Source organism: Salmo salar, chromosome ssa01 (assembly GCF_905237065.1).
Source record: "Salmo salar chromosome ssa01, Ssal_v3.1, whole genome shotgun sequence".
Classification (NCBI taxonomy): Eukaryota; Metazoa; Chordata; class Actinopteri; order Salmoniformes; family Salmonidae; genus Salmo; species Salmo salar.
Window position 1 is genome coordinate 174,310,597 of NC_059442.1, and position 144,179 is coordinate 174,454,775.

General features: G+C 44.4%; 1 protein-coding gene across 4 annotated transcripts; it reads right to left on the reverse strand.

The window, feature by feature from the left end:
- Positions 1-6,014: 6,014 nt before the first annotated feature.
- On the reverse strand, positions 6,015-111,640 carry LOC106572640 (low-density lipoprotein receptor-related protein 2). Of its 4 annotated transcripts, none has more exons than XM_045694267.1 (51): positions 111,557-111,640; positions 111,320-111,439; positions 110,909-111,139; positions 110,046-110,159; positions 108,967-109,086; positions 108,640-108,765; positions 108,358-108,561; positions 103,269-103,437; positions 103,011-103,179; positions 102,693-102,912; positions 94,568-94,687; positions 94,244-94,462; positions 91,508-91,816; positions 90,900-91,115; positions 88,061-88,210; positions 87,697-87,963; positions 87,356-87,571; positions 87,091-87,267; positions 86,744-86,995; positions 79,773-79,925; positions 79,409-79,675; positions 79,068-79,283; positions 78,803-78,979; positions 78,456-78,707; positions 71,493-71,699; positions 71,129-71,395; positions 70,788-71,003; positions 70,523-70,699; positions 70,176-70,427; positions 63,212-63,418; positions 62,848-63,114; positions 62,507-62,722; positions 62,242-62,418; positions 60,484-60,750; positions 60,107-60,322; positions 59,710-59,939; positions 59,345-59,474; positions 59,049-59,242; positions 52,181-52,367; positions 41,560-41,769; positions 41,284-41,467; positions 29,093-29,294; positions 28,791-28,955; positions 15,703-15,936; positions 15,005-15,554; positions 14,657-14,779; positions 12,467-12,574; positions 12,038-12,280; positions 9,137-9,476; positions 6,265-6,382; positions 6,015-6,109 (listed from the first exon to the last, which is right to left on the reverse strand). In XM_045694267.1, exons 1-51 carry the CDS (start codon positions 111,612-111,614, stop codon positions 6,068-6,070), a joined length of 10,251 nt encoding a protein of 3,416 aa, XP_045550223.1. In that variant the 5' UTR covers positions 111,615-111,640; the 3' UTR covers positions 6,015-6,067. The 4 variants fall into 4 exon arrangements, with proteins under 4 accessions (XP_045550223.1, XP_045550220.1, XP_045550217.1 ...); XM_045694264.1 differs by having other exon boundaries at positions 71,493-71,645; positions 79,773-79,979; XM_045694261.1 differs by having other exon boundaries at positions 63,212-63,364; positions 79,773-79,979.
- Between the last annotated feature and the right edge of the window lie 32,539 nt (positions 111,641-144,179).

Consider the following 144,179-nt stretch of genomic DNA (forward strand, 5'->3'; position numbering starts at 1 on the left):
GGGCATCTCTGGCGCGGCCCACGCTTGGATTGCGTCCTACCTGACAGGTCGCTCCTACCAGGTGGCGTGGCGAAAATCTGTCTCCGCACCACGTGCTCTCACCACTGGTGTCCCCCAGGGCTCTGTTCTAGGCCCTCTCCTATTCTCACTATACACCAAGTCACTTGGCTCTGTCATATCCTCACATGGTCTCTCCTATCATTGCTATGCAGACGACACACAATTAATCTTCTCCTTTCCCCCCTTCTGATAACCAGGTGGCGAATCGCATCTCTGCATGTCTGGCAGACATATCAGTGTGGATGACGGATCACCACCTCAAGCTGAACCTCGGCAAGACGGAGCTGCTCTTCCTCCCGGGGAAAGACTGCCCGTTCCATGATCTCGCCATCACGGTTGACAACTCCATTGTGTCCTCCTCCCAGAGTGCTAAGAACCCTGGCGTGACCCTGGACAACACCCTGTCGTTCTCTACTAACATCAAGGCGGTGACCCGATCCTGTAGGTTCATGCTCTACAACATTCGCAGAGTACGACCCTGCCTCACACAGGAAGCGGTGCAGGTCCTAATCCAGGCACTTGTCATCTCCCGTCTGGATTACTGCAACTCGCTGTTGGCTGGGCTCCCTGCCTGTGCCATTAAACCCCTACAACTCATCCAGAACGCCGCAGCCCGTCTGGTGTTCAACCTTCCCAAGTTCTCTCACGTCACCCCGCTCCCTCTACTGGCTTCCAGTTGAAGCTCGCATCCGCTACAAGACCATGGTACTTTCCTACGGAGCTGTGAGGGGAACGGCACCTCCGTACCTTCAGGCTCTGATCAGGCCCTACACCCAAACGAGGGCACTGTGTTCATCCACCTCTGGCCTGCTCGCCTCCCTACCTCTGAGGAAGCACAGTTCCCGCTCAGCTCAGTCAAAACTGTTCGCTGCTCTGGCACCCCAATGGTGGAACAAGCTCCCTCACGACAGTATTGTAAAGTGGTTGTTCCACTGGATATCATAAGGTGAATGCACCAATTTGTAAGTCGCTCTGGATAAGAGCGTCTGCTAAATGACTTAAATGTAATGTAATGTAATGTCCAATTACGGACGAAGGGGCGTAGACTTTGGCTTCCGAACTTCATCTGGCCGCCTTTACTCTACCACACCTTCATGGACATTACCCTGCACATATTGTTCAGACCTGTGATGGATTTATGGTATTTGAGCTTTTTGAATAATTCCTTTTTTATATTTTACTCCAGGATTGATGTTTAACCCCTGCTCGGATGAAACCTCTCTCCTGGATGATACAATTGATCAGTCACTCTCCCCATCCTCACCTACAGGTGCATACACCACTATTTAGGATATCTATTTTATTCAAAATGGAATACTGACTTGCAAATCCTGAACATGCTGCAAAGTAATTGACCCTGTTTATAGTGTCTGTAGGCTATCTAGTGCAAGAACAAATCTAGACATACAGTTGAAGTTGGAAGTTTACATACACTTAGGTTGGAGTCATTCATTTCTTGTTAACAAACTACAGTTTTGGCAAGTCGGTTTGGACATCCATTTTGTGCATGAAACAAGTTTTTCCAACAACTGTTTACAGACAGATTTCACTTAAAATCCACTGTATCACAATTCCAGTGGGTCAGAAGTTTACATGCACTAGGTTGACTGAGCCTTAAACAGCTTGGAAAATGGCAGAGAATGTCATAGCTTTAGAAGCTTCTGATAGGCTAATTGACGTCATTTGAGTCAATTGGAGGTGTACCTGTGGATGTATTTCAGGGCCTACTTTCAAACTCAGTCTCTTTGCTTGACATCATGGGAAAATCAAAAGAAATCAGCCAAGACCTCCAAAAAATATTGTAGACCTTCACAAGTCTGGTTCATCCTTGGGAGCAATTTCCAAATGCCTGAAGGTACCACGTTCATCTGTACAAACAATAGTACGCAAGTATAAACGCTATGGGACCACGCAACCGTCATACCGCTCAGGAAGGAGACGCTTTGTCTCCTAGAGATGAACGTACTTTGGTGCTTAAAGTGCAAATCAATCCCAGAACAGCAGCAAAGAACCTGGCTAGCTCCTGAAGGGGGTTCTGGTTCAAAAGTGTAAAAATAGCAGATCCATACCACATTGGGTGAGACGGGTTGCAGGAGAGTATTTTCAGTCCGTAGATGGAAATGTGATTAAAAATTATAAAAATATATACAAGGGACGGGACAAGACAATCAAAACGAAATCCGAGCAAGGGTTGCCTTCCAGAGAGGCAGAGATTAACGTTCTTTGTTTCATGGATACATGGCTCACTCGGGATACGTCAGAGTCGGTATAGCCACCCGGCTTCTTCACACATCGCGCCGACAGAAACAAACATCTCTCTGGTAAGAATAAAGGCGGGGGTGTATGCCTTATGATTAACGAGACATGGTGTGATCATAACATACAGGAACTCAAGTCCTTTTGGTCACCTGACCTAGAATTCCTTACAATCAAATGCAGACCGCATTATCTACCAAGATAATTATTTTCGATCATAATCACAGTTGTGTATATCCCGCCCCAATCAGACACAGATAGCCCTGAAAGATTAGACTCTAAACTGGAAACCACATATCCTGAGGCAGCCTTTATTGTATCTGGGGATTTTAACAAGGCTAATCTGAAAACAAGGCTCCCTAAATTTGATCAGCATATCGAATGCGCGGCCCTGGCTGGCAAAACCCGGGATCATTGTTATTCCAACTTCCACGACGCATATAAAGCCCTCCCCCACCCTCCTTTTGGAAAATCTGACCACGACTCCATTTTGTTGTTCCCAGCCTATAGACAGAAACTAAAACAGGAAGTGCCCGTGCTCAGGTCTGTTCAACGCTGGTCCGAACAATCGGATTCCACGCTTCAAGATTGCTTCGATCACGTGGACTGGGATATGTTCCACATAGCATCGGACAATAACATTGATGAATATGCTGATTCGGTGAGCGAGTTTTTTAGCAAGTGCATCGGTGATGTTGTACCCACAGCGTCTATTAAAACATTCCCCAACCAGAAACCATGGATTGATGGCAGCATTCGCACAAAAAGCGCGAACCACTGCTTTTAATCAGTGCAAGGTGACCGGAAACATGACCGAATACAAACAGTGTAGCTATTCCCTCTGCAAGGCAATCAAACATGCTAAGCGTCAGTAGAGAAAGTAGAGTTGCAATTCAACGGCTCAGACACGAGATGTATGTGGCAGGGTCTACAGTCAATCACAAACTACAAAAGGAAAACCAGCCCCATCACGGACCATGATGTCTTGCTCCCAGACAAATTAAACAACTTCTTTGCTCACTTTGAGGACAACAGTGCCACTGACACGGCCCGCTACCAAAACCTGCGGGCTCTCCTTCACTGCAGCCAAAGTGAATAAAACATTTAAACGTGTTAACCCTCGCAAGGCTACCGGCCCAGACGGCATCCCCAGCCGCATCCTCAGAGCATGCGCAGACCAGCTGGCTGGTGTTTTTCTGGACATATTCAATCAATCTTTATCCCAGTCTGCTGTTCCCACATGCTTCAAGAGGGCCACCATTGTTCCTTTTACCAAGAAAGTGAAGGTAACTGAGCTAAATGACTATCCGCTTCGTAGCGCTCACTTCTGTCATCATGAAGTGTTTTGAGAGACTAGTCAAGGACCATATCACCTCCACCGTACCTGACACCCTAGACCCACTCCAATTCGCTTACCGCCCCAATAGGTCCACAGACGAAGCAATCGCAATCACACAGCCCTAACTCATCTGGACAAGAGGAATACCAATGTAAGAATGCTGTTCGACTACAGCTCAGCATTTAACACCATAGAACCCTCCAAACTCATCATTAAGCTCGAGACCCTGGGTCTCGACCCCGCCCTGCGCAACTGGGTCCTGGACTTCCTGATGGGCCACCCCCAGGTGGTGAGGGTAGGTAACATCCCCACCTCGCTGATCCTCAACACTGGGGCCCCACATGGGTGCGTTCTCAGCCCTCTCCTGTACTCCTTGTTCACCCATGACTGTGTGGCCATGCACGCCTCCAACTCAATCAAGTTCGCAGACGACACTACAGTGGTAGGCTTGATTACCAACAACGACGAGAAGGCCTACAGGGAGGAGGTGAGGGCCCTCGGAGTGTGGTGTCAGGAAAATAACCTCACTCAACGTCAACAAAACAAAGGAGATGATCGTGGACTTCAGGAAACAGCAGACAGAGGAGCCCCCTATCTACATTGACGGGACAGTAGTAGAGAGGGTGGAGAGTTTTAAGTTCCTCGGCGTACACAACACGGACAAACTGAAATGGTCCACCCACACAGACAGCGTGGTGAAGGTGCAGCAGCACCTCTTCAACATTAGGAGGCTGAAGAAATTCGGCTTGTCACCACAAACACACTTTTACAGATGCACAATCGAGAGCATCCCCGCCTGGTACGGCAACTGCTCCGCCCATAACCGGAAGACTCTCCAGAGGGTAGTGAGCTCTGCACAACGCATCACTGGGGCAAAATACCTGCCCTCCAGGACACCTACACCACCCGATGTCACAGGAAGGCCAAAAAGATCATCAAGGACCCGAGCCACTTCTTGTTCACCCACCTATCATCCAGAGGGCGAGGTCAGTACAGGTGCATCAAAGCAGGGACTGAGAGACAGCTTCTATCTCAAGGCCATCAGACTGTTAAACAGCCATCACTAACATTGGGTGGCTGCTGCCAACATACTGACTCATCTCTAGCCACTTTAATAATGAAAAATTGTAATAATTGTATCACTAGCCACATTAAACAATGCCACTGTATGTTTACATACCCTACATTTCTCATATGTATATACTGTACTCTATACCATCTACTGCATCTTGCCTGTGCCGTTCGGCCATCACTCATTCATATATTTTTAACATTCTTATTCATGCCTTACATTTACGTCATTTAGCAGACGCTCATATCCAGAGCGACTTACAAATTGGTGCATTCACCATTCCTTTACACTTGTGTGTATATAAGGTAGTTGTGAAATTGTTAGGTTAGATTACTTGTTAGATGTTACTGCATGGTCGGAACCAGAAGCACAAGCATTTCGCTACACTCGCATTAACATCTGCTAACCATGTGTTCGTGACAAATAACATTTTATTTTAAAACAGACAACCCACTGCTACGCCATCTTGGAATTAAATTCCCAAAGATTATTACTTGATTTCCATTGGGCTGTCGATTATTGTTTTTATGTCCGTTGGTGGGTGAGTACCTGTGCTGTTTGTTTTGGCTTTCGTACCATTGTGGATTGCACAAGTTGAGGCAGCTTGGGGTAAAGTTGAGGCAGCTTGCACTGGAAAGGAAGTAGAGGGGGCATCGATGGGACAGCCAATGAGGACAAAGAATTAAACCGGCTCTTCAACAGCCCACCACACCTGCTTCTCTAAATGGTCAGTCACTCCATTGGAGCCACCTCTCTGGCACTGGTCCTCCTTTGTCATGCTGCTATAAAGCTTACAAAAACCCACCACATCTTGGCAGTGGTTAGGAGCATTCCCTGAACAGTCCATGATGTTCCTCTGGACACAGCATGCAGTCCTTGGTGTAATACTTCAGTCATTATCATGACTAAGCTTAGCTACATGCTGTATTGCTATTAGCCTTTACTGAGAACAGAAACGGGAATATTACAGACATTACTCCCTGTTTCAATGCCGTGTGTGCCCGTCTGTGGTAATGAACTTGAACGGTGCATCTGTCTCCTGCTGGTCATTCTACGTCCACTAAATCGGGGTGCCCGGACAGTAGTACCTATATTTAAACCATCCCCGCTTTTGAGACCACCACCAGTTGGTGGCGCTGTTTCATTGTCCATCTATGTGCCTCACACTTAACTAACCCCCATAACAGGTTTATGACCACAACTTCTCATAATGCGGCCAGGAAACGGGTCTACAGGGCTGTGATTTTCAGCTACATGTGATGTCTGAGAAAATAAAACGCCACGAGGTTTAACATCAGACTACTATTCTTTATTTCAGAGCACAAGGGGAAAGGCAACATTTACAGATGTTGAGATGTCCCATCAGCAGATGAGATGAATTCCTGAAGAAAAAAAAACGTTTTAATTGAAAATATTCTATCATATTCATGGTGGGGAACAAGGCATGGCAATGCTGTGGCAGACCAAAACGCTCTGGTTTTAAAGCTCTTAGCTAAACCCTAACCTATTAAATACCTTTACACTAACTCTAAAGTACCTGGTCAGGATCATACAGATCGTTGTTGAAAGACACAGCGTAGACCGTCTGTTCATCCATATTGGTCATCAGAGTCTCCTTCTCTGTGGACTGCCCCCGAGCTGCAGCTCTTGCTCTGCTAAACACAGTAGGGTATATATATATATATATATATATATGTTTATGGTAGTATGATATACAGGTACATAATAGGGTATACAATGTAGGTATAGAGCAGCAGGGTATACAGTAGTAGGGTATATAGCCATAGAGTATATAGTAGTAGGGTTAGAGCAGGGTACAGTAGGGTTAGTGTCAGTAGTAGGGAATGTAGTAGAGTAAAGGTTACCAGTAGGGTACAGTAGTACAGAACTAAGGTTAGGGTCAGTAGAAGGGTATACATAAATAATTTATACAGCAGTCATGTTTATAGTAGTAATAAAGTAGTAGGGTTTAGAGCAGTAGGGTATATAGTAGTAGGGGTATACAGCAGTAGGGTATATAAGGAATACAGTAGGGTATATCGTATACAGCAGTAGGGTATACAGGTATATAGTAGTGGGGTATATAGATACAGTAATATGGTATATAGCAGTAGGGAATACAGTAGAGTGTATAGTATACAGCAGTAGGATAAATAGTATGGTATACAGTAGTTAGGTAAGTGATAGTCATTGGGTTAGGGACAGCAGTAGGGTATACAGCAGAAAGGTATATAGTGGTAAGGAATAGTAATAGGGTATAGAGTAGGAGGGTATATAGGTACAAGTACCAGTCAAAAGTTTGGCCATTTACTCATTCTAGGTTTCTATATTTTTCCTATTTTCTACATTTTAGAATAGTGAAGACATCAACGTTATGAAATAAGACATAGAATCATGTAGTAACCAAGTGTTAAATCAACATATATTTTATATTTGAGATTCTTCAAAGTAGCCACCCTTTGCCTTGACAGCTTTGCACACTCCTGGCATTCTCTCAACCAGCTTCATGAGGTAGTCACCTGGAATGCGTTTCAATTAACAGGTGTGCCTTCTTAAAAATGTATTTGTGGAATTTCTTCTTCTTAAATGCATTTGAGCCAATCAGTTGTGTTGTGACAAGGTAGGAGCTCTCATGAGTACCGCCACAGGAAAGGAAGACCCAGAGTTACCTCTGCTGCAGAGGATAAGTTCATTAGAGTTACCAGCCTCAGAAATTGCAGCCCAAATAAATGCTGAACAGAGTTCAATAGCACCCCCTCACCATACCACCACGTCCATGCTTTATGGTGGGAAAACATGCGGAGATCATCCGTTCACCCACACCGCGTCTCACAATACACAGTGGTTGGAACCAAAAACCTCCAATTTTGACTCCATACCAAAGGACAAATTCCCACCGGTCTAATATCCATTGCTCGTGTTTCTTGGCCCAAGCAAGTCTCTTCTTATTGGTGTCTTTTAGCAGTGGTTTCTTTGCAGCAATTCAGCCATGAAGGCCTGATTCACACAGTCTCCTCTGAACAGTGGATGTTGAGATTGTTAGTTGAACTGACGCATTTATTTGGGGTGCAATTTCTGAGGCTGGTAACTCTAATGAACATATCCTCTGCAGCAGAGGTAACCCTGGGTCTTCCACTCCTGTGGTGGTCCTCATGAGAGCCAGTTTCATCATAGCACTTGGTTTTTGCGACTGCACTTGAGGAAACTTTCAAAGTTCGACAGTTTCCATATTGACTGACCTTCATGTCTAAAAGTAAATGGACTGTGGTTTCTCTACTTATTTGAGCTGTTGGGTTCTGAGAATGAAATGTTACTTATTCATGTCACTGAAGGAGTGCCAATGTTGAGGGTCTACAACAGAGGTTAAGGGTTATAGGAGGAAGGTATATAGTGGGTGCAACTAAGCTTGTAATGTGTTGAGTGCAGGGAAGCGATTACATGTGGCAGGCATTGATAAGGGGAGACGGTTGGAGATCTTAGAAACTAACATAGTCACTGAGGGAGAGAGGGTGATGTATAATGTTTACATTATGTCAGGATATATCACTGAGGGAGAGAGGGTAATGTATAACGTTTACATTGTCAGGATATGTTCTTGTTAGCCATCAGGGATCCTCTGGGAGAAGAGAGTCTGGTATCAATAACCATGACAGCCTTGAGTTGGGGTGGAGTGAGCACTTTGGGGTTAGAGGTCAGGTCAGATGAAGTGAGGAAGAACAGATATCACTAAGGTTCTGCCTAGCAACAGAGATGCATTGGCTGTTCGGTTGTGGAGGAGGAGACTCAGCCTTGGAAAAAAGGGTTATATCAGTGCTTGTGTGAAATGTTTTTTGTTGTCTGAATTACAGCTGTAACGACCCTTTGGGAAGAATTAAACTTGGTTAAGCTTCTCTAGTGTCCGTGAGTTATTTACTCTGAGAAATACAACCCTAACAGAGTCGTTCTTGCCATAATATGGACTTGGTCCTTTACCAAATAGGGCTCTCTCGATCACGGAAATACTTGGGAACAGATTTCTTGAATTAGAATCACTTGGAGCTGATTTTTGTTTTTACAGTATAAAGAAATACAAAAAGCGAATCTAATTATCTATATATTATTTTTTCTAGAAGACTAGGGGGGCCAAATAAAACCACCCGCAGGCCAAATCCGGCTGTGGGTCACCAGTTGGGGAACCCTGTTCTACAGGTTATATGAATGGTATGCAGTTGGCCTACAGGTTTAAGAGGTGGACTGTAGAAGACTTTAGGTTTGCTCATTCAAGTCCTAGGTAGAGGTTAACCAGAAGACTGCTAATACGTCTACTGACATTGGGGCCTTGAGAAAGACACTTCATGCCACTAGGTGTGTGTGTGTGTGTGTGTCAGGGGTTGGAAAATACTGAACACATTGATTTTATTTGAGACTACCTCTTCCTGATGATGACAGCAGCGATGAGGACTCCACCAATGAGGCTGAGGATGCCCAAAGTGAGGGGGGCATTACTGACCCCTGGTCCCTCACCCTCCTCACAGAACACACCCTGGTATCCCAGAAGACACTGGCAGGTGGTTTCTCCACCGCTTGTCACACATTTCCCATGTCCATGACACTGCTGGACATCACATGACTCAGAGTCCAGCTTCTGCACATCTACCCCCCCGGGGGTGGTCCTCCCAGACCAGTCCTGGCCAGGAGGGACAGTGTTCCCAGCATGCCCCAGGGAAGGTTTACTATGGCTGACATCGTGGGGCTTCACTCCAGACCCACCTGGAGGTTACAGAGAAATCCTTGGTTATAATAAGAGAATGGGGTGTTAGAGAACCAGTGTTACACTTACTGTTTTCACATTGGATTTATGGTAATTTCCTAGTAAAATAAATTGGGAAGTGATTATACAACTTACAAACAGTTTAACTAGGTTAGTCAGTCTTGTTTAACTAGGTAAGGGTTAGGGTTTTTCATTTACAATGACAGCCTAGGAACAGTGGGTTAACTGCCTTGTTCAGGAGCAGAAGGACCGATTTTTACCTAGTCAGCTTGGGGATTCGATCTAGCAAACTTTCGGTTACTGGCCCAACGCTCTAACCACTAGGCAAGACTAAGTACCAATAGGAAACCATGAAACTGGGTGGGGGGGTATAAGTAAAACAAAGTTAGCTGGTTTTAGGGTCACTAATAAAAACTGGTGTGCTTGTGTTGGCCACAGGCTACAGAAACATTAATGTCCACGTTATTCTCACATTTTAGAATGCAATAATTAGAAAATCAAGGTTAAAAAAAGTGCATTATTCTTAGTGGTAGCCTAATTTTTCACACTTAAATACTTTTTGGGTGGATGGGGTTCTATATTAGGATCTATATGTACAACTACTGTATATAAATACTATTTTATAACATTGAGGTCCACTGCATTTGAGTGCCTGAATGTCCTTGAATTTGACATGCCAATGTCTGTATGAAGTTCAGTTATGGGCTAATTTGCATAAATGTCACTTTTATTCCTCCACGTACACATGTGGAACTGCATACATCTTTATTTTTGTTACAATGTCACATCAGACCCATTTAGAGCCTTCAGAAAGTTCACACCCCTTGACATTTCAGTTTGTTCCGTTTTCAGCCTGAATAAAAGTATTCAACCCATTTGTTACGGCAAGCCTAAATAAGTTAAAGTAAAAAATGTTCCTTAACAAGTCACATAACTTGCATTGATTAACTGTGTGCAGTAAGTGTATTCAGAATGAAATACATTTAATGGTGCTAAGCACAGGTAAAATCCTACAGGAAATCTGGTCTGTTTTCCACCAAACAGATGAATTCAGCTTTAGTAGGACAATAACCTAAAACAACACGAGTGGCTTACCAAGAAAACACTGAATGTTTCTGAGTGGCCAAGTTAGATTTTCAAGTAGAGTGAAGTCAAAACTATGACACTACCTGAAAATGTTTGTCTGGCAACGACTAACAACCAATTTTACAGAGCTTGAAGAAATGTGAAAGTAATAAAATGGGCAAATATTGTACAATCCAGGTGTGCAATGCTCTTTGAGAGTTAGCCAGAAAGACTGTTTTAATCATCATAATAATAATAAAACAATAACAGCTGCCAAGGTGTGTCTACAATTTGAGACTCAGGGGTGTAAATAGTTATGCAAATTACATTTCTGTATTTCATTTCCAATACATTTGCAAACATTTCTAAAAACATGTTTACACTTTATCATTATGGAGTATTGTGAAAGACGTGAACATTTTTTAAATCAATTTTGAATTCAGGCTGTAACAAAATGTGGAATAGGTCAAGGGGTATGACTTTCTGAAGGCACTGTACATGCAGAAAAAAAGCTTAAATTGATTTTGAAAGTAAGAACAAGTGTTGTGCATGTAATTACAAAGCAGCAAACCAGAGCTGTAATTCTAACCAAACAAGTTGTCATGTAGTGGTGTAGTGTCTCATTCCTGTTGTTACTGAACCTGCTGATACTGAACACAGAGCTCTCACACTGTTAACCTGCTGATACTGAACAACAGAGCTCACACGATATGGGTGATTAATAGAACAGCTCCATTGTTATGAAGGCATAATGAGATCTCTTAAATACATCGTTACGATTGTTAGTTAGCTATCTATAATTTTTTCTCCATATTAGCATAGATCGGACAGTGAAAACACCAGAAAATAAGATGCAATGAGCAGCTTCTTGTCATTGTTACTAGTTATCTGAACCCATAATGCACACCTTCCAGCCACATCGATTCGAGATTCATTTTTGTGACTGTCAGCCAACCTGTCCAGTCTTCACTGCATTTCTATGGGTGAGTCAGGGGTATAGTCTATTGACTGCATTTCTATGGGTGAGTCAGGGGTATAGTCTATTGACTGCATTTCTATGGGTGAGTCAGGGGTATAGTCTATTGACTGCATTTCTATGGGTGAGTCAGGGGTATAGTCTATTGACTGCATTTCTATGGGTGAGTCAGGGGTATAGTCTATTGACTGCATTTCTATGGGTGAGTCAGGGGTATAGTCTATTGACTGCATTTCTATGGGTGAGTCAGGGGTATAGTCTATTGACTGCATTTCTATGGGTGAGTCAGGGGTATAGTCTATTGACTGCATTTCTATGGGTGAGTCAGGGGTATAGTCTATTGACTGCATTTCTATGGGTGAGTCAGGGGTATAGTCTATTGACTGCATTTCTATGGGTGAGTCAGGGGTATAGTCTATTGACTGCATTTCTATGGGTGAGTCAGGGCTATAGTCTATTCACTGTAGTTCTATGGGTGAGTCGGGGGTATAGTGAGGCAGGGCAGACGGGGTTACTCACATTTGATCTCGTCTGAATGGTCGAGGCAGTCTGTCTGGTGGTTACAGAACTTTGTGAGGGGGAGGCACCTGCTGCCGTCGCTACAGGCCCTGCTGCCCTCTGGACACTGGAGGGAGGGGAAAGGTCTACACATTTTGGTGTCGATAGGCTGGTAACCACGTCCACATCGGCAGCTACGCCCCCCTGGGTAGGCCAGGCACAGCTGACTGCAGCCTCCGTTCCGCTCTGAGCAGCTGTTAGTTCCTGGGACAGAGAGGACAGAGTCGAGTTGGTTAGACCATTGGCAGAGCTAGATGTGACACTTAACTTATCTCCGAAAACACTACACGCAGAGGAAGTTTGCTGGTTTAGTGTCTCTGCAAAGTGACACCGTTATACCGTCACCTAACTGCACAGTGACACATTCACCGGGCCGTGGTGGACACTCACCTTTCTGACTGGTCTTGCTGTAAACCCTCAGTGCCACTACATTGGTATTGACCTCAAACCACAGCTGCTTGGGCTGAAATCCATCACTGAACCAGAGTCTAGTCACATCTACAACAGAGAGGCAGAGCCAGAGGGTGTTAATGGAAGCCTCTAATATAATCCAGATAGAATCAGGCATTCCCCAGTGTAACTGTCTAGGCCCTTTACTTTTTTCAATCTTTACTATTGACATGCAGCCAGTGTACCATGTATGCAGATGACTCAATAGTTTACACTTCAGCTACTACAGCGACTGCAATGACTGCAACATTTAACAAAGAGCTTCAGTTAGTTTCAGAATGGGTGGCAAGCAATAAATTAGTCCTAAATATTTAACCGGTTTGGGATAGGGGGCAGTATTTTCACGTCTGGATGAAAAGCGTGTCCAAAGTAAACTGCCTGCTACTCAGGCCCAGAAGCTAGGATATGCATATAATTGGTAGATTTGGATAGAAAACACTAAAGCTTCTAAAACTGTTAAAACAATGTCTGAGTATAACAGAACTTATTTGGCAGGCGAAACCACGAGGATAAACCATCCAGGATTTTTTTTTTTGTTCACCGTATTTCCAATTGTTTTTTAACCGGTCTGGGCTAGGGGACAGTATTTTCACGGCCGGATAAAAAACATAACCGATTTCAACTGGTTACTACTCTTGCCCAGAAGCGAGAATACGCATATTATGATGTCTGAGTCTAACAGAACTCATATGGCAGGCAAAAACCTGAGAAAAATCTAACCAGGAAGTGGGAATTCTGGTGCTTGTAGTCCTTGCCTATCGAACTCTGACTTCAGGTTCATTTTGCACTTCCTAAGGCTTCCACTAGATGTCAACAGTCTTTAGAAAGTTGTTTGAGGCATCTATGATGAACAGAGAGCTAACAAAGGAAGTTGGAAGTTGTTGACTCAGGAAAGTACTGGCGTTCATTGGCGCGCGTTCACGTGAGGGTTAGCTGTGTTCCAAAACGTTTTTCAAGACATTGCAATCGTCCGGTTGGAATATTATTTAAGTACTAAGTGAAAAAGGCCCTAAAGATTGATGCTATAATGTTTGAACGAACGTAAATAACTTTTTTTACTTTTCGTCGAGACATTTTCAGATCGCTTCCTACACTTTTAGTAGCTTACTGAACACGGAAACAACAAGGAGGTATTTGGACATAAATTATGGACTTAATCAAACAAAACAATTATTGTGGACCTGGGATCCCTGGAAGTGCCTTCTGATGAAGATCAAAGGTAAGTGAATATTTCTAATGCCATTTATGATTTTAGATACCTGCCATTTTGGAGTTCTGTATTGCCTGGTGTATTTTTCTGAGCGCCGTACTCAGATTATTGCAAAGTGTGCTTTCCCCGTGAAGCTTTTTTTAAATCTGTCACAGCGTTTGCATAAAGATGTTCATCTATAATTCTTTGAATAAGTTTAATATTTTATCAACGTTTATGAGTATTTTTGTAAATTGTTGTGCCGATTCACCGGCAGTATTGGAGGCAAAATATTTTCTGAACATAACGCGCCAATGTAAAATGGGGTTTATGGATATAAATATGAACTTTAGTGAAACAAATGCATGTATTGTGTAACATGATGTCCTAGGAGTGTCATCTGATGAAGATCGTCAAAGGTTAGTGCATAATTTTAGCTGGTTTTCGTGACGCCTATCCTTGCTAGGAAAATGGCTGTGTGTTTTTTCTTGTGTTGGAACTGTCCTAACATAATCTAACTTTATGCTTTCGCCATAAAGCCATGAAGCCTTTTTGAAAATCGGACAAATGTGGTTACATTAAGGAGAAGTGTACCTTTAAAATGGTGTAAAATAGTCGTATGTTTGAGAACTTTGAATTATGACATTTTGTGGTTTTTGAATTTGACGCTCTGATTTTTCACTGGCTGTTGAATCGTGTCCCCCGATAGCGTCCCACCTGCCCGAGAGAGGTTAAGGGTGTCCGGTGTGGATTAGTGGTGTGTACAGTCCCGTGTGGCTCGCTTGGTAGAGCATGGCACTTGCAATGCCAGGGTTGTGGGTTCGATCCCCATGGGGGACCAGTATGAAAAAATGTATGCACTGACTAGTTACTGTAAGTCGCTCTGGATAAGAGCGTCTACTAAATGACTAAAATGTAAAAAAATGTGAGGTTTACCATACCTTTGTCCAGGCTGCTCCACAGGAGGATGTTCTCAACCAGTGTGAAGGACATGAGGCCGGGATCTGCTTTAAACTGTTTATATCCAGAACCATCCAGAAGAATGGAGCCGATCACTCCAGCACCTGCAACAAGGGACATGTTTCACTGAGGACAGCAGGCCTGGGGAAATCAATTCATCCCAATGAGGTATTCCACATTGCTGGTAAAGTGCCACAATAATCTAGGTTGGCCCAGTCAGTACAGGTTATAACCTTTCACCTAGGTCAGCCCATTACAGGTTATAATCTTAGACATAAATCAGCCCAATACAGGTTATAATCTCAGCCAAGTACAGGTTACAGTCTCACCTATGTCAGCCCAATACAGCTGAGTGCCCTTGTTGGAGAACAGAAGGGAGGTTGGCATCACAGCTTTCTTCCAGAGCAGCTTCTGACTACGTCCATCCATGAAGGCACAGTCCACCTGCGGCAGGCTCCTCACATTCACCTGGCCCAAGGCCGTGAAGCACAAGCGTCCTGAGGGGGGGTGCAGGGCGATGGAGGTGGTTCCCTGAAGGCCTAGTTGGAGTAGAGGTGCAGTGTGCTGCCCCCTAGTGGTGGTGACATGTAGGTCAGGCTGCTTCCTGCTGCTCCAGTACAGGTTGAGTGTGACCCAGTCCACAGCCAGAGCCATCACTGTATCGCCCTGGAGATTCAGGACTCTGCTGCCTGGTGTCAGGCCTGAGTTACTCAGTTTCAGGAGATCCACTGAGCCCTGAGCAGCATCAGCCAGGTATACTTTCCTCTCCTGTACAGCCAAATCCATCCCTGAGGCCTGGTGCACCCCCGGCAGAGACCATATATGGTGCTCAGGCAACTGCTTCAACCCTACACCATTATGGATGGTGCTAAGGTATATCTGAACAGAAAGACAAGAGTAGAAACATTAATCTAGAGTCATCTATAGGTGGAGGCTGTCTGACCAACAGTCATCTATAGGTTTAGGTAAAATCACTGATCACTATACTGTCCTACATGACTGACTGCAGTTGGAGAAAGTCACATACCTGTGTAACTGCAGTAGGAGAGAGGAGCAAGAGGAAGGTGGTGTCTACAAGGGTGGAGCAGGTGAGGCCGTCCCCAGCCAGGAGTAGCCCTGCTGCGCATCTACACACAGCTTTGGGTCCCATAGACCCAGCCCTGGGGCTTGTAGACAGCCCTGGAGCCAAGAGACAGATGTGTGAACACTGGAGCTCCTCACAGGGGCTGGACACGTTGGTCTGCTGGAGGGGGTGCATCATCTACACAGAGACAGCACAAGAGAGACTTTTTACTGACCATTATAAACACGGGAACATAAGCAACTTCATTATTATTTGAACACCTTTATTTAACCATGTAGGCCAGTTGAGAACAAGTTCTCATTTACAACTGCGACCTGGCCAAGATAAAGCAAAGCAGTTCGACAAAATCAAACAGTACACAAACATAGTCAATAACACAATAGAAAAATGTTCAGTATGCGCAAATTTAGAAGAGTAGGGAGGTAGGCAATAAATAGGCGAAATAAATACAATTTAGCATTAACACTGGAGTGATGGATGTGCAAGTGGAGATACTGGGGTGCAAACACACAAGAGGGTAAGATAGTTGGGTGTGCCATTTACAGATGGGCTATGACAGGTACAGTGATCAGTAAACCGCTCTGACAGCTGATGCTTAAAGTTAGAGGGCGATATGACTCCAGCTTCAGTGATTTTTGCAATTCATTCCAGTCATTGGCAGCAGAGAACTGGAAGGAAAAGAAAAGTGTTGGCTTTGGGGATGACCAGTGAAATATACCTGCTGGAGCGCGTGCTACAGGTGGGTGCTGCTATCGTGACCAGTGAGCTGAGATAAGGCGGGGCTTTACCTAGAAAAGACTTAAAGATGACCTGGAGCCAGTGGGTTTGTAGTGAGGGCCAGCCAACAAAAGCGTACAGGTCGCAGTGGTGGGTAGTATATGGGGCTTTGTTGACAAAACGGATGGCACTGTGATGGACTACATTCAGTTTGCTGAGAAGAGTGCTGGAGGCTATTTTGTAAATAACATAAGTCAAGGATCTTTAGAATGCACTATTGTAAAGTGGTTGTTCCACTGGATATCATAAGGTGAATCCACCAATTTGTAAGTCGCTCTGGATAAGAGCGTCTGCTAAATGACTTAAATGTAAGGATCGGTAGGATAGTCAGTTTTACAAGGGTATGTTTGGCAGCACGAGTGAAGGAGGCTTTGCAAAATAGAAAGCAGATTCTAGATTTAATTTTGGATTGGAGATGCTTAATGTGAGTCTGGAGGAGAGTTTACAGTCTCACCAGACACCTAGGTTTTTGTAGTTGTCCACATATTCTAGGTCAGAACCGTCCAGAGTAGTGATGCTAGTCAGGCGGGAAGGTGAAGGCAGCAATCGGTTGAAGAGCATGCACTGAGTTTTACTTGCATTTAAAAGCAGTTGGAGGCCTCGGAAGGACTGCTGTACGGCATTGACGCTCATTTGGAGGTTTGTTAGCAGTGTCCAAAGGGCCAGATGTATACAGAATGGTGTCGTCTGCGTAGAGGTGGATTAGAGAATAACCAGCAGCAAGAGCGACAGATATTTACAGAGAAAAAAGTTGGCCCGAGAACTGAACCCTGTGGCACCCCCATAGAGACTGCCAGATGTCCCGACAACAGGCCCTCCGATTTGACACACTGAATTTCTGAGAAGTAGTTGGTGGCGAGGCAGTCATTTGAGAAGCCAAGACTGTCAATCACCGCACTCAGGCTCGAAAGCCTTGGCCAGGTCAATGAAGACGGCTGCACAGTACTGTCTTTTATCCATGGCGGTTATGACATCATTTAGGACCTTGAGCGTGGCTGAGGTGCACCCATGACCAGCTCGGAAACCAGATTGCATAGCGGAGAAGGTAGTGGGATTCGAAATGGTCGGTGATCTGTTTGTTAACATGACTTTTGAAGATTTTAGAAAGGCAGGGCAGGATTAATATAGGTCTATAACAGTTTTGGTCTAGAGTGTCTCCTGCTTTGAAGAGGGGGATGACCGCAGCAGCTTTCCAATCGTCGGGAATCTCAGACGATACGAAAGAGATTGAACAGGCTAGTAATAGGGGTTGCAACAATTTTGGCTGATAATTTTAGAAAGAGAGGGTCCAGATTTTCTAGCCCAGCTGATTTGTACAGGTACAGGTTTTGCAGCTCTTTCAGAACATCTGTGATCTGGATTTGGGTAAAGGAGAAGCTGGGGAGGCTTGGGCAAGTAGCTGCAGGGGGTGCAGAGCTCTTGGCCGGGGTTGGGGTAGCCGGGAGGAAAGCATGGCCAGCCAGAGAGAAATGCTTATTGAAATTCGATTATTGTGGATTTATTGGTGGTGACAGTGTTACCTAGCCTCAGTGCAGTGGGCAGCTGGGAGGTGCTCTTGTTCTCCATGGACTTTAGTGTCCCAAAACCTTTTGGAGTTAGCGCTACAGGATGTAAATTTCTGCTTTAAAAAGCTAGCCTTTGCTTTCCTGACTGACTGCATGTATTGGTTTCTGACGTCCCTTAAGTTGCATATCGCGGGGACTATTTGATGCTATTGAAGTCTGCCACAGGATGCGCTGGTCGAATGTGCTGGTCGAGGGCAGTCGGGTCTGGAGTGAATCAAGGGCTATAACTATTTTCAGTTCAGGTGTATTTGGAGGGCAAGTTGGTCAGGATAATATCTTTGAGGGTGCCCATGTTTACAGATTTAGGGTTGTAACTGGTGGGTTCCTTGATAAATTGTGTGAGATTGAGGGCATCTAGCTTAGATTGTAGGACTTCTGGGGTGTTAAGCATATCCCAGTTAAGGTCACCTAACAGAACGAACTCTGAAGATAGATGAGGGGGCAATCAATTCACATATGGTGTCCATGGCACAGCTGGGAGCTGAGGGGGGGTCTATAACAGGCAGCAACAGTGAGAGACTTATTTCTAAAATTAGAAGCTCGAACTGTTTGGGCATAGACCTGGAAAGTATGACAGAACTTTGCAAGCTATCTCTGCAGTAGATTGCAACTCCTCCCCCTTTGGCAGTTCTATCTTGAAGGAAAATGTTGTAGTTGGGTATGGAAATCTCAGAATTTTGAGTGGCCTTCCTAAGCCAGGATTCAGGCATGGCAAGGACATCAGGGTTGGCAGAGTGTGCTAAAGCAGTGAGTAAAACAAAATTAGGAGGCTTCTGAATTTGACATTCATGAAACCAAGGCTTTTTCGATTACAGAAGTCAACAAATGAGTGCCTGGGGACATGCAGGGCCTTGGTTAGCCTCCATATCACCCGAGGAACAGAGGAGTAGGATGAAGGTACTGCTGAAGGCTAGCGAAACTGGTCGTCTAGTGCGTTGGGGACAGAGAATAAAAGGAGCAGATTTATGGGTGTGGTAAAATAGATTCAGGGCATAATGTACAGACAGGGGTATGGTGGGGTGCGGGTACAGTGGAGGTAAACCCAGGCATTTTGATAAGAGGTTGCATCTCTGGACATACTAGTTATGCTGGGTGAGGTCACCGCATGTGTGGGAGATGGGACAAAGGAGGTATCTGAGGCATGTTGAGTGGGACTAGGGGCTCCGCAGTAACCTTAAACAATTATAACTATCCTAAATAACAATATACAAGGCCTATTGACATTTCAGAGAGAAAGCAAGGCATAAAGCAATCACAGGTGTTGATTGGGAGAGCTAGCTAAGACAACAGCTAATCAGCTAAGACAACAGGTAAAATGGCGATGAATGGGCAGAGAGGATCAGTTAACTACACACAGGGCCTGATCCGGGGCTAGGGCTGACAGAAACCAAAAAAACAAACAAAATGGAGTACCGTGATTAATGAACAGTCCAGCAGGCATCAGCTATATAGCCAAGTGATCATAGGGTCCGGTGAACAGCAATAGATGAAACCTTAGAAGCCGCTGGGTAGTTGTTACTACCTAGCAAGCGGGAGACATGCGTTTAAAGTTAGCAGGCCAGGGCTTGTAGAAGCACCTGCTCCGACATCTTGCAAAGGCCGGTTGGGGGCACAGCGGATGGAGTTACGTCGGCAGACCAGTTGTGGTGGAATGGCAACGCTTCGTGTCGACAAAAGGGTTCAGGCCAGTTGGCGTAAGAGGCATTGCTGTTGTAGTAATTTTGTTTGCTAGCCTGGAGATGCGCCTGGCTAACTGGTGCTAGCTTTGGGACAGGGGCCTTAGCCACTAGGTATCAGCTAGCTAGCAGCGATAATCCAATGCCAAGGTCCAGAGCTTACAGCAAGGACCCGGTGGAGCAGTGGAATTCTAGCCATGTTGGGGAAGAGTCCGGGAGGCATCGGCTGTGTAGCCGATGTGATCACTGAGCGGGCCGGAAGGTGGGCCTGGCTCATAGCTAGCTTCGGGGCCGGGCCACTCGGTGGCAGCTAGCTAGCTGTGATGATCAGGAGTAATGGTCCAGGGCTTACGGCAGGAATCCGGCGTTGTAGTGGAGAAAACAGTCCGATACTGGCAGGCTGGCAAGTGTTATCCAGGCTAAGAGCGGCTGGTGTCTGTGGAAGTTGAAGGCCGCTAGTAGTGACTGACAATGACTAAATAGCTAGTAGCTGGTTAGCTTCTGATGGAGGTTCTGGCTAAAAGGTCTAAAAATAGCAGATCCATATCAAATTGGGTGAGACGGGTAACCGGAAATAATTTTAAAAAATGGAAAAGAGATTGAAAATAAATTGAAATATATACAAAAAAACATGACAAAATGTACAGGAGAGAACGACATACGTCTGCACTGCTACGCCATCTTGGATCTTTATGAGAGACACAGCCTTAACCATCTCATCCTATAATATGCAAGGCCTGAGGTCATCCGCCTTTGGCCTAAAGAGCAGGAACCTGGACTTTACCAAAATAATCAGAAATAGACATTGCCATCCTACAAGAAACATGGTATAGAGGAGATGGACCCACTGGTTGCCCTCTAGGTTAGAGAGCTCGTAGTCCCATCCACCAAACTTCCAGCTGTGAAACAGGGAAGGGACTCAGGGGGTATGCTAATTTGGTAGAGAGCAGACCTAACTCAATCTATTAAATTAATCAAAACAGGAAAATTTTACATTTGACTAGAAGTAAAAGGAAATGATTTCAACAGAGAAAAATGTCCTCCTTTGTGCTACCTACATCCCCCCACTAGAATCCCCATAATTTAATGAAGAAAGCTTCTCCGTCCTGGAGGAGGAAATCAATAATTTACAGGCCCAGGGACATGTACAAGTCTGTGGCGACCTAAATGCCAGAACTGGACAAGAACCTGACAGCCTCAGCACACAGGGGACAAACACCTACCTGGAGGTGACAGCAATCCCTCCCCCATAGGCACAACTACGAAAACATAAATGGGTCACAACTCCTGCAGCTCTTTATGTACAAAGTCAATGGTAGGCTTCGAGTGGACTCCTGTTAGGTACACCTATAGCTCATCTCTTGGCAGTAGTACTGTAGATTACATTATCACTGACCTCAACCCAGAGTCTCAGACCATTCAGTTAGTCCACTGACACCCATATCAGATCACAGGAAAATTGCACTACTTTGCTCAATCATGAGGCATCAAAGCCAAAGGCGCTGAATAATATTAAGAAATGCTATAGATGGGAGAGTACTATGGAAATCTACCAAAAAACAATTAGGCAACGAATTCAATCCCTTCCAGACAATTTCCTGGACATAAAGTCTCACTAATAGTGAAGGTGTAAACTAACAGTAGAAAAATACAACAATCTAGGATCTAAAAATACTTGAATCAGTTGTAGAACCCATTGCCTTTTATAGTTGAGATCTGGGGGTCCACTCACCAACCAAGAAATCACAAAAATTGGACAAACACCAAATTGACAAATTGCATGCAGAATTCTGCAAAAATATCCTCCATGTACAGCGGAAAACACCAAATAATGCAGGCAGAGCAGAATTAGGCCGATAAAGCTAATTATCAAAATCCAGAGAAGAACCTTTAAATTCTACAACCACCTAAAAGGAAGCGATTCCCAAACCTTCCATAACAAAGCCATCACCTACAGAGAGATGAACCTGGAGAAGAGTCACCTAAGAAAGCTGGTCCTGGGGCTCAGTTCACAAACACAGACAGACCCCACAGAGCCCTAAGACAACAAAACATTAGACCCAACCAAATGATGAAACAAAAATAATTCTTGACATACTGGAAAGAAATAAAAAAAAAAGAGCAAACTTGAATGCTATTTGGCCCTAAAACAGAGAGTACACACAGAATACCTGACCACTGTGACTGACCCAAAATTAAGGAAATCTTATACAGACTCAGTGAGCATAGCTTTACGATTGAGAAAGGCCACCGAAGGCAGACCTGGCTCTCAAGAGAAGACGGGCTATGTGCACACCCTAACCCAAAATGAGGTGTAAACAGAGCTGCACTTCCTAACCTGCTGCCAAATGTATGACCAGGTTAGTGTCACATATTTCCCTCAGACTACACAGATCCGCAAAGAATTCGAAAACAAATTTAATTTTGATAAACTCCCATATCTCTCGATCTCTATATGTGAAATACCGGTGTCCAACCACAGCAGCCACAAGGGTAACCAGTGAAGAACAAAGACCATTGTAAATATAACTTATATTTCTGTTTGTTTATTTTTCCCTTTGTACTTTAACTATTTGCACATATGACACTTAAAAGGTCACGTTTCTTGGAGCTTTTGTGAGTAATGTTTACTGTAAATTAGTATTGTTTGTTTCAATATTGTTTATTATCTACATATTTATTTATTTATTTTATTTTTATTTCACCTTTATTTAACCAGGTAGGCAAGTTGAGAACAAGTTCTCATTTACAATTGCGACCTGGCCAAGATAAAGCAAAGCAGTTCGACAACATACAAAAACACAGAGTTACACATGGAGTAAAACAACATACAATCAATGATGCAGTAGAATAAAAAAAAATAATAAAAAAAAAAATAAGACTATATACAATGTGAGCAAATGATGTGAGATAAGGGAGGTAAAGGCAAAAAAATGCCATGGTAGCAAAGTAAATAAAGTATAGCAAGAAAAACACTGGAATGGTAGATTTGTAGTTTGAAGAAAGTTCAAAGATAAAATATAAATAATATGGTGCAAAGGAGCAAAATAAATAAAATAAATAAATACAGTAGGGGAAGAGGTAGTAGTTTGGGCTAAATTATAGATGGGCTATGTACAGGTGCAGTGATCTGTGAGCTGCTCTGACAGCTGGTGCTTAAAGCTAGTGAGGGAGATAAGTGTTTCCAGTTTCAGAGATTTTTGTAGTTCGTTCCAGTCATTGGCAGCAGAGAACTGGAAGGAGAGACGACCAAAGGAGGAGTTGGCTTTAGGGGTGACCAGAGAGATATACCTGCTGGAGCGCGTGCTACAGGTAGGTGCTGCTATGGTGACCAGTGAGCGGAGATAAGGCGGGACTTTACCTAGCAGAGTCTTGTAGATGACCTGGAGCCAATGTGTTTGGCGACGATTATGAAGCGAAGGCCAGCCAACGAGAGCGTACAGGTCGCAGTGGTGGGTAGTATATGGGGCTTTGGTGACAAAACGGATGGCACTGTGATAGACTGCATCCAGCTTGTTGAGTAGGGTATTGGAAGCTATTTTGTAAATGACATCGCCGAAGTCGAGGATTGGTAGGATGGTCAGTTTTACGAGGGTATGTTTGGCAGCATGAGTGAAGGATGCTTTGTTGCGAAATAGGAAGCCAATTCGAGATTTCACTTTGGATTGGAGATGATTGATGTGAGTCTGGAAGGAGAGTTTACAGTCTAACCAGACACCTAGGTATTTGTAGTTGTCCACAAATTCTAAGTTAGAACCGTCCAGAGAAGTGATGCTGGACAGGCGGGCAGGTGCAGGCAGCGATCGGTTGAAGAGCATGCATTTAGTTTTATTTGTGTTTAGGAGCAGTTGGAGACCACGGAAGGAGAGTTGAATGGCATTGAAGCTCGTCTGGAGGGTTGTTAACACAGTGTCCAAAGAAGGGCCAGAAGTGTACAGAATGGTGTCGTCTGCGTAGAGGTGGATCAGAGATTCACCAGCAGCAAGAGCGACATCATTTATGTATACAGAGAAAAGAGTTGGCCCAAGAACTGAACCCTGTGGTACCCCCATAGAGACTGCCAGAGGTCCAGACAGTAGGCCCTCCGATTTGACACACTGAACTCTGTCAGAGAAGTAGTTGGTGAACCAGGCGACGCAATCGTTTGAGAAACCAAGGCTACTGAGTCTGCCGATGAGGATGTGGTGATTAACAGAGTCAAAAGCTTTGGCCAGGTCAATGAATACGGCAGCACAGTAATGTTTCTTATCGATGGCGGTTACGATGTCGTTTAGGACCTTGAGCGTGGCTGAGGTGCACCCATGACCAGCTCTGAAACCAGATTGCATAGCGGAGAGGGTGCGGTGGGATTCGAAATGGTCGGTAATCTGTTTGTTGACTTGGCTTTCGAAGACCTTAGAAAGGCAGGGTAGGATGGATATAGGTCTGTAGCAATTTGGGTCAAGAGTGTCACCTCCTTTGAAGAGGGGGATGACAGCAGCTGCTTTCCAATCTATGGGAATCTCAGACGACACGAAAGAGAGGTTGAACAGGCTAGTAATAGGGGTTGCAATAATTTCGGCAGATAATTTTAGAAAGAAAGGGTCCAGATTGTCAAGCCCAGCTGATTTGTAGGGGTCCAGATTTTGCAGCTCTTTCAGAACATCAGCTGAATGGATTTGGGAGAAGGAGAAATGGGGAGGCTTGGGCGAGTTGCTGTGGGGGGTGCAGTGCTGTTGAATGCAGTAGGGGTAGTTAGGTGGAAAGCATGGCCAGCCGTAGAAAAATGCTTATTGAAATTCTCAATTATAGTGGGCTTATCGGTGGTGACAGAGTTTCCTATCCTCAGTGCAGTGGGCAGTTGGGAGGAGGTGTTCTTATTCTCCATGGACTTTACAATGTCCCAGAACTTTTTAGAGTTGGAGTTGCACGAAGCGAATTTCTGTTTGAAAAAGCTAGCCTTGGCGTTTCTAACTGCCTGTGTGTATTGGTTTCTAACTTCCCTAAAAAGTTGCATATCGCGGGGGCAGTTCGATGCTAATGCAGAACGCCACAGGATATTTTTGTGTTGGTTAAGGGCAGTCAGGTCTGGGGAGAACCAAGGGCTATATCTGTTCCTGGTTCTACATTTCTTGAAAGGGGCATGCTTATTTAAGATGGTGAGGAAGGCATTTTTAAAAAATAACCAGGCATCCTCTACTGACGGGATGAGGTCAATATCCTTCCAGGATACCAGGGCCAGGTCGATTAGAAAGGCTTGCTCGTTGAAATGTTTCAGGGAGCGTTTGACAGTGATGAGTGGAGGTCGTTTGACCGCTGACCCATTACGGGTGCAGGCAATGAGGCAGTGATCGCTGAGATCTTGGTTGAAAACAGCAGAGGTGTATTTAGAGGGCACGTTGGTTAGGATGATATCTATGAGGGTGCCAGTGTTTGCGGCTTTGGGGTTGTACCTGGTGGGTTCATTAATAATTTGTGTGAGATTGAGGGCATCAAGCTTGGATTGTAGGATGGCTGGGGTGTTAAGCATGTCCCAGTTTAGGTCACCTAGTAGCACGAGCTCTGAAGATAGATGGGGGCAATCAGTTCACATATGGTGTCCAGAGCACAACTAGGGGCCGAGGGGGGGTCTATAGCAGGCGGCAACGGTGAGAGACTTGTTTTTGGAGAGGTGGATTTTTAAAATTAGAAGTTCAAATTGTTTGGGTACAGACCTGGATAGCAGGACAGAACTCTGCAGGCTATCTCTGCAGTAGATTGCAACACCGCCCCCTTTGGTCGTTCTATCTTGTCTGAAAACGTTGTAGTTAGGGATGAAGATTTCAGAGTTTTTGGTGGACTTCCTAAGCCAAGATTCAGACACAGCTAGGACATCCGGGTTGGCGGAGTGTGCTAAAGCAGTGAATAAAACAAACTTAGGGAGGAGGCTTCTAATGTTAACATGCATGAAACCAAGGTTATTACGGTTACAGAAGTCATCAAAGAGAGCGCCTGGGGAGTAGGAGTGGAGCCAGGCACTGCAGGGCCTGGATTCACCTCTACATCCCCAGAGGAGCAGAGAAGAATAAGTATGAGGGTACGGCTAAAAGCTATAAGAATTGGTCGTCTGTGACGTCCAGAATAGAGAGAAAAAGGAGCAGGTTTCTGGGGGCGATAAAATAGCTTCAAGGTATAATGTACAGACAAAGGTATGGTGGGATGTGAGTACAGAGGAGGTAAACCTAGGCATTTAGTGATAGTGAGAGAGATATTGTCTCTAGAAACATCATTGAAACCAGAAGATGTCATAGCATGTGTGGGTGGAGGAACTGAGAGGTTGGATAAGGTATAATGAGCAGGGCTAGAGGCTCTACAGTGAAATAAGCCAATAAACACTAACCAGAACAGCAATGGAGAAGGCATATTGACATTAAGGAGAGGCATGCTTAGCCGAGTGATCAAAGGGTCCAGTGAGATTCAGACAGCTAGCCGGGCCATAGGTAGCAAGCTGGTGGAAGATGGGAGGGAGGTCTGTTTTTAGCCAGCTCGTGCGTTTCCGTCTGTGGGTTAGTGGGGTTCCGTGTGGAAGGGGGGACCTGTCCAAGTTGGCAAAATAGTTAGTTATAGTGGCCCAAGAAAAGTGTCCGATAGACCTATTCAGATCGCAGCCGAAAAGACAGCTAACGATTAGCGGGCCACAGATGGGCGATCAGGTTACGTCGCGACGGAGGGGCCAGTTGGATAACTCCCTCGGGCAGATAACGTCGGTGGTCCAGTCGTGAAGACCCGATGGGGCTCCGGATCGGCAGTAAAACGGGTCAGGATAGGTGAGTTGTAGCCCAGGAGACACTTCAGCTGGCTAGCTCAGGAATAGCCCAGGAGTGGCTGACGGAACTCTTCAGCTGGCTAGCTGGCTAGCTCCGTAATAATGTGTGTTATTTCCGTGACCGACGTTGCCAATAGTCACTCAGGTAGCAGCTAGTTAGCTGCAAGATCCAGGTGTAAATGTCCAGAGCCTGCGGTAGAAATCGGGGAAAGGAGAGAGAATAGGTCCGGTATGCTCTGGTCTGAGTCGCGCTGTACAAAAACTGGCGATAGCTTTTCGAGCTAATGGATAGCTGAGGACAGCTAACCGTGGCTAGCTGAACTTCAACGTTAGCCAGTGAAAATGGCTAACCTCTTGCTAGCTTCTGTTGTGGAATTCAGATGAGGTAAATAATACTTTCTTTTTTAAAATTGGTGAGGCGGGTTGCAGGAGAGTGCTTTGAGGTTGAGTTTTTAGAATTAAAAAAGAATATATATATATATAAAAAGATAAGTGAAGAAAAAAAAAGAAAAAAAATGTAAATATATAAATACACGGGACACGACAAGAGGAGGGTAGAGGACGTCTGAACTGCTACGCCATCTTGGGGTATATGATATGATATGATATATGTTTCCCATGCCAATAAAGCCCTTAACTTCTTTGGGATAGGGGGCAGTATTTTCACGGCCGGATAAAAAAAAAACGTACCCGATTTAATCTGGTTACTACTCCTGCCCAGAAACTTGAATATACATATAATTATTGGCTTTGGATAGAAAACACCCTAAAGTTTCTAAAACTGTTTGAATGGTGTCTGAGTAGAACAGAACTCATATGGCAGGCCAAAACCTGAGAAGATTCCATACAGAAAGTGCCCTGTCTGACAATTTGTTGTCCTTCTGTTGCATCTCTATCGAAAATAGAGCATCTGTGCTGTAACGTGACATTTTCTAAGGCTTCCATTGGCTCTCTAAAGCTGCCAGAAAGTGGAATGGGGTGTCTGCCGTCTCTGGGCAAAGTACAGCAGCAGAATTTGTAAGTGGTCAGCCTGGGGACAGTGAGACTGGAGATGGAGACTACTCCATTTTTTTCTTTCAGCCTTTGAATGAATACAACGTTGCCCGGTTGGAATATTATCGCTATTTTACGAGAAAAGTAGCATAAAATTGGATTTTAAACAGCGTTTGACATGCTTCTAAGTACGGTAATGGAATATTTTGAAATCTTTTGCCACGAAATGCGCGTCACCCTTCGGATAGTGACCTGAACGCACAAACAAAACAGCGGTATTTGGATACAACTATGGATTATTTGGAACCAAAACAACATTTGTTGTTGAAGTAGAAGTCCTGGGAGTGCATTCTGACGAAGAACAGCAAAGGTAATCCAATTTTTCTAATAGTAATTCTGAGTTTAGTGAGCCCCAAACTTGGTGGGTGTCAGATTAGCTAGCCTGTGATGGCCGAGCTATGTACTCAGAATATTGCAAAATGTGCTTTCACCGAAAAGCTATTTTAAAATCTGACATAGCGATTGCATAAAGGAGTTCTGTATCTATAATTCTTAAAATAATTGTTATGTATTTTGTGAACGTTTATCATGAGTAATTTAGTAAATTCACTGGAAGTTTGCGGTGGGTATGCTAGTTCTGAACATCACATGCTAATGTAGAAAGCTGTTTTTTGATATAAATATGAACTTGATTGAACAAAACATGCATGTATTGTATAACATAATGTCCTAAGAGTGTCATCTGATGAAGATCAAAGGTTAGTGCTGCATTTAGCTGTGGTTTGGGTTTATGTGACATATATGCTTGTTTGGAAAATGGCTGTGTGATTATTTGTGTCTATGTACTCTCCTAACATAATCTAATGTTTTGCTTTCGCTGTAAAGCCTTTTTGAAATCGGACAATGTGGTTAGATTAACGAGTCTCATCTTTAAAATGGTGTAAAATAGTTGATTGTTTGAGAAAAGTTAATTGTGGTATTTTAGTTGGTTTTGTATTTCGCGCCGTGCAATGCCATTGGCTGTTGGCTAGGGGTTCCGCAGGCGGAACAGGGTTCCGCTAGCGGAACATCTGTCCTCAACAGGTTAAATTGAATTGAGAGCGCGAGAGAGACCGCGAGACACACTTCGAGACAGAGGGAGGGCAGGGCAGTGACAAGGTCAACATCATGACAACTACCACTGATTATAAGGGTTGAAACCATGCCCTTAACCCCAAACCTCTTCTAAAGCCTTACCCTGATGCCAAAAGGCTGTCCAGGTCTTTTGAGTAAAACTTTGCGGTTCTTGCCAGTGTTCTTGTGGGATACTTGAATAGTTCTCCTCTTGGTGTCAGACCAGTAGACCATGTCATTGAAGACCATTACAGAGAAGGGACTGGGCATTTCAGTCAGCTGCAGAAGCTTTGGTGAAGACAGACAAGAGCAAAAAGAAATGTCTTAAACGACTCAGATTCAAAGTTTACAGTAAAATTCATATCTAGACATTCCATGTTTACTGTAAAGAGTATAACCATAATTCATGTTAACTGCAGTGTTACCCTGACATCGTGTCCTTCCAGGGATACAGAGCCGATGCACTGCAGTTTTTCATCTGCCCAGTAGATTCGGTCAGTGAGAGTGTCCACAGAAAGACTGACTGGCCAGCTGAGACCACTAGTCAACACCACCTTCCTCTCAGAGCCATCCATCCCTGACCGCTCTATCTGGGGATCGCTACCAACCTCTGACCAGTACATCAACCTGGGAGAGAAAGAAAAACGATTAGTCTACATCAGGGGTAGGCAACTCTGGTCCTGGAGTGCCCAGGGAACTTCAAGTTTTTCATTTAACCAACCTGGAAGACCAGGTGTGGACTTTAGGCAATCATTAAACTGATCAATTAGCTCAGTTGGGACAATATGCTGCAGTACCTGTGGCACTCCAGGAACAGGGTTGCCCACCGCTATCAGTCTACCAACATCTGTCCTACAGTCCACAACTTCAGACGAGTTTATGCTTTATTATATTCTACTAAATCTTTATGCCAACACCTCACCCACCCTTTGTGGCAGCAGCCCTTTTACATGTGATATGTTTTATGACTGCGGCAAAATGAATTGCCTCTGAGGACATTTAAGTTCTGAATACTGGCTAGAACAATTAAACATGTAAGGGGGAGGTGTGTTTTTACAACATACTCAAGTTAATAACATGTCTCCCTTCAGGCTCAACCAAGCAGAGTGAGGTTCTAGAAGGACAGACTTTCATACTAACTTCTAAACAGGGGGACTACAGGGAGCGTCTATCATAAGACTGAATTAGACCATTTTGATTATGAAACATTGTCCCCACCATTTACAAACCAACCACATTGGGAACCTAAGTTGGAGTCAGTGTCAAACTACACAGACTCTAGGGCCTCCCGAGTGACGCAGAGGTCTAAGGCATTGCATCGCAGTGATAGCTGTGCCGCTAGAGATCCGGATTCAAGTCCAGGCTCTGTCGCAGCCCGGCTACGACCGGGAGACGCACGCAGCAGTGCACAATTGGCCCAGCGTCGTCTGAGTTAGGGGAGGGTTTGGCCGGCAGGGATGCCTTGTCCCATTGCGCTCTAGCGACTCCTGTGGCAGGCCGGGCGCATGCACGCTGACACGGTCGCCAAGAGAACAGTGTTTCCTCCGACGCATTGGTGTGGCTTGCTTCCGTGTTAAGCGGGCATTGTGTCAAGAAGCAGTGCGGTTTGGTTGGGTTTCGGAGGACGCACGGCTCTCGACCTTTTCCGCTCCCGAGTCCGTACTGGAGTTTCGGTGATGAGATGAGACTAACTACCAATTGGATACCATGAAATTGGGGAGATAAATGGTAAAAAAAGAACTATACAGACTCTTATACATAGGGATGTGGTTTCATTTTCACAATTTGGACCCATTGTACTTGTCATGGTTTATGGGCTGAATCATTGTATGATTACTTGTGGATTTTATAGAAATTGCATGAAATTCCATATTTTAGTTTTAATTGGATTGAATTATAGTTGTCTATATAAGCATTGTTTGAAGCTCAGTTATATTCAAATCACCCTACCATCATATCTAAGCCAATGACCCCGTGAGATGAATATTCGCAAATCAACTTGGGAGGTACACAACACTCCCTGCCTCATGAGTCGTCCGTTATCGAGAACCACATACCAGATTTTTTAACAGGGTTGTTAGGAATTTAGTTGAGTATTTATTGCGGCTTCCTAGCTCAAATTCTAGATGGATTAAAACGTGACTACAGCATCCATAAAGTGATTTAGTAAATGCCAGCATTACTAAATTTGTAGCTGCAACAGTGATTAAATGTATAATTAAATTGCTCTCACATGCCAATTTCTGTCCAATAACAAAGCAGCTAGCGAACTTCCTTGCCTGCTATAGCCAGTAACTTGTCCCAAGCCACATTTTAACTGAATGGGAACTTGCCTGCCAGCCCATTTGATAGAAGCCAAATACATTTGATTGACATCTAAGAGATCTGCTAACTGTGGACAGCCGTTCAAGCTCACCCACTCCAATGACATCCTCCTAGCAGCTAGCTAACGTCAGGCTCCATGTTTTTAGCACCTTTTATTTTGACAAAGACATTGGAGACTTAAGTCTCTTTTCCAAATGCACCCTGTATAATACAGTGTAAAAACATGCATTATACACTACACAAAAATACAAAAAAAGTCATGGGAAGCACAAATAAAAGTTAAATTCCACCACAAATAAGTCCAATCAATACTTTAAATTGCCTGTACAGCACCAGAACATCAAGATTACATGCATTTAGAATTTTGTTCCAGCAATACGGTGCATTAAAACTAAAAGCACATTACCCAGCTCAGTGGAGACCCTAGGAACCTCAAGAGTTAACCAATCCTGAGAACAGGTTAGGCAACTCAGGGGTCTATACTTCAACAGCAAAGTTAGATAAGACAGACATTTATGAAGTGGCATTGTAATCAAATAGGAGTAATGTAGAGACCTACCTGTCTTTTCAAGTCCAGACAACTTATTTTTCAGAAGAGTGATGAGTATCAACATTGTTGCCTGTAACTAAACGAAGGGCACTATGGAAGATGGCAAATGTTTAAGAGCAGTAGCAGCTGCACATTGACAAAGAACAGATAAGGATGACTGAATATCTGCTTCCTTCTGCTTAGAGAAAGGCACAATTTGTTTCTATAGAAAAATAACTAAATCTTAGCTTTTTAACTAGATCTATATGTTTAAATGTGAAATCCATATCAATCCAAATGCCTAAGTATGAGGGGAAACTTTCGATTGGAGAACATCTGAGCAAACATGTAACCTGAAACATTCTAAATAGTTTAACATGAATTACATTTAAGTTTTAAAGCAGCAAGGGATTCCTGCATAGCTATACAATCTGACTGTAGTTTTGATACAGCCATAGCAACCATCGGGGCAATAACTTACCTCATTTGCAGTCACTGTATATAGACTTTTCTTTTTTCTACTGTATTATTGACCATGTTTTGTTTATTCCATGTGTAACTCTTGTGTCGAATTGCTATGCTTTATCTTGGCCAGGTCACAGCTGCAAATGAGAACTTGTTCTCAACTAGCCTACCTGGCTATAAAGGTGACATAAAAATAAAAAATAAAAACATATCAGTGGAGGCTCCTCAGGAGGAAGGGGATGACCATCAGTTAATTTCATAAAAATACAATTTGAAACATTTAAGTTATATTTTTGGGATACAACTACACTAAATATATTCACTTCACTATATCATGTAATAAACAGTTTCGCCTCATGGTGTAGCCAGAGGACAGCTAGTTTCAGTCCAGTGGCTACATTGACTTCCAATACAAAACCTAGGAGGCTCATGGTTCACCCCCTTCCATAGATGTACACAGTAATTATGACAACTTCCCGAGGACGCCCTCCAACTTAAAGCTCTTGCAGCATGAACTGAAGTTGCCCGCCCAATCAAAGGATCAGAGAATAAATCTAGAACTGAAAGCATAAGCTATAGCTAGCACTGCAGTGCATGGTGAGCAGTTGACGCAGAGACAATAGTTGATATGCATAGTTAATAAACAGTAAGTAGCAGCAGTGCAAATAGTCCGGACAGCCATTTCATTAAGTGTTCAGTCTTACGGCTTAGGGGTAGAAGCTGTTAAGGAGCCTTTTGGACCAAGACTTGCCATGCGGTAGCTGGAGTCTGAAATTGTTTTGGGCCTTCCTCTGACACTGCCTAGTATAGAGGTCCTGGATGGCAGGAAGCTTGGCCCCAGTGATGTACTGGGTTGTACGCACTACCCTCTGTAGCCCTTTACTGTTGGATGGCAAGCAGTTGCCATACCAGGCAGTGATGAAACTGGTCAGGATGCTTTCAATGGTGCAGCAGTACAACTTTTTGAGCGTCTGAGGACCCATGACAAATCTTTTCAGTCTCTTGAGGGGAGTAAGCATCATCTTGCCCTCTTCACAACTGTCGAGATGAGGATTATTTAAGATACTGTTTGAAGAGGTAGGTTTTCAGAAGATGGACAGGGAGTCTGCTGACCTAGCTTCAGGGGGAAGCTGGTTCCACCATTAGGGTGCCAGGAAAGAGAAGAGCTAGGACTGGGCTGAGCAGGAGCTGCCCTTCCATAGGGTTGGAGTGTATGGTTTGAGCATATACAATGTAGTCTACCTCAGGTGAACAAAACCTTGACTAAGCGTACCAGTTATTGACAAATAGAAATAAAATGGCGACTAAATGCATCAATGGCCTTTTTCCCCACAAAATGAGGCCAGTGTGAATTATTTTGTTGGGTCTGAGAGGAGGAAGTAGAACCCTTCAGTGATTCGACAGTTTCCGAATATTGCCAGGTTCCCATTACAATCTGAATGAGGGGTTACGTACATCAGCCTTTATGATTTGTTTTACACAATGATTCCTCAGTTGCTTAAAAGCTTGCCAGTCCAGGCCTAAGCCTGTATTCCCTGTGTTCCTGGCCTTGGCCCAAGCATCATCTCTTTTATGAATGACTTTAGATAATTGCGGAGTGTACCAGGCATTCAATCTACCTTTAACCCTTATTTTTTTGAAGGGAGCATGATTTTCCACAACAGTATTGAAGACATCTGCAAAAAGGCTCAATACAAAATCAGATTCCAGATAGGTGAAATACAATCAAGGTCACTAAAATAAATAGAAGGTAAAAAAAAAGACTTGCATGAATTTCTTAAAATTCCTTTGTGATGACTTGAGGCTTAGATGTCTATTCTAACAACACAAACAACTGGGTAATGTCACTGTCTTGGGCAAAGACCCCAGTAGAAAAAAAATTCTCTGGTGTATTCGTTAAAATGAGATCAATCAGTTGACTTAAGGTCCTTTAGGGATGGGCCATGTATGCTTAGTCACCAGCTGGGTTAGGTTTAGACCATTACAATATCTATTAGATTGTCTGAAGCCTGCATTTCCCAATCAATTTAGGTCACCCATGATATTCACTTATGATTTACTAAGTGACAAAATAGTTAACTTTGAGTGCACAAAGGTAAGCAGAGGAAGGACTGTATACCCCTATAACAGTTATGGGTAAATGTTTTCCCAGACAAAGACTTAAAGAGTAGCTCAAATATTTTGGAAAGGGAAATATATTTCAGTAGAGAGATGATTTTTAAAAATAAAAATGGCCACTCCACCACCATGGCTGTCAGCTCTGAACACATATCCCTCAATATCAGATGTCCCAAGAGATCAGTGTTTCAGTCAATACCAGAATGACTAGATTTGTTTGTATAGCCCAGATCGTGATGTAATCCAGTTCAGGAAGTGAGCTCCTAATGTTCAGATGCATCAACCAAGTCCTTTACGATGTTTAAAGTCACATGCAGTCTCCAACTCAAACAAGCTGCATTCAATAGGCGGTTGCAGTCCTTGTCTGATGGTTGATATTTTTGGTAAGGCTATAAGATTATATAGAACTGTACCATTTGGTCTATCTCTATTCATAGAGGAAGGAGACAAAATTTGAATTACTTTTCCAAGGTTAGCACCACAGGCCCCTGAAGCCACAGCCAATGAGGAACTCCGAGAAACCGATGGAACGTTATAAACTGACTTACACAGGCAACAGCCCAAGCACTATACATGATTTGAAAATCAAGGGGGTATTTAAGTTCATGGGATTCACATTTTAACTAAAAGCACTGGGGAAGCAGACCACAGTGGGCTCTTTCGAGCCAACCATCGCAGATCTAACAGTGGAGTTCAAACGAATGGGTACAAGATTACAACTGACAACACCCCTGGCAGTACAGACAACAGTACAACAACAACACTTAGAAAGGGTGGGAGGTATTACTTGAGTGGGGCTTGGTCTGTCACTGAGTCAATAGCTTAACACGGCCTTAAAATGTGAAGAGGGGGTCCAGGCTCCTAGATGGTTTTGGTGGAGTCCATCATCCCTGTAGAGAATGTGTTTCCAAAAAGTGTAGAAATTGTCAAAGTTGTGGCAGTAGTTTTTAAGCCAGATATGAAGTGCTAAGAGCCTGCTGAACCTTTTCACAGCCGCGACCCAGCAACGGTATAGGACCAGAGATAATCTAGCTATTTAAATAGATATGCTAACCCAGGGGTGTCAATTTCAAATCAGTGCACTGGCCATATTGAAAAATCAACAAATTTGAAGGCCAGACATAGCGTATTTGTTTTGACAAAACTGCGACCCAAACTGGCCATATTTTTATTACAAAAAATATGGCCCTTAATAAGGTCAAGTTATGTACATAGGATTTTAACATTAAAACAAAATAGATATTTGTCCAGCCTTTGTTGTTATGCTTGTAATTGTGCATAATATGCTTTGACCCTAATCAAAAGTATTTAATAACAACATAATGTTAAACCTATAGTGAAGTTAACTTAAAACGTTTCTCTTTTTTGCACTGCATGGATCACAGGTGCAGTTGAATGCAGCATTGCCGTTTGGTGCATTCAAAATGTATTTAAGCTGAGTAACCAACCTAAGCTACTGCTCAAATGTCACAGCAATAGGCCTACGTGGTTCTCCTTTGCATGGTGTTTTGTTGTTTTGTTATTCATTGTCAAGCTTTAAAAACCAAAGCCAGACTGCAACATTTTCGTAGCCTAAATAGGACTGTGGCATGAGTCTGTACACCCTCCCTCTGCTGCGTGCTGTAAACGGGACACACACAAGCAGTGCAAATGAAGTTGAATTCACCAATGCAAGTGCATCAGGCTGTAATTTCATAAAGTAAATTACTTAACTGTTGACTCACTCTGGCCCCCTCCCAGTTAGGGGGAGTGATGAGCACTACAGCAGTCTCAACTCAATCGCTGGTTAAAAACTTTTCTGCCCCTCCCAAAAGATAGAATTTGTAGATAATTGGCCCTCTTCCTGGGACTCACCCACAAACAGGACCAAGCCTGGCCTGTTGAGGAGTGACGGACTCCATCCTTGCTGGATGGGTGCTCTCATCTTATCTACAAACATAGACAGGGCTCTAACTCCCCTAGCTCCACAATGAGAGCCTGCTGCCTGGCCTGCACCCTGTTAGCCAGCCTGCCAGCTTAGTGGAGTCTGCCACTAGCACAGTCAGTGTAGTCAGCTCAGCTGTCCCCATTGAGACTGTGTGCCTTGATCTAGGTTGAGTAAAACAAAACATGGCGGTGTTCGCCTTAGCAATCGCACTAGTATAAAGACCTCCTCCATTCCTGCCATTATTGAAAGAGATTCTGATATCTCACATCTCAAAATAGGGCAACTTAATGTTAGATCCCTCACTTCCAAGGCAGTTATAGTCAATGAACTCATCACTGATCATAATCTTGATGTGATTGGCCTGACTGAAACATGGCTTAAACCTGATGAATTTACTGTGTTAAATGAGGCCTCACCTCCTGGTTACACTAGTGACCATATCCCCCGCGCATTCCGCAAAGGCAGAGGTGTAGCTAACATTTATGAAAGCAAATTTCAATTTAAATAAAGGAAAAATAAACAAATGTTTTGTCTTTTGAGCTTCTAGTCATGAAATCAATGCAGCCTACTCAATACCTTTTTATAGCTACTGTTTACAGGCCTACTGGGCCATATACAGTGTTCCTCACTGAGTTCCCTGAATTCCTAATTGGACCATGTAGTCATGGCAGATAATATTAATTTTGGTGACTAATATTCACATTCCCCAGACCTACTCCAAAAGGCTTTCGGAGCCATCATCGACTCAGTGAGTTTAATCCAACATGTGTCCGGACCTACTCACTGCCACAGTCATACTCTGGACCTAGTTTTGTCCAATGGAATAAATGTTGTGGATCTTAATATTTTTCCTCAATCCTGGACTAATCGTACCACCATTTTATTACGTTTGCGTCGCAACAGATAATCTGCTCAGACCCCAACCAACGATGATCAAAAGTCATTCTATAAATTCTCAGACAACCTAAAGATTCTTTGATGCCCTTCGACTCCCTCCGCCTACCCAAGGACATCAGAGTACAAAATCAGTTAACCACCTGAGGAACTCAATTTAACCTTGCGCAATACATTAGATGCAGTCGCACCCCTAAAAACCAAAAGCATTTGTCATAAGAAACTAGCTCCCTGGTATACAGAAAATACCCGAGCTCTGAAGCAAGCTTCCAGAAAATTGGAACGGAAATGGTGCCACACCAAACTGAAAGTAATCCGACTAGCTTGGAAAGACAGTACCGTGCAGTAACGAAGAGCCCTCACTGCTGCTCGATCATCCTATTTTTCCAACTTAATTGAGTAAAATAAGAACAATCCAAAATTAATTCGATACTGTCGCAAAGCTAACTAAAAAGCAAGCAAGCATTTCTAATCGACCCGGGTATCATGGAAGGATATTGACCTCATCCCGTCAGTAGAGGATGCCTGGTTAATTTTTTTTAAATGCCTTCCTCTCCACCTTAAATAACATGCCCCATTCAAGAAATTTAGAACCAGGAACAGATATAGCCCTTGGTTCTCTCCAGACCTGACTGCCCTTAACCAACACAAAACATCCTGTGGCGTTCTGCATTACCGTCAAACAGCCCCCATGATATGCAACTTTTCAGGGAAGTTAAAAACCAATATACACAGGCAGTTAGAAAAGCCAAGGCTAGCTTTTTCAAGCAGAAATGTGCTTCCTGCAACAAACAAAAAAGTTCTGGGACACTAAAGTCCATGGAGAATACCTCCTCCCAGCTGCCCACTGCACTGAGGATAGGAAACTCACCACCGATAAACCCACTATAATTGAGAATTTCAATAAGCATTTTTCTACAGCTGGCCATGCTTTCCACCTGGCTACCTCTACCGCAGTCAGCAGCACTGCACCCCCCACAGCTACTCGCCCAAGCCTCCCCCATTTCTCCTTCACCCAAATCCATTCAGCTGATACTCTGAAAGAGCTGCAAAATCTGGACCCCTACAAATCAGCTGGGCTAGACAATCTGGACCCTTTCTAAAAATGATCTGCCGAAATTGTTGCAACCCCTATTACTAGCCTGTTCAACCTCTCGTGTCGTCTGAGATTCCCAAAGATTGGAAAGCAGCTGCGGTCATCCCCCTCTTCAAAGGAGGGGACACTCTTGACCCAAACTGCTACAGACCTATATCTATCCTACCCTGCCTTTCTAAAGTAATCGAAAGCCAAGTCAAACAGATTACCGACCATTTCGAAACACACCACACCTTCTCCGCTATGCAATCTGGTTTCAGAGCTGGTCATGGGTGCACCTCAGCCACGCTCAAGGTCCTAAACGATATCGTAACCGCCATCGATAAGAAACAATACTGTGCTGCCGTATTCATTGACCTGGCCAAAGCTTTCGACTGTCAATCACCACATTGGCAGACTCAATAGCCTTGGTTTCTCAAATGATTGCCTCGCCTGGTTCACCAACTACTTCTCTGATAGAGTTCAGTGTGTCAAATCGGAGGGCCTGTTGTCCGGGCCTCTGGTAGTCTCTATGGGGGTGCAACAGGGTTCAATTCTTGGGCCAACTCTTTTCTCTGTATACATCAATGATGTCGCTCTTGCTGCTGGTGAGTCTGATCCACCTCTACACAGACGATACCATTCTGTATACTTCTGGCCCTTCTTTGGACATTGTGTTAACAACCCTCCAGACGAGCCTCAATGCCATACAACTCTCCTTCCGTGGCCTCCAACTGCTCTTAAATACAAGTAAAATTAAATGCATGCTCTTCAACCGATCGCTGCCTGCACCTGCCCGCCTGTCCAGCATCAGTACTCTGGATGGCTCTGACTTAGAATATGTGGACAACTACAAATACCTAGGTGTCTGGTTAGACTAAACTCTCCTTCCAGACTCACATCAAACATCTCCAATCCAAAGTTAATTCTAGAATTGGCTTCCTATTTCGATGCAACACATTGATGAAAGATGGTGAAGCCCAAAAAATTGCCCTCGCTGGAAGCCTGTGTTTCAGACATAAGGAAGAGGATGGCTGCAAACTTTCTACTTTTAAACTCAGACAAGACAGAGATGCTTGTTCTAGGTCCCAAGAAACAAAGATCTTCTGTTGAATCTGACAATTAATCTTGATGGTTGTACAGTTGTCTCAAATAAAACTGAAGGAACTCGGCGTTACTCTGGACCCTGATCGCTCTTTTGAAGAACATATCAAGACTGTTTCAAGGACAGCTTTTTTCCATCAACGTAACATTGCAAAAATCAGAAACTTTGTCCAAAAATGCAGAAAAATGTATCCATTCTTTTGTCACTTCCAGGTTAAACTACTGCATTGATCTACTTTCCAGCTACCCGGATAAAGCACTAAATACATTTCAGTTAGCGCTAAACACAGCTGCTAGAATCTTACTAGAACCAAAACATTTGATCATATTACTCCAGTTCTAACCTCTCTACGCTGGCTTCCTTTTAAGGCAAGGTCTGATTAAGGTTTTACTGCTAACCTACAAAGCATTACATGGGCTTGCTCCTACCCATCTTTACGATTTGGTCCTGCCGTACATACCTACACGTACGCTACGGTCACAAGACGCAGGCCTCCTAACTGTCCCTAGAATTCCTAAGCAAATTGCCAGAGGCAGGGCTTTCTCCTATAGAGCTCCATTTTTTTTGAATGGTCTACCTATCCATGTGAGAGACGCAGACTTGGTCCAAATTTTAAGTCTATTGAAGACTCATCTCTTCAGTAGGTCCTATGATTGAGTAGTCTGGCCCAAGAGAGTGAAGGTGAACGGAAAGGCACTGGAGCTCCTTGCTGTCTCCAGTTCACCTGGCCGTGCTGCTGCTCCAGTTACAACTGTTCTGCCTGTAGCTATGGAATCCTGACCTGTTCACCGGACGTGCTACCTGTCCCAGACCTGCTGTTTTCAACTCTCTAGAGACAACAGGAACAGTAGAGATGCTCTGAATGATCAGCTATGAAAAGCCAACTGACATTTACTCCTGAGGTGCTGACCTGTTGCACGCTCGACAACCACTGTGATTATTATTATTATTATTATTATTATTATTATTATTATTAGACCCTGCTGGTCATCTATGAACATCTTGGATATGTTCTGTTACAATCTCCACCCAGCACAGCCAGAAGAGGACTGGCCACCCCTCAGCCTGGTTCCTCTAGGTTTCTTCCTAGGTTCCTGCCGTTCTAGGGAGTTCATTGCCACCGTGCTTCTCCACCTGCATTGCTTGCCGTTTGGGGTTTTAGTCTGGGTTTCTGTACAGCACTTTGAGATAGCAGCTGATGTAAGGGCTTTATAAATATATTTGATTTCAAATTTCAGATTCGTAAATGTCTATACTGTTTAAGGAGTTTTATACTTGTCTTATGACCATTTTAGCTGTTTCTCAGCAGTTAGTCATTAGTTGCTGTGTTTGTATCAGGAGTTATCAAAACTGCTGTTAAAGATCCTTTTGCAGGCTTTTGTGTTGAGCCCATTTGGGTTCATAGAGACCATGAATAGTAGAATCAGCTGTGGTAGAACTGGGCTTGAACAAAAAAAAAGAGCATGAACCTGTATTGTGGCCATTGAATTGCATTTACCAAAGTTGACCATCTGATGAACGTACATTTGGTTCTAAATGTTATATTTGGTGATAACTCGCTTTTGTTTACAGGTAATGCAGTACTAGGCCTGCCTTCAGTAAACTATAAGGTACGTTTACATATAAATATTTAATGGGTACATGATTGTGTATTTTCCAGAAGCTTGCGCGATTGTCTTGAGAGCGCAGGGGGAAAAAAAATTGTTCAGTTCACTCCATATTGGCTTAAATGGGTTTCTGGTTTTTCACCTCCCTCTAGAAAAATCAGCTGTTAATATTCAATAAATTCGAACTACATCATTTGTTACCATTTGTCATTGATTACTTTTACTGCTGTATAATATGTTGAATAATCACCTTCCGGTGTAAAAAGCATGGAAATTGAAAACAAAACTAAGTGAGAGAAGGCATGGTCCTGAAGTCTCCCCGCCCCGAAAAAGGAAATTCACATGAGCACCACAATGCCTATTCCACCCATGCTCTATCAAGGTTTTCCAGCACACAGCTATGATGGTCTATTGTACTTCAAACAATTTGTACACAGGTTGCTGAGGTCTCAAACAGCCTAATTCATACTCGTCAGAGGGATAATGGACTTCTCAGGGTTGTGCTATACAAATTGAGAGTGATAGGTATATTAATTTGTAAACCCTTTGGGCGGCAGCAGCCCTCACCCACCCTTTGTGTGGCAGCAGCAGTAGCGAGCGAGGCTGCTCCAGATCCTCATCCAGAACCACTATGTAGTTCTGAGACTTTACTGTAGATGTGCCCAGCCTCACAGCCAGAATCTGACTGGCCAGCCCATCCAGCCAGTACAGGTTCCTGCCAACCCAGTCCACAGCTATAGACTCAGACTTCACACCTACAGAAAGAAAGCATTCTGTTAAACATTTAGTAGACAGTAGGGCTGAGACTGTACTTGGTACTAACCCTGTCCTTGGTTAGGGTACTAACCTTTGACCAGAGTGCCTGTGTCCTTGGTGTTGATGGAAGTCCACTTGATGCTCTCCTCCTCCAGACTGACCCAGTATACCCTCTGGTCTCGCCAGTCATAATCCACACAGAACACAGGTGTCTGACTAGTGGAGAGCACTGAAAGGCTGGAGCTATGCAGCCCCAATACCAGCAGCTCAAACTGAACAGATGCCAGCAGGTGAGCCTCATCTACACAAACAAAATACACCATCAATATACCATGACAAAACAAACCATTCTGAATACAATGACAAAACTATATTAAAACAAATCTACATGTGTCTATTAGGTTGAGCCAGCAATGCATGTTAGTTTGTTTCCCCCCTTCATTTCTCCATCAACACTCCATGTTAAATAATCAAATTTGGCACACTGGTTTGGAACTCAATTTCCTAAATGCTCAGATGGCACTGCAATCCGCTGGCTCGTTTTCTCGCTGGAAGGATGTATAGAAAACTAGCATTCTCCCATAGGGATTCTCTAGATGCCATTTGTGTCTTTTTTCAGTCTTACGTTCCAAATTTTAAAAAAAAGTGTTTTTACATTGGTTAAAAGTACACAGAGCTTCAAAATGGCATATCATACACCATAGTTGGAGGAAACAGGAAGTAATGCTGCTTTAAAAAGTTGATATACTTAGAATCCCATTTAGGAGAACAAAAGCATTCAAACATTTGAGACCAACTGGCTCGATTCGGTCTTATGTAGCAACATTAGAAATTGTGTTTTTTTACATTGGATGAGTAGACGCAGAGCTAGAATATGGTATATCATACAATACAGTTGAAGAACAATGGGAAAGTAATTCTGCTTTGAAAGTTGATAAACTTGTAACCTCACATTTGAGAAAATGGCCCTTGAATGTTTGGTACCTACTGAGAGCTCGTCTACACATTCAGCATCGTTCACACCCTTTTAAGCTTAAGCCCCACCCATCTCTAAGGATTCACATGTGAGGCCATGTACTAAACAACCAAAGATGAAGACTAAAAGCTGGTTTATACTAGGAGTGTGCTTGTGAATGTAATCTGGAGTGCCAGAGTGTGCTCTTGGCGTTGGTAAACTCAGAGCGATGTCAGATTGTCCGTTTGTAAATTCAGAGCGTTTCGCTCTTGGAGCGTTCAGAGCACACATTGGACGCTCTGGCCAAGGAGTAGGGTTGAGCCGAGCGTTCTGACCTAACAGCAGTCAAACACCCAAGCTAACTGGCCAACGTTGACTAGCTACTTTCAGACTCAAATGAGAGTACAGCTCACTGACCAGTTCACTCGCCCTAGCAGAGCTGGTTCGGCTGGCAAAAATGTTATTGCGTTTTATTGCCAACGTTTACTGACTGGGAAGGTTGCTGCTTTTTCCATCGCTAAACCAACTAGGCTCTTAATTTAACAATTGTATTTGTATTTACAGATAACATACAAAGTTTGGAATTACAGCATATGAAAGTTCACAAGTAAAAATGAAAGTTGATTATGGCAAGGCGACCGGCAACATAACCGAATACAAACAGTGTAACTATTCCCTCCGCAAGGCAATCAAACAAGCTAAGTGTCAGTATAGAGACAAAGTGGAGTCGCAATTCAACGGCTCAGACACGAGGTATGTGGCAGGGTCTACAGTCAGATTACAAAAAGAAAATCAGCCCCGTCACAGACACCGATGTCTTGCTCCCAGATCAACTAAACTCCTTTGCTCGCTTTTAGGACAATACAGTGCCACTGACACGGCCCACTACCAAAACCAGCAGGCTCTCCTTCACTGCAGCCAGCGTGAGTAAAACATTTAAACTTGTTAACCCTCGCAAGGCTGCCGGCCCAGACGGTATCCCTAGCCGCGTCCTCAGACCAGCTGGCTGGTGTTTACGGACATAATCAATCCCTATCTGCTGTTCCCACATGCTTCAAGAGGGCCACCATTGTTCTTGTTCCCAAGAACGCTAAGGTAACTGAGCTAAACAACTATCGCACTAACTTCCATCATCATGAAGTGCTTTGAGAGACAAGTCAAGGACCATATCACCTCCACCCTACCTGACACCCTAGACCCACTCCAATTCGCTTACCACCCCAATAGGTCCAGACGAAGCAATCGCAATCACACTGCCCTAACCCATCTGGACAAGAGGAATACCTATGTAAGAATGCTGTTCATCAATTACAGCTCAGCATTCAACACCATAGTACCCTCCAAACTCGTCATTAAGCTAGAGACCCTGGGTCTGGATCCCACCCTGTGCAACTGGGTCCTGGACTGATGGGCCAGGTGGTGAGGGTAGGTAACATCTACAACACGCTGATCCTCAACACTGGGGCCCCACAAGGGTGCGATCTCAGCCCTCTCCTGTACTCCCTGTTCACCCATGACTGCGTGGCCATGCACGCCTCCAACTCAATCATCAAGTCTGCAGACGACACTCCAGTGGTAAGCTTGATTACCAACAACGATGAGACGGCCTACAGGGAGGAGGTGAGGGCCCTCGGAGTGTGGCGTCAGGAAAATAACCTCACTCAACGTCAACAAAACAAAGGAGATGATTGTGACTTCAGGAAACAGCAGAGGGAGCAACAGTACCTCTTCCACCTCAGGAGTAACTGATTTTGTTGCACTGCTTTGCTTTATCTTGTTCTCAACTGGCATTCCTGGTTAAATAAGTGAAATTTTAAAAATTAAAGACTGAAGAAATTTGGCTTGTCACCAAAAACAAACTTTTACAGATGCACAATCGAGGACATTGTGTCGGGCTGTATCACCGTCTGGTACAGCAGCTGCTCCGCCCATAACCGGAAGGCTCTCCAGAGGGTAGTGAGGTCTGCACAACGCATCACCGGGGCAAACTACCTGCCCTCCAGGACACCTACACCACCTGATGTCACAACAAGGCTAAAAAGATCATCAAGGACAACCACCCGAGCCACTTCCTTTTCACCCAGCTATCATCCAGTGGGTGAGGTCAGTACAGGTGCATCAAAGTGGGGACTGAGAGACTGAAAAACAGCTTCCATCTCAAGGCCATCAGACTGTTAAACAGCCATCACTAACATTGAGTGGCTGCTGCCAACATACTGACTCACTCTAACCACTAATGAAAAATTGGATGTAATAAATGTGTCAGTCACTTTAAACAGTGCCACTTTATATAATGTTTACAAACCCTACATTACTCGTCTCATATGCATTTACTGTACTCTATACCATCTACTGCATCTTGCCTATACCACACGGCCTTCGCTCATCATATATTTATATGTACATATTCTTATTAATCCCTTTACACTTGTGTGTATAAGGTAGTTGTGAAATTGTTAGATTAGTTAGATATTACTGCACGGTCGGAACTAGAAGCACAAGCATTTCGCTATACTTGCATCAACATCTGCTAACCATGTGTATGTGACCAATAAAATTTGATTTGTCATGCAGTAAGACAATGGTAGAAAACAGTCAAATCTATATGAAAATGGCTAAAAAGTGACAAATTTGAAGTTTTGGAATTTGCCTAGCCAAAGTCCAGACCTAATCCCAATTGTGACCTGTTTCAGAAAACTAGGCATATGTCGCAAGTCACGACTTCACAGGACCATTTTAACGTGTTGTAGACCACAGTGAAATACTTACAATACCTTAACAATACAAATATTATTCGCTTCTTAGAGCCATTTGCTTGACTAGTTATAGCTTAATGTTAGCTAGCTAATATTGAACCTGGCTGGTTAGCTACCTGCAGATTCAAGCAGGGTAGTAAGGTCATGAGTTGGGATTATGGTTCATTGTTTACCTAGCTAGCTATCTACAGTTGAAGTCGGAAGTCTACATACACTTAGGTTGGAGTCATTAAAACTATTTTTTCAACCACTCCATTTCTTGTTAGCAAACTATAGTTTTGGCAAGTCAGTTAGGACATTACTACTCTAAGTAATATTCCAGCAATTTTTTTGACAGATTATTTCACTTATAATTCACTGTATCACAATTCCAGTGGGTCAGAAGTTTACATACACTAAGTTGACTGTGCCTTTAAACAGCTTGGAAAATTCCAGCAAATGTCATGGCTTTAGAAGCTTCTGATTGGCTAATTGACATCATTTGAATCAATTGGAGGTGTACCTGTGGATGTATTTCAAGGCCTACTTTCAAACTGTCTCTTTGCTTGACATCATGGGAAAATCTAAAGAAATCAGCCAAGACCTCAGAAAAACAATTGTGGACCTTCACAAGTCTGGTTCATCCTTGGGAGCAATTTCCAAACACCTGAAGGTACCATGTTCATCTGTACAAACAATAGTACGCAAGTATAAACACCATGGGACCACGCAGCCAGGAAGGAGTCGCATCTGTCTCCTAGAGATAAACGTACTTTGGTGCGAAGTGTAAATCAATCCCAGAACAAAAGCAAAGGACCTTGTAAGATGCTGGAGGAAACAGGTACAAAATTATCTATATCCACAGTAAAACAAGTCCTATATCAACATAACCTGAAAGGCCGCTCATCAAGGAAGAAGCCACTGCTCCAAATCCTCCATAAAAAAAAGCCAGACTGTTTGCAATTGCACCTGGGGATGAAGATGACTTGGAGAAATGTCCTCTGGTCTGATTAAACAAAAATAGAACTGTTGGCCATAATGACCATCGTTATGTTTGGAGGAAAAAGGGGGACGCTTGCAAGCTGATAAACACCATCCCAACCGTGAAGCACGGGGGTGGCAGCATCATGTTGTGGGGGTGCTTTGCTGCAGGAGGGACTGGTGCACTTCACAAAATAGACAGAATCATGAAGATGGAAAATGATGCTGATATATTGAAGCAACATCTCAAGACATCAGTCAGGAAGTTAAAGCTTGGTCTCAAATGGGTCTTCCAAATAGACATTGTCCCCCAAACATACATCCAAAGTTGTGGCAAAATGGCTTAAGGACAACCAAGTCAAGGTATTAGAGTTGCCATCACAAAGACCTGACCTCAATCCTGTGGGCAGAACTGAAAAAGTGTGTGAGCAAGGAGGCCTACAAACCTGACTCAGTCACACCAGCTCTGTCAGGAGGAATGGGCCAAAATTTACCCAACTTATTGTGTGAAGGTTGTGGAAGGCTTCCTAAAATATTTGACCCAAGTTAAACAATTTAAAGGCAATGCTACCAAATACTAATTTAGTGCATGTAGATTTGATTATTTTAACTTGACCCACTAGGAATGTGATGAAAGAAATAGAAGCTGAAATAATCACTTATTCTGAAATTTCACATTCTTAAAATAAAGTGGGGATCCTAACTGACCTAAGACAGGGAATTTTTACTAGGTTTAAATGTCAGGAATTGTGAAAAACTGAGTTTAATTCATTTGGCTAAGGTGTATGTAAACTTCCTACTTCAACTGTACATGTCTTAGACTCGTCCGAGTGTGCCAGAGCGCAGAATAACAATTTACGAATACTCAAAACGCTTTCAATATGGCCGGTGTCAGTAAACCTTCACAAAAAAAGCATAATTAAGTTGCCAGCAGCACAGTCACCAAGCTCTGGATAACATGAAAACAGCCTAACCAGCTCTGCTAGGGTGAGTAAAATGATCAGTGGGGTGTTCTCATTTGTCTGGAAGTGGATAGCAAGCTAGCTAATGTTAGACAGGGTGCTTGACTGCCATTGTTTGGATTTTTCGTTATTTAGCCCTCCGAAAAGGCTCACCAGGAAGCACACAATGTCATGACTGGTGTTTTGTCCTTAATTTTATTTTAAATCAAATGACCACAGGTCATAAACCTGAAATACAACAAATAATGACTATATTATTCAAGTAATCTAATCATAATGTAAATAATGAAAATCAAATAAGCCTGCAACACCATCAAAGATGTGGCGAATCTGGCTTAACAGCACCGACTACATCACCCAGAATGCCCAGAGGAGCATGCGCAAAGTGACTCTGCCGTCACAGGTTGTTATGGACGCTGTCACAGGACACAGAACCCATGCCACCACATGCCTCGTCCAAAGGATTTACACACGCACAAACGCAACATAATGCGGCACTCCAGCATGGATCACCGAACCAAACCACCGCCACCAGAAACCAGCAGAGTGCTCCGAACAATCAACACAATGCAAATGGCTGATAATAATAGCCTAATGCTTTTTAGCATCTGGGTCGCTGAACTACCGCACCCAGCGAGCTACAAGTTACTCCCGGCCAACTAACACCGACAGTGAGGTAAACGTTCAGTGCACAAACATATAAGTGACTTAAAACATTAATGCTAGACTGAGTAGTTCGCAGTTACATACCAACGGGCTGTGTGCTCCTGATGATTGTCTGCGCTAAGTGATTACCAGGTGCTGTAATTTAAGTCTCGTGAAGCTGCGCATGCGCACATAACGTAACATATTTGAGCATCTAAGAAACTTAAAAAGAAATCACTCGTTCCCCATTTAATTGAACAGACCCATTTGCATCCATCCATCCATATCTTTTTCTTTTCCTGAGTGAGCTAGAAGTCTCAGCCATTGTGAAGTCAGAGCTTTCGGATCAACCCTACTCCTCGGCCAGAGCGTCCAGTGTTTGCTCTGAACACTCCGAGAGCGAAACGCTCTGAATTTACCAACAGATAATCTGACAGCACAGTTGCAGTCACCAACGTGCTGGGAAACAGCCTAACCAGCTCTGCTAGGGAGAGTAATGTTCAGGGAGCTGTTCTCTCATTTGTGTCTGGAAGTAGCTAGCAAGTTAGCTTGGGCGCTTCCCTGGATTATTATTATCATCAAAACATATACTAAAACAGGAATATATATATAAACAAGAGTACATAAACCTAACAGACAGGGGTATTACATAGATACAATTTCAATTTGCATTGCATAGCTTTGTTTTTACACTTACTGATAATTAAAATATTATTTTGAAATTCTTAAAACAATGTGAAGAGGGGTTTGTTCTCCACACACTATTTATGGATAAAGAATTTGCCATGAAAAATATGCAAATTAACAATGAAAGTTAAAAATCAGGTTCCATATAATTTGGATGAAGTTAATTATCAGCGTCTTCCAAATTGATGTTAATAGTAGTTTATTTTAAAATAAAATCGAATTCACTGCAAAATCTGACATGGGAACAGTCAAAATAAAATGGCCAAGCTGGGTCACAACCACAAAATACACATGTTATCCATAGCCATTTTGATCCATGTATAAAGGTCTTTACGAGGGTGCTTGACTGCAGTTAGTACAGAACATTCAAATCAACCCTTAAAGAGCTGGGTGGGTTTAAAGCTTAAGAGGGTGTGAACGATGCTGAATGGGTGAAGACAAAGGGCTCTCCAGCAGTATTACCAAAACATTCAAACGCCATTTTCTCTATAGTGAGTTTACAACTGTCAAAGCAGAAATACTTTTCCCATTGTTCCTTAACTGCTGTATATATAGCATTTTGTAGCTCAGTCTACTTTTATTCAACGTAAAAAATACACACTTTAAAATTCTGCAACATAAGACTGATTTGAGCCAGTCAGTCACATTTCTCCTTTGCCAAGATAATCCATCCACCTGACAGGTGTTGCATATGAAGCTGGTTTAAAAACCTTGATTATTACACTGGGGAACCTTGTGCTGGGACAATAAAAGGCCACTAAAATGCTTAGTTGTCACATCAAGTTGAGGCTTACAATTGGTATGCTGAATGCAGAAATGTCCACCAGAACTGTTGCCAGAGAATTGAACTTTACTTTACCATAAGCCACCTTCTACATTGTTTTAGAGACCTGCATACTCAGATGTCACCCATTGAGCATGTTTGGGATGCTCTGGATCGACATGTACGACAGCGTGTTCCAGGTCCTGCCAATATCAAGCAACTTCCCACAGCCATTGAAGAGTGAGAACATTCCACAGGCCACAATCAATTGCCTGATCAACCATATGCGAAGGAGATGTGTAGCGCTGCATGAGGCAAATGGCATTCACACGAGATACTGACTGGTTTTCTGATCCACGCCCCTACCTTAAGGTATCTGTGACCAACAGATGCATATTTGTATTCCAGGTCATGTGAAATCCATAGACTAGGGCCTAATGAATTTCCTCATCAACTGTAACCCAGTAAAATCTTTAAATTGTTTCATTAATAATTTTTGTTCAGTGTACAAAAGTTAGCCTTCAATAGTGAACATACAAGCAATATTCTGGCTACTGTCGGTAGGCCGATATATCTTTTGGCATGACATACTATAGAAACATAAAATGTATGCTGTTAATGCAGTGCAATTCTTAGAGTAATGACTTGTTAAATTCTATTAAACAGCTTCATAATAACTAAAGGTGGCAGCAGGTAGCCTAGCGATGAGAGCATTGGGTCAGTAACCTTAAAGGTTACTTGTTTGAATCCACGAGCCGAAACATTTGTTGACGTGCCCTTGAGCAACGCACTAACCCTAATTGCTCCAGGTTTGCCGTTAACGACAGACCCTGGCTGTGACCAAGGGTGTCTCACGGAGAGTTGGGAAAAACACATTTTCAATTCACACATGCATGTTAATACACACGTACACAATAGGACAAATATAAGAACCCAACTAATTATTAATTTATAATAAAAATAACCTATAAAATGAATAGCAACAGAGATAGCATGCAACAGAGATAGCATGACCAACAGTCTGTTAATATCTGAATTTATTTATTTTTTATTTTCACTTTTATTTAACCAGGTAGGCTAGTTGAGAACAAGTTCTCATTTACAACTGCGACCTGGCCAAGATGAAGCAAAGCAGTGTGACAAACAGAGTTACACATGGAATAAACAACCGTACAGTCAAACACAATAGGAAAAAAAGTCTATATACAGTGTGTGCAAACAGCATGAGGTGGTAAGGCAATAGGCCATAGTAGAAAAGTAATTACAATTTAGCAGATTAACACTGGAGTGATAGATGAGCAGATGATGGTGTGTGAGTAGTGATACTGATGTGCAAAAGAGCAGCAAAGTAAATAATAACAATATGGGGATGAGGTAGGTAGATTGGGTGGGCCATTTACAGATGGACTATGTACAGCTGCAGCAAATGTAGAGAGGAAGCATGGTGACCCATAGGCCCTGCAGCGAGGAAGCATGGTGACCCATAGGCCCTGCAGCGAGGAAGCATGGTGACCCATAGGCCCTGCAGCGAGGAAGCATGGTGACCCATAGGCCCTGCAGCGAGGAAGCATGGTGACCCATAGGCCCTGCAGCGAGGAAGCATGGTGACCCATAGGCCCTGCAGCGAGGAAGCATGGTGACCCATAGGCCCTGCAGCGAGGAAGCATGGTGACCCATAGGCCCTGCAGCGAGGAAGCATGGTGACCCATAGGCCCTGCAGCGAGGAAGCATGGTGACCCATAGGCCCTGCAGCGAGGAAGCATGGTGACCCATAGGCCCTGCAGCGAGGAAGCATGGTGACCCATAGGCCCTGCAGCGAGGAAGCATGGTGACCCATAGGCCCTGCAGCGAGGAAGCATGGTGACCCATAGGCCCTGCAGCGAGGAAGCATGGTGACCCATAGGCCCTGCAGCGAGGAAGCATGGTGACCCATAGGCCCTGCAGCGAGGAAGCATGGTGACCCATAGGCCCTGCAGCGAGGAAGCATGGTGACCCATAGGCCCTGCAGAGAGGAAGCATGGTGACCCATAGGCCCTGCAGAGAGGAAGCATGGTGACCCATAGGCCCTGCAGAGAGGAAGCATGGTGACCCATAGGCCCTGCAGAGAGGAAGCATGGTGACCCATAGGCCCTGCAGAGAGGAAGCATGGTGACCCATAGGCCCTGCAGCGAGGAAGCATGGTGACCCATAGGCCCTGCAGAGAGGAAGCATGGTGACCCAGAGTTTTACCCAACCAGGTCATGTGATCAGGAAAAACAGGTATGAATTTTGCCACACCACATTTAGGCTCTGTGGTGCTACCTCCACTTTAAATACTATAACTTATAAATATCTAAAGAGCATTACATAACAGTCTTTAGACAAAATATAAGACACCATTACTCCATAGTTTATAACTTGTTTTACTTACCTAATTAAATAAAAATAACAGGAATATTAACCATGTATTGCTTCAAAATATGTTAAAACGCTGTCAACTACCTTGTCCATTTCCCATCTGAGTTGGTTTATGTATTAGGCTAGGTTAAATGTAGGGTTAGGGAGTGGTTTCGCAGACAGATTTCACCTAGTCCCAGACTAGAAATTACTTTGGCTGGATATTTTCCATTGATCTTGCTTTTTAGTCCAAGACAAGGCTTAATCTGTGTCTGGGAAAACCTCCATAATGTTTGAGTGGAATGATGTCTTATATGAAAAAATATGTTTACATTACCAGGTACATTAACAGGGTAAACCTACTCTAAGAGTATGTATTAGGCTGTTAGAAGGTTTGAATCCTAATCAACCCATCCACTGTGAGGACATCTGTTGTGGAGGTACAGTAGATTACTGAAGCTTCAGTACTTATGCTGAAAAGCCTAGTTTCTGCATAGGTCAAAATAGCTTTTGCATTTCCTGTCTTTTCTGGTTTCAGACAAAAGCAAATATTTCACTGAAACAATTTTTGTATTAATTAGGTTCAAGCAAAGACACGTTTAGAGTACCTTGGGTCTTGCAGCTGCGACCATTTGGTTCCAGCAGATATCCATGGTGACAGCGACACAGGAAGGAGCTGTGGGTGTTAAGGCAGGTGTGGCTGCAGACGGGTGGTAGAACCTCGTTACACTCGTCAACATCCACACAGGACAGACCATTAGCCTGGAGCCGGAAGCCTGCAGCACAGATGCACCTCTGTAGGAGACAGAAGGACCACATGTCACAGCCACACTTCTGTAGGCCAACATGTTGGGGTTTGTTTTAGCTCACCGGTCCATGGGGGCTTAGGGCTTGTGGCCTTGTCTAGGGCATGTAGCATTGTCTAGGGCATGTAGCTAGGGTTAAGGTGTGTTTTGTGGCATGGCCTAAGGCATGTAGCTAGGGCGTGGCGGGGGTCATCGTTGGGCTGTGGGTGTGAAAGATTCAGCAGGCTACAGGCATTACACACCTGGCTAAAATATTCCTGTAGCTCTGTTGGAATAACTTTCATAGATCACTGACACCTTCTGGAAACTGAAGATGCTCTACATTGACTTAAGCCCAACTCATAAATAGCCCACATTAACATATGTAGGCTAAGAAACAAGGTTCATGAAATTGATAACTTGCTAATAACAGATGATTCATATTCTGACCATCTGAAATGCACTTAGATAATACCGTTGATACAGTAGCAATACATGGTTATAACATCTACTGAAAAGAAATGCCAACGGGGGTGGTGTTGCGGTCTATATTCAGAACCACATTCCTATAAAGTTGAGGATCTCATGTTAAACTGTTAAGTAATAAGGCTACTGGTTTACCTGCAGCACCTAAAGACCATTCTGGTGGGAAGCTGCTATAGACCAAGTGTTATCAGCCAGTATCTGGATAACATGTGAAATGCTTGATATGTTATCACAGGTGTGATTTTGGATTGGAGATGTTTGATATGAGTCTGGAAGGGGAGTTTACAGTCTAACCAGACACCTAGGTATTTGTAGTTGTCCATGTATTCTAGGTCAGAACTGTCCAGAGTAGTGATGCTAGTCGGGCGGGAGGGTGCGGGCAGCGAACGGTTGAAAAGCATGCATTTGGTTTTGCAAGCATTTAAGAGCAGTTGGAGGCCACAGAAGGAGAGTTGTATGGCATTGAAGCTCGTTTGGAGGTTAGTTAAAACCTCTTGGGGATCGGTGCCCGGTAATGGGATTCATTGTCAAGAGACCATGGCGGGAAATTCAAAACTGCAAGAATCTAATAATTTAAATTTCTCAATCAACTATTTCTCACCATTTGAAAGATAAACGTCTCCTAAATCCAACCACATTGTCCGATTTCAAAGAGGCTTTACGGCGAAAGCATAAAGTTAGGAGAGTACATTGAAAATAGCTGTGTGAATTGACAAAACATTACAAAGACAGGAGTCACCAAAAGCTAAAACCAGCTAAAATTATGCACTAACCTTTGACAATCTTCCTCAGATGACACTCCTAGGACATTATGTTATACAATACATGCATTTTTTGTTCCATAAAGTTCATATTTATATCCAAAAACAGCATTTTACAGTAGCGGTGAAATTCAGATTTTTTTTTCTCTCAAATGCTTCCGGTGAACAACGTTACAATTTACAAAATTACTATTCGAAAACATTGGTAAATTATAATATTGTCATTCAAATAATTAAAGTTTAACATTTCGTAAATGCTACTGCATTGCCAGATTTCAAAATAACTTTACTGGGAAATCACAATTTGCAATAAACCGGGTGCTGTGCTAAGAACAATAGGCTAGGCTATACAGGTTAGCACCATCTTGTAACCATGTAATATCAAAATTACTATTGTCAATAATCCCTTACCTTTGATTATCTTCATCCATTGGCACTTCCAGGAATCCCAGGTTCACAACAAATGTGGTTTCTTTCAACAAATAATTGATGTCCAAATAACTCCAAGTTGTTAGCGCTTCGGTAGGCTACTAAAAAGTAGCGGGGGGGGGGGGAGTCATGGCGAAAAGTACAAAAAATAATCTATTTACGTTCGTTCAAACATGTCAAACGTTGTTTAGCATCAATCATTAGAGCCATTTTAACGTGAAACATCAGTAATGTTTCAACCCGACCTCTCCTGTGTCTTGAAAAACGTTTCTGAAAAATGTCTCGCATCACATGATTGCGCAGGTGCAGCCAATAATGAAGTGACGACATCCCAGGGAGGTCAACTTCTCTTCCTTGTCATCCGGTCTCTGTTCATCATAGACGCTTCAAACAACTTTATAAAGATAGTTGACATCTAGTGGAAGCTGTAGGAAGTGCGAAATGAATCCTCTCTCACTGTGTTATCTATTAACAATGACTCAAAAAAAACTAGTACAGCCACAAAATAATTTTTCTTTCTCAGGTTTTTGCCTGCCATATGAGTTTTGTTATACTTACAGACACCATTCAAACAGTTTTAGAAAATTCAGAGTTTTCTATCCAAATCCGTTAATAATATGCATATCCTAGCTTCTGAGTTGGTGTAGGAGGCAGTTAAATGGGCACATATTTTTTTCAAAATTCTCAATACGGCCCCCTAGCCCCAACAGGTTAAGTGTCCAAAGAAGGTCCAGATGTATTCAGAATGGTGTCATCTGCGTAGAGGTGGATCAGGGAATCACCCGCAGCAAGAGCGACATTGTTGATATATACAGAGAAGAGTCGGCCCGAGAATTGAACCCTGTGGTACCCCCATAGAGACTGCCAGAGGTCCGGACAACAGGCCCTCCGATTTTACACTCTGCGAAGTAGTTGGTGAACCAGGCGAGGCTGCACAGTACTGTCTTTTATCGATGGCACTTATGATATCGTTTAGGACCTTGAGCATGCGCTGAGGTGCACCCGTGACCAACCAGCTCGGAAACCGGATTGCACAGCGGAGAAGGTACCGAGGGATTCGAAATGGTCAGTGATCTGTTTATTAACTTGGCTTTCAAAGACTTCAGAAAGGCAGGGCAGGATGGATATAGTTCTGTGACAATTTGGGTCTAGTGTCAACCCCTTTGAAGAGGGGGATGACCGCAGCAGCTTTCCAATCTTTAGGGATCTCGGACGAAACGAAAGTGGTTGAACAGACTGGTAATAGGGGTTGCAACAATGGCGGTGGATAATTTTAGAAAGAGAGGGTCCAGATTGTCTAGCCCAGCTGATCTGTCGGCCGGGGTTGGGGTAGCCAGGAGGAAAGCATGGCCAGCCGTAGAGTAATGCTTAATCACATTTTTGATTATCATGGATTTATCGGTGGTGACCGTGTCGCCTAGCCTCAGTGCAGTGGGCAGCTGGGAGGAGGTGCTCTTATTCTCCATGGACTTTAGTGTCAAAACATTGGAGTTGAGCTATAGGATGCACATTTGTTTGAAAATCTAGCCTTTGCTCTCCTGACTGACTGTGTTGGTTCCTGACTTCCCTGAACAGTTGCATATCGCAGGGACTATTCGATGCTATTGCAGTCTGCCACAGGATGTTTTTGTGCTGGTCAAGGGCAGTCAGGTCTGGAGTGAACCAGGGACAATCTGTTCGTAGTTCTACATTTTTTGAAAGGGGCATGCTTATTTAAGATGGTGAGGAAATTACTTTTAAAGAACGACCAGGCATCCTCGACTGACGGGATGAGGTCAATATCCTTTCAGGATACCTGGGCCAGGTTGATTAGAAAGGCCTGCAGAAGTGTTTTAGGGAGCGTTTGACAGTGATGAGGGGTGGTCATTTGACCGCGGACCCATAGCGGATGCAGGCAATGAGGCAGTGATGGCTGAGATCCTGATTGAAAACAGCAGAGGTGTATTTGGAGGGCAAGTTCGTCAGGATAATATCTTTGAGGGTGCCCATGTTTACAGATTTCGGGTTGTACCTGGTGGTTTCCTTGATAATTTGTGTGAGATTGAGGGCATCTAGCTTAGATTGTAGGACTCCTGGGGTGTTATGCAAATCCCAGTTAAGGTCACCTAACAGAACGAACTCTGAAGATAGATGAGGGGGCAATCAATTCACATATGGTGTCCATGGCACAGCTGGGAGCTGAGGAGGGTCTATAATAGGCAGCAACAGTGAGAGACTTATTTCTAAAATTAGAAGCTCGAACTGTTTGGGCATAGACCTGGAAAGTATGACAGAACTTTGCAAGCTATCTCTGCAGTAGATTGCAACTCCTCCCCCTTTGGCAGTTGGGTATGGAAATCTCAGAATTTTGGGTGGCCTTCCTAAGCCAGGATTCAGGCATGGCAAGGACATCAGGGTTGGCAGAGTGTGCTAAAGCAGTGAGTAAAACAAACTTGAGGCTTCTGAATTTGACATGCATGAAACCAAGGCTTTTTCGATTACAGAAGTCAACAAATTAGTGCCTGGGGACATGCAGGGCCTTGGTTAGCCTCCATATCACCCGAGGAACAGAGGAGTAGGATGAAGGTACGGCTGAAGGCTAGCGAAACTGGTTGTCTAGTGCGTTGGGGACAGAATAAAAGGAGCCGATTTCTGGGCGTTGTAGAATAGATTCAGGGCATCATGTGCAGACAGGGGTATGGTGGGGTGCGGGTACAGTGGAGGTAAGCCCAGGTACTGAGTGATGAGGTTGCATCTCTGGACATGCTGGGTGAGGTCACCGCATGTGGGAGGTGGAACAAAGGAGGTATCTAAGGCATGTACAGTGGGACTAGGGGAGCCGCAGTAAACTACAACAATGATAATTATCCTAAACAGTATACAAGGCATATTGACATTTGAGAGAGACAAAGCGAGGCATAAAGCAATCACAGGTGTTTATTGGGAGAGCTAGCTAAGTCAACAACGGGTAAGACAACAGGTAAAATGGCGATGAATGGTCAGAGAGGGTCGGTCAACCTAACATAGGGCCTGAGTTCGGGGCTAGGGCCGACAGATAACCGAAAGTAAACAAAGTGGAGTACCGTGATAAATGAGCAGTCCAGCAGGCATCAGCTATAGAACCAAGTGATCATAGGGTCCAGTGTACAGCAATAGATGGAACAGGGAAGCCGCTAGGTAGTCGTTACTACGCTAGCACTCGGGAGACATGGCGTTTAAAGTTAGCAGCCCGGGGTAAGTAGAAGCGTCTGCTCCGTCGTCCGGCAAAGGCACAGCTGATTGAATTACGTCTGCGGACCAGTCGTGGTGGTACGCCGGGGCACCGTGTCGACGAAGGGAGGTATTGTAGTTGTGGTCATTTCGTTTGCTAGCCAGGAGAAGCGCCTGGCTCAGGGCTAGCGTCGGGGCTGGGTCACTCAGTGGCAGCTAGCTAACTGTGATGATCAATGGTCCTGGGTTTACGGCAGGAATCTGGCGTTGTAGTGGAGAAAAAAAAGTCGAGGCTGGCAGGATTATCCAGGCAAAAAAAAACGACTGGTGCCTGAGCAGAGGGTAAAGGCTGCTTGCAGTGGCTAACAATGACTAAATATCCAGCAACTTAGCTGGCTACCTTCTGATAAGTTTTGGCTATAGGGTCTAAAAAAACAGCAGATCCGTGTCACATTGAGTGAGGCGTGTTACCGGAAGGTATATTTAATTTAAAAATGGAAAAGAGATTGAAAAATAAAATTGGAATATATACAAAAAAAGAAATACAAAAAGTAAACACGAGGACAACAAACCACGTCTGCACTGCTACGCCATCTTGGATTGCCTCCTGAATGGTAGCGGGGTGAACAGGCAGTGGCTCAGGTGGTTTGTTGTCCTTGATATTTTTGGCCTTCCAGTGACATCAGGTGCTGTAGGTGTCCTGGAGGGCAGGTAGTTTGCCCCCGGTGATGCGTTGTGCAGACAGCACCACCCTCTGGAGAGCCTTGCTGTTGTGGGTGGTGCAGTTACCGTATCAGGTGGTGATACAGCCCGACAGGATGCTCTCAATTGTGCATCTGTAAACGTTTGTGAGGGTTTTAGGTGGCATGCCACATTTCTTCAGCCTTTGCATAAAGCCTGTGTGTATGCGGAGGACTCCACACCATACACGTCAGCTACTACAGCGAGTGAAATCTCTGCAACACTTAAAGAGCTGCAGTTAGTTTCAGAATGGGTGGCAAGAAATAAGTTAGTCCTAAATATTTCAAAAACTAAAAGCAAGTTAAGGAGACTAAACTACTTGGAGTAAAACTATTGTAAACTGCCATGGTCAAAACATATTTGATACAACAGTAGCTAAGATAGGGAGAAGTCTGTCCATAATAAAGCACTGCTCTGGCTTAACTATCAACAAGGCAGGTACTACAGGCCCTAGTTTTATCTCACCTGGACTACTGCCCAGTCATGTGGTACGCTGTCAAAAATGACAAGCGGCTCAGAACATGGCAGTACGGCTGGCCCCTTAAATGTACAGAGCTAATAATAGCCAGTGTCAATTGCTCATGGCTCAAAGTAGAGAGCTTGACTTCATCACTACTTGTTTTTGTAAGAAGTGTTGACATGCTAAATGCACCGAGGTGTCTGTTTAAAATACTAGCACACAGCTCAGACACCCATACATAACCCACAAGACATGCCACCAGAGGTCTCTTCACAGTCCCCAAGTCCAGATCAGACTATGGGAGGAGCACAGTACTACATAGAGCCATGACTACATGGAACTCTATTCCACATCAGGTAACTGATGCAGCAGTAGAATCAGATTTAAAAACAGATACAAATAAACCTTATGGAACAGCGGGGACTTTGAAGGGTCACAAGCACATGCATACACATACTAACACGTACTCTACCCACACGTAACATGGATTTTGTTTTGTAGATGTGGTAGTAGAGTAGTGTCCTTAGGGTACACAATGTGTTGTGAAAAGTGTTATTAAATGTAATGTTATGCAGGACCGGGTTTTGAAAACCCTGGGTTGGGGTATGTGGATTGGGGTACTAACCGGTCCGTAAGGGGTGCTAACACAGTGCTGGTCACATTGGGGGGTCCCAGGGCTGGAGCAGTTAGTGGTGGAACAGCCGTGCCCCTCGTCAGATCCATCAGGACAGTTGATGATGTGGTCACATAGTAGAGAATGGTCCACACACTCTCCACTACCACACTGGTAAAGCTGGTTGGAGCACTTCACCTGGCCACCTACAGTAAAACAACAGACTGGTCCACACACTCTCCACAGCTGGTTGGAGCACTTCACCTGGCCAACTACAAATGTAACCATAACCCTTTGTGTAAGCTCACATCCAGCCTCGTCACTGTGGTCCTCACAATCCTTCTGTCCATCACACCTCCAGGTCGCAGGGATACACTGGCTCCTAGAGACACAGCTCCACTGGAACTCCCCACACGTCACTGGAGACACCTTACAGTTCTGAAGTTTACCCAGAATTTAGAGATAAAGTTAAGGTAAAAAGGATTGTGCGAGATTATGGCAATTAACCTAGCATGCTAGTTTGTATTGGTTTGCAAAACTACCTTTGACTTCCTTAATACTGGTCATGGAGCCAAAAAAGTGGTATGCATGAGTTCATCTGGCTGTGGGTAAGTATATAAATGTTTTACACAATCCTTTTAAAGGGAAGGTTAATATTAGGCGGGTTCCTCACCCTCTCGTCTGAACCGTCCTGGCAGTCTTGCTCCCCATCACACAGCCATTCCTCCACAAGACATTCATGGCTGTTTGGGCAGCGGCGCTCCGGGGGACAGTGGGGGGGTTTGGCACATCCCACCTCGTCAGAATGGTCTCCGCAGTCAGCATGGCCGTCACAACGGAAAGCCTCAGACACACACTGACCATTACTACACTGATACAGCTGCTGGCCACACGGCTTTGCCACTGGGAGAGAGATGGCAGAAGCAGAGGAGAGCAATGATTGCAAAAAACTAAGTAAAAACGGGTTCTGAACAAGAGGGTTATGAAACAACGTGGAACCACGTCACAGTGGAAATGGGTTGTAAAGACCCATTACAATGGAAATGGGTTTTTAGAGATGAGGCTCATACCACAGTCTTCCTCATCAGAGCCGTCCGCACAGTCTCTCTCTCCATCACAGAGGAAGGTTTCTGGGATACAGCGGCTATCGTTGTCACAGCGATGACTGCAGCTCTTGGTGGGCTTGAAGCAGTCCATTTCATCAGAGCGATCCTGGCACTGTGCCTTCCCATCACACACCTGCTGCTGGTCGATACACTTCTTCCCATGAGCACACTGGAACTGACCTGAGAGGTAGGAACCAATGAGCACACGAACTGAGCTGAGCAAATAAACCAATGATCCCACGAAATTACCTAAGGACATTGATATGAATGGATAAATATGTACTGAAACTGGCCACTTGTAATTAAACACATTACACCAGATCAAGAGGTGAGCTTCTGACCTGCTTTGCAGAGGAGCTCACAGTCCTGTTCATCTGATCCATCCTTACAGTCCACCTCTCCATCACAAACATGGCTGTGCAGGACACACTCTTTCCCATCCTTGCACAGTCTAGAACCCATACGACACTTCAGGGGCAATGTCTGGGATGTTGGAGCAGCTATCGTCTGACAGCCAACCTCATCTGAGCCGTCTTGGCAATGAGAGCGTCCATCACAAACCAGACTCCTCTCAATACATTTCCTCCTGTCCTTACACCGGAACTCACCTGGGAGACACACATAAGAGGGACCGTGAAGATAGCTTAAGAGGGTTTACGGGGTTTCTGGGTGGCAAAGCAGTATCAAATATCAAGGTAGGGGGCAGTATTTTCACGGCCGGATGAAAACGTACCCAAATTAAACAGCCTACTACTCGGACCCAGGAACTAGAATATGCATATTATTAGTAGATTTGGATAGAAAACACTGACGTTTCTAAAACTGTTTGAATGGTGTCTGAGTCTAACAGATCTCATATGGCAGGCAAAACCCTGAGAAAAATCTAACCAGGAAGTGGGAAGTCTGGTGCTTGTAGTCCTTTCAAGTCATTGCCTATGAACTCTGACTTCAGGTTCATTTTGCACTTCCTAAGACTTCAACTAGATGTCAACAGTCTTTAGAAAGTTGTTTGAGGCATCTATGATGAACAGAGAGCGAACAGAGGAAGTTGTTGACTCAGGAAAGCAAATGAGTTGATTGGCGCGTTCACATGAGTTAGCTGTGTTCCAAAACATTTTTCAAGAGACTGGAATCGTCCGGTTGGAATATTATTTAAGTTGTAAGTTAAAAAGGCCCTAAAAATTGATGCTATACAACGTTTGAACACCGTAAATATAACTTTTTCTGACTTTGTCGAGACATTTTCGGATCGCTTCCTACACTTGGAGTAGCTTACTGAATGCAGAAACAAGGAGTTATTTGGACATAAATTATGGACTTTATCAAACAAAACATTTATTCTGGACCTGGGATACCTGGAAGTGCCTTCTGATGAAGATCAAAAGGTAAGTGAATATTTCTAATGCTATTTATGATTTTAGATGACTCCAAAATGGTGGGTATCTGTATTGCCTAGTGTATTTTTCTGAGCGCCGTACTCAGATTATTGCAGAGTGTGCTTTCCCCGTGAAGCTTTTTTGAAATCTGTCACAGCGGTTGCATAAAGATGTTCATCTATAATTCTTTGAATAACAGTTTAATATTTTATCAATGTTTATGATGAGTATTTTTGTAAATTGTTGTGCTTATTCACAGGCAGTATTGGAGGAAAAATATTTTCTGAACATAACGCGCCAATGTAAAAGGCTGTTTTTGGATATAAATATAAACTTGATCGAACAAAAAATGCATGTATTGTGTAACATGTCCTAGGCGTGTCATCTGATGAAGATCGTCAAAGGTTAGTGCATAATTTTAGCTGAATTTGGTATTTGTGACGCCTGTCCTTGCTAGGAAAATGGCTGTGCGGTTTTTCTTGTGTTGGAACTGTCCTAACATAATCTAACTTTATGCTTTCGCTGTAAAGCCTTTTTGAAATTGGACAACGTGGTTACATTAAGGAGACATGCATCTTTAAAATGGTGTAAAATAGTCGTATGTTTGACAACTTTGAATTATGACATTTTGTGGTTTTGAATTTGGCGCTCTGATTTTTCACTGGCTGTTGAATAGTGTGAACTGTGGGTGAGACGTTGCCCAAGAGAAGTTAATATATCTACCACCGTTTGGACATTTAGTAATGCAGGACTCCTCATCAAAACCATCAGGGCAGTCTCTCAATGTGTCACACAGCTGAGTTTGGGAGATGCACAAAGTTGAGCCCCGACACATCACTGATGGACTGGTACAGGTCTGAACCAGAGTTGGCACGACAGGAGGAAGGGCCTTGTTAGAATCTAGGGAGAGAGGTTACATTAGATTCATTTAAAGAGATTCTCCTCATCCTTCTGTACCAACTGTCCAAGTGAGTCAGCAGTGTCTCACCACAGCCTTCCTCATCAGAGCCGTCCGCACAGTCTCTCTCTCCATCACAGAGGAAGGTTTCTGGGATACAGCGGCTATTGTTGTCACAGCGATGTCTGCAGCTCTTGGTGGGCTTGAAGCAGTCCATTTCATCAGAGCGATCCTGGCACTGTGCCTTCCCATCACACACCTGCTGCTGGTCGATACACTTCTTCCCATGAGCACACTGGAACTGACCTGAGAGGTAGGAACCAATGAGCACACTGGAACTGACCAAAGGACATTGATATGAAAGAATTTGTACTGAAACTGGCCACTTGTGATTAAACACATCACACCAGATCAAGAGGTGAGCTTCTGACCTGCTTTGCAGAGGAGCTCACAGTCCTGTTCATCTGATCCATCCTTACAGTCCACCTCTCCATCACAAACATGGCTGTGCAGGACACACTCTTTCCCATCCTTGCACAGTCTAGAACCCATACGACACTTCAGGGGCAATGTCTGGGATGTTGGAGCAGCTATCGTCTGACAGCCAACCTCATCTGAGCCGTCTTGGCAATGAGAGCGTCCATCACAAACCAGACTCCTCTCAATACATTTCCTCCTGTCCTTACACCGGAACTCACCTGGGAGACACACATAAGAGGGACCGTGAAAATAGCTTAAGAGGGTTTACGGGGTGGCAAAGAGGCATCAAATATCAGAAAGAGTTAATATATCTACCTCTGTTTGGACATTTAGTAATGCAGGACTCCTCATCAAAACCATCAGGGCAGTCTCTCAATGTGTCACACAGCTGAGTTTGGGAGATGCACAAAGTTGAGCCCCGACACATCACTGATGGACTGGTACAGACTGGCTGAGCAGGAAGATTATCTGGAATGGTTGCAGTTGGAGCCAAATAAGCGGTAGTAAGTGGAATTGGAGATCCTGTAGGGAGAGAGTATTACCAAGATAATGGACAAGCCTTTTACACTCTACCCAGAACAAGTCTAATGAACCGTTAGTTTCCACAAAACAATTCAGCACAAAGGGTTAGACTGTAGGTAACATGTCTCACCTGCTAATATAGATTTTCCGAAAGGAGGGCAGGGGAGGGCTTTGTATGCGTCGCGGAAGTTAGAATAACAATGATCCAGGGTTTTGCCAGCCCGCGCATTCGATATGTCAATGTACAGTTAAGAATATAAAACGCAACAATCGCAAAGATTTTACTGGGCTCCTCGACACCCCCCGACAACAACCTCACTGCTCAGCTATGAAAAGCCAACTGACATTTACTCCTGAGGTACTGACATGTTGCACCCTCTGCAACCACTGATTATTATTTTAACCCTGCTGGTCATCTATCAACTTTTGAACAATCTGGCCTTAAATGGCCATGTACCCTTATTCTCCACACGGCACAGCCAGAAGAGGACTGGCCACCCCTCAGCCTGGTTCCTCTAGGTTTCTTCCTAAGTTCCTGCCGTTCTAGGGGAGTTCATTGCCACCATGCTTCTACGTCTGCATTGCTTGCTGTTTGGGGTTTTAGGCTCGTTTTCTGTATAGCACTTTGACATCTGCTATGTAAAAAAAAGCCTTTATAAATCGATTCGATAAGGAAATCAGTCAATTTAAATACAATCATTAGGCCTTAACCTATGGATTTCACAACTGGGAATACAGATTTGCATCAGCTGGTCACAGGTACCTTAAAAGGTAGAGGTGTGGATCAAAAAACCAGTCAGTATCTGGTGTGACCGCCATTTGCCATCTTCATGTAGAGTTGATCAGGCTGTTGATGGCAGCCTGTGGAATATTGTCCCACTCCTCTTCAATGGCTGTGAGAAGTTGTTGGAAATTGGCAGGAACTGGAAAATGCTGTCGTACACAGAGTATTCCAAACATGCTCAACGGGTCTGTCTGGTGAGTACGCAGGCCATGGAAGAACTGGAATATTTTCAGCTTCCAGGAATTGTGTACAGATCCTTGTGACATGGCGCCATGCATTATCATGCTGAAACATGAGGTGATGGCAGCAGATAAATGGGACTGCAATGGGCCTCAGGATCTCACGGCATCTCAGTGCATTCAAATTGCCATCGATAAAATGCAATTGTGTTCATTGGCCGTAGCTTATGCTTGCCCATACCATAAGCCCACCATGGGGCACTCTTCACAACGTTGACATCAAACCTCTCGCCCACACGATGCCTTATTCTGTCTAACATCTGCTCGGTTCAATTGAAACCAGGATTAATCCATGAAGCACACTTTGCCAGAGTGCCAGTGGCCATCGAAGGTGAGCATTTGCCCACTGAAGTCGGTTACGATGTCGAACTACAGTCAGGTCAAGACCATAGTGAGGATGACAAGCGCGCAGAAGAGCTTCCCTGAGACCGTTTGAGCAGACTTTCTTCAGTTTTGTAAAACCACAGTTTCATCAGCTGTCCGAGAAGCTGGTCTCAGATGATCCCACAGGTGAAACTGGATGTTGAGGTCCTGGGCTGGAGTGGTTATATGTGGTCTAGAAATATGTGATTATTGAAACAAAGGAGTTTATATCATTTACTATCATCCTGAATTAAAATGATTTATCCATTTCTAATAAATGTATATTATGCTACTTTCCAATATGTCGACAGTATGTGTTACTGCATTACACAAGGGAACGTTTTAACCACATCGAATTGGGGGGGAATTACACATGTTTGACCTCAGTTTGGTGATGTTAGTATAAAAGTTTTGTCAACATGACGACAAGACCAATTGCTTAAAACAGAGCAATATATTTGATTTTGTCATAGGAGTGGGGGGTGGTCACAGAACTTAGAATGCAGTTTGAATTTTCCTCAAATGAAGCAGATAATTCTGGGCGGTCTTCAAGTCACTGGCCACACATCAATACAACGATTTGAAAGTCAAATTATCAACGATTTGAAAGTTTAAAAAAGCCTCCTTCACTCCCGCCGCCAAACTTACCCTGGTAAAACTGACTGTCCTACCGATCCTCAACGATGTCATCTACAAAATACCTTCCAATACTCTACTCAGCAAATTGGTTGTAGTCTATCACAGTGCCATCCGTTTTGTTACCCAAGCCCCTTATACCACCCACCACTGCGACCTGTATGCTCTAGTCGGCTGGCCCTCGCTACATATTCATCGCCAGACCCACTGGCTCCAGGTCATCTATAAGTCTAGGCTAGGTAAAGCGCCGCCTTATCTCAGCTCACTGGTTACGATAACACCCACCCGAGCAGGTATATCTCACTGGTCATCCCCAAAGCCAAACACCTCGTTTGGCCGCCTTTCCTTCTAGTTCTCGGCTGCCAGTGATTGGAACGAATTGCAAAAAATTAAATTAAAATCGCTGAAGCTGGAGACTTACATTTCCCTCACTAACTTTAAACATTAGCTATCTGAGCAGCTAACCGATCGCTGCAGCTGTACATAGTCCATCTAAATAGCCCACCCAATCTACCTACCTCATCCCCATATTGTTTTTAATTTAGTTTTCTGCTCTTTTGCACACCAGTATCACTTCTTACACACCATCATTTGCTCATCATCATCTGCTCATCTATCACTCCAGTGTTAATCTGCTAAATTGTAATTACTTTTCTACTATGGCCTATTGCCTTACCACCTCATGCCATTTGCACAAACTGTATATAGACTCTTTTTCCTATTGTGTTATTGACTGTACGGTTGTTTATTCCATGTGTAACTCTTGTTTGTCGCACTGCTTTGCTTCATCTTGGCCAGGTCGCAGTTGTAAATGAGAACTTGTTCTCAACTAGCTTACCTGGTTAAATAAAGGTGAAATAAATACAATTACCACTCACTGCGGATATTCTACGGCAGGTCGTGATTCATTGACCTTAGTGGTTTATTCCTTTTTCCTTGATGCAGACCACCAAAATCTAAATCTGCCATTCCAAAATATAAATAGAAGCCTTCTATAAATGCTCATCTAACTAACCATGTATAGGTTAATCCAAGTTTCCATGTGGCTTATATAATATATATATATATATATATATATATATTTTGTGATCCCTATCAACACATCACAAAATAGTGGACATTTCCAAAGGTTGTCCTCTAAGTGATGTATATAAACCCTACCGGTCAAAAGTGTTAGAACACCTACTCAAGCAAACGGTTCTTTATTTTTCATATTTTGTATGTTGTAGAATAATAGTGAAGACATCCAAACTATGAAACATATGGAATCATGTAGTAACCAAAAAAGTGTTCAAATCTAAATATATGTTATATATTTCAAATAGCCACCCTTTGCCTTGACAGCTTTGCACTCTTGGCATTCGCTCAACCAGCTTCACCTGGAATGCTTTTCCAAGTCTTGAAGGAGTTCCCACATATGCTGAGCACTTGTTGGCTGCTTTTCCTTCACTCTGCGGTCCAACTCATCCCAAACCATCTCAATTTGGTTGAGGTCGGGGGATTGTGGAAGCCAGGTCATCTGATGCAGCACTCAATCCCTCTCCGTATTGGTAAAATAGCCCTTACAGCCTGGAGTTGTGTTTGGTCATTGTCCTGTTGAAAAACTAAATGACAGTCCCACTAAGCCCAAACCAGATGGGATGGCGTATCGCTGCAGAACGCTGTGGTAGTCATGCTGGTTAAGTGTGCCTTGAATTCTAAATAAATCACAGACAGTGTCACCAGCCCCACACAATAACCTCATTGCTTTATGGTGGGAAAACGCATGCGGAGATCATCCGTTCTCGCAAAGACAAAGGTTGGAACCAAAAATCTCCAATTTGCTCATGTTTCTTGGTCCAAGCAAGTCTTTCTTATTCGTGTCCTTCAGTAGTGGTTTCTTTGCAGCAATTCAACCATGAAGGCCAGATTCATTGTCTCCTCTGACCAGTTGATGTTGAGATGCGTCTTGAACTATGTGAAGCATTTATTTGGGCTGCAATTTCTGAGGCTGGCAAATCTAATGCTCATATCCTTTGCAGCCGGGGTAACTCTGGGTCTTCCATTCCTGTGGCGGTCCTCATTAGAGCCAGTTACATTATGGCGCTTGGTTTTTGCGACTGCACTTGAACTTTAAAAGTTATTGAAATTTTGCAAATTGACTGACCTTCATGTCTTAACCTGTTTGGGCTAGGGGGCAGTATTGAGAATTGTGGAAAAAATGTGCCCATTTTTAACTGCCTCCTACACCAACTCAGAAGCTAGAATATGCATATTATTGTTCAGGTTTGGATAGAAAACACCCTAAAGTTTCTAAAACTGTTTGAATGGTGTCTGAGTATAACAGAACTCCTATGGCAGGCAAAAACCTGACAAGGTTTCATGCAGGAAGTGGCCTGTTTGACAAGGAGTCGTGCGTCTTGCATCTGTTTATTGAAGAGTAAGGATCTTAGCTGTAACGTGACAATTCCCAGGGCTCCAATAGGCTCTCAGAAGCCGGGAAAATCATGAAGGTTGACGAGGCAGCCTCAGATTATCGCCTTATTCAAGTGTCCCATTAGGTGACAATGGAATGAGGCGCGTGCGCGATTAGCCCCCCGTGGAGTATTTTCATTAGGCTGTTTAGTTTATTGCAGATTCCCGGTCGGAATATTATCGCTTTTCTGCGAGATAAATGGCATAAAAATTGGTTTTAAACAGCGGTTGACATGCTTCGAAGTACGGTAATGGAATATTTAGACATTTTTTGTCACGCCATGCGCCATGCGCACGACCGTGGATTACCATTCTGATAGTGTCTAGAACGCACAAACAAAACGCCGCTATTCGGATATAACGATGGATTATTTTGGACCAAACCTACATTTGTTATTGAAGTAGAAGTCCTGGGAGTGCATTCTGACGAAGAACAGGAAAGGTAAGAACATTTTTCTTATAGGAAATGTGATTATGGTGAAGGCTAAACTTGCTGGGTGTCTAAATAGCTAGCCGTGATGGCTGGGCTATGTACTTAGAATATTGCAAAATGTGCTTCATCCGAAAAGCCATTTTAAAATCGGACATATCGAGTGCATAGAGGAGTAATGCATCTATAATTTTTAAAATAATTGTTATGCTTTTTGTGAACATTTATCGTGAGTAATTTAGCAAACTGTTAGTAAATTCCCCGGAAGTTTGCGGGGGTATGCTTTTTCTGAACGTCACATGCTAATGTAAAAAGCTGTTTTTTGATATAAATATGAACTTGATTGAACAGACATGCATGTATTGTATAACATAATGTCCTAGGTGTGTCATCTGATGAAGATCATAAAAGGTTAGTGCTGCATTTAGCTGTGGTTTGGGTTTTTGGTGACATTATATGCTAGCTTGAAAAATGGGTGTCTGATTATTTCTGGCTGGGCACTCTCCTGACATAATCTAATGTTTTGCTTTCGTTGTAAAGCCTTTTTGAAATCGGACAGTGTGGTTAGATAAACGAGAGTCTTGTCTTTAAATAGCTGTAAAATAGTCATATGTTTGAGAAATTGAAGTAATAGTATTTCAAACGATTCAAAAATCGCGCCACTGGATACAGGTGGCTGTTACGTAGGTGGGACGAATTCGTCCCGCCTAGCCCATAGAGGTTAAAGTAATGGACTGTCATTTCTCATTGCCATTTGAGCTGTTCTTGACATCTGGACTTGGTCAATTACCAAATAGGGCTCTCTTCTGTATACCCCTCCTTACATTGTCACAAAGGATTGGCTCAAAGGCATTAAGGAAAGACATTTCACAAATACTTTAAGGCGGCACACCTGTTAATTGAAACGCATTCCAGGTGACTACCTGATGACGCTGGTTGAGAGAATGCCAAGAGTGTGCAAAGCTGTCAAGGCAAAGGGTGGCTATTTGAAGAATCTCAAATGTAAAATATATTTTGATTAACACTTTTTTGGTTACTAAATGATTCCATATGTGCCATTTCATAGTTTTTATGTCTTCACTATTATTGGTGCGTGTGCAGTTTATAAGGTAGTCATTTAAAAATATATATGATTACTATTGTTGCAGATGTACAGTTTGTGTAGATTGTAACATGTACTACTAAGAACCTTTTCTGCATATTAGTTGTCGATTTTGACAGGATATTTATCTATATGTCTAGTCAACAGGAAGCAGCGACAGCATCATTTTTACTTACGTTTTAGGAATATAATTTCAACTTTCATTCATTTTGAATGGTATTGTACTTAAATCAGGTAAAAACTGCTGAATGAGTCCAAAAGCGTGCTGTCTTAATTATTTTGATATACCCCCTGCCTAGTCAGTGAGCCATCATTTAAGATTTTCATACAAAAAAACAATACAAGAATATTGATGTCTTGACTTTGTCTAAGGTAACGGTTAGCAAAATTTGGTAAATTGACAAAGCACACTTTCTTTAACTGCAATGTTAATATGCATTACATGGCATTGTACATTTGAGATGTCTTTTGACCTAATGTTCAACGCTTTCAGACAATGCACTTAATCGCGATTAAAAAAAATGCCCACAAAAATGTCATAAAGATTAACTGATTATAACTCTGACAGCCCTACAAAAACAACATTGGAAAACCTGTCACATTGTTGACCGTGTACTGTAAGTGGCAGTTCTGTCCGACTCCCCATTTTTGGTACGTCACGCCATTTTATGAACACCGTCAGACACTTAGTCGATTTAGAAAACATCCCGACTGACCAAAGTGGAACCACAGTCAGAAAGCAGACTCACCACCACAGTCCTGTTCATCTGATCCATCCTTACAGTCCACCTCTCCATCACAAACATGGCTTTGCAGGACACACTCTTTCCCATCCTTGCACAGTCTAGAACCCATACGACACTTCAGGGGCAATGTCTGGGATGTTGGAGCAGCTATCGTTGGACAGCCAACCTCATCTGAGCCGTCTTGGCAATGAGAGCGTCCATCACAAACCAGACTCCTCTCAATACATTTCCTCCTGTCCTTACACCGGAACTCACCTGGGAGACACACAAGAGGGACCATGAAGATAGCTTAAGAGGGTTTACGGGGTGGCAAAGAGGCATCAAATATCAGAAAGCGTTAATATATCTACCTCTGTTTGGACATTTAGTAATGCAGGACTCCTCATCAAAACCATCAGGGCAGTCTCTCAATGTGTCACACAGCTGAGTTTGGGAGATGCACAAAGTTGAGCCCCGACACATCACTGATGGACTGGTACAGGTCTGAACCAGAGTTGGCACGACAGGAGGAAGGGCCTTGTTAGAATCTAGGGAGAGAGGTTACATTAGATTCATTTAAAGAGATTCTCCTCATCCTTCTGTACCAACTGTCCAAGTGAGTCAGCAGTGTCTCACCACAGCCTTCCTCATCAGAGCCGTCCGCACAGTCTCTCTCTCCATCACAGAGGAAGGTTTCTGGGATACAGCGGCTATTGTTGTCACAGCGATGTCTGCAGCTCTTGGTGGGCTTGAAGCAGTCCATTTCATCAGAGCGATCCTGGCACTGTGCCTTCCCATCACACACCTGCTGCTGGTCGATACACTTCTTCCCATGAGCACACTGGAACTGACCTGAGAGGTAGGAACCAATGAGCACACTGGAACTGACCAAAGGACATTGATATGAAAGAATTTGTACTGAAACTGGCCACTTGTGATTAAACACATCACACCAGATCAAGAGGTGAGCTTCTGACCTGCTTTGCAGAGGAGCTCACAGTCCTGTTCATCTGATCCATCCTTACAGTCCACCTCTCCATCACAAACATGGCTGTGCAGGACACACTCTTTCCCATCCTTGCACAGTCTAGAACCCATACGACACTTCAGGGGCAATGTCTGGGATGTTGGAGCAGCTATCGTCTGACAGCCAACCTCATCTGAGCCGTCTTGGCAATGAGAGCGTCCATCACAAACCAGACTCCTCTCAATACATTTCCTCCTGTCCTTACACCGGAACTCACCTGGGAGACACACATAAGAGGGACCGTGAAAATAGCTTAAGAGGGTTTACGGGGTGGCAAAGAGGCATCAAATATCAGAAAGAGTTAATATATCTACCTCTGTTTGGACATTTAGTAATGCAGGACTCCTCATCAAAACCATCAGGGCAGTCTCTCAATGTGTCACACAGCTGAGTTTGGGAGATGCACAAAGTTGAGCCCCGACACATCACTGATGGACTGGTACAGACTGGCTGAGCAGGAAGATTATCTGGAATGGTTGCAGTTGGAGCCAAATAAGCGGTAGTAAGTGGAATTGGAGATCCTGTAGGGAGAGAGTATTACCAAGATAATGGACAAGCCTTTTACACTCTACCCAGAACAAGTCTAATGAACCGTTAGTTTCCACAAAACAATTCAGCACAAAGGGTTAGACTGTAGGTAACATGTCTCACCTGCTAATATAGATTTTCCGAAAGGAGGGCAGGGGAGGGCTTTGTATGCGTCGCGGAAGTTAGAATAACAATGATCCAGGGTTTTGCCAGCCCGCGCATTCGATATGTCAATGTACAGTTAAGAATATAAAACGCAACAATCGCAAAGATTTTACTGGGCTCCTCGACACCCCCCGACAACAACCTCACTGCTCAGCTATGAAAAGCCAACTGACATTTACTCCTGAGGTACTGACATGTTGCACCCTCTGCAACCACTGATTATTATTTTAACCCTGCTGGTCATCTATCAACTTTTGAACAATCTGGCCTTAAATGGCCATGTACCCTTATTCTCCACACGGCACAGCCAGAAGAGGACTGGCCACCCCTCAGCCTGGTTCCTCTAGGTTTCTTCCTAAGTTCCTGCCGTTCTAGGGAGTTCATTGCCACCATGCTTCTACGTCTGCATTGCTTGCTGTTTGGGGTTTTAGGCTCGTTTTCTGTATAGCACTTTGACATCTGCTATGTAAAAAAAAAGCCTTTATAAATCGATTCGATAAGGAAATCAGTCAATTTAAATACAATCATTAGGCCTTAACCTATGGATTTCACAACTGGGAATACAGATTTGCATCAGCTGGTCACAGGTACCTTAAAAGGTAGAGGTGTGGATCAAAAAACCAGTCAGTATCTGGTGTGACCGCCATTTGCCATCTTCATGTAGAGTTGATCAGGCTGTTGATGGCAGCCTGTGGAATATTGTCCCACTCCTCTTCAATGGCTGTGAGAAGTTGTTGGAAATTGGCAGGAACTGGAAAATGCTGTCGTACACAGAGTATTCCAAACATGCTCAACGGGTCTGTCTGGTGAGTACGCAGGCCATGGAAGAACTGGAATATTTTCAGCTTCCAGGAATTGTGTACAGATCCTTGTGACATGGCGCCATGCATTATCATGCTGAAACATGAGGTGATGGCAGCAGATAAATGGGACTGCAATGGGCCTCAGGATCTCACGGCATCTCAGTGCATTCAAATTGCCATCGATAAAATGCAATTGTGTTCATTGGCCGTAGCTTATGCTTGCCCATACCATAAGCCCACCATGGGGCACTCTTCACAACGTTGACATCAAACCTCTCGCCCACACGATGCCTTATTCTGTCTAACATCTGCTCGGTTCAATTGAAACCAGGATTAATCCATGAAGCACACTTTGCCAGAGTGCCAGTGGCCATCGAAGGTGAGCATTTGCCCACTGAAGTCGGTTACGATGTCGAACTACAGTCAGGTCAAGACCATAGTGAGGATGACAAGCGCGCAGAAGAGCTTCCCTGAGACCGTTTGAGCAGACTTTCTTCAGTTTTGTAAAACCACAGTTTCATCAGCTGTCCGAGAAGCTGGTCTCAGATGATCCCACAGGTGAAACTGGATGTTGAGGTCCTGGGCTGGAGTGGTTATATGTGGTCTAGAAATATGTGATTATTGAAACAAAGGAGTTTATATCATTTACTATCATCCTGAATTAAAATGATTTATCCATTTCTAATAAATGTATATTATGCTACTTTCCAATATGTCGACAGTATGTGTTACTGCATTACACAAGGGAACGTTTTAACCACATCGAATTGGGGGGGAATTACACATGTTTGACCTCAGTTTGGTGATGTTAGTATAAAAGTTTTGTCAACATGACGACAAGACCAATTGCTTAAAACAGAGCAATATATTTGATTTTGTCATAGGAGTGGGGGGTGGTCACAGAACTTAGAATGCAGTTTGAATTTTCCTCAAATGAAGCAGATAATTCTGGGCGGTCTTCAAGTCACTGGCCACACATCAATACAACGATTTGAAAGTCAAATTATCAACGATTTGAAAGTTTAAAAAAGCCTCCTTCACTCCCGCCGCCAAACTTACCCTGGTAAAACTGACTGTCCTACCGATCCTCAACGATGTCATCTACAAAATACCTTCCAATACTCTACTCAGCAAATTGGTTGTAGTCTATCACAGTGCCATCCGTTTTGTTACCCAAGCCCCTTATACCACCCACCACTGCGACCTGTATGCTCTAGTCGGCTGGCCCTCGCTACATATTCATCGCCAGACCCACTGGCTCCAGGTCATCTATAAGTCTAGGCTAGGTAAAGCGCCGCCTTATCTCAGCTCACTGGTTACGATAACACCCACCCGAGCAGGTATATCTCACTGGTCATCCCCAAAGCCAAACACCTCGTTTGGCCGCCTTTCCTTCTAGTTCTCGGCTGCCAGTGATTGGAACGAATTGCAAAAAAATTAAATTAAAATCGCTGAAGCTGGAGACTTACATTTCCCTCACTAACTTTAAACATTAGCTATCTGAGCAGCTAACCGATCGCTGCAGCTGTACATAGTCCATCTAAATAGCCCACCCAATCTACCTACCTCATCCCCATATTGTTTTTAATTTAGTTTTCTGCTCTTTTGCACACCAGTATCACTTCTTACACACCATCATTTGCTCATCATCATCTGCTCATCTATCACTCCAGTGTTAATCTGCTAAATTGTAATTACTTTTCTACTATGGCCTATTGCCTTACCACCTCATGCCATTTGCACAAACTGTATATAGACTCTTTTTCCTATTGTGTTATTGACTGTACGGTTGTTTATTCCATGTGTAACTCTTGTTTGTCGCACTGCTTTGCTTCATCTTGGCCAGGTCGCAGTTGTAAATGAGAACTTGTTCTCAACTAGCTTACCTGGTTAAATAAAGGTGAAATAAATACAATTACCACTCACTGCGGATATTCTACGGCAGGTCGTGATTCATTGACCTTAGTGGTTTATTCCTTTTTCCTTGATGCAGACCACCAAAATCTAAATCTGCCATTCCAAAATATAAATAGAAGCCTTCTATAAATGCTCATCTAACTAACCATGTATAGGTTAATCCAAGTTTCCATGTGGCTTATATATATATATATATATATATATATATTTTGTGATCCCCTATCAACACATCACAAAATAGTGGACATTTCCAAAGGTTGTCCTCTAAGTGATGTATATAAACCCTACCGGTCAAAAGTGTTAGAACACCTACTCAAGCAAACGGTTCTTTATTTTTCATATTTTGTATGTTGTAGAATAATAGTGAAGACATCCAAACTATGAAACATATGGAATCATGTAGTAACCAAAAAAGTGTTCAAATCTAAATATATGTTATATATTTCAAATAGCCACCCTTTGCCTTGACAGCTTTGCACTCTTGGCATTCGCTCAACCAGCTTCACCTGGAATGCTTTTCCAAGTCTTGAAGGAGTTCCCACATATGCTGAGCACTTGTTGGCTGCTTTTCCTTCACTCTGCGGTCCAACTCATCCCAAACCATCTCAATTTGGTTGAGGTCGGGGGATTGTGGAAGCCAGGTCATCTGATGCAGCACTCAATCCCTCTCCGTATTGGTAAAATAGCCCTTACAGCCTGGAGTTGTGTTTGGTCATTGTCCTGTTGAAAAACTAAATGACAGTCCCACTAAGCCCAAACCAGATGGGATGGCGTATCGCTGCAGAACGCTGTGGTAGTCATGCTGGTTAAGTGTGCCTTGAATTCTAAATAAATCACAGACAGTGTCACCAGCCCCACACAATAACCTCATTGCTTTATGGTGGGAAAACGCATGCGGAGATCATCCGTTCTCGCAAAGACAAAGGTTGGAACCAAAAATCTCCAATTTGCTCATGTTTCTTGGTCCAAGCAAGTCTTTCTTATTCGTGTCCTTCAGTAGTGGTTTCTTTGCAGCAATTCAACCATGAAGGCCAGATTCATTGTCTCCTCTGACCAGTTGATGTTGAGATGCGTCTTGAACTATGTGAAGCATTTATTTGGGCTGCAATTTCTGAGGCTGGCAAATCTAATGCTCATATCCTTTGCAGCCGGGGTAACTCTGGGTCTTCCATTCCTGTGGCGGTCCTCATTAGAGCCAGTTACATTATGGCGCTTGGTTTTTGCGACTGCACTTGAACTTTAAAAGTTATTGAAATTTTGCAAATTGACTGACCTTCATGTCTTAACCTGTTTGGGCTAGGGGGCAGTATTGAGAATTGTGGAAAAAATGTGCCCATTTTTAACTGCCTCCTACACCAACTCAGAAGCTAGAATATGCATATTATTGTTCAGGTTTGGATAGAAAACACCCTAAAGTTTCTAAAACTGTTTGAATGGTGTCTGAGTATAACAGAACTCCTATGGCAGGCAAAAACCTGACAAGGTTTCATGCAGGAAGTGGCCTGTTTGACAAGGAGTCGTGCGTCTTGCATCTGTTTATTGAAGAGTAAGGATCTTAGCTGTAACGTGACAATTCCCAGGGCTCCAATAGGCTCTCAGAAGCCGGGAAAATCATGAAGGTTGACGAGGCAGCCTCAGATTATCGCCTTATTCAAGTGTCCCATTAGGTGACAATGGAATGAGGCGCGTGCGCGATTAGCCCCCCGTGGAGTATTTTCATTAGGCTGTTTAGTTTATTGCAGATTCCCGGTCGGAATATTATCGCTTTTCTGCGAGATAAATGGCATAAAAATTGGTTTTAAACAGCGGTTGACATGCTTCGAAGTACGGTAATGGAATATTTAGACATTTTTTGTCACGCCATGCGCCATGCGCACGACCGTGGATTACCATTCTGATAGTGTCTAGAACGCACAAACAAAACGCCGCTATTCGGATATAACGATGGATTATTTTGGACCAAACCTACATTTGTTATTGAAGTAGAAGTCCTGGGAGTGCATTCTGACGAAGAACAGGAAAGGTAAGAACATTTTTCTTATAGGAAATGTGATTATGGTGAAGGCTAAACTTGCTGGGTGTCTAAATAGCTAGCCGTGATGGCTGGGCTATGTACTTAGAATATTGCAAAATGTGCTTCATCCGAAAAGCCATTTTAAAATCGGACATATCGAGTGCATAGAGGAGTAATGCATCTATAATTTTTAAAATAATTGTTATGCTTTTTGTGAACATTTATCGTGAGTAATTTAGCAAACTGTTAGTAAATTCCCCGGAAGTTTGCGGGGGGTATGCTTTTTCTGAACGTCACATGCTAATGTAAAAAGCTGTTTTTTGATATAAATATGAACTTGATTGAACAGACATGCATGTATTGTATAACATAATGTCCTAGGTGTGTCATCTGATGAAGATCATAAAAGGTTAGTGCTGCATTTAGCTGTGGTTTGGGTTTTTGGTGACATTATATGCTAGCTTGAAAAATGGGTGTCTGATTATTTCTGGCTGGGCACTCTCCTGACATAATCTAATGTTTTGCTTTCGTTGTAAAGCCTTTTTGAAATCGGACAGTGTGGTTAGATAAACGAGAGTCTTGTCTTTAAATAGCTGTAAAATAGTCATATGTTTGAGAAATTGAAGTAATAGTATTTCAAACGATTCAAAAATCGCGCCACTGGATACAGGTGGCTGTTACGTAGGTGGGACGAATTCGTCCCGCCTAGCCCATAGAGGTTAAAGTAATGGACTGTCATTTCTCATTGCCATTTGAGCTGTTCTTGACATCTGGACTTGGTCAATTACCAAATAGGGCTCTCTTCTGTATACCCCTCCTTACATTGTCACAAAGGATTGGCTCAAAGGCATTAAGGAAAGACATTTCACAAATACTTTAAGGCGGCACACCTGTTAATTGAAACGCATTCCAGGTGACTACCTGATGACGCTGGTTGAGAGAATGCCAAGAGTGTGCAAAGCTGTCAAGGCAAAGGGTGGCTATTTGAAGAATCTCAAATGTAAAATATATTTTGATTAACACTTTTTTTGGTTACTAAATGATTCCATATGTGCCATTTCATAGTTTTTATGTCTTCACTATTATTGGTGCGTGTGCAGTTTATAAGGTAGTCATTTAAAAATATATATGATTACTATTGTTGCAGATGTACAGTTTGTGTAGATTGTAACATGTACTACTAAGAACCTTTTCTGCATATTAGTTGTCGATTTTGACAGGATATTTATCTATATGTCTAGTCAACAGGAAGCAGCGACAGCATCATTTTTACTTACGTTTTAGGAATATAATTTCAACTTTCATTCATTTTGAATGGTATTGTACTTAAATCAGGTAAAAACTGCTGAATGAGTCCAAAAGCGTGCTGTCTTAATTATTTTGATATACCCCCTGCCTAGTCAGTGAGCCATCATTTAAGATTTTCATACAAAAAAACAATACAAGAATATTGATGTCTTGACTTTGTCTAAGGTAACGGTTAGCAAAATTTGGTAAATTGACAAAGCACACTTTCTTTAACTGCAATGTTAATATGCATTACATGGCATTGTACATTTGAGATGTCTTTTGACCTAATGTTCAACGCTTTCAGACAATGCACTTAATCGCGATTAAAAAAAATGCCCACAAAAATGTCATAAAGATTAACTGATTATAACTCTGACAGCCCTACAAAAACAACATTGGAAAACCTGTCACATTGTTGACCGTGTACTGTAAGTGGCAGTTCTGTCCGACTCCCCATTTTTGGTACGTCACGCCATTTTATGAACACCGTCAGACACTTAGTCGATTTAGAAAACATCCCGACTGACCAAAGTGGAACCACAGTCAGAAAGCAGACTCACCACCACAGTCCTGTTCATCTGATCCATCCTTACAGTCCACCTCTCCATCACAAACATGGCTTTGCAGGACACACTCTTTCCCATCCTTGCACAGTCTAGAACCCATACGACACTTCAGGGGCAATGTCTGGGATGTTGGAGCAGCTATCGTTGGACAGCCAACCTCATCTGAGCCGTCTTGGCAATGAGAGCGTCCATCACAAACCAGACTCCTCTCAATACATTTCCTCCTGTCCTTACACCGGAACTCACCTGGGAGACACACAAGAGGGACCATGAAGATAGCTTAAGAGGGTTTACGGGGTGGCAAAGAGGCATCAAATATCAGAAAGCGTTAATATATCTACCTCTGTTTGGACATTTAGTAATGCAGGACTCCTCATCAAAACCATCAGGGCAGTCTCTCAATGTGTCACACAGCTGAGTTTGGGAGATGCACAAAGTTGAGCCCCGACACATCACTGATGGACTGGTACAGGTCTGAACCAGAGTTGGCACGACAGGAGGAAGGGCCTTGTTAGAATCTAGGGAGAGAGGTTACATTAGATTCATTTAAAGAGATTCTCCTCATCCTTCTGTACCAACTGTCCAAGTGAGTCAGCAGTGTCTCACCACAGCCTTCCTCATCAGAGCCGTCCGCACAGTCTCTCTCTCCATCACAGAGGAAGGTTTCTGGGATACAGCGGCTATTGTTGTCACAGCGATGTCTGCAGCTCTTGGTGGGCTTGAAGCAGTCCATTTCATCAGAGCGATCCTGGCACTGTGCCTTCCCATCACACACCTGCTGCTGGTCGATACACTTCTTCCCATGAGCACACTGGAACTGACCTGAGAGGTAGGAACCAATGAGCACACTGGAACTGACCAAAGGACATTGATATGAAAGAATTTGTACTGAAACTGGCCACTTGTGATTAAACACATCACACCAGATCAAGAGGTGAGCTTCTGACCTGCTTTGCAGAGGAGCTCACAGTCCTGTTCATCTGATCCATCCTTACAGTCCACCTCTCCATCACAAACATGGCTGTGCAGGACACACTCTTTCCCATCCTTGCACAGTCTAGAACCCATACGACACTTCAGGGGCAATGTCTGGGATGTTGGAGCAGCTATCGTCTGACAGCCAACCTCATCTGAGCCGTCTTGGCAATGAGAGCGTCCATCACAAACCAGACTCCTCTCAATACATTTCCTCCTGTCCTTACACCGGAACTCACCTGGGAGACACACATAAGAGGGACCGTGAAAATAGCTTAAGAGGGTTTACGGGGTGGCAAAGAGGCATCAAATATCAGAAAGAGTTAATATATCTACCTCTGTTTGGACATTTAGTAATGCAGGACTCCTCATCAAAACCATCAGGGCAGTCTCTCAATGTGTCACACAGCTGAGTTTGGGAGATGCACAAAGTTGAGCCCCGACACATCACTGATGGACTGGTACAGACTGGCTGAGCAGGAAGATTATCTGGAATGGTTGCAGTTGGAGCCAAATAAGCGGTAGTAAGTGGAATTGGAGATCCTGTAGGGAGAGAGTATTACCAAGATAATGGACAAGCCTTTTACACTCTACCCAGAACAAGTCTAATGAACCGTTAGTTTCCACAAAACAATTCAGCACAAAGGGTTAGACTGTAGGTAACATGTCTCACCTGCTAATATAGATTTTCCGAAAGGAGGGCAGGGGAGGGCTTTGTATGCGTCGCGGAAGTTAGAATAACAATGATCCAGGGTTTTGCCAGCCCGCGCATTCGATATGTCAATGTACAGTTAAGAATATAAAACGCAACAATCGCAAAGATTTTACTGGGCTCCTCGACACCCCCCGACAACAACCTCACTGCTCAGCTATGAAAAGCCAACTGACATTTACTCCTGAGGTACTGACATGTTGCACCCTCTGCAACCACTGATTATTATTTTAACCCTGCTGGTCATCTATCAACTTTTGAACAATCTGGCCTTAAATGGCCATGTACCCTTATTCTCCACACGGCACAGCCAGAAGAGGACTGGCCACCCCTCAGCCTGGTTCCTCTAGGTTTCTTCCTAAGTTCCTGCCGTTCTAGGGAGTTCATTGCCACCATGCTTCTACGTCTGCATTGCTTGCTGTTTGGGGTTTTAGGCTCGTTTTCTGTATAGCACTTTGACATCTGCTATGTAAAAAAAAAGCCTTTATAAATCGATTCGATAAGGAAATCAGTCAATTTAAATACAATCATTAGGCCTTAACCTATGGATTTCACAACTGGGAATACAGATTTGCATCAGCTGGTCACAGGTACCTTAAAAGGTAGAGGTGTGGATCAAAAAACCAGTCAGTATCTGGTGTGACCGCCATTTGCCATCTTCATGTAGAGTTGATCAGGCTGTTGATGGCAGCCTGTGGAATATTGTCCCACTCCTCTTCAATGGCTGTGAGAAGTTGTTGGAAATTGGCAGGAACTGGAAAATGCTGTCGTACACAGAGTATTCCAAACATGCTCAACGGGTCTGTCTGGTGAGTACGCAGGCCATGGAAGAACTGGAATATTTTCAGCTTCCAGGAATTGTGTACAGATCCTTGTGACATGGCGCCATGCATTATCATGCTGAAACATGAGGTGATGGCAGCAGATAAATGGGACTGCAATGGGCCTCAGGATCTCACGGCATCTCAGTGCATTCAAATTGCCATCGATAAAATGCAATTGTGTTCATTGGCCGTAGCTTATGCTTGCCCATACCATAAGCCCACCATGGGGCACTCTTCACAACGTTGACATCAAACCTCTCGCCCACACGATGCCTTATTCTGTCTAACATCTGCTCGGTTCAATTGAAACCAGGATTAATCCATGAAGCACACTTTGCCAGAGTGCCAGTGGCCATCGAAGGTGAGCATTTGCCCACTGAAGTCGGTTACGATGTCGAACTACAGTCAGGTCAAGACCATAGTGAGGATGACAAGCGCGCAGAAGAGCTTCCCTGAGACCGTTTGAGCAGACTTTCTTCAGTTTTGTAAAACCACAGTTTCATCAGCTGTCCGAGAAGCTGGTCTCAGATGATCCCACAGGTGAAACTGGATGTTGAGGTCCTGGGCTGGAGTGGTTATATGTGGTCTAGAAATATGTGATTATTGAAACAAAGGAGTTTATATCATTTACTATCATCCTGAATTAAAATGATTTATCCATTTCTAATAAATGTATATTATGCTACTTTCCAATATGTCGACAGTATGTGTTACTGCATTACACAAGGGAACGTTTTAACCACATCGAATTGGGGGGGAATTACACATGTTTGACCTCAGTTTGGTGATGTTAGTATAAAAGTTTTGTCAACATGACGACAAGACCAATTGCTTAAAACAGAGCAATATATTTGATTTTGTCATAGGAGTGGTCACAGAACTTAGAATGCAGTTTGAATTTTCCTCAAATGAAGCAGATAATTCTGGGCGGTCTTCAAGTCACTGGCCACACATCAATACAACGATTTGAAAGTCAAATTATCAACGATTTGAAAGTTTAAAAAGCCTCCTTCACTCCCGCCGCCAAACTTACCCTGGTAAAACTGACTGTCCTACCGATCCTCAACGATGTCATCTACAAAATACCTTCCAATACTCTACTCAGCAAATTGGTTGTAGTCTATCACAGTGCCATCCGTTTTGTTACCCAAGCCCCTTATACCACCCACCACTGCGACCTGTATGCTCTAGTCGGCTGGCCCTCGCTACATATTCATCGCCAGACCCACTGGCTCCAGGTCATCTATAAGTCTAGGCTAGGTAAAGCGCCGCCTTATCTCAGCTCACTGGTTACGATAACACCCACCCGAGCAGGTATATCTCACTGGTCATCCCCAAAGCCAAACACCTCGTTTGGCCGCCTTTCCTTCTAGTTCTCGGCTGCCAGTGATTGGAACGAATTGCAAAAAAATTAAATTAAAATCGCTGAAGCTGGAGACTTACATTTCCCTCACTAACTTTAAACATTAGCTATCTGAGCAGCTAACCGATCGCTGCAGCTGTACATAGTCCATCTAAATAGCCCACCCAATCTACCTACCTCATCCCCATATTGTTTTTAATTTAGTTTTCTGCTCTTTTGCACACCAGTATCACTTCTTACACACCATCATTTGCTCATCATCATCTGCTCATCTATCACTCCAGTGTTAATCTGCTAAATTGTAATTACTTTTCTACTATGGCCTATTGCCTTACCACCTCATGCCATTTGCACAAACTGTATATAGACTCTTTTTCCTATTGTGTTATTGACTGTACGGTTGTTTATTCCATGTGTAACTCTTGTTTGTCGCACTGCTTTGCTTCATCTTGGCCAGGTCGCAGTTGTAAATGAGAACTTGTTCTCAACTAGCTTACCTGGTTAAATAAAGGTGAAATAAATACAATTACCACTCACTGCGGATATTCTACGGCAGGTCGTGATTCATTGACCTTAGTGGTTTATTCCTTTTTCCTTGATGCAGACCACCAAAATCTAAATCTGCCATTCCAAAATATAAATAGAAGCCTTCTATAAATGCTCATCTAACTAACCATGTATAGGTTAATCCAAGTTTCCATGTGGCTTATATAATATATATATATATATATATATATATTTTGTGATCCCTATCAACACATCACAAAATAGTGGACATTTCCAAAGGTTGTCCTCTAAGTGATGTATATAAACCCTACCGGTCAAAAGTGTTAGAACACCTACTCAAGCAAACGGTTCTTTATTTTTCATATTTTGTATGTTGTAGAATAATAGTGAAGACATCCAAACTATGAAACATATGGAATCATGTAGTAACCAAAAAAGTGTTCAAATCTAAATATATGTTATATATTTCAAATAGCCACCCTTTGCCTTGACAGCTTTGCACTCTTGGCATTCGCTCAACCAGCTTCACCTGGAATGCTTTTCCAAGTCTTGAAGGAGTTCCCACATATGCTGAGCACTTGTTGGCTGCTTTTCCTTCACTCTGCGGTCCAACTCATCCCAAACCATCTCAATTTGGTTGAGGTCGGGGGATTGTGGAAGCCAGGTCATCTGATGCAGCACTCAATCCCTCTCCGTATTGGTAAAATAGCCCTTACAGCCTGGAGTTGTGTTTGGTCATTGTCCTGTTGAAAAACTAAATGACAGTCCCACTAAGCCCAAACCAGATGGGATGGCGTATCGCTGCAGAACGCTGTGGTAGTCATGCTGGTTAAGTGTGCCTTGAATTCTAAATAAATCACAGACAGTGTCACCAGCCCCACACAATAACACCTCATTGCTTTATGGTGGGAAAACGCATGCGGAGATCATCCGTTCTCGCAAAGACAAAGGTTGGAACCAAAAATCTCCAATTTGCTCATGTTTCTTGGTCCAAGCAAGTCTTTCTTATTCGTGTCCTTCAGTAGTGGTTTCTTTGCAGCAATTCAACCATGAAGGCCAGATTCATTGTCTCCTCTGACCAGTTGATGTTGAGATGCGTCTTGAACTATGTGAAGCATTTATTTGGGCTGCAATTTCTGAGGCTGGCAAATCTAATGCTCATATCCTTTGCAGCCGGGGTAACTCTGGGTCTTCCATTCCTGTGGCGGTCCTCATTAGAGCCAGTTACATTATGGCGCTTGGTTTTTGCGACTGCACTTGAACTTTAAAAGTTATTGAAATTTTGCAAATTGACTGACCTTCATGTCTTAACCTGTTTGGGCTAGGGGGGCAGTATTGAGAATTGTGGAAAAAATGTGCCCATTTTTAACTGCCTCCTACACCAACTCAGAAGCTAGAATATGCATATTATTGTTCAGGTTTGGATAGAAAACACCCTAAAGTTTCTAAAACTGTTTGAATGGTGTCTGAGTATAACAGAACTCCTATGGCAGGCAAAAACCTGACAAGGTTTCATGCAGGAAGTGGCCTGTTTGACAAGGAGTCGTGCGTCTTGCATCTGTTTATTGAAGAGTAAGGATCTTAGCTGTAACGTGACAATTCCCAGGGCTCCAATAGGCTCTCAGAAGCCGGGAAAATCATGAAGGTTGACGAGGCAGCCTCAGGCTGAAACAGATTATCGCCTTATTCAAGTGTCCCATTAGGTGACAATGGAATGAGGCGCGTGCGCGATTAGCCCCCCGTGGAGTATTTTCATTAGGCTGTTTAGTTTATTGCAGATTCCCGGTCGGAATATTATCGCTTTTCTGCGAGATAAATGGCATAAAAATTGGTTTTAAACAGCGGTTGACATGCTTCGAAGTACGGTAATGGAATATTTAGACATTTTTTGTCACGCCATGCGCCATGCGCACGACCGTGGATTACCATTCTGATAGTGTCTAGAACGCACAAACAAAACGCCGCTATTCGGATATAACGATGGATTATTTTGGACCAAACCTACATTTGTTATTGAAGTAGAAGTCCTGGGAGTGCATTCTGACGAAGAACAGGAAAGGTAAGAACATTTTTCTTATAGGAAATGTGATTATGGTGAAGGCTAAACTTGCTGGGTGTCTAAATAGCTAGCCGTGATGGCTGGGCTATGTACTTAGAATATTGCAAAATGTGCTTCATCCGAAAAGCTATTTTAAAATCGGACATATCGAGTGCATAGAGGAGTAATGCATCTATAATTTTTAAAATAATTGTTATGCTTTTTGTGAACATTTATCGTGAGTAATTTAGCAAACTGTTAGTAAATTCCCCGGAAGTTTGCGGGGGGTATGCTTTTTCTGAACGTCACATGCTAATGTAAAAAGCTGTTTTTTGATATAAATATGAACTTGATTGAACAGACATGCATGTATTGTATAACATAATGTCCTAGGTGTGTCATCTGATGAAGATCATAAAAGGTTAGTGCTGCATTTAGCTGTGGTTTGGGTTTTTGGTGACATTATATGCTAGCTTGAAAAATGGGTGTCTGATTATTTCTGGCTGGGCACTCTCCTGACATAATCTAATGTTTTGCTTTCGTTGTAAAGCCTTTTTGAAATCGGACAGTGTGGTTAGATAAACGAGAGTCTTGTCTTTAAATAGCTGTAAAATAGTCATATGTTTGAGAAATTGAAGTAATAGTATTTCAAACGATTCAAAAATCGCGCCACTGGATACAGGTGGCTGTTACGTAGGTGGGACGAATTCGTCCCGCCTAGCCCATAGAGGTTAAAGTAATGGACTGTCATTTCTCATTGCCATTTGAGCTGTTCTTGACATCTGGACTTGGTCAATTACCAAATAGGGCTCTCTTCTGTATACCCCTCCTTACATTGTCACAAAGGATTGGCTCAAAGGCATTAAGGAAAGACATTTCACAAATACTTTAAGGCGGCACACCTGTTAATTGAAACGCATTCCAGGTGACTACCTGATGACGCTGGTTGAGAGAATGCCAAGAGTGTGCAAAGCTGTCAAGGCAAAGGGTGGCTATTTGAAGAATCTCAAATGTAAAATATATTTTGATTAACACTTTTTTTGGTTACTAAATGATTCCATATGTGCCATTTCATAGTTTTTATGTCTTCACTATTATTGGTGCGTGTGCAGTTTATAAGGTAGTCATTTAAAAATATATATGATTACTATTGTTGCAGATGTACAGTTTGTGTAGATTGTAACATGTACTACTAAGAACCTTTTCTGCATATTAGTTGTCGATTTTGACAGGATATTTATCTATATGTCTAGTCAACAGGAAGCAGCGACAGCATCATTTTTACTTACGTTTTAGGAATATAATTTCAACTTTCATTCATTTTGAATGGTATTGTACTTAAATCAGGTAAAAACTGCTGAATGAGTCCAAAAGCGTGCTGTCTTAATTATTTTGATATACCCCCCTGCCTAGTCAGTGAGCCATCATTTAAGATTTTCATACAAAAAAACAATACAAGAATATTGATGTCTTGACTTTGTCTAAGGTAACGGTTAGCAAAATTTGGTAAATTGACAAAGCACACTTTCTTTAACTGCAATGTTAATATGCATTACATGGCATTGTACATTTGAGATGTCTTTTGACCTAATGTTCAACGCTTTCAGACAATGCACTTAATCGCGATTAAAAAAAATGCCCACAAAAATGTCATAAAGATTAACTGATTATAACTCTGACAGCCCTACAAAAACAACATTGGAAAACCTGTCACATTGTTGACCGTGTACTGTAAGTGGCAGTTCTGTCCGACTCCCCATTTTTGGTACGTCACGCCATTTTATGAACACCGTCAGACACTTAGTCGATTTAGAAAACATCCCGACTGACCAAAGTGGAACCACAGTCAGAAAGCAGACTCACCACCACAGTCCTGTTCATCTGATCCATCCTTACAGTCCACCTCTCCATCACAAACATGGCTTTGCAGGACACACTCTTTCCCATCCTTGCACAGTCTAGAACCCATACGACACTTCAGGGGCAATGTCTGGGATGTTGGAGCAGCTATCGTTGGACAGCCAACCTCATCTGAGCCGTCTTGGCAATGAGAGCGTCCATCACAAACCAGACTCCTCTCAATACATTTCCTCCTGTCCTTACACCGGAACTCACCTGGGAGACACACAAGAGGGACCATGAAGATAGCTTAAGAGGGTTTACGGGGTGGCAAAGAGGCATCAAATATCAGAAAGCGTTAATATATCTACCTCTGTTTGGACATTTAGTAATGCAGGACTCCTCATCAAAACCATCAGGGCAGTCTCTCAATGTGTCACACAGCTGAGTTTGGGAGATGCACAAAGTTGAGCCCCGACACATCACTGATGGACTGGTACAGGTCTGAACCAGAGTTGGCACGACAGGAGGAAGGGCCTTGTTAGAATCTAGGGAGAGAGGTTACATTAGATTCATTTAAAGAGATTCTCCTCATCCTTCTGTACCAACTGTCCAAGTGAGTCAGCAGTGTCTCACCACAGCCTTCCTCATCAGAGCCGTCCGCACAGTCTCTCTCTCCATCACAGAGGAAGGTTTTTGGGATACAGCGGCTATTGTTGTCACAGCGATGTCTGCAGCTCTTGGTGGGCTTGAAGCAGTCCATTTCATCAGAGCGATCCTGGCACTGTGCCTTCCCATCACACACCTGCTGCTGGTCGATACACTTCTTCCCATGAGCACACTGGAACTGACCTGAGAGGTAGGAACCAATGAGCACACTGGAACTGACCAAAGGACATTGATATGAAAGAATTTGTACTGAAACTGGCCACTTGTGATTAAACACATCACACCAGATCAAGAGGTGAGCTTCTGACCTGCTTTGCAGAGGAGCTCACAGTCCTGTTCATCTGATCCATCCTTACAGTCCACCTCTCCATCACAAACATGGCTGTGCAGGACACACTCTTTCCCATCCTTGCACAGTCTAGAACCCATACGACACTTCAGGGGCAATGTCTGGGATGTTGGAGCAGCTATCGTCTGACAGCCAACCTCATCTGAGCCGTCTTGGCAATGAGAGCGTCCATCACAAACCAGACTCCTCTCAATACATTTCCTCCTGTCCTTACACCGGAACTCACCTGGGAGACACACATAAGAGGGACCGTGAAAATAGCTTAAGAGGGTTTACGGGGTGGCAAAGAGGCATCAAATATCAGAAAGCGTTAATATATCTACCTCTGTTTGGACATTTAGTAATGCAGGACTCCTCATCAAAACCATCAGGGCAGTCTCTCAATGTGTCACACAGCTGAGTTTGGGAGATGCACAAAGTTGAGCCCCGACACATCACTGACGGACTGGTACAGACTGGCTGAGCAGGAGGCACTGAGTTGGAAACATGCACATCCATTTAAATTCATCTTCAGATGAAGAGCTTTGAAACGATGGTCATACAGAATTAACGACATTACTGATCCTACTGACCTTCCTTTACACAACGTTTGCCCCGAGACTTAAATTACACTGAACAAAAAATAAAAATATAAATACAACATGTAAAGTGTTGGTCCCTAGTTATGATGAAAAGAACATCCCAGTGATGTTACACACAAAACGCTTTTCAAATTCTGTGTTTACATCCTTGTGTAAGCACTTTCCTTTGCCGTCCCTGTAGCTCAGTTGGTAGAGCATGGTGTTTGCAACGCCAGGGTTGTGGGTTCAATTCCCACGGGGGGCCAGCACAGAAAAAAATGTATGAAATGTATGCATTCACTACTGTAAGTCGCTCTGGATAAGAGCGTCTGCTAAATGACTAAAATGTAAAATGTAAATGTAAGATAATCCAGCCACCTGACAGGTGCGGCATATCAAGAAGCTGATTAAACAACGTGATCATTGGGTACAATAAAAGGCCTCTAACCTTTCATGGGTGAGTTCAATATATCTAATGGTTCCCCCAGCGTGAGTTTTTCTATGTGCGGGATGTTAGAATACACTCATTGTGATTGTTGCGAAACAGGAGTGTTAATCCGCTCTGCCCTTGAACCAAGGCACGTTGCCTGCTTATCTATAGGATAATTATTTTGTTTATTTTCTAACAGTTTGAATTATTTCACGTAAAAAGTAGCCCATTTCACTGTTGCGGAATGTATGTTTGAAGCTTCACTGAGCCAGACAAACTTCTTTCTTTGACAAGAGCCCAAGCACTTCTCCAGTGTTTCCACAGATCAAGTATGCAGACATTTGCTCATATCTGGTCAGAACAGGCCTTGCAAACGTTTTCTAATGTGCCCGCATTTCCATCATTGTCATTTTCCTTACAAATAATATATTTTGAACGTGTGCGTTCCTATCAAAGAGCCTTAGTTTCTGTATATTGTGTTGTGTTATAGTAGAAATGGCTATGCATGTATGGAGCGTAATGAATTCACTGTTTTATTCACATATTTTCATGTGCTGGTGACAAATCATGCATTCCGATTCTTTCATATTGTAACGTGTTTAAAACACTTTAAGGTTGTACTGATTATGATTATTACATTATGATGAGCTAATGCTAAGCTATTTGCCAGCTATGAGTGGCAACATGTTTGTTGACATACCATGCATCCTGGTCACATAAGCGTCTGTCAGACCAAAGTTATAACTAAACTAAGTTTAGGGATGTTCACGCCACTGACTTATGGTGCTTTCAAGACAACTGGGAACTCTGAAAACTACGAGGTCAAATCATGACGTCCGTGATATTCAGGTCAGAAAGTCAGTGCTCTAGAAAGAAGCCCATGTTCCCGAGTTGGATGACAGTTCAAAACAAAATTCCAGTCGGGGGCACATTTTTTAGTTGCCAGCTCAGAAACCCCTTTTCCATGGGTTTTATTTAGCTTGTAAACTTGTTTAATTGATAAATCCCCCTCATAATATTTCCTGCATCACACCCCCCCACAATACCATTCCCCCATTTTTACCCCCCATGGACTTGAAACCACTCCCCCTCAAATTAAATGATGCCCACCACAAACACCCCACAACAATGTTTTACCTTTTTATCTGGCAACCCTGTTTAGCTTTCACGCTACAGTTAGGTTTGTATTTAGGGTGAAATGTGAGGTGATTTGCTTTGTGATTTGTCATACTAAATGACTTATCCTATATACACTAACAAGTACAATGAAGATTTGTAAAATGCTGAAAAGTGGCCAAGCTAAGTTGATATTTCAGGCAATGGGCGCACGGGCGGCAGGTAGCCTAGTGGTTAGAGCGTCGGACCAGTAACCAAAAGGTTGCTGGACCAAATCCCTGAGCTGACAAAGTAAAAATCTTTCATTCTGCCCCTGAACAAGGAAGTTGACCCACTGTTCCCCGGTAGGTCGGCATTGTAAATAAGAACTTTTTGTTAACAAATGTAAATCTATCTTTTCCTTGGTTTATTTTCATATAGTGAATGGCATTAGGGAGTTTGCTTCTCAAATACAAACATGGCTGCCATCAAAGAACTTAGCTAAAAGGCACATTTTCTTAACATTGCATTAGTCTCATGCTCACCAGAGATGTGGTACATTGTAAACAAGTCTAGCAGTTAGGTGGCCAATTTATTGTTTTTAGTCAGCGCAACATGTGACTGGTTTATGGAATGAGTTTGGCTGTGTTCCATGTGATGGATGATGAAGTTCACATTTATCTTTTACAAGGAAAGGTGAAATTAGGACTGAAAGTGGGAAGTGCTTTAGTTCCCATCAAAGCAAGGTTGAGATGCTTTTATTTCAGTCTAATAAAGCCCTGCTGGGGAAAAACCTATTGATTGGGTGGGCCTGTGCCCTCCCCAGTGGGTGGGCCTGGCTGCCAAGTGGGTGGGCCTGTGCCCTCACCCAGTCATGTTAAATCCAAAGATGAGCACAATTTATTTATTTCAATTGACTGATTTATTTAAATGAACCAACTCAGTAAAATCTTTGAAATTGTTGCATTTATATTTTTGTTCACTACACATTAATGATGCTATTGTACTAATGGTACTTTACGTCCATCTCTACCCCTGACTCTGAATTAAAGACATTAATGATCCTATTGTACTAACCTTCCTTTACATCCAGAGCCACGATCACCCTGACAACGCCTGGTCTGACAGGGACATCTTGGGCACGCCTCCTGTCCCGCCGGTCCCACACAGTGATGACATCATTAAACAGTGACACTAGGAGTGGAGCGTGAGCGGCCATGATGGAACCAGGGACATTCCACTCTCTGCCTGCCAGGTGAGTCTGGGACTTCAACAGACTCATGATCTTCAGATCTACACAGGGTCAAGGAGCACAAAGAGCTTGTTTGAGTGGTAAGGCGAAAGCAACCGACTGTTAATGAAAGTCCAGGAGCAAAGTCAGCAGCAACAGCCGAACACAGATGTAGCCTTCCAACAGCAAAGCTCAGATCAACCTGGTTCTTATGTTTAGAAAAGTTTATTTATGTCAAAATAAACATTTCTCCAACCCCCGTATCACAAACTGAAAATACATAGGTGTACAATCAATTGGTGAGATGCTCAAATGTTACATTAATTTGTACATGGTTGCGTTCGCCCCAGCCCCGCCCGCACCAGCCCCGCCCCAGCTCAACACCGAGGAGCACAAGGAAAAGCATTATAGGAGACAGAATCACTGTTAAAGATAATATTGCAGTGATACTGACCGCCCCCCTCTGTGTTCCAGAGCAGTGTGTTGGATTTCAGGTCCAAAACAATGCGCCCAGCGACGAGTCCCTCCACTCTCAGGACTTTCCTAGGGTTTCCTCCTGGCAGTCTCATGGATAGGATCCAGCCAGCCTCCAGCAAGTACAGCCTCCCCCGCTGCCAGTCCAGGTAAACATCTCTTACCTCACTGCCAGACTGGTACAGTCTCCGTGGGTAACCCTGATCCATGTTAGTGACGCCAACACAGACTTCATCACATGACAGCCAGTACAGATTTCTCATCTTCTGGTCTACTGACACCACGCAGGCTAGAAGGCAAGGACAGCACAACATGAATATACAGGACCAGAACAGGCTAGGAGAGGGAATGGACCAACATAACTCAATATTCAGAAGGCATTCCTAATGTTTGATATAGATATGATTGGCAGAGAAACAAAAAATACAACATGCAACAATTTAAGATTTACCGTGTTAGTTCATATATTGAAATCAGTCAATTGAAAAATGAATTATGCCCTAATCTATGGATTTCATATGGCTGTGCAGGGATGCAGCCATTGGTGGGCCTGGGAGGGCATAGGCCCACCCACTGGGGAGCCAGGCCCAGCCAATCAATGAGTTTATCCTACAAGAGACATACTTTTTAGCTTTTGTAATGACAAATACTCCTCAGTACCCCACCACTCAAGCCCCCCACCCACTACAAGTCAGAATATCCGGATGAAGCCGGATGTGGAGGTCCTGGGACTTCATGGTTACACGTGGTCTGAGGTTGGACATACTGCCAGATTCTCTAAAACAGGAAGCGGCTTATGGTAGAGAAATTAACATTCAATAATCTGGCAACAACTCTGGTGGACATTGCTGCTTTCAGCATGCCAATTTGCATGCTCCTTCAAAACTTGAGACATCTGTGTCATTGTGTTGACAAAACTGCACCAGTGGCTTTTTACTGTCCCCAGCACAAGGTGCACTTGTGTAATGATCATGTTGGTTAATCAGCTTCTTGATATGCCACACCTGTCAGGTGTATGAATTAGCTTGGAAAAGGCGAAACACTCAGTACCAGGGATAAACAAAATTGTACACTTGAGAGAAATAAGCTTTTGTGCATTTGGAAACTGTCTTAAATTTTTTCTTCAGCTCATGAAACATATGTCATGACGTTGGCCTGTGGGTGAGGTTTATGACCCCCCTCAAATACCTTTCTCCCTTTCATCTCTTGACTCTACAGAAGGACTCTTGAAAAGCCTTTGTTAAGCAGAGAGTCTGGGAACATCAAAAGGTAGGGGCAACGGAACCATACTTCAGTAATCCAACCAGTTGAAAATATGTGTTGGGACTTAATGAATATGATGTCAGTTCAGTTGGTGTCTGAGACGTGATTACTGATGATAGGACGACAAACTCTTTGAAAGTCTACACATTCTAGTAATCAGATTTACATGGAATTGTTGTGCAATTTAAATGTTTTTAAATATTAAACTATTAGTGAAAAGATGAAATGTAATTTTAGCTTCCAAATGAGAAAATTGGGTTTTCATGAGTGAACTATGCTCAATTCAGTGACCCTGCCCATGTGAAAAGACATTGGTTATAAAGTATGAAACGCCCTTCGCTCCCCTCCTATATAAAGCCCTTGACGAAAATGTAACTTTGTTCCGAGGACGTTAGGCGACAGTTCTACGTTAAAAGGGCTCAGATAATAAGCTGTTCCAAGGACGTGTGGACTTGAGGTCCCCACGTTGAAAGGACAAAGACACCTACAGAACTAAGCGAACCTTAAGAGAACCTAACGAATTTAGCATCGAATTTCAATGTGAAGGTCACGACATACACCCCGGAAGGATGAATTTCAACTTTACCAGCCAGAATATAGCATGATCTTAAAAGTATGGCAACTTGGTATGAACTTTGAACTCTTATTCACACCAGAAGTGATACCTCCTAGCCGTTGAGTTGTGGTAGTCGCTAAACGTGGGCTAGGAGAGGACGGAAAGAGTATCCATTCTACCACACTCCAGTTCACCACTAGACATTCTTCAAAAGACCAGAGATCCATAAAGGACAAACCGGCCTTCCATCGACAACCAATCTACCGAAGCGCAGCTCAGAGTATATATTTATTGCATTCTTTTCAAATGGGCGGTTATTTAGAATGCATAAGATTCTGTATTTACGATGATAGCATAGCTTCTCCCTTTGTTACTCAGACTTCCCGCTCCTTCACTCAAACCCAACCCTCTCTGTGTAACCAGCCGTCGTATCTGTTCTGTCCACCAGGGACATTCTTTATGACATAATTTGTAATCAATGTATGATCCATTCTGTGTGATAATCTAGGTATTTAGTAAATAAATAAACAATTTTGTATTGCCGATTCAACTTGTTAGCCAGGGTTTGTGAAGATAAGCAAGAATGTATAACTTTCAAATGAGACTAAATAAGGTGACGATTAAATATTGACTGCTATTGATATAAAAGATTACCAGGTCTTTAAGAGTTTATTCAGAAGATAACAGCTCTATAAACATTATTTCGTGGTGCCCTGACTTTCGTTAATTATCTACCTGATTAGCTTAATCAGGTAATATTACAGAGAAATGATTTTATAGAATAGCATGTCATATCACTTAATCCGGCATAGCCGAAGACACGACACGTTTGTTCAGTGTACATGCATATATTCTCACAAACACCAAACCGGCACAATATGGCTCCATTATATGTACCTGGTCTCAGCGTGGGGACAGTCTCCGTTTGGCCGGTATTGAGGCTCCAGCGCATCACATGACCAGTGCTGTTTGCCCAGTAGACCCAGTTCCCCCTCCAGTCGATGTCAAAAGACTCAAAGACATCATCTGTAGTCAGCAGTAATTTCTTGATCAGCTCCTTCCCTTTCAACTCAAACAGGTTCAGTGTTCTGGATGTTGCATAAGCAAACCTGGGATCTGTGTGATAAAATAACAAGTACATTGCTCAACCAATGCTCTAAAGTGCCAGAACTAGCAGAGAAAGAAACAGGGTTAGAGTTCTGTAATACATGGTAATCATACATTCACATGAGCCATCTGCCATGAGCAGTTTGTCATCAGGACAGGTACAGGTGAACCCAGCAGGCAGGTCCAGAGTCGGCATGCAGAGCTGGCAGCCAGACTTTACACAGGCTGATGGAGCTTTAAAAAAATAACATGGAGTTATCCTACAACAAAGGAGATGTTAACCTTCGCATGATATGACCCATACCTCCAGAGTAAGCGTGATATGCCCCATTGGGGCGGTAAGTAGCCTAGTGGTTAGGGCGTTGGGCCAGTAACCGAAAGGTTGCTAGATCAAATCCCGAGCTGACAAGGTCAAATCTGTCATTCTGCCCCTGAACAAGGCAGTTAGCCCACTGTTCCTAGGCCATCATTGAAAATAACAATTTGTTCTCAACTGACTTGCCTAGTTAAATAAAATATAAATACCTCCCCAGTTAGCGTGATATGCCCCATACCTCCCCAGTTAGCGTGATATGCCCCATACCTCCCCAGTTAGCGTGATATGCCCCATACCTCCCCAGTTAGCGTGATATGCCCCATACCTCCCCAGTTAGCGTGATATGCCCCATACCTCCCCAGTTAGCGTGATATGCCCCATACCTCCCCAGTTAGCGTGATATGCCCCATACCTCCCCAGTTAGCGTGATATGCCCCATACCTCCCCAGTTAGCGTGATATGCCCCATACCTCCCCAGTTAGCGTGATATGCCCCATACCTCCCCAGTTAGCGTGATATGCCCCATACCTCCCCAGTTAGCGTGATATGCCCCATACCTCCCCAGTTAGCGTGATATGCCCCATACCTCCCCAGTTAGCGTGATATGCCCCATACCTCCCCAGTTAGCGTGATATGCCCCATACCTCCCCAGTTAGCGTGATATGCCCCATACCTCCCCAGTTAGCGTGATATGCCCCATACCTCCCCAGTTAGCGTGATATGCCCCATACCTCCCCAGTTAGCGTGATATGCCCCATACCTCCCCAGTTAGCGTGATATGCCCCATACCTCCCCAGTTAGCGTGATATGCCCCATACCTCCCCAGTTAGCGTGATATGCCCCATACCTCCCCAGTTAGCGTGATATGCCCCATACCTCCCCAGTTAGCGTGATATGCCCCATACCTCCCCAGTTAGCGTGATATGCCCCATACCTCCCCAGTTAGCGTGATATGCCCCATACCTCCCCAGTTAGCGTGATATGCCCCATACCTCCCCAGTTAGCGTGATATGCCCCATACCTCCCCAGTTAGCGTGATATGCCCCATACCTCCCCAGTTAGCGTGATATGCCCCATACCTCCCCAGTTAGCGTGATATGCCCCATACCTCCCCAGTTAGCGTGATATGCCCCATACCTCCCCAGTTAGCGTGATATGCCCCAAACCTCCCCAGTTAGCGTGATATGCCCCAAACCCCCAGTTAGCGTGATATGGTAGAAAGAATGTCGCTGTTATGTATAGCGGCCGTTTGGCTCGGTTTCCAACAGTGAGGATTTATACATTTCTTCGAGACAATTATCAGCTTCCATTCAGTCAGTACATAAAACTGCTTTGCCAGGCCACACATGCACTCCTTTCTTGAAACATTAATATCTTAGCAGCCGTTATTTATTATAGACATGTTCGAGCAGTGGCAAACCCAAGCCTTCAGGGGCGAACCCATTGGACCTAGGCCTTCAGAGTGCGACAGGTTCGTGATGCTGAAAGGGCAGCAATGGTAATAAAGTTTGGTCCGAAGTCTTGATTAGTAAGCCATTTGTGACATGCAATTCAGTCATGAGCCACTTCCGTCAGGGGGCCAGGCTACACCCACCCAATCAGATTGAGCAAAAGCGTAAAAACACAAAAAAAAGTGCCACTCACCAGATGATCATTTGAAACAACCCTTTCCTGCAATCAATGAGCAAAAGCGCCCTCTTTGGCCTCATTAGTGGAACATTAATATATATCATCATTTCATACTTGATTATTTCAATAAACAACCAAAATCCTGTGTTACTGTTAAACAGTTTGTTAGATTTGTCTTCTATGATGCATATAAAGCGTAATATTGGGATGCAAACTAAATATTGAATACATTTCAACTCTGTGGTTCAGGTGTTATTTAAGCTCATAACTGTGTGTGATGTGTATACATTTGTTTCAAAGTATATTTGTTTAAAACAACCAAGAATCAGTGACCCTGATTCAGCCCACTGTAGTAAAAGGTTAACTTAATGTTAAGTTAATCTTGAAAAAGATGCTAACAAATTAGCAACATCTTTGATGACACCTGCTGCAGCCACTGAAAACTAGCCTACAACAGATGGTGAGCTAGAAAACTACTTGCACAGTGACTTGTTGGGCTTCTAAAAGGCAGATGTTTCCAGACATTTTTGTGAAAATGGTCCCAAATGTATTAGGGCCAAATTTTGCAGTGACTGGAATCAACCAATCACATTTTCAGTTGTAGTGGGTCCCACCCATTACAAATCAATATGTAATTGGTTGATTCCAGTTACTCCAAAATGTTGCCCTAATACAGTACTTGTCCCCAAGACAACCACAAAATAATGACTGGATTATTTTCTCTTCAGCGTTAACCTTTTCCTAAACAAACTGAAGAGAATGAATGAGAACTATTGAAAATAATATAATTATTATAAATCCTAATCCCTTCTGATGGCATATCCCTCATTGTTCCCCACTGTTTGGGTTAGTAATAATTTGTAGTGGCTCTGTTTACCCTCAGCATGCATTCTCACCATTCTGAATGTCTAAAGAAACCATATATTCTAATATATGAACAGAAATACAGAAAATGTTACTCTTATTATGGTGGCGATTTAACAAAATTATAATCCTGATCTTAAATTGGACATTTTTCTGGTCTCAGTCTTGACTGGTTTGGACCCATTGTCCCCCTCTCGGTCTTCGTCTTGACTGACTCTATTTACTCTGGTCTTGAATTGGTCTCACTTTAGGCAGTCTCAAACACCAACTTCTGGACATCAAAGCAGCGATCACTAACCTCGATTTGGATGAAGAATTCTACTTCAATGACTAGGCCATGCAGGACAAACTGTTCACCCGGGACCAGGCCCTAATTCAAGACACTCGGAAAAGGAAAAGACAAAGATAGCGGCAGACGTGGCCAACGTACAATCACTGGAGAACTAGACAAGCTCCGGTCAAGACCATCCTATAAACAGGAAACTGAAACTAATATCCTATGCTTCAGAGTGGTGGTTGAATGAGGACGATGTCTAATATAAATGCATCGGTAGGACAGAACAGCAGCGTCTGGTAAACTCAAGCGCGGGGGTTAACAGCTGGTGTATGATCTCTAATATTAAGGAAGTCTCAAGGTTCTACTCACCCGAGTTAAAATGCCTCATGTAGAACTAGCCTCTTTTTAGAGAGTCAATCACTTACACCCTAAACTAACGTGTAGGCTCAGCATTCCTTAACAGTCCCATTACAGTCAGACTGTTGAACAAACTTGATCTGTTGCCCTCCAATGTCGGAGGTAATCTGAAACCCAAAAAATCTACAGGGAAGTGTTATCAATATTGTTCATATTTTTATTTTGAATACTGATGCAATTCGCACGTGGCACATGACAAACACTTGCATAATATGGCCGAGCCTAACAGAATGACAAACACTTCCAGCTGATCGCTAAGAAACTTGCTTCGGTCGACTACATTCAGCTATTGTTTACATTTTGTGCATCACGTGCAATGTGTCAACAGATTAAAAATACAAGCGACAGAACCTACCGGCACTGCAAAAAGAGGGATAAACACTTTCCTGTGGATCCCCATATCCACCAACCGCCAGAAAGACAAACAGCTTGTACGACCAGTAAAGTGTAAATATGTTATTCTACATTCTGCCTTGTAGAGACTATTGCACATTTATTAGTGACTTCTTCAGACTGATAGCCATGGAGTAACCATAAGTGATAAGTCAACTATATATTTTTTATTTGACCATGTAAGTTGACTGAGAACACGTTCTCATTTACAGCAACGACCTGGGGAATAGTTACAGGGGAGAGGATGAATGAGCCAATTGTAAGGTGATTAGGTGACCGTGATGGTATGAGGGCCAGATTGGGAATTTAGCCAGAACACCAGGGTTAACTCTTACGATAAGTGCCATGGGATCTTTAAAGACCTCAGAGTCAGGACACCCGTTTAACGTCCCATCTGAAAGACGGCACCCTACACAGGGCAGTGTAGGGTGCCCTGGGGAATTGGGATATTTTTAGACCAGAGTAAAGTGTGCCCCCTACTGGCCCTCCAATACCATTTCCAGCAGCATCTGGTCTCCCATCCAGGGACTGACCAGGACCAACCCTGCTTCGCTTCAGAAGCAAGCCAGCAGTGGGATGCAGGGTATAAACTATACTATTTACCAAGACAGTTAGCTATATTGTTCGTAGCAGTCCATTTACCACCACAAACCGATGCTGGCACTAAGACCGCATTCAATGAGCTGCATAGGGCCATAAACCAAGAGGAAAATTCTTATCCAGAGGCAGCGCCCTTAGTGGCCAGTGACTTCAATGCAGTTTTACCTCTTTTCTACCAGTATTACATTTACATTTTAGTCATTTAGCAGACGCTCTTATACAGAGCGACTTACAGTAGCGAATACATACATTTTTTTTTTTGTGTAGTGGCCCCCTGTGGGAATTGAACCCACAACCCTGGCGTTGCACACACCATGCTGGCGTTGCACACACCATGCTGGCGTTGCACACACCATGCTCTACCAACTGAGCCACAGGGAAGGCTAGTATGTCACCTGTGCAACTAGAGCAGGGGAAAAAACCTCAGACTATGCGTCTGTGTGGAGTAAAGGTGATCTAGAGTTTATTTTTTTACCTTGCCATTATTGGGCATAGTGACTATGGTGGACTGCTTAAAACAAGTAGGTATTACAGACTGAATCAAAATGCCCTCCATTTGGCAAATCTGACCATAACTCTATCCTCCTGATTCCTGCTTACAAGCAAAAACTCAAACAGGAAGTACCAGTGACACTGAACTCAGAAGTGGTCTGATGAAGTGGATGCTAAGCTACAGGACTGTTTAGCTAGCACAGACTGGAATATGTTCCGGGATTTATCTGTTGGCACTGAGGAGTTTACATCAGTTATTGGCTACACTAACAAGTGCATCGACAACGTACATACATATCCCAGCCAGAAGACATGGATTACAGCAAACATTCAAACTGAGCTAAAGGCTAAAGCTGCCGCTTTCAAGGAGTGGGACACCAACTTGGACGCTTAGAAGAAATCCTGCTACGCCCTCTGACAAACCATCAGGCAAAGCATCAATACAGGACTAAGATTGAATCCTACTACACTGGCTCTGACACTCGGATGTGGCAGGGCTTGCAAACTACTACGGACTACAAAGGGATACCCAGCCACGAGCTGTGCAGTGACAAGAGCCTACCAGACAAAGTAAATGCCTTTATGCTCGCTTTGAGGCAAGCAACACTGAAGCAGCATGAGAGAAAATGTCACACTTGTCAGTTGGTCCTCGCATGCTTGAGTACGCGTCCTGGTAATCCGTCTGGCCCTGCAGCCTTATGAATGTTGACCTGTTTAAAGGTCTTGCTCACATCTGCTACGGAGAGCGTGATCACAGTCATCCGTAACAACCACTCCCTGACCAAGTCTAATACTTACATTTCATGCAGACCAAGTCAGTGTGCCCAAGAAAGTGAAGGTAGCCTGCCTAAATGACTACCGACCCGTAGCACTCACATCAGTAGCCATGAAGTGCTTTGAAAGGCTGGTCATGGCTCAACACGATTATCCCGGAAACCCTAGATCCACTCCAATCAGCATACCGCCACAACAGATGCAATCGCAATCCACACTTCCCTTTGCCACCTGGACAAAAGGAACACCTATGTTAGAATGTTATTCATTGTCATGACGTTGGCCTGTGGGTAAGGTTTATGACCCCCCCCCATAAATACCTTTCTCCTTTCCCTCTCTGACTCTACTGAAGGACTCTTGAATAGCCTTTGTTAAACAAAGAGTCTGGGAACATCAAACAAGTGGGGGGGAAAGGAACCATATTTCGGTAATAGAACCAGTTGAAAATATGCGTTGGTACTTAATGAATATGATGTCAGTTCAGTTGTCATCTGAGACATTATGACTGATTACAGGACGTCAGTGTATTGTTGTGCAATTTAAATGTTTAAATATGACTATTTGTGAAAAGGTCAAATGTAATTTTAGCTTCCAAATGAGAGAATTGGGTTTTCATAAGGTTAGAGCTCTGCTCAATCAGTGGCCCGCCCCTGTGAAGAGACATTGGTTATAAACTATGAAACACACCCTTCTCTCCCTCCACGATATAAGCCCTTGCCGAAAATGTAACTTTATTCCGAGTATACGAGTCCTGCAGCCTCTGCATTAAAAGGGCGAATAACTTTCTGTTCCGGGTACATTAGGGCGACGGTCCGATGTCAGAAGGATTCAGATAACTACAAAACTAAGCCAACCTCAGCGTGAGCTTTGGTTGCGAATGGTATGAACTTTGAACTCTTATTCACTACAGAAGTGATACCTCCTAGCCGTTAAGTAGTGGCCGCTGTAAACGTGGGCTAGGAAAGGACGGACGACGTATCCAGTCTAACACACAACGACAATACTACAACGTATACCATTTACCACCAGAGACATTCTTCCGAGGACAGCAAGATCTGTTGTGCAACACGGCCAGCATCTATGACCAACCTACCGAAGCGCAGCTCAGAGTAAATATTTATTGCATTTCCCTTTTCCAAATGGGCCGTAATTTGAAATGCATAAGATTCTGTATTTACGATAGCAGAGCTTCTCCCTTTGTTCCTCAGTCTTCCCGCTCTTTCACTCAAACCCAATCCCCTTTCATTTGTGTAACCAGCCGTCATGTCGGCTCCGTCCACCAGGGTCGTTTTCTGTATGACATAATTTGGATTCTGTGTATATGTAATTCTGTGTGATTAGTTAGGTATTTAGTAAATAAATCCAATTTTGTATTGCTGATTCAACTTGTTAGCCAGGGTTCGTGAAGATAACCAAGAATTTACAACTTTCAGATGACTGAAATAAGGTGAGGATTAATATTGACTGCTATTGACGTAAAATATTACTAGGTATTTAAGAGTATTCGGAAGATAACAGCTCTATAAACATTTTTTGGTGCCCCTACTTTCTAGTAAATTACATTTACATGATTAGCTCAATCAGGCAATATTAATTACAGAGAAAGGATTTTATAGAATAGCATGTCATATCACTTAATCCGGCATAGCCAAAGACACAACATCATTGACTACAGCTCAGCGTTCACCTTAGTTCCCTCAAAACTCATCACTAAGCTAAGGACCCTGGGACTAAACACCTCCCCCTGTAACTGGATCCTGGAATTCCTGACGGGCCGCCCACAGGTGGTAAGTGTAGGTAACACCACATCTGCCACGCTGATCCTCAACACTGGTGCCCCTCGGGGGTGCATGCTCAGTCCCCTCCTGTACTCCCTGTTCAACCACAACTGCATGACAAAGCACAACTCCAACACCATCATTAACTTCTTTAGGAACGGGGGCCAGTATTGAGTAGCTTGGATGAATAAGGTGCCCAGAGTAAACTGCCTGCTACTCAGGCCCAGAAGCTAAAATATGCATATTAGTAGATTTGGATAGAAAACCCTCTAGTTTCTAAAACTGTTTGAATGATGTCTGTGTATAACACATGGCAGGCGAAAACTAGAAGCAACAAGCATTTCGCTACACATGCATTAACATCTGCTAACCATGTGTATGTAACAAATAACATTTGATTTGATCCCTCCATCAGTGCTTAGACTGTCCACAATAGGCTGGACTGAGGGCTTGTAATTTTTTATATTTTAAAATGTTATTTAACTAGGCAAGTCAGTTAAGAACAAATTCTTATTTACAATGACGGCCTAGGAACAGTAGGTTAACTGCCTTGTTCAGGGGCAGAATGACATTTTTACCTTGTCAGCTCGGGGATTCGATCTAGCAACCTTTCGGTTACTGGCCCAACACTACCTGCCACCCCAAACATGTTAATTGATATGCCCCATACCTTTAGAGTTAGCATGATATACCCCATACCTTTTGGCTGCTGTCGTTCATGGTATGCCTCAAGGACAGGGAGCGTTGTCCTCTGAATAAAGGTCTTCTGATTAGGTTGGTCCTGAGGGGAGCGCCACAGACCCTTCTGATCTGTCCAGTAGAACCACCTCTCAAACACCGCCAGGCTCTGAGCTGGTCTCTTGAAGAACTCCCGAAAGCTGTAGCGACCATTCCCATCCACTCGCACAGTCTCTATGGACTGAAAAAGAGGAAAAACAATTGATTCTACCTTGGCAATATGTTTATTGCTGCGGGCAGACAAGCGGTACTATTGGTTGTAGCTGGACTATCATGAACCTTTTTAAAATCACTCATCCAGTACAGCCTCCGAACTGTAACGTCCAAGGTCAGACTCCGTGGTGCCTGTGCAGTGAGGACCACCAGAGATTCCTGCTTTAACCCATCCATCCCAGATCTCTCCAGAGTAATTTTATCACCAGGACCTTTGTTGATCCAAAACAACAAGCTGCAAAGTAAAGGAGAAAAGGACAAATTGTTATCGATAAATGCCCCAACCACTGATGAAAGGTACCACAAATTTGAACATGATCCAACCTTTCAATGGGAAGAAGGACCAGCTCCAATGGGTCTATGTTCTTGGCCAAGACCGTTGCAAATCCACTCCCATCAGCTGCCCCAACATGAATAGACCGGGTCTTCTGGTTGGTCCAGTACAGCTGGCCTGTCAGCCAATCACAGACTAGACTTCTAACCCCATATTGTCCTGAGAGCAGAGGGGGAACCACATCACAACTACATAGCTAGTGTCCAGGGCAGGCTCCAGGCAAAAACAAACTCAGTCAGGGTCTCAACTTAATGTTGAAAGTTTGAATAGTAGAATACGCAAGGTGCAATTTAGAAATGGAACAGGCCCAAATCCGACATTTGGAGGAAGAGGCAACTTTAGAGGCCGGTGTGCAGGATACCTGACGAGACTACATCAGCAAGTGGATAAACCGCCTCGAACCTCCGTTATAACATTGAATCACTGGAGAATAAACTGGATGAGCTGCACTCTAGACTATCAATGTAATATATTTTTCTCCAACTAGTGGCTGAACAAGAACATGGAAAATATAAATCCAGCTGTTTTTCTACTCTATACTGCGTTGGGTAAGCTCAGGGTGGGGGGTGCTTCTGCTCGCCTGAGTTAAAATCTCATAAGCTGTGGACCAGAGGTGTCAAACTCTTTCCATGGAGGGCCTAGTGTCAGCTGGTTTTTCCCCATTCAATTAAGACCTAGACAACCAGGTGAGGCGTGTTCCTTACTAATTAGTGGCCTTAACTCATCACTCAAGTAGAGGGGAGGGCACGAAAACTTTCCATGGAATGAGTGACACATGCTGTAAACAATACTATTTACCAAGAGAGTTTAGTCTACTTACAACCACAAACCGATTCTGGCACTAAGACCGCAATCGAGCTGTATAGGGCCATAAGCAAAAAAACTGCTTGCCGTGCGGTAGCAGAGAGACCAGTCCATGACTTGGCTGGCTGGAGTCAGACAATTTTTAGGGCCATCCTCTGACAGTGCCTACTATATAGGTCCTGGATGGCAGGAAGCTTGGCCCCAGTGATGTACTGGGCCATACGCACTACCCTCTGCACCAGGCGGTGATGGAACCAGTCAGGATGCTCTCAATGATGCAGCTGTAGAAACTTGAGGATCTGAGGACCCATGCCAAATATTTTCAGTCTCCTGAGGGAGAATATGTTTTGTTGTGCCCTCTTCACAACTGTCTTGGTGTGCTTGGACCATGTTAGTTTGTTAGTGATGAACTTGAAGCTCTAAACCGGCTCCAGCACAGCCCCATCAATGATAATGGGGAGTGCTCAGTCCTGTTTTTCCTGTAGTCCACAATCTCCTTTGTCTTGATCACATTGAGGGAGAGGTTGTTATCCTGGCACTATGGCCAGGCCTCTGACCACCTCCCTATAGGTGGTCTCATCATTGTCGGTGATCAGGCCTACCACTTCTGTCATCAGCAAACTTAGTGTTGGAGTCGTACCTGGTCATGCAGTCATGAGTGAACAGGGAGTAGAAGGGACTGAGCACGCACCCGAGGGGCCCCGTGTTGAGGATTAGAGTGGCGGATGTGTTGTTGCCTACCCTTACCACCTGGAGGCGGCCTGTCAGGATGTCCAGGATCCAGTTGCAGAGGGAGGTGTTTAGTCCCATGGTCCTTAGCTTAGTGATGAGCTTTGAGGGCACTATGGTGGTGAACGTTGAGCTGTAGTCAATGAACAGCATTCTCAAATAGGTGTTCATTTTTGTCCAGGTGTGAAAGGGCAGTATGGAGTGCAATCGAGATTGCATCTCTGGATCTGTTTGTGCGGTATGCAAGTTGGAGTGGGTCTAGGGTTTCTGGGATGATGGTGTTGATGTGAGCCATGACCAGCCTTTCAAAGCACTTCATGGCTACAGACGTGAGTGCTTCAGGTCGGTAGTCATTTAGGCAGGTTAACTTATGGCGGTCTGCTTGAAACATGTTAGTATTAGACTGACAGGGAGAGGTTGAAAATGTCAGTGAAGACACTTGCCAGTTGGTCAGCGCATGCTGTTTAGGCCCCTTTTTTCAGTCTTCACTAATGAAGTGCCACTAGCTTTGTGTAAAGCTCAACACTATACATGTCAGCTGCTACAGCAACTGAAATGACTGCAACATTATAAAGAGCTGCAGTTAGTTTCAGGAATGGTAGCAATGAATTAGTCAAATATTTCCAAAACTAAAAGCATTGTATTTGGGACAAATCATTCACTAATCCCTAAAGCTCAACTACATCTCATAATGAATGTGAATTTTGAGCAAGTTGTGGTGACTAAACTGCTTGCAGTAACCCTGGATTGTAAAATGTCATGGTCAAAACATTGATACAACAGTAGCTAAGATGGGAGAAGTCAGTCCATAATAAAGCACTGATGTGCCTTCGTAACACTGTCAACAAGGCAAGTTCTACAGGCCCTAGTTTTGTCACCCAGACTACTGTTCAGTAGTGTGGTTAGGTGCCACAAAGAGGGACTTAGACAAATTGCAGTTGGCTCAGAACAGGGCAGCACGGTGGGCCCTTAAAAGTACACGGAGCGCTAACATTAATGACATGCATTTTAATCTCTCATGGCTCGAAGTGGAAGAGAGATTGACTTCATCACTACTTGTTTATTTAAGAGGTGTTGACAAGCTGAATGTACCAAGCTGTTACAGTTAAATACATTAAAATACATTAAAATACTTGCACACAGCTCCGACACCCATCCATACCCCACAAGACATGCCACCAGAGGTCTCTTCACTGTATTACCTCAACTACCTCATACCACCCCACACTGACTCAGTTCTGGTAATCCTTGTATGTCGTCTCGTTATTGTTATTAGATTGAGATTACAGTTTTTGCACATTTCTTACTTTTTAACTCTGCATTGTTGGGAAAGGGCTCATAAGTAAGCATTTCACAGTGAAGTCTTCACCTGTTGTATTTGGCGCATGTGACAAAACTAAATATATTTTCAGGAAACTAAGCATATGTCACTCGTCACTACTTCACAGGAGCGCCATTTGAACCTAAACTTTATTTTATCAAAATGCGTTTTTGGCAGAAATGCCTTCTGGAACGTGAGAACTTTTGGGCCTTAAACTTGCATGCCATCTGTAAATATGAATACATTTGTCAAATTAAGAGCCTAGTTGGTTTAGCTATGGATAAAGAGGCAACCTTCCCGCTAGCCATGATTGGCTGAGATAATGAGTGGGCTGGACATGCCGAGAGAGGAGTTCAGATTAGTCTGCCATGTAGTACCCTTCTCCATAATATGAGCTATGTAGGTAATCCTTTCTAACACCGCTTTTGAAAGATATCATGTAGTAACACTGCTTAAGTGTTCCTCTCCACTTTCTGGAGGACCGAGTTTTGAAATCAGTGGAATTAGAGTATGATAGCTAAGGAGATGGATAAAAGTCTGCCGTTTGATTGCAAATATGCATACTGAGTCAAGAGAACACACTGTTGTATAAAATCTTTCTCTGGATTACATCTTCAAACTAAGGGCAACCATGGCATCCGTGACAGAGGGAGAAGCATCCATCCACGTATATGTTTAAGAGTCTAGTTAGCTGGGGGCTCCAGAGTGGTGCAGAGGTCTTTTACCTTTGGTAGGCTGTCATTGTAATAACAATATTCTTAACTGACTTGCCTAGTTAAAGGTTAACTAAATAAATTAAAACTAAAAATCTGCTACATCAAAACAAGCCAACCATCAGAGGATTCTGCTACATCAAAATAAACCAACCAGAGGATTCTGCTACATCAAAACAAACCAACCATCAGAGCCAATCAGAACGAACCAACCATCACAGGATCCAGATAGGTTGTCATCCAATATGATTATGTAGTACCTGTTGACTATCAAACCAGGAGAAACTAGTTAAGCTAGCTAGCTTGGCTAATTGAGGCTGCATGTACTCTGTACTACACAGTTAAAAATAACTTCAATCAGAATGTTAAGTAGCAGCCTACCTGTTGGCTTTTGGTCATTGTAGCTTATCCTTCTCCTTAATGTTTTATCCATAATTAGAATTTCATAGATGCAGTATCACGTAACTTTTTCCACAGAGGCTTTGACTAGTCTTTTGCTGCTTTGACTGATTGACCAATAACTAGTTACATGTGCCACTCGTGAATACCAAGAGCAGCAGCATAAATTACAATTTCTCTCTACTGCAGCAGTCGCCATCAGATCTGTATGGGTCCTCCCGGACAAGTCAATTAAAATTACACATACCCTGATAGGCTGACCACGTCGCTCGCGTCGCAAAATACATTTAGAACTTTATGTTACTCAATTATTGCACCCACACTGCTTGCGCACGTCAACGAGCGTCGGCGTTGCCAAGGGCTAAAATAGCAGTCGTTCCTATATCTGACGCAGATCATGCTGCAAGTCGTGCCTCTCCCATCTCCTCATTGGGTTATAGAAGCAGGTACCCACGTGCCATCTCATTGGTTATACCCACGTGGGTGATTGAAAGAGTGTTGCTGGTTGTCGTGGTAATATTATGAAATTTTAGATGCCAATCACCATATAAGTAAAACGATGAAAAGCCTGGAAGGAGGAGAGATGACTAGAAATGATTCGGTTGACCGTTTATGTGTGGATTAATATGAGTAGAGGACCTTGTGCATTTCAGGTAAATTAACAACCTAATGTTAATATCCCCAGGAGAAATTAGCTAGCAACAGCAAGCTAGCAAATAGGACAAATTAGCTAGATAAATAGGACTAATTAGCTAGCTAGTGCAAGCTAATTAGCTAAATTGCCATAAATGTTTAATGCTTTTCGACCTGTCCCCAAATTAATGTCATTGGTTCAGAGTTTGTTTTGATATTTTAACCTGTGTCGTGATCGTGTTTGGTGTAGGGGACAAAATGCATTTATGCTCGATGGCACATGCATGCAGCCGGTTTGGGTTCCATGTGAGACCCATGATAATCTTATCAGATCCGAACCAGACCTGTGAGAGTGAGTTCTGGATCTGGACCTGCTCGGGTCCCTGATCGGGTATTCAGGTACAGGTGGAGCCATGAAGACCTCTAGATCCTGCTACATCAGGAGAAACCAATCATGATAGAGCATCAGAACACACCAACCATGATAAAGGATCCTGCGCCGCTGCTCCTTAGCCTTGCAGATGTTCCCCTGGTCATCAGCCCAGTAGAATGAGCTCCTGGAGAGGTCAAAGGCCAGGGCCAGAGGATCATAGCCAATACTTTGTATAGACTCAAATCGCAGAGTCTTCAGATTCAGAAATCCGATAGTTCCTTTCTTTGCAGTTAGAAACTTTGTATAATTTCCTGAAAAGCATCAGATATTGAACAGGTTTAGATAACCAGTCAGAGGTTAATCAAACTAATGTTACTATGAAAAGTCACCTTTAGCATAGCAGTAAGTGGTTCCTTGAAGCTGGAAGCCGTCTCGGCAGTGGCAGCGGAAGGACCCGGGTGTGTTGACACAGAAGTGCATGCATGGACCGTAAGGCAGAGAGCATTCATCCACATCTACAGAGGGGAGAGCAGACAGGTTCAGTATTTTAGAGTTAACCCTCACCAACTGAGCTACACAGGACCCTAACCCAACTAAGGCAGAGAGCTTTCATTCCCATCTACAGAGAGGGGTTCAGTGTATTAAGGCTTACAGTAAAGGAATAGATAATGAAACCAGTCATGACAATAACTCAACAGGATCACAGACATCCTCACCCAGACAGGAGGCTCCATGAGCAGACAGTCTATGGCCTTTAGGACAGGAGCAGAGAGCTCCCCAGGGCTGATCCACACAGGAGTGACTGCAGCCACCGTTCTCTTCTGAACAGGTCCTCCCTAGAAGGTAGAGATGAGTCAGATCAGCCTGTCGTTTGACACATTTCAGATGCCATAACAGTCAGTTATGACTGAAGAGGTTCATATAGGTAGTGGTGCGGTGTTATATGTTAGAGCAGGGGTGTCAAGCTAATTGACCCGTGGTCTGCATGTGGTCTTCACTGAGGTCTGGTGGGCCGCACGTAAATTGTATTATGTAGGGACCTCCCAAGTGGCGCAGTGGTCACAGTGCTAGCTATGCCACTAGAGACTCTGGGTTCGAGTCCAGGCTCTGTCACAGCCGGCCGCGACCGAGAGACCCATGGGGCGGCGCACAATGTGGCCCAGCGTCGTCTGAGTTAGGGGAGGGTTTGGCCGGCAGGGATGTCCTTGTCCCATCATGCTCTAGCGACTCCTGTGGAGGGCCGGACACAGTGCATGCTGACACGGTTGCCAGGTGTACGGTGTTTCCTCTGACAGTGCGGCTGGCTTCCAGGTTAAGTGGGCGTTGTGTCAAGAAATGGTGTGGCTTGGTTGGGTTTCAGAGGACGCACGGCTCTCGACCTTCGCCTATCCCGAGTCCGTAAGGAAGTTGCAGCGATGAGACAAGACTAACTACCAATTGGATATCACAAAAATGTGGCGAAAAAGGAGATAAATGTTTCATTTCAGTCAAAATTTGCAAAGAATTGTCTTCTAGCTTTCGTTTGGATGATTATGAGCAAGCGGGACAGAGTGAAAAGTCTATAAATGTAGGTCCACAAGTTGGTTTTAGTGATCTGTGTACATTAAAATTGTTTTCCCCTGAAAAGTTTCCTTAAATCCACATGATTTAATGGGCCCGGGGATTGAATGGGCCCAGGGACCGGTTCTGGCCAGTGAGCCGTATGTTTGAAACCTATGGGTTAGAGGTTCCTACCACAGGTAAAGGGTTATAGACTGAAGGTTAGGGTTAGCGGTCAAAGGTTAGAATATCCTACCACAGGTAGAGGGTTCATCGCTGCCATCAGAGCAGTGCAATTTTCCATCACACCTCTCATCTTCAGTCAGACACACCCCTCCAGGACAACGCACAGCCGTTGGCCCACACCGGCCTGGAAGAGTAATAGCTTTAAAAAACACATCAAAACTACACCACACTACATGCCTTCCCAAAAGAGGAACACACACGCCCAGACCTATAGGTTACATACTACTTTGCCTGATTATTTTTGATCAGTCTAATTTATTGATATATTGTCTGAAACAAAGCACTGCAAAAACATGGAAGCCAGAATGTTTAATGAAATAACATGTAAACTAACTCCCAGTGGTCTGTCCTGTTGGCCCCTCAGCTGCTCAAAATGTTTGACAAAATAGCCGTAGGAATGCATTGTTTAACACCGGTTATGAAGATAGAATTTCTATCACCTGGCACATATGCAAAACCATGTCAACACCTGCAAGACTTCAGTTAGTATGTATGGTTCGTGTGCATGTACTTTACTTCCTGTGCCCATGCTTTCGGTCATGAGCAAACATTTTTATTGCCATGTCTGTTTAATAAAACTTTCCTGTGGATATTTTGTCAAATGTTGATCAGCTGAAGGTCCAACACCACAGATAATTGGCAAAGTTAGTTCAAATGTAATTTGGAACATTGTTTTTTTTTCTCAATGTTTAAATGTGCATGGCATTGCCTACACAATTAAAGGTCTTATGTTTTGTGACTACATACTACTGTACACAGGCCAAAATACTTGCTCTTCTCGTTTCCATAATAGCTCCTATTACACAGTAACTGAATAGTTCCTAAATTCCATAGTATCACATACATGCTCTCGTTGTTTCCATAATATCTCACCACAGGTCTCATCAGAGTTGTCCACACAGTCGTTAGCACCATTGCAGTATTGGTCCTTGGTGATGCAGATCTTATTCCTACACCTCCAGTCCCCCTGCAGACAGCCCTGGTTCTCTGGGCAGTTAAGCTCATCAGACCCATCAGAACACTGGCGCTGCCCATCACATACTGCAGAGGTAATTATACAACCAGGAGCCCCGGAAATGCAGGCAACCTGGCCCCTAGGACAGGCTGGGGAACAAGGACAAACAGACCTATTGTAAACAGACTACAGTAAATACATTTAACTGATCTAAATGATATAGGTCTACAGTAAATACAGGGTTAACGTTATATTTAGAATTTCACCACATCAACAAATATGGAATCTCCTGGAAGAGAGCAGAAACAGTGAAACATAGCATAACTTACGGCAGGCCATTTCATCAGAGCCGTCCATACAGTCTCCATATCCATCGCAGTGCCAGGAAAGAGGCAGACAAGTTCCATCATCACACAGCCACTGGTTACCCCCACACTGCTGGCCAAAACCTGCAAGACCACACAGGTTAGGGCCCCACACGGGTTACTGTAAGGCTACATGATATCAATGTTTACAAGACAAAAATGAATCAACTTAATACTGCAGCTTTTTCAGAAACATTTTACCTGTCAAAAATCTCAAGCTGAGAAGTAAAAGCAGACATGTGAACTGCAGCAGTTCCATGACCAACCATGAAGCTTGTTAGGACTAAACGGTACCAGCCTTGCAGGGATAGTCTTTATTGAGTAACAATCAACTACACATTGTTCTGATTGGTCTAATTAACTACACTCTGTTCTCATTGGAGGGTCACTGGGATCACCAGCTGCAGGTTGATTGGAGGGGGAAGAGAAGATAGAGCCATAGGATAAAGACATGGGCCCGGTTTCCCTAAAGCATCTTTATGCCGGGCGTACACTACACAACTTTCAAAATCCTAACATCGCTGAGCCTCTCGCATTATATTACAATCTTTTCTGTGGTTTTTTTGTCTTGCCAATGTAGTGGTGTTAAGAGATTCTTTACTTGGATTCTCAATACCACGATGTCTCGCTTAAAACAATAATGTGATTAGATTGTTAACGTAGCTAGAACCAGCAGTGGCTCAAAGTAGCCTCAAATGTTTTCATTTAGATATTAAAGTGTGCCATGCAGAGTTGAATTGAATACTAACATTACTTGAGAGTTGAGCTGTCCCTTCAGAGCTGTCCCGAATTGACGCTTTAGTTAAAGGCAAGTATAAATGCATGCTAGTAGTAGTCATTGCTCCTGCTCCAGAGTCTATACATCCATACTAGTAGTAGTCATGGCTCCAGAGTCTATACATCCATACTAGTAGTAGTCATGGCTCCAGAGTCTATACATCCATACTAGTAGTAGTCATGGCTCCAGAGTCTACACATCCATACTAGTAGTAGTCATGGCTCCTGCTCCAGAGTCTATACATCCATACTAGTAGTAGTCATGGCTCCAGAGTCTATACATCCATACTAGTAGTAGTCATGGCTCCAGAGTCTATACATCCATACTAGTAGTAGTCAGTGCTCCAGAGTCTATACATCCATACTAGTAGTAGTCATGGCTCCAGAGTCTATACATCCATACTAGTAGTAGTGATGGCTCCTGCTCCAGAGTCTATACATCCATACTAGTAGTAGTCATGGCTCCAGAGTCTATACATCCATACTAGTAGTAGTCATGGCTCCAGAGTCTACACATCCATACTAGTAGTAGTCATGGCTCCTGCTCCAGAGTCTATACATCCATACTAGTAGTAGTCATGGCTCCTGCTCCAGAGTCTACACATCCATACTAGTAGTAGTCATGGCTCCAGAGTCTACACATCCATACTAGTAGTAGTCATGGCTCCTGCTCCAGAGTCTATACATCCATACTAGTAGTAGTCATGACTCCAGAGTCTATACATCCATACTAGTAGTAGTCATGGCTCCAGAGTCTATATATCCATACTAGTAGTAGTCATGGCTCCTGCTCCAGAGTCTATACATCCATACTAGTAGTAGTCATGGCTCCTGCTCCAGAGTCTACACATCCATACTAGTAGTAGTCATGGCTCCTGCTCCAGAGTCTATACATCCATACTAGTAGTAGTCATGGCTCCAGAGTCTACACATCCATACTAGTAGTAGTCATGGCTCCTGCTCCAGAGTCTATACATCCATACTAGTAGTAGTCATGACTCCAGAGTCTATACATCCATACTAGTAGTAGTCATGGCTCCAGAGTCTATACATCCATACTAGTAGTAGTCATGGCTCCTGCTCCAGAGTCTATACATCCATACTAGTAGTAGTCATGGCTCCTGCTCCAGAGTCTACACATCCATACTAGTAGTAGTCATGGCTCCTGCTCCAGAGTCTATACATCCATACTAGTAGTAGTCATGGCTCCAGAGTCTACACATCCATACTAGTAGTAGTCATGGCTCCTGCTCCAGAGTCTATACATCCATACTAGTAGTAGTCATGACTCCAGAGTCTATACATCCATACTAGTAGTAGTCATGGCTCCTGCTCCAGAGTCTATACATCCATACTAGTAGTAGTCATGGCTCCTGCTCCAGAGTCTATACATCCATACTAGTAGTAGTCATGGCTCCTGCTCCAGAGTCTACACATCCATACTAGTAGTAGTCATGGCTCCTGCTCCAGAGTCTATACATCCATACTAGTAGTAGTCATGGCTCCAGAGTCTACACATCCATTATAGTAGTAGTCATGACTCCAGAGTCTATACATCCATACTAGTAGTAGTCATGGCTCCTGCTCCAGAGTCTATACATCCATACTAGTAGTAGTCATGGCTCCTGCTCCAGAGTCTATACATCCATACTAGTAGTAGTCATGGCTCCAGAGTCTATACATCCATACTAGTAGTAGTCATGGCTCCAGAGTCTATACATCCATACTAATAGTAGTCAGTGCTCCAGAGTCTACACATCCATACTAGTAGTAGTCATGGCTCCAGAGTCTATACATCCGTACTAGTAGTAGTCATGGCTCCAGAGTCTATACATCCATACTAGTAGTAGTCATGGCTCCTGCTCCAGAGTCTATACATCCATACTAGTAGTAGTCATGACTCCAGAGTCTATACATCCATACTAGTAGTAGTCATGGCTCCAGAGTCTATACATCCATACTAGTAGTAGTCATGGCTCCTGCTCCAGAGTCTACACATCCATACTAGTAGTAGTCATGGCTCCTGCTCCAGAGTCTATACATCCATACTAGTAGTAGTCATGGCTCCAGAGTCTACACATCCATACTAGTAGTAGTCATGGCTCCTGCTCCAGAGTCTATATATCCATACTAGTAGTAGTCATGACTCCAGATTCTATACATCCATACTAGTAGTAGTCATGGCTCCTGCTCCAGAGTCTATACATCCATACTAGTAGTAGTCATGGCTCCTGCTCCAGAGTCTACACATCCATACTAGTAGTAGTCATGGCTCCTGCTCCAGAGTCTATACATCCATACTAGTAGTAGTCATGGCTCCAGAGTCTACACATCCATACTAGTAGTAGTCATGGCTCCTGCTCCAGAGTCTATAAATCCATACTAGTAGTAGTCATGGCTCCTGCTCCAGAGTCTATACATCCATACTAGTAGTAGTCATGGCTCCTGCTCCAGAGTCTATACATCCATACTAGTAGTAGTCATGGCTCCAGAGTCTATACAGCCATACTAGTAGTAGTCATGGCTCCAGAGTCTATACATCCATACTAGTAATAGTAATGGCTCCAGAGTCTATACATCCATACTAGTAGTAGTCATTGCTCCAGAGTCTATACATCCATACTAGTAGTAGTCATGGCTCCAGAGTCTATACATCCATACTAGTAGTAGTCATGGCTCCAGAGTCTATACATCCATACTAGTAGTAGTCAGTGCTCCAGAGTCTATACATCCATACTAGTAGTAGTCATGGCTCCTGCTCCAGAGTCTATACATCCATACTAGTAGTAGTCAGTACTCCAGAGTCTACACATCCATACTAGTAGTAGTCATGGCTCCAGAGTCTACACATCCATACTAGTAGTAGTCATGGCTCCAGAGTCTACACATCCATACTAGTAGTAGTCATGGCTCCAGAGTCTATACATCCATACTAGTAGTAGTCATTGCTCCAAAGTCTATACATCCATACTAGTAGTAGTCATGGCTCCAGAGTCTATACATCCATACTAGTAGTAGTCATGGCTCCAGAGTCTATACATCCATACTAGTAGTAGTCATGGCTCCTGCTCCAGAGTCTATACATCCATACTAGTAGTAGTCATTGCTCCAGAGTCTATACATCCATACTAGTATCAGTCATGGCTCCTGCTCCAGAGACTATACATCCATACTAGTAGTAGTCATGGTTACTGCTCCAGAGTCTATACATCCATACTAGTAGTAGTCATGGCTCCAGAGTCTATACATCCATACTAGTAGTAGTCATGGCTCCTGCTCCAGAGTCTATAGATCCATACTAGTAGTAGTCATTGCTCCAGAGTCTATACATCCATACTAGTATCAGTCATGGCTCCTGCTCCAGAGTCTATACATCCATACTAGTAGTAGTCATGGTTACTGCTCCAGAGTCTATACATCCATACTAGTAGTAGTCATGGCTCCAGAGTCTATACATCCATACTAGTAGTAGTCATGGCTCCTGCTCCAGAGTCTATACATCCATACTAGTAGTAGTCATTGCTCCAGAGTCTATACATCCATACTAGTAGTAGTCATGGCTCCAGAGTCTATACATCCATACTAGTAGTAGTCATGGCTCCAGAGTCTATACATCCATACTAGTAGTAGTCATGGCTCCTGCTCCAGAGTCTTTAGATCCATACTAGTAGTAGTCATTGCTCCAAAGTCTATACATCCATACTAGTAGTAGTCATGGCTCCAGAGTCTATACATCCATACTAGTAGTAGTCATGGCTCCAGAGTCTATACATCCATACTAGTAGTAGTCATGGCTCCTGCTCCAGAGTCTATAGATCCATACTAGTAGTAGTCATTGCTCCAGAGTCTATACATCCATACTAGTATCAGTCATGGCTCCTGCTCCAGAGTCTATACATCCATACTAGTAGTAGTCATGGTTACTGCTCCAGAGTCTATACATCCATACTAGTAGTAGTCATGGCTCCAGAGTCTATACATCCATACTAGTAGTAGTCATGGCTCCTGCTCCAGAGTCTATACATCCATACTAGTAATCAAATTTATTTTTATATAGCCCTTCGTACATCAGCTGATATTCTCAAAGTGCTGTACAGAAACCCAGCCTAAAACCCCAAACAGCAAGCAAAGCATGTGAAAGAAGCACGGTGGCTAGGAAAAACTCCCTAGGAAAAACTCCCTAGAAAGGCCAAAAACCTAGGAAGAAACCTAGAGAGGAACCAGGCTATGAGGGGTGGCCAGTCCTCTTCTGGCTGTGCAGGGTGGATATTATAACAGAACATGGTCAAAATGTTAAAATGTTAAAATGTTCATAAATGACCAGCATGGTCAAATAATAATAATCATAGTAGTTGTCGAGGGTGCAACAAGCACGTCCGGTGAACAGGTCAGGGTTCCATAGCCGCAGGCAGAACAGTTGAAACTGGAGCAGCAGCACGGCCAGGTGGACTGGGGACAGCAAGGAGTCATCATACCAGGTAGTCCTGAGGCATGGTCCTAGGGCTCAGGTCCTCCGAGAGAAAGACAGAAAGAGAGAAAGAGAGAATTAGAGAGAGCATATTTAAATACACACAGGACACCGGATAAGACAAGAGAAATACTCCAGATGTAACAGACTGACCCTAGCCCCCGACACATAAACTACTGCAGCATAAATACTGGAGGCTGAGACAGGAGGGATCAGAAGACACTGTGGCCCCATCCGATGATACCCCGGACAGGGCCAAACAGGCAGGATATAACCCCACCCACTTTGCCAAAGCACAGGCCCCACACCACTAGAGGGATGTCTCCAACCACCAACTTACCGTCCTAAGACAAGGCCGAGTATAGCCCACAACGATCTCCGCCATGGCACAACCCAAGGGGGGGGCGCCAACCCAGACAGGAAGACCACGTCAGTGACTCAACCCACTCAAGTGACGCACCCCTCCCATGGACGGCATGGAAGAACACCGGTAGGCCAGTGACTCAGCCCCTGTAAAAGGGTTAGAGGCAGAGAATCCCAGTGGAAAGAGGGGAACCGGCAAGGCAGAGACAGCAAGGGCGGTTCGTTGCTCCAGCCTTTCCGTTCACCTTCACACTCCTGGGCCAGACTATACTTAATCATAGGACCTACTGAAGAGATAAGTCTTCAGTAAAGACTTAAAGGTTGAGACTGAGTCTGCGTCTCTCACATTGGTAGGCAGACCATTCCATAAAAATGGAGCTCTATAGGAGAAAGCCCTACCTCCAGCCGTTTGCTTAGAAATTCTAGGGACAATTAGGAGGCCTGCGTCTTGTGACCGTAGCGTACGTGTAGGTATGTACGGCAGGACCAAATCGGAAAGATAGGTAGGAGCAAGCCCATGTAATGCTTTGTAGGTTAGCAGTAAAACCTTGAAATCAGCCCTTGCCTTAACAGGAAGTAGTACTAGTAGTAGTCATTGCTCCAGAGTCTATACATCCATACTAGTAGTAGTCATGGCTCCAGAGTCTACACATCCATACTAGTAGTAGTCATGGCTCCTGCTCCAGAGTCTATACATCCATACTAGTAGTAGTCATTGCTCCAGAGTCTATACATCCATACTAGTAGTAGTCATGGCTCCAGAGTCTACACATCCATACTAGTAGTAGTCATGGCTTCTGCTCCAGAGTCTACACATCCTGGGTGATGGGATACAATGTCATCATCCTTGGCTTCTTCTCTGGCCAATGCACTTGTAGTATGAGATTGCAACGAAGTTTTGAGAATGATGATCAGCAATAGCCAATGAGAGCTGGCCAGAGAAGAAGCCAAAGATGATGACATTGTATCCCATCACCCAGGATGTGTAGACTCTGGAGCAGGAGCCATGACTACATTGGGATTTTGTCTCCGATCTCAAAAATGTGTCTGGGACAGCTAAATCGTATGCAAAGCCCAAAGTTTTTTTTTAATGTTATGCCGTCCAAAGCAAGTGTATTGGTGTCAATTACAAGCGATATGGTCGACTGTTGAAAATGTATTTTTATCATGTTTGTCTTTGTGCTGCATTGTATAATCTGTATTTGGCTCTGATTGGGGTTTTACATGCTATTTTTATTATGTTAATTCAGAATTTATTCAGTTTCTGTCAACTGTGATCAATAAAATCTAAGTCTGTTGTCATTGATATAAAAAAAGAGTGCATAATGAGCAAAAATATAAACGGAACATGTAAAGTGTTGGTCCCATGTTTCATGAGCTGAAAAAGAAGATCCCAGAATTTTCCATACGCACAAAAATATTATTTCTCTCAAATGTTGTGCACAAATTGATTTACATGCCTTTTTAGTGAGCATTTCTCCTTTGCCAAGGTAATCCAAATCCATCCACCTGACAGGGGTGGCATATCTTGAAGCAGATTAAACAGCATGATCATTACACAGGTGCACCTTGTGCTGGTGACAACGGCCACTTTAAAAGGTACAATACCACAGATGTCTCAAGTTTTGAGGTAGCGTGCAATTCCCATGGCGACTGCAGGAATGTCCACCAGAGCTGTTGCCAGAGAATTGAATGCCAATTTCTCTACCATAAGCCGCATCCAACGTCGTTTTAGAGAATTTGGCAGTATGTCCAAATGGCCTCACAACCGCAGATCACATGTAACCATGCCAGCCCAGGACCTCCACACGGACAGCTGATGAAACTGAGTATTTCTGTCTGTAATAAAGCCCTTTTGTGGGGAAAAACGAATGTTGATTGGCTGGGCCTGGCTCCCAAGTGGGTGGGCCTATGCCCACCCAGGCCCACCCATGTCTGCGCTCCTGCCCATTAATGTGAAATCCATAGATTAGGGCCTAATTTATGTATTTAAATTGACTGATTTCCTTGTATGAACTGTAACTCTGTAAAATCGTTGAAATTGTAGCATGTTGCATTTATGTTTTTGTTCAGTATAGTTGAGGGTCAAAGATGGTTAGCAGACTGACTGACAGACTGACTGACTGAATTACTAACTGAATGACTGACTGGGCACAGACGTCAATGCAACGTCTATTACACATTGTTTCAAAGTAATTTAATTGAAATGATGTGGAACAATGTTGATTCAACCAGTGTGTGCCCTGTGGGTAATGGCCCTACACAGACTCCTTGCAATGACAAACAATGCAATTGTAGAGCTGTTGTCTGGATATCAACATTTTTGCCTCTGAAGTATCAAGCTATATGTCCATGTGAAAACAAATCCCCTCCATCGTTTAGTAATTATTTTATAGAAACAATGGGCTTGTTCAAATGAAATCAAATTGTATTGGTCACATACACGTGATTAGCAGATGTTATTGCAGACGTAGCAAAATGCTTGTGCTTCTAGCTCCGACAGTGCAGTAATATCTAACAAGTAATATCTAACAAATTACACAACATATACCCAATACACACACATCTAAGTAGGAATGAAGACTACATACATACAATGCCTTGAAAAAGTATTAATCCCCCTTGGTGTTTTTACTAATTTGTTGCATTACAACCTGCAATTTTAATGGAATTTTGGGGGATTTTCATGTAATGGACATGATGAATTGAAATTAAAAAAATAACTTGTTTCGTAAAATTTGAGAAAAAAAAATGAATGGAAAAGTGGTGCGTGTATATGTATTCACCCCCTTTGCCATGAAGCCCCTAAATAAGATCTGGTGCAACCAACTACCTTCAGAAGTCACATAATTAGTTAGATAAAGTCCACCTGTGTGCAATCTAAGTGTCACATGATCTGTCACATGATCTCAGTATATATACACCTGTTCTGAAAGACCCCAGAGTCTGCAACCCCACTAAGCAAGGGGCACCACCAAGCAAGCGACACCATGAAGACCAAGGAGCTCTCCAAACAGGTCAGGGACAAAGTTGTGGAGAAGTACAGATCAGAGTTGGATTATAAAAAAAATACCCGAAACTTGAACATCCCACGTAACACCATTAAATACATAATAAAAAAAATGGAAAGCATATGGCATCACAACAAACCTGCCAAGAGAGGGCCACCCACCAAAACTCATGGACCAGCAAGGAGGGTATTAGTCAGAGAGGTAACAAAGAGACCAAAGATAACCCTGAAGGAGCTGCAAAGCTCGACAGTGGAGATTGGAGTATTTGTCCATAAGACCTTTAAGCCGTACACTCCACAGAGCTGGGCTTTACGGATGAGTGGCCAGAAAAAAAAACATTGCCTAAAGAAAAAAATAATAGGCATGTGGGAGACTCCCCAAACATATGGAAGAAGGTATTCTGGTCAGATGAGACTAAAATGTAGCTTTTTGGCCATCAAGGAAAATGCTACATCTGGTGCAAACCCAACACCTCTCATCACCCCGAGAACCCCAACCCCACAGTGAAGCATGGTGGTGGATCATCATGCTGTGGGGATGTTTTTAATCGGCAGGGAATGGGAAACTGGTCAGAATTGAAGGAATGATGGATGGCGTTAAATACAGGGGAAATTATTGAGGGAAACCTGTTTCAGTCTTCCAGAGATTTGAGACTGGGACGGAGGTTCACCTTCCAGTAGGACAATAACCCTAAGCATACTGCTAATGTAACACTCGAGTGGTTTAAGGGGAAACATTTAAATGTCTTGGAATGGCCTAGTCAAAGCCCAGACCTCAATCCAATTGAGAATCTGTGGTATGACTTAAAGATTGCTGTACACCAGCGGAACCCATCCAACTTGAAGGAGCTGGAGCAGTTTTTCCTTGAAGAATGGTCAAAAATTCCAGTGGCTAGACGTGCCAAGCTTATAGAGACATACCCCAAGAGACTTGCAGCTGGAATTGCTGCTAAAGGTGGCTCTACAAAGTATTGACTTTGGGGGGTGAATAGTTATGCACACTCAAGTTTTCAGTTTTGTTGTCTTATTTCTTGTTTGTTTCACAATAAAACATATTTTGCATCTTCAAAGTGATAGGCATGTTGTGTAAATTAAATGATACAAACCCCCCAAAAATCTATTTTAATTCCAGGTTGTAAGGCAACAAAATAGGAAAACGCAAGGGGGTGAAAACTTTCGCAAGCCACTGTATATGGACGAGCGATGTCAGAGCGAAAGGGACTAAGATACCGTAGACGTATAGAAAACAGCATACGCATATGAGATGAATAATGCTAGATATGTAAACATTACTTTAAGCGACTAAGTTCATGTAGAATAGTATAGAATACAGTATATACATATGGGATGAGTAATGCAAAATATGTAAACATTATTAAAGTGACAATTGTTCCATTCCTTAAAGTGTCCAGTGATTTCTAGTCTATGTCTATAGGCAGCAGCCTCTAATGTGCTAGTAATGGCTGTTTAACAGTCGGATCGCCTTGAGATAGAAGCAGCTTTTCAGGCTCTCAGTCCAAGCTTTGATGCACCTGTACTGACCTTGCCTTCTGGATGATAGCGGGGTGAAAAGGCAGTGGCTCAGGTGGTTGATGTCCTTGATGATCTTTTTGGCCTTCCAGTGACATCGGGTGCTGTAGGTGTCCTGGCAGGCGGGTAGTTTGCCCCCAGTAATGCGTTGGGCAGACTGCACCACCCTCTGGAGAGCCTTGTGGTTGCAGGCGGTGCAATTTCCGTACCAGGCGGTGATACAGCCCGACAGGATGCTTTCAATTGTGCATCTGTAAACGTTTGTGAGGGTTTTAGCTGACAAGCCACATTTATTTTTGCCTCCTGAGGTTGAAGTGGCTCTATTGCACCTTCTTCACCACACTGTCTGTGGGGGTGGTCCATTTCAGTTTGTCAGTTTTATTTAACCTTTATTTAACCAGGTAGTCCAGTTGAGAACAAGTTCTCATTTACAACTGCAACCTGGCCAAAATAAAGCAAAGCAGTGCGACACAAACAACACAGAGTTACACATGGAATTAACAAACGTACAGTCAATCACACAATATAAATAAATATATATACAGTGTGTGTAAATGTAGTAAGATTAGCGAGGTAAGGCAATAAATTGGCCATAGTGGCAAAATAATTACAATTTACATTAACAATGGAGTGATAGATGTGCAGAAGATGATGTGCAAGTAGAGATACTGGGGTGCAAAGGAGCAAAAAAATAAATAACAATATGGGGATTAGGTAGTTGGGTGGGCTAATTACAGATGGGCTGTGTACAGGTGCAATGATCGGTAAACTGCTCCGATAGCTGATGCTTAAAGTTAGTGAGGGAGATATAAGTCTCCAGCTTCAGTGATTTTTGCAATTTGTTCCAGTCATTAGCAGCAGAGAACTGGAAGGAAAGGCAGCTAAAGGAGGAGTTGGCTTTGGGGATGACCAGTGAAATATGTCTGCTGGAGTGTGTGCTATGGGTTGGTGTTGCTATGGTGACCAGTGAGCTGAGATAAGGCGAGGCTTTACCTAGCAAAGACTTATAGATGAACTGGAGCCAGTGGGTTTGGCGACTAATATTAAACGATGGCCAGACAATGAGAGCATACAGGTTGCAGTGGTGGGTAGTATATAGGGCTTTGGTGGCAAAACGGATGGCACTGTGATAGACTACATCCAATTTGCTGAGTAGAGTGATGGAGGCTATTTTGTAAAAGACATCGAAATCAAGGATCGTAGGATAGTCAGTTTTACGAGGGTATGTTTAGCAGCATGAGTGAAGGATGCTTTGTTGCGAAATAGGAAGCCGATTCTAGATTACATTTTTTGGATTGGAGATGCTTAATGTGAGTCTGGAAGGAGAGTTTACAGTCTAACCAGACACCTAGGTATTTGTAGCTGTCCACATATTCTAAGTCAGAACCGTCCAGAGTAGTGATGCTAGACGGGTGGGCGGGTGCGGGCAGCGATCAGTTGAAGAGCATGCATTTAGTTTTACTTGCATTTAAGAGCAGTTGGAGGCCACGGAAGGACTGTTGTATGGCATTGAAGCTCGTCTGGAGGTTTGTTAACACAGTGTCCAAAGAGGGGCCAGAAGTGTACAGAATGGTGTCGTCTTCGTAGAGGTGGATCAAAGAATCACCAGCAGCAAGAGCGACATTGTTTTTTTTATTTTTACCTTTATTTAACTAGGCAAGTCAGTTAAGAACAAATCTTATTTTCAATGACGGCCTAGGAGCAGTGGGTTAAATGCCTTGTTCAGGGGCAGAACAACAGATTTTTACCTTGTCAGCTCGGGGATTCGATCTTGCAACCTTTCGGTTACAAGTCCAACGCTCTAACTAGACATCATTGGTATATACAGAGTAAAGAGTCGGCCTGAGAATTGAGCCCTGTGGCACCCCCATAGAGACTGCCAGAGGTCCAGACAACAGGCCCTCCGATTTGACACACTGAACTCTATCTGAGAAGTAGCTGGTGAACCAGGCGAGGCAGTCATTTGAGAAACCAAGGCTGTTGAGTCTGCCAATAAGAATGCGGTGATTGACAGAGTCAGTGATGTGTATGCCAAGGAACTTGAAGCTTTCCACCTTCTCCACTTCGGTCCCGTCAATGTAGATAGGGGGGTGCACCCTCTGCTGTTTCCTGAAGTCCACGATCATCTCCTTTGTTTTGTTGACGTTGAGCGAGAGTTTGTTTTCCAAGCACCACACAGGTGTTCGACCTTGCAGCAGACAGTGCAGGTGACTGCCAACTGACTGATCTTCAAATTATTTTGTATCATTATTATTTGTAGCTCAGTCAGTCAGTCACCATTTACCCACAATGCGTCATGGATTTGATGCTCTTGAACATGGCCAATATGATCCTCTGGCCTTTGTCTTGAATAGTGATTTCCTACTAATTCTAATAACCCTATACATCCACTGGGGGTGGGGGTGTTTTGAGAGAAGTAGCTACTTTTCCAAAACCCCCATCTGTTTGATTAATGAATTAATAATCATTACACCATCCTGTCATAAAATGCCATAACAGCTGACGTAATGTGTCATAACCTGTCATAATATGGTCATAACACTGTAATGACCCATATATTTACATATATTGCTATATCAACCCAGAGCATATCGGACCGCTTTTCTCTACCATATCACCGGATTCCTACAACCCGCCTCACCCAATGTGGTACGGATCTGCTATTTTTTATCCTTATAACTGGAACTTCCATCAGGAGCTAGCCAGCTAACTAGCTACTAGTCTTTGTTAGCCACGGCTAGCGGTCCTCGCCTTTTTTCCCCCGGAATCAGCCAGCCTTAGCTCGGACAACACCTGCCAGTCTACACAGCACGATATCAACCCAAAGCATATCGGACTGCTTCTCTCTACCATATCACCGGATTTCTGCCTCTCTGGATCATTACACCGAATCATTACTCCGGATCATCGCAGCTAGCTAGCTGCAAACGGGTGGCTACTGTTCACTGTCAAACAATCTAAAACATTTCAGCGAGCAGGCCTTTCTAATCGACCAGGCCCGGGTAACCTGGAAGGATATTGACCTCATTCCGTCAGTAGAGGATGCCTGGTTATTCTTTAAAAGTGCTTTCCTCACCATTTTAAATAAGCATTCCCCATTCAAAAAATGTAGAACTAAGAACAGATATAACCCTTGGTTCACTCCAGACCTAACTGCCCTTGACCAGCACAAAAACATCCTGTGGTGTACTGCATTAGCATCGAATAGCCCCCCGCGATATGCAACTTTTAAGAGAAGTTAGGAACCAATATACTCAGACAGTTAGGAATGCAAAGGCTAGCTTTTTCAAACAGAAATGTACATCTTGTAGCACAAACTCCAAAAAATACTGGGACACTGTAAATTCCATAGAGAATAAGAGCCCCTCCTCCCAGCTGCCCACTGCACTGAGGCTAGGAAACACTGTCACCACTGATGAATTTACAATAATCGAGAATTTCAATAAGCATTTTTCTACGGCTGGCCATGCTTTCCACCTGGCTCCCCCAACCCCAGTCAACAGCTCTGCACCCCCCCCACAGCAATTTATCCAAGCCTCCCCCCATTTCTCCTTCACCCAAATCAAGATAGCTGATGTTTTGAAAGAGCTGCAAAATCTGGACCCCTACAAATCAGCTGGGCTAGACAATCTGCACCCTCTCTTTCTAAAATGATCCGCAGCAATTGTTGCAACCCCTATTACTAGCCTGTTCAACCTCTCTTTCGTATCATCTGAGATCGCTAAAGATTGGAAAGCTGCCGCGGTCATACCCCTCATCAAAGGGGGAGACACTCTAGACCCAAACTGTTACAGACCTATATCTATCCTACCCTGCCTTTCTAAGGTCTTCGAAAGCCAAGTTAACGAACAGCTCACCGTTTTTCCCTCACTCAGCTTTTTTCATTCAACTTTTTCACCCCGGAGGTTTTATCTGGACATGGTTCGTCAGGACTTCAAACAGCCGAAGCTATGTAACATTAACATAATGCCTTCTAATTGCAGTCATTGTACTTATAATATACAGGAGAACGATCGCCCTACGGCGAGGATAGCTGTGCTGCAAGCCCAGCTTCAGACGCAATCGTTAGGCACGGGCAATTTCAGTGTAGGAAAGGATGAAACAGCGTCTGTGCCACCAGTAAGTACAGATAGTAACGTTAGTATAAACCCCCTCGCACGGTCCCCGCAGCCGGACAACTTTCTCATGGCTTCTGGAGGGAAACGCTGTAGGAATGCTCAACCGGTGTCGCTTATTCAGCCGACAGAAACTTTCAATTGGTTCTCCCCATTAAGCGGGGCGGAGTCAGAGGCCGAGACTTCTCTGGTCTCTGCTCCTCCCGTTATGGGGTCTGAGACGCCCGAAGCCTCACCATTAGCTCTGACAAATTGAAAACCCTAGTCATTGGCGACTCCATTACCCGCAGTATTAGACTTAAAACGAATCATCCAGCGATCATACACTGTTTACCAGGGGGCAGGGCTACCGACGTTAAGGCTAATCTAAAGACGGTGCTGGCTAAAGCTAAAACTGGCGAGTGTAGAGAGTATAGAGATATTGTTATCCACGTCGGCACCAACGATGTTAGGATGAAACAGTCAGAGGTCACCAAGCGCAACATAGCTTCAGCGTGTAAATCAGCTAGAAAGATGTGTCGGGCATCGAGTAATTGTCTCTGGCCCGTGGAAGCCGAAGGGGGTGGAAAGGGAATGGGTGCACTCCACAGCATTGACGCGCTGGCCAGAGGGGTCCGGGCACACCCGGCCAAAGTTGTAGACCCCATGGTTGCCCACTTGTAGAAGTGCCCTGGGTTGCGTTGGTTGGGCTTAGAACCGTCCGTCCGTCGGGTTAAGGGATGGTTAAGGTTAGGGTTAAGGTTAGGGTAGGGGTTAGAGTGGTTAAGGTTAGGGTTAAGGTTAGGTTTAGGGTTAGAGTGGTTAGAGTGGTTAGGGTTAGGGTTAAGGTTAGGGTTAGGTTAAGGGTTAGGGTAAGGGTTAAGGTTAGGGTTAGTTTAGGTGAGTCTTTTCAAGGTCTGTTTGTCAACGGAAGTGGAAAGCATAGTTCAACCTAGGAGTTACTCCCCATCTGATCCTTCTTTTTTTCTCCACGTTGTCTATGTATTTACTTCCGTGTCCGTCTGTCTTTTTGTCCTGGATGTTTTCAATCATTGGTATAATTAAGAGTTATTCCCTTCCAGGATCCTAACTCCCAATCAACCCATGTCTAGTCAAATCCAGCTGGTCTGTTTGGGTATACTCGGCGTAGGATCAGGCAAAGGCCCTCGAGTTGCGTACCTTATGTAGGTCCGGCCCTCAGTTGGTTGCCATGTGTCCCTGTCGAGTGGTAAGTCATTGAACTTCCAATGGTTTGAGCAGACAAAAACCAAGGGGCAAGCCCTCTTTACGGTTGTCATGCATCCGCCCTTGGAGTTCCGTCCAGCGTCCTTGTAGATACATGGTAGGTTTAGGATCAGGCAAAACCCCATAGTACTGTATGAGGGTCCGGTTTCTCGGATTGGTTGCCATGTTTCCATACCAACCATGTCAGTCTGTCATACTTGTGAGTTTCAGCAGACAAAGAAACCCTCAAGGAGGAAACCTCCCAGTTGTCGTGCATCCGCCCCAAGTGTAGTCCTTGGTCATCCGGTGGTTCGGGTGGCAGTGACCAATTGGGCTACTCCCTTCCAGGATCGTAGTGTACCAGTGGTATGTCATCCCTAGACAGTGGATTTTGTCGTAGTCAGAGAGGTCAAAAAGTGTTTCAGTTGTCCAGGCTGAGTAAGGCGGGGCGAGGTCTCCCTCAGTGAAAAATTGTTCTGTGAATTGAACTGCTCCGCCAGACATCATCTGGGCACCCCAGGGATCTCCCGGCCCGGGGATAATTCCAGCGGCACCGCCCACCTCCCAAAGCACCATTTTACCTTAACTTAAAAGAACTCTACCCACACGAAGTAAACACGCGCTACTGGACATACTACCAATCCAATTCTAAACTGGGGTAGGTAGTCGTCCAGCGCGGTACGGAGCCCTCATTTGGCGGGGTTGAGATTGTTGGCCTGTCGGTCTGCACAACGGGTCTCGGAGAGGTCCCGAAGGAGTCCAGTCTATCCACTTTACCCTGCGATTTCCTTCGGGGAGTGGAAGGGCCTATTTTGCTTAGAAGAGCAATCGCTGCGGGGGAGTCCCCAAGGTCGGGGTCCTCAGAGTTGTTGGAGAAAAAAATACTTCTCGTCCGTTGGGGGTGTAGGTGGGTATATCCAAAAAGAAGTTTACAAAAATGTTTTCTGAAGATGGTAGGTTGGTGAGAGGATGTTATAGGTCAATATTTATATTATCCTATTCATCCAGGGGTCCATGGTCATGGTAACCCCAAGTAGAGAGATTTTTTACGAGGTGTGGAGTATGGGTTCTGTAGGTGTAGTGTGTTTCCAGGAGGCTTTGTTGTTTAGACATTTTTAGGAGGACCCTCCTAGGCCTGTAGGTCCCGGTGAGATTCTTTGGTTTCTTGTTGGAGCTTTAGAGGTGGTTGCCTACATTTGCTGTGGGGTCCTGTTGCCAACTGGGGAGGTCTTTTTTTTATTTCTTCCATCCAATTTTTAGATGATGTTGGGGTGTTGTAATGGTATTGCTCAGTCTCATCAGTCTCTGTAAGTTGGTGAAATATTTGTCACCCGGTGAGATTTCTTTGGTTCGTTGTAGAGAGCTTTGGAAACGGCTGTGTACCTAGGAATCCCTCAGGTTGGTATTTCTTTTGTAGGTCAGGATAGGTGTGTGGAGAGGAAGTAGTTGCTATGAGAGTAGCCTCTTCTTAATTCTGGTCGCCACCCGGCAGCTTGATGAGTTGTAGGTCATAATGATTGTTATAATTTTGTTGACTTTGAAGAGTATATGGAAGTAGATGGTTGGGGAGTTGTAACCTGCTCCTGCTGATTTTCATTCCATACCACCCTGGTCTGGGTATGGGATGGAAATGAAAGTTCAGAGGCCACCTTAACACTCTACCTCTGCTCCTCTCCCTCAATCGCCTTTGTTTAGGGTATGATGTGGGGGTAGGTTAGGAGGGTTTGTTTCCCAAAAGGAGCCCTCCCTGTGCCACCCTGGTCGGGGTATGGCCGGGTCTCTGGGTCCCCGGGTATGGTGGGGGTTTGCCGCTTTCTTGGAAAGGTTTCGTTTTGTTGTTGAAATATTTTTCCATGCTGTTTGTCCCTGTGTAAAACTCAAAGTAAGGGGAGAGAAAAGTACAAAGTAAAATAAGTAGCCAAAAAGAGATACCTCCGACGTCCATGTGGATCCTGCCTTCCTTACAGCTGCACAACGGATCTAGAGGTATCCCAGCCACGACGCGTTTCTGCCTTACTCGGCTTCATCAGGTAGCAGGGAGGTAAAAAGTAAAAATGTGCCAAAAATGTGCACTCAATCGTAGTACGGAAAAAGCCGTTCTTTAGACCGAAAAAATGGTTTATGTGTGTGTGTGTATGTGGGTGAGTGTCGTGGAGGTTGAGACGCTATGGTCTGAAGTTCGATGAAGTTCCTTGATGAGAGGTGGAGGCTCTGTGGTCTGGAAGTTCCTAAAGTAGGTTGGAGTTGTCCAAGTTCTGGGTGTAGAATGGGGCTGGAGCCTGGTGGTATGTTGAAAGGTGGGGGTCCAGAGTATGGTGTATTCGCTGAAGGTTGAAAGATCCAAGTTGTCTGTTCTTCCAGTAGAAGCGTCTTCAAAAAGGTTTTTCGACCGAATGGTGCTGATACTGAGGGATGCTCTTCTTTTATAGGAGAGGAGGGGGGAGTGGTCACCAGGTTTGGTCGAATCCTATTGGTCCATGAGGTGTGCATGCACTGTACATGTGAGAGGTATGGCCCTTGTCATCCAATGGGATTGCTCCGTTTTTTCAAGGTGTAGGGCCTGTAGCCCGTTTGTGTTGGTAGAAACCTCCTCCATTGATTCCTATGGGGAATTATCTAGGGTGGTAGCCTCTTACATCTTGGTGTACTGTTTTCGTTGTGGGTATCCGGGGAGTTCAAGGTGAATTTTGGATAAGACTAGAAGTCCCAAGGGTTAGAATAATCCATTCCAGAAGTTCCTGTGATGTGTGGAAGGTTATTAGATCCCTCTGTGAAGGCAGTGTATTTGAAAAACACTTTTACGCTATGTCCAGTGATATTTTGTTCCAAAATAAGATTCCAGAGGTGATGTCCTGAGGAGTCCGTATGGTGTTATTTTTAGGTTGCCTTTTAGATATGTATTATATGATTAACCTAATAACTAATTTTAACCTTTTCACCAACCCATCATTCCTAAAAAATGGTGGATAAAAATTCACCCTTATAAAAAGGTCAGATTAAATTATGTAAAAAGATTTAAAAAAGTTATAAAATTGTAAAAAGATCCCAGATAAAGTTAGGGTTCGGGTTAGGGTTAGGGTTCTAGTTTTGAGTCGGTTGATCCACTTCCATCTCTGACACGTGGAAGCCGAAGGGGGGGAAAGGGAATGGGTGCACTCCACAGCATTGACGCGCTGGCCAGAGGGGTCCGGGCGCACCCGGCCAAAGTTGTAGACCCCATGGTTGCCCACTTGTAGAAGTGCCCTGGGTTGCGTTGGTTGGGTTTAGAACCGTCCGTCCGGTTAAGGGATGGTTAAGGTTAGGGTTAAGGTTAGGGTAGGGGTTAGAGTGGTTAAGGTTAGGGTTAAGGTTAGGTTTAGGGTTAGAGTGGTTAGAGTGGTTAGGGTTGGGGTTAGGGTTAAGGTTAGGGTTAGTTTAGGTGAGTCTTTTCAAGGTCTGCTTGTCAACGGAAGTGGAAAGCATAGTTCAACCTAGGAGTTACTCCCCATCTGATCCTTCTTTTTTTTCTCCACGTTGTCTATGTATCTGGGTTAGGGTTAGGGTTAGGGTTAAGGGTTAGGGTTAGGGTTTAGGGTTAGGGGTTAGGGGTTAGGTTTAGAGGTTAGGTTAAGTTAGGTTAGGTTAGGGTTGGGGTTGGGGTTGGGGTTAGGTTTGGGGTTGGGGTTAGGGTTAGGTTAGGTTTAAGAGGGTTTATGTTTGCGTTGGTGTCAAACCTTGGGTTGCACGGGCCCATTGCACCCCCTACCGGTCCGGAGAAAGTGGGAGGACATGGGAGACTGAGAGCTCCGAGGGGCCATCCACAACAATTCAAAAGTAGGAGGAGGACAATCATCCAAAAACAACCTGGGAGTGAAATGTTTAACCTTAAACCAAATTTCATATAAAATCACATTAAAACACGCATACCAGATCAATTAGATAACTAAAAAAGAAAAATGTGATTTATTTTAAAAGTTGAATAAATACTCAAGTAAATAAGATGAAGGAATCACCTGTCATGTTAAAATGTATAATACACTGCTCAAAAAAATAAAGGGAACACTTAAACAACACAATGTAACTCCAAGTCAATCTCACTTCTGTGAAATCAAACTGTCCATTTAGGAAGCAACACTGATTGACAATACATTTCACATGCTGTTGTGCAAATGGAATAGACAATAGGTGGACATTATAGGCAATTAGCAAGACACCCCCAATAAAGGAGTGGTTCTGTAGGTGGGGACCACAGACCACTTCTCAGTTCCTATGCTTCCTGGCTGATGTTTTGGTCACTTTTGAATGCTGGCGGTGCTTTCACCTAGTGGTAGCATGAGACGGAGTCTACAACCCACACAAGTGGCTCAGGTAGTGCAGCTCATCCAGGATGGCACATCAATGCGAGCTGTGGCAAGAAGGTTTGCTGTGTCTGTCAGCGTAGTGTCCAGAGCATGGAGGCGCTACCAGGAGACAGGCCAGTACATCAGGAGACGTGGAGGAGGCTGTAGGAGGGCAACAACCCAGCAGCAGGACCGCTACCTCCACCTTTGTGCAAGGAGGAGCGGGAGAAGCACTACCAGAGCCCTGCAAAATGACCTCCAGCAGGCCACAAATGTGCATGTGTCTGCTCAAACGGTCAGAAACAGACTCCATGAGGGTGGTATGAGGGCCCGACGTCCACAGGTGGGGGTTGTGCTTACAGCCCAACACCGTGCAGGACGTTTGGCATTTGCCAGAGAACACCAAGATTGGCAAATTCGCCACTGGCGCCCTGTGCTCTTCACAGATGAAAGCAGGTTCACACTGAGCGCGTGACAGACGTGACAGAGTCTGGAGACGCCGTGGAGAACGTTCTGCTGCCTGCAACATCCTCCAGCATGACCGGTTTGGCGGTGGGTCAGTCATGGTGTGGGGTGGCATTTCTTTGGGGGGGCCGCACAGCCCCCATGTGCTCGCCAGAGGTAGCCTGACTGCCATTAGGTACCGAGATGAGATCCTCAGACCCCTTGTGAGACCTTATGCTGGTGCGGTTGGCCCTGGGTTCCTCCTAATGCAAGACCATGCTAGACCTCGTGTGGCTGGAGTGTGTCAGCAGTTCCTGCAAGAGGAAGGCATTGATGGTATGGACTGGCCCGCCCGTGCCCCAGACCTGAATCCAATTGAGCACATCTGGGACATCATGTCTCACTCCATCCACCAACGCCACGTTGCACCACCGACTGTCCAGGAGTTGGCGGATGCTTTAGTCCAGGTCTGGGAGGAGATCCCTCAGGAGACCATCCGCCACCTCATCAGGAGCATGCCCAGGCGTTGTAGGGAGGTCATACAGGCACGTGGAGGCCACACACACTACTGAGCCTCATTTTGACTTGTTTTAAGGACATTACATCAAAGTTGGATCAGCCTGTAGTGTGGTTTTCCACTTTCATTTTGAGTGTGACTCCAAATCCAGACCTCCATGGGTTGATAAATTGGATTTCCATTGATTATTTTTGTGTGATTTTGTTGTCAGCACATTCAACTATGTAAAGAAAAAAGTATTTAATAAGATTATTTCTTTCATTCAGATCTAGGATGTGTTCCCTTTATTTTTTTGAGCAGTATATAATAAAATTCAGCACCAAATACAAAGAAAGACACCACCAGGTTCAGCAATCAAATGCTTCTTTTTTATTATTTTAACCTCCTCCTCGTTCCAGTGGCCCCTCCAGCCCCCTTAATTAGGTCCCCACCCCCTCCCACTATTAGTGTTTTCTATTATTCTTTCATGTTCATGCCCAGTGGAGCCAAAGTATTAAGTTTTGAAATCCACCTGGATTCGGCCGCTTTCCTCTGGCCTGTGGTCCAGGTGGATTTCATCTCCAGACCGGTAATACGGAGGGAGGTGGTTGGGTGGGTTTGAAAATGTTTGACCAGGTGTGTTTGTAAAATGTTTTTTCCAATTGTGTAGAGGTGCTGTTTGAGGCGTGTCAAGACTGTGTGACCGGTTTCTCCTATATAAATGTTATGGCATAGTGTGCATGTTATGGCATAGACAATATTAGTGCTTTGAATGGTCATGAGTTGTGAGATAGGACTGGAGGTTTGTGCATGTGGATTTTGAATGTGTGAGAGTTGTCTATAATACTGTTGTTCAATGGGTAGTTTAGGAGTGGGTTTATTGGAAAATTTTGCAAAAATTAAGAGATCCCTTAAGTTGGGGTTTCTGCGGAAAGCTGATATTGGTCTGAATTCCGGAAGTGGGGGAAATGTGCGTTGTGTTTGGGTGAAAGCGGCTTTCAGTCTAGAGTGAAGGAGTCTGTTTACGTCAGAGAAGGTGCTGATAATTGGTATAATGTGGGGTTCTGTGTCTGTTGGGGGAATGGGAACAGGGGGTCTGGGAAAGGTCTGAGGGTGGAGGACAGGGATAGGATGGGGGGATAGGGATACGGACCCAGAATCGGGAAAGGGATAAGGATAGGCGGGGCTGTTCGCCCGGATCAGGAGTCAGTTCCAGGTCCAGAGTTCTAGCGGGAGCGTTATGAAGGTTAAGGTTAAGGTTAGGGTTAAGGTTAGGGTTAAGGTTAGGTTAAGGTTAGGGTTAAGGTTAAGGGTTAGGTTAGGGTTAGGGTTTTGAGTCGGTTAGGTTAGGGTTAGGGGTTAGGGTTAGGGGTTAGGGTTAGTTAGGGTTACGGTTAGGGTTAGGTTAGGTTTAAGAAAAAAATTGCCCTTCAGGAGGACCAAGTACACAGGGTTAGGGTTTAGGGTTTAGGTTTAGGGTTAGGGTTAGGGTTAGGTTAGGGTTAGGTTAGGGTTAGGTTAGGTTAGGTTAGGTTAGGTTAGGTTAGGTTAGGTTAGGGTTAGGTTAGGTTAGGGTTAGGTTAGGGTTAGGTTAGGGTTAGGTTTGGAAAAAAACAGACGAATCTGATATGCACTGGCACAGGGTTAGGGTTAGGTTAGGTTAGGGTTAGGTTAGGTTAGGGTTAGGGTTAGGTTTGAAAAAAAAACAGACGAATCTGATATGCACTGGCACAGGCAAAACTTTAAATAAATGGTTAAAACCTAGTATAAAATACCTTAATTAAGAACAGGGAGGGAAAAAGAAAAAAAGAGGGGGGGAGAAAAGAAAGAAATAAAATATTTATAAACAGATTACCCGGAAGATAAAACCTAGGTTTGCAACCCAAGATGCAATCCCTAAGGGATAGAAGCCAAAAACCCAGGGTCAAGACCACCAACCTGAAATTAGGATGGTCATAGACATACAGGGGTTGAAGTTCGGCACACCAGCTCCAAGAGTTAGGGCCAAACGGGGTGATATAAGGGTCAAGAGGGTATAAGGGTTAGAATTAGATGAGGGGGTATGTAAGTTAGATAAGGGGGTATAAGGGTTAGGGTTAGATTAGAAGGTATAAAGGTTAAGGTTAGATAAAAGGGTATAAGGGTTAAGGTTAGAACTAAGGGGATGTAAAGGTTTAATAAAGAAATATAAAGGGTAAACTGAGGGTTAGATAAGGGGATGTAAAGGTTTGGGTAGGTAAGGGGGCATCAAGGTTAGGGTTAGATAAGCAGGTATAAGGGTTAGGTTAGATAAGGGGTATAAGGTTAAGGTTAGAGCTAAGGGGATATAAAGGTTACATAAAGGGATACAAAAGGTTAAGGTTAGGATTATAAGGGAGTATAAGGGTTAGGGTTAGATAACGGGGTATCAAGGTTAGGATTAGGTAAGCAGGTGTAAAGGTTAGGTTAGATAAGGGGACATAAAGGTTAAGATTAGAACTAGAGGGGTATGAGGATTAGATAAAGAGATATGAGGGTTCGGGTAGGGGTTAGGTAAGAAAGGTGCAGAGATTGAGGTGAAAATGGAAAAATAAGGGTTGGGACCTAATAACCAGGGGTTGGGGTTAAAGTTAGGATCAATCCAAGAATCAGGTTTAGATCTAGGGTCTAGGGGTTAAGGTTAGGCATGAGGATCTAGAAATTAGGGTAGATAATTAGGATTTTAGAATTAGGGTTGAATATAAGGGTCTAGGATAGGGAATCAGGATTTCGAGGAGTAGAATTTCAGGAGTGGGGAACCGCCCGACAAACACACAAATAAAAGGTACCGATACAGGGCAATAAGTGCTACTACACAAAGGCAAGACCACAATAGACGGATCAACGTCCCACACTGAGTGTAAAAATAAGTGCTATTGAATTAAGATAAGTGCTCAAAAAATATATACCAAAGAAAGTCAAAATAAAACCACGCCACACTAAAAGATGCAGAAAATTAATGTACATAAAATAAATATCATCATAAATGTTAAAAAAACATATAAAAATAAACGTAAATCATAAATAAACAATTAAAAAAAGACGTACATATAAAAATAAGTGCTTTGATAAATAAAAAAATAAATAAATAGATAAACAAACATACCCCACTAAATATGCAAGTGCTTTAAACTCAAAATAAGTGCTATGGGGGTATATATAGAAAGATAAAACCACACCACACTAAATAAATAATAATAACATAAATATAATCCTATGAATAAAATAAGTGCCATAATATTGATCATAAGTGCTAGAAAATATATGTAAAAATAAATAAATTATTAAATTATTTGATAAACGAACATTTATCTTGGGCGGTTCTCCCACAGCCCCCCACTCATCCTATCCCCAAGCGAAACCCCACTCATCCAATCCCACTGGAGATGGCACCTCTCATCAGGTAAGTAAGCCAGAATAAATTTAATATTTTTCATTCAGGCCCTTGGGATCTATTGTTTGGAGGCGCCCAATCCAAATTCTTTCCATCCCCGTCGCTGTTAGGGTTAGGGTTAGGGTTAGGTTAGGGTTAGGTTAGGGTTAGGCTAGGTTAGGGTTAGGCCAGGCCAGAGGTTAGGCCAGGCCAGGCCAGGCCAGGCCAGGCCAGGCCAGGCCAGGCCAGGCCAGGCCAGGCCAGGCCAGGCCAGGCCAGGCCAGGCCAGGCCAGGCCAGGCCAGGCCAGGCCAGGCCAGGCCAGGCCAGGCCAGGCCAGGCCAGGCCAGGCCAGGCCAGGCCAGGGCCAGGCCAGGCCAGGCCAGGCCAGGCCAGGCCAGGCCAGGCCAGGCCAGGCCAGGCCAGGCCAGGCCAGGCCAGGCCAGGCCAGGCCAGGCCAGGCCAGGCCAGGCCAGGCCAGGCCAGGCCAGGCCAGGCCAGGCCAGGCCAGGCCAGGCCAGGCCAGGCCAGGCCAGGGCCAGGCCAGGCCAGGCCAGGCCAGGCCAGGCCAGGCCAGGCCAGGCCAGGCCAGGCCAGGCCAGGCCAGGCCAGGCCAGGCCAGGCCAGGCCAGGCCAGGGCCAGGCCAGGCCAGGCCAGGCCAGGCCGAGGCCAGGCCAGGCCAGGCCAGGCCAGGCCAGGCCAGGCCAGGCCAGGCCAGGCCAGGCCAGGCCAGGCCAGGCCAGGCCAGGCCAGGCCAGGCCAGGCCAGGCCAGGCCAGGCCAGGCCAGGCCAGGCCAGGCCAGGCCAGGCCAGGCCAGGCCAGGCCAGGCCAGGCCAGGCCAGGCCAGGCCAGGCCAGGCCAGGCCAGGCCAGGCCAGGCCAGGCCAGGCCAGGCCAGGCCAGGGCCAGGCCAGGCCAGGCCAGGCCAGGCCAGGCCAGGCCAGGCCAGGCCAGGCCAGGCCAGGCCAGGCCAGGCCAGGCCAGGCCAGCCAGGCCAGGCCAGGCCAGGCCAGGCCAGGCCAGGCCAGGCCAGGCCAGGCCAGGCCAGGCCAGGCCAGGGCCAGGCCAGGCCAGGCCAGGCCAGGCAGGCCAGGCCAGGCCAGGCCAGGCCAGGCCAGGCCAGGCCAGGCCAGGCCAGGCCAGGCCAGGCCAGGCCAGGCCAGGCCAGGCCAGGCCAGGGCCAGGCCAGGCCAGGCCAGGCCAGGCCAGGCCAGGCCAGGCCAGGCCAGGCCAGGCCAGGCCAGGCCAGGGCCAGGCCAGGCCAGGCCAGGCCAGGCCAGGCCAGGCCAGGCCAGGCCAGGCCAGGCCAGGCAAGGGGTCCGGGCCGGCCCAGGATCCAGGCCAGGCCAGGCCAGGCCAGGCCAGGCCAGGGCCAGGCCAGGCCAGGCCAGGCCAGGCCAGGCCCGGCCGGGCAGGCCAGGCCAGGCCAGGCCAGGCCAGGCCAGGCCAGGCCAGGCCAGGCCAGGCCAGGGCCAGGCCAGGCCAGGCCAGGCCAGGCCAGGCCAGGGCCAGGCCAGGCCAGGCCAGGCCAGGCCAGGCCAGGCCAGGCCAGGCCAGGCCAGGCCAGGCCAGGCCAGGCCAGGCCAGGCCAGGCCAGGCCAGGCCAGGCCAGGCCAGGCCAGGCCAGGGCCAGGCCAGGCCAGGCCAGGCCAGGCCAGGCCAGGCCAGGCCAGGCCAGGCCAGGCCAGGCCAGGCCAGGCCAGGCCAGGCCAGGCCAGGCCAGGCCAGGGCCAGGCCAGGCCAGGTTAGGGTTAGGTTAGGCTAGGCTAGGTTAGGTTAGGCTAGGTTAGGCTAGGTTAGGTTAGGTTAGGGTTAGGGTTAGGTCGTTGTTTGGTGGAGCAAACAAAGAGACATACACGCACGCAGGAGAGAGAAGCTATGAACAGTAGACTAAAACGTGATTGTGGGCTTTGTTCCAAGCGGAATATCGGGCGGATAGACCGACATTTCAAGTCTGTCCATGCACTTAAGCCTGCTACTACAGAATGGAAGCGTGCTATGCAATCTAGCCGGGCGCTCAACTGAGAGACAGCAGCCCGAATCATGGCAGTGTATGCAGCCTAACAACGGTGTTGCACCGCAGCTGGAGCCCTGGGAGAACCCTGGGTATTTCCAGTGTGTTGAAAGTGAGTTGTCCGTGGAGCAGCAGCTGGTAGACAAGGGTGAGCAGTCCGCGGTGGTGGATCAGCAGCTGTGGGACGAGAGTGAGCAGGCGGCGGCGACTGCGCCCGGTGCAGTCAACCAGTCAGATCGGGTGGTGAACCATGCTCGGAACCGAGGGAGCAAGGCTGCGCCATGGTGACTTCCACGGAGAGCGAGAGTGATGAAGGCGGCGGTGTGTCCTCCAGAATTGAAGGTTGGAGGAATGGAATTTTGACTGAATATGAACACTTTGCTATTGGTAAAAACCCTTCAGTTAAACGAATTGACAATAGTCGCACCAGTCTATCCAGAGTACGACAATTCCTCCGCTTATATGTCAGAGGGCAAGGCCGATGAAGGACTGTGTTCTCTGGATAACTACAGACGGTGTATGAGTGGTATGGTGAATGTGAAGACCGTTGTTTGGCACCATCCACGTTAAAAATGTACCGAGCTGATGTTCGAAGTTTCCTGAATTATCTTATTCAGTTCCGGCCAAAGGTCTGCAGGCTAAAGCCAGTGGAATTCGAAAGGTGTTACTCTGCTTGGCAAAGATGGACAGGGATTCGCGGCAGAGCCAGGCAACACACAGGGCAAAATTCCGCAAACGGTGCAGGGACGAGGTGCTCAGCGCTGCGGAGTTAAGCCGCTTTGTTGAGCTAAGTAATCAAGCTATTCCTTCGGTTCTCAGTAGGCTGGAGGTCCGAGCCACCTGCGCTGATAGACGTAGGTTTGCGGCTCTCATGTCCAGCCGGGTTGGCCATCTTTAATGGCACTCGACGATCCCCAGTCACCACCTTCAGTGAGAGGGAATTTACTGAAGTAACCCCGGAAAGTGGGGGTTATCAGATGTGCATTTCAAGCCACAAAACGAACTATAGCTTCGGTGAGTGCAGAGTTGTTCTATCTGAGCAGGAATACACTTGGCTTAAACGATTCCATCAGATCAGGCCTAATCTGAGTGGAATCACCTCAGACACAACACTCTTCTTTTTCACGTCCCGCGGTCAACCGTACGGCAATCTCTGTGAGTATGTGGGCCAGATATTTGCAGAGTTTGGCATTGAAGTAAAGTCACCTTCGGTACAATTCGACGAAGCGTTGCTACATTGAACTTTAATCAAGGCTCGGTTACAGACCGGGGAACTGTGGCTGACCATATGTGTCATTCTCTGGAAACGCAGGCACGGTACTACCGGGTACCATGATTTGCCTCGTAACGCCAGCCGAGCGCGGTCACTAATTGAGGGACAAATCAACCCATGATTCACTGATAAATAAAGAACATTTATTTGAAATTCACCCATGTCTTTGTGTGTCATTTGGTCACGGTTGAGAATGTATGGAGGCCTGAGGGTCTGAAATACCAGGGTGTTATGGGGTACCAGGTGCACTGAGCTGAAGAGACAGGCCGAGATAGAGGGCAGGCAGGTGGGCAGGCAGGGTAGAGAGAGTAAGCCTTGGTAACCAGTTCAATCACCAGGTACACATGCTGGACTTAGTGCAATGAGAGAGAAGTATGACTCTGTCATTGAATTGTATTGGGTTACCAGGTGACCTTGGTGGGGGGTGTGGGTCCCCCCTATGGGGTCTCCCTAACCCCCTATGGTGGTCTCAGAGTGGGCATGTAGGTCTGTATACCCTTTAAAAATGTCACCCCTCCATAAATTGATCTATGGCGCCATCAAGCGACTTTTTAAATGTACTTATCCCACTGACATGGGTCAGCAGTGGGGTGCTGAAACATGTGTCCTGGGGGTGGTGATGGCCTTTAAAAGTATTTAAAACCTTTTAAAAAATTGGTCCTGGTAACCCAAACATAAAACATAGTGCAATTTCTGAGAGGTGAAACATAGCCGTTTTTGTGAGACTTTTGGACTTAGTCATTTTTCAGAGAATTATTTGAAAGCTCCATAAATTGATCTATGGCGCCATCAAGCGACTTTTTAAATGTACTTATCCCACTGACATGGGACAGCAGTGGGGTGCTGAAACAGGTGTCCTGGGGGTGGTGATGGCCTTTAAAAGTATTTAAAACCTTTTTAAAAATTGGTCCTGGTAACCCAGAATAAAACCAGGTGCCCGTTTGGACTTAGTGCAATTTCTGAGAAGAAAACATAGTCATTTTTCTGAAGATTTTTTGAAAAGCTATATAATTCCCTCTTGCTGTATCTCATTGAGTTGGGCCCTTAGGATGGTGCTCTAAGGGTGGGTATGGAGGTCCATATACCCTCTATAAGTATTTAAAACCGTTTTTCAAAAATTGTCCTGGTAACCCAGAATAAAACCAGGTGCACGTTTGGACTTAGTCTCTGAAGCGAACTGAAAAGTTGGCACTTTGTAACTTTTTTGACCAAAATCTGAAATTTTCAAATAATGATTAAAAATACTTCCTGAGGGGCTAGAGGTCCCAAATTTTGGCTCATACCCTCTCTCGTGATGGGCAAACAATTAGCCCCGGGTTAGAAAATTTCGCTTCCATAGGAACCTATTTTTTCGGTAAACGGAACTTTTTTTCGCAAACTTAAAACTCGATTTTCTATTATAAATTGTTATGGAAAAACGGTTTAAATTAGATGGAAATGTTCGTCTACGTGTGCCCTTTCGTGCAAAAAAACCCCATCCTGATTGGAGTTGTACTTTTCGATTTATTCAAGTTTAAAGTGTCCTACCGTGACATCGGGAATAGCCTTGAAACTGTGTGAGTGACAGTTATTTTTACACACTCGTGACCGTGTGGGGCAGACAGGTACCGGCGCGATTTGAGAAACCTGGTTTTTGACAACTGGAGAACCACATTCCGTCGGCGACCCATAGGTGGTTGCTACTCTGGCCGAATAGGGAGTGCTTTATGGACATTTTTGAGGGTTGCTTGTCCCTCATAACCATGGTTCCTTTGGTTCATATCCCTTCTGCGCCTGATTGGTCGTTACTACTCAGGCCGAATAGGGAGTGCTTTATGGACACTTTTGAGGGTTACAAGCCCCTCAGAACCGTGGGTACTTTGGACCATATCCCTCCGGCGTCCGATTGGTCCTAAGTATTGATCCGATTTTCCCAGCTTGGTGGTGGGAGGATATTGAGCTCTGTCCTGGACAGGTGCTCTATCCCAGCTATCACCTTGTGGGTTTGGGTCCTCCATGACCATGGTTCTTGTCCCATGAATGTGTCCGTCCCTAGCTTCCAACACGCTTGCGTATCCATGGTTGTCCTCTGTTGTCGAGCCTGTTTTACATCTTCTGACCGATTGGCAATCTGTTTCCACCTGGGAGGGCCCCTGTCGGCCGGCCATTGGTCGGTGTTCAGACGGACGGTTCCTCCCGCCCCACGTGGAATTGCCTCTATCGGGGGAGCTCCCTGTCGGAGACGGTTATCCCCGTCTTAATGTCAAGCTTCAGCCGCGCTCCGTTCGTGCGAGATCTAGCCGGCCCGTCTGTCTCAGTGGCCCTACATTGGTGGGGGAGTGGACTACCCAGGTAGCGATGCCTGCGGATGACGTTCACCCATACCGCATCGGCGCCAGAAACACATGTATTTCTCAAACCCTGTCTTTTATCCACGTTGATGGCGTTCCGAATTAACCCTCCAGCTAAGACAAGATACCTGATTAAGCGGTGCCCCGGCACCTGTGGCTCCGGCCACGGGCAGTTCAGGGCCTCCCGCTGGGCGCACGGTGGATTGACCTAGGGGCCTCCTCCCCTCACGGGATAGGAGTGGTCCCTGGCTGTTCTCCGCTTAGTGTGCCCGGGTACAACCTCTATGTTGTGAGTGGCTACCTGGTTGATCCTGCCAGTAGCATATGCTTGTCTCAAAGATTAAGCCATGCAAGTCTAAGTACACACGGCCGGTACAGTGAAACTGCGAATTGGCTCATTAAATCAGTTATGGGTTCGATTCCGGAGAGGGATCCTGAGAAATGGCTACCACATCCAAGGAAGGCAGCAGGGGTGCAAATTACCCACTCCCGACACAAACCAAACTCTGCTGTGGGTCGGGTAGGGTAGGGGGCTCACGCCTCCCGCCTCCCCTTCCTCGGCGCGGGTGAACTGGTCCTAGCCCGGTTCCCCGCAGTTCCTTTTGCCTGGGATGCGCCCGACTGGCTCCATCCCCTTTCCCCGTTAGGCACGGCTAGATGACGCACCGATGGGTGGGTGTGTAGGCCGCTACCGAGGGGGGACTGGGGGTGTCCGGTGAACCGGGACTTCCCGAAATGGTCTCACATTTTTAAGCGGCTTGAGTATCACCCAGTATCCTCGCGCGGCACTGGGAACCCAGTCAACCGCTCTGCGCCCGGCGCAGGCGGGGGTTTAATGTCTCCCGGCCCCACCGGGCGCTTCGGGCGACGGGGCGGCAGAGGAGCACCCGGAGGCCCCCATAAAGTTAAACCTACCTGTCTTTGAACTATGACCTCTCGCTCTGGCGAAGGGCGGAGGAAAGGAGGGCAACCTCCCCAACTCCCAACCCTTGAAACACGGACCAAGGAGACTAACGCACGCGCAAGTCAGAGTGTTTTCTCCGACACACCCCGTGGCGCAATGAAAGTGAGGGCCGGCGCGCGCTGGCTGAGGTGGGATCCCGGCCCCACGGGGTTGGGCGCACCACCGGCCCGTCTCGCCCGCTCTGTCGGGGAGGTGGAGCGTGAGCGTGTGCGATAGGACCCGAAAGATGATGAACTATGCCTGGGCGGTCCTGACGTGCAAATCGGTTGTCCGATCACCGCGGTGAGCACGGAAGCTGGGCGGGAAACCCGAGAGAGGGGCCCAAGCCCTGGAAAGAGTTGCAGTTCCGGCGGCGTCCGGTGAGCTCTTGCTGGCCCTTGAAAATCCGTAAGAGAGGGTGTAAATCTCACGTCGGGCCGTACCCATATCCGCAGCAGGTCTCCAAGGGCAACATCCTCTGGCATGTTAGAACAATGCATGTTAAGGAAAGTTGATGAGTCAGATCCGTAACTTCGGGGTAAAGATTGGTTCTAAGGGCAGGGCTGGGTAGGTCGGGCTAGGGTGTGAAATGAGGCTGGGCTCGATTCATGCCGATCTCCCCAGAAAGATGCCTCGTCGGCCCCAGTAACAAGGGGTAAGGGATCTCCGGCGGGTATGTAGCCTTCGAACCAAGCTTTTTGGGACGGAAGGCGTCTTCCTCCACCTCCCCGTTATTTCTAACTGGTTACCAGGTGCACAGAGAAGGGCCAGGAGGCAGAGTCCGGAGGCCCAGAGAGAGAGTGGGCAAGCAGACTAAAGAAGGTGGGTACCCGGGTGCAAAGTACCACCAGCACCTGGTAATCCTGGTGTGGACTTAGTCTCTGAGTGGTAAGCTGCAGGGTGACCAGGTGCACGAAGGCCGTTTTGGATCACCAGGTGCACGCGGTTCGTAACAGCGGGGCTATATGCTTTAGTGTCCGAGGAAGGGTGCTTAAGAGTGGGTGCCCTGGTTCGGATGGTGGTGGGTGCCCTGGTTCGGATGGTGGTGGGTGCCCTGGTTCGGATGGTGGTGGGTGCCCTGGTTCGGATGGTGGTGGGTGCCCTGGTTCGGATGGTGGTGGGTGCCCTGGTTCGGATGGTGGTGGGTGCCCTGGTTCGGATGGTGGTGGGTGCCCTGGTTCGGATGGTGGTGGGGCCCTGGTTCGGATGGTGGGGGGCCCGGTTCGGATGGTGGTGGGTGCCCTGGTTCGGATGGTGGTGGGTGCCCTGGTTCGGATGGTGGTGGGTGCCCTGGTTCGGATGGTGTAAGAGCTTGTGGTGGGGGTATCCCCCACTGGAGGTCATGCCCATAGAGAGGGGTGTTCCCCGGAGAGTGGGTGAAGGCTATCACTACCTGGTAACCCAAAATAATACCAGGCCCACAGCTGGACATAGTGCAATTTCTGAGAATTTTTGGACTTAGTCATTTTTCAAGAAAGCTCTGTCACTAACTTACATTGATGTTTAAAATGTCCAGTGGCGCCCTCTTGTGGAACATCCCGGGTGGGGGGGTGTGTGAGAGGGGGGTATGGGACCGCCTATAGGGTGCTCCCTATCCGGGCATAGTAGTTTGAGGGAGTAAGCTCTACTCTCATGCCCGGAGAGATGGGTGTTCCCCGGATAGTGAGTGAAGGCCTAGAGGCCTGGAGGTCCGTAGTTCCACTGTTCTTAAGGGGGGCAGAGCAGTCAGCCTCTCTGGAGGTTGGCTGCTCTGTCCCCCTTTTTTTTTGGCCTAGTAACCCACAATTATACCAGGCCCACAGATCTGGCCAATGCCCAAACACACATAAAAACACTCATAAATCAGAAATGCTTTATCCCAGTGACATGGGGCTTCAGTATGTATCTCACATAGATAGATATGTTATGTGTGTACCATTTAAAAGTATTTAAAACCATTCTGAAGACTTTTGACCCCAAAATAACACAAGGCCCACAGCTGTGGCCAATGCCCAAACACACATAAAAACACTCATAAATCAGAAATGCTTTATCCCAGTGACATGGGGCTTCAGTATGTATCTCACATAGATAGATATGTTATGTGTGTACCATTTAAAAGTATTTAAAACCATTCTGAATGATTTTGACCTCAAAATAATACAATCA

What these genes read in the sequence shown, in the direction of transcription:
- LOC106572640 (XM_045694258.1), bottom strand. Translation starts at nt 111,614, where the DNA reads ATGGAACTGCTGCAGTTCACATGTCTGCTTTTACTTCTCAGCTTGAGA. An exon ending in GGATGAGTGATTTTAAAAAG is followed by an intron (nt 102,913 to 103,010) that starts GTTCATGATAGT and finishes CCTCTTTTTCAG; the next exon opens with TCCATAGAGACTGTGCGAGT. An exon ending in TACTAAATGTCCAAACAGAG is followed by an intron (nt 79,676 to 79,772) that starts GTAGATATATTA and finishes TGTGTCTCCCAG; the next exon opens with GTGAGTTCCGGTGTAAGGAC.